We start from the raw sequence: 100,944 nt of genomic DNA, 5'->3' as shown, positions 1-100,944 counted from the left end.
TGAGTATTATACAACTTTTTTTAACAATGGTACAGTTTAAGAAAATCTGCACATGAAAGGAATAATTTATGTACATCATGTTCCCAGCCAAGCATGTTACTCATATTCACTGTCCATCAGAACTGCTACAAACAATTAAAAGTTCAGTGCACAGATTATTTCTCACTGATGAGCTTGGCAATATTTACAGTTAACAGTGACTAAAATAGCTTTTAATGGATTTAAAATTTTTATTCATAGTCAGAGGAACAATACAATTTGTTTCTACATCTTATGTTCTCAAAGTCTTTCACTATTCACTGCCAACAGAAGTAAAATTATACATCTTTCCATAGTATAGTTAACACCACTGTCTTGAATTATGATGGAAATCAATTTTTTTCAAGTCTCTTCCTTTTTACCGACATTTTAGCCCAGGAAATATTTTATACTTTAGCTAAAGCCAATGACTGATATAGAAATATCTAGTAAGTGTTACACAAAATATATAACAGCAAAAACAAAAAGAGTCATTAAGATGAAAAGCTCTCCACATGTAGATCTTGTCAAAGAGTAGGTCTGCCTATCACATTTATGATGGATTTACTAATAATCTCATTTGTTTTACTTTTAGCCATCTGACGGCCTATTAATATTAAATTTTTAAAAATTAAAAAGTGATTTTTGATGAATAATCAATATTAATCTGCAGAGAAAATAATATTTCAATAATTTACTAGAATTTGCAAGAAGAGCACGAAACTTCTGCCTGATACATAATACCCACAGTTGACAAATGTCACAGTACGGATTATAAACCAATAAATAATAATAATAATAATAATAAACAGCTTTCACACAAATAAGAAGATATAAGTAATGTCATTGCATGACGTAAGAGCAAAAAATAAAAGAATTAGAAACTATCAAAGCAAGTTCATTTCCCCTCCCCCCACCCTCCTTTCAATAGGCAGTTACATTTTAAAATCAAAGGTTTACTGTCAGTCATGAATCACAGCAGCTTGACAGCCTCCAGATTGTTATGGCTTTCCAAAGTATCACATTATCTTGTTGAAAAATGCCACTGCTGTCTGGAAACATGATTGTCATGAAGGGGTACATGTGGTCTGCAACCAGTGTACGATACTCCTTATCCATCATGGTGCCTAGCGTAAGCTCCACTGGACTCGTGAGTGTCTACTTGAATGTTCCCCAGAGCATAATGGAGCCACTGCCAGCTTGTCTCCATTCCAGGTGTAGGTGTGAAGGAGATGTTCCACGGGAAAATGACAGATTTGCACCCACCCATTGGCATGATGATGATGGTGGTGGTGGTGGTGGTGGTGGTGGTGGTGGTGGTGGCATTGGGATTCATTAGACTACTCAATGTTCTACCACTGCACCAATGTACAGTGCCAATAGTCACTTGCTCTTTTCAATTGTAGTTGTCGATGATGTGGTGTTAACACTGGCATATGCTTGGGTCATTGGCTGCAGAGGCCCATCATTACGAGTGTTCAGTGCACTGTGTGTTCAGACATACTTGTACTCCGCCTAGTATTGAAGACTGAGGATTGTTTTGCTACAGTTTACTGCCTGTCCTGTTTTACCAGTCTGCTCAGCCTACAACGTCCGGCATCTGTTATGAGTGGCGGTCCCTCAACCCCATGACGTTTGGATGTGGTATCACCATGTGTTGAAGGCAATCACCGCAGCACTTCTCAAATACCCGACAAGTTGTGGAGCCTCCTATATGCTCATGCTGAGCCTGGGGCCATTACCATCTGCCCTCAATGCCCTCAGTCAAACTCAGATAGACTGCGCACCTTCCCCATTCTACACACACACACACACACACACACACACACACACACACACACACACACACACACACACCATGTGTGTGTGTAGCAGTCATTCCTCACAAGGTGACACTGCTATTGATGGACAGGTTTATATTGATAATGGGTTGGTGACCATAATGTTCTGGGTGATCAGTGTCTATATTAAACTGTGCGTGTCAACCAGTAACTTGCAATATCTCTGTAACACATGGTCTAATTACATTATCATGGCGAATCCCAACAACTTAAAAAATTATATTATTTCTGACAAAAATCACTTACACATACAGAGAACAGACAGAAAGTAGTTCACTTGATTTCTATATCATCATTACAGTAATTTCTTTTGTATGGTTGATATGGATATTGAGAATTTTAGCTAATGTTTAAAAAAGATGAGACCATACTGACTGATACCCATATGGGATGAAACAGACAATCCATTTTTAAATATCCTTATCAGGGTACAACGCCTTATTTACCTTTTAACATGAAATTTACATCTATCATTTATATATGTGAACTGACTTAGTCTGAATAGAAAGCTCTAGCTAAATAATAAGAACAAAGGCCTGCAGGAGGCCCAGTATGCATGCAGTAACTAGTACAAAATTAATACTAAAAACCAGTCATATCTGTAAATCACTTCCGCATAGCAGATCTGATATTCATTTACATGGCAGTACTGGCCAGAAACCAATTTCATATAATATCCTCCAGACACTTACTTACATTTGTACTGTTACTTTACAGATAAACCACATTATGATTACAACAAAGTAATTTGGCACTCATCAGTGGCTGAAAGTAACTTGCCACTAAACAATAAAAAAAATAGATACCCAGTTGGCAGGAAATGAGGAATGACTGCAAATGAAAAACAAAATCATCCTGAAGTTAATCATACAATTTTACCTAAGTATTAATGAGGAACAGATGATGACGAAGAAGTAGTATAAGAGGAAGAAGGTGGTGAGATAAACAGAATACCAAAGATACGGTTGAAGTTTTTCTTTCTTTCATATTAGGCAAAAGAGGGGATACGAAGGAACAATAAATGTCCCTGAAAGAAAAACGCCTGTATGTTATCTATTTCAGTTTCTTCATGGTTACTGATCTATCAGATGACAACTTTTTATTTCTCTGTCTCCTGAACCCTATTTGTCTTGAAAAATTTTAACAAAAAGGAATAATAGTCTAGTAGTGCCATGACATTTAAATAAACCATCATTGTGGAGAATTAAGAGAGATTAAAACACTGCTCCACATAGTATATACACATCCTTTGACTTGTAGAACGAGGTTTTTATTTCACAGATAGAGGATGAAAGTGACAGTTGTGTTACAAGTAAACAGAAGTTGTCATGACAATATCTGTTTTTACATCTACAAATATTTGTTGTTGCCAATGTATTAGGACATTGTACACAGCCACACACACAATTCCACCCCTTCCCCTCTCCCCCTCTCCCACTCACACATGAAAGCCAAACATTAACCACATATTTCAACAAAAGCCATATGTACACAAAATGCAATCATTTTAAATAATTATAAAAGATATTTTATATATAATATTTTGATGAACAAAAAAAACTGTAAGCATGTAGATTAACATTATAACAAAATATTAGGAATGAAATGAATATTAAAGTGAAGGAATAAAGAAGTTTAAATTTATAGGATGATCATGTCTGTTTAGCATTAAATACATAACTCATTACAATTTTTACATTTATTACTTCGGAACTCAGATCTCCAGAAGGAAATTTATGTAAACCTTGTAGTAGTGTTCATTGCTGTTTTCTTGATGAACACTACTCTCACAAATTTAAACTTTCTTTAGCATTGGTAGGTTCAACACCTCTGGTACTTCTATATCTTCAAGCTTGATTTTTGATGGATTAAAAGGAAATCTTGCTGGGAACATGAATTTTGTGCCCATCAGCAATGTGGCCTGTAAGAGCAACAAGGTTATGCAAATAGTGATGAATAAAATACACAACATGAAACAGTGCACTTTCATAGCAAAACACCTATGTACCCACTATATATATCTTGTGACGAACTTCTGGGGGGAGATGGTGTATTCATTTACCATAATGAGCAGTTACGGGCACCAGGAAACACCCACGGCATGCGGCACCACATTGCACATCATCAATTCACAGTTGATATGTGGGTGGGTTTGGTCAGTGAGTGCTTCGTTGAGCAGTACCTTTTACCATCCCACTTATTATCAGACTTTTCTGGAACAGATTCTTCCCAGTTTGCTTGAAAATGCTACAGTAAATGTGAGACAGCATAATGGGGTGCATGCTCATTTTGGATTGGCTATTCCTAGGTGTTTGAACAGGTCTTTCCTGCATCAATTGATTGGGCATGGTGGACCAGTTCCCTGGACTCCATGGTCACTGGATTTATTGAGTCTTGGTTTGTTTCTGCGAGAGTCATGAAATTTGTCATGTATCGTAAGCCTGTGTAGTCTGAAATGGATCTCGTCACAAGAATTTTCTTTGCAGGTGTTGCAATCAAAGGAACTCCTGGTGTGTTTGACTATGTCTGGCAATCAATGCATACTTTGATTTCATCATTGTTGAATGCTGAAATTATACTTTTATACTTGATGCTTGCCAATCAAATGAAATAATGTGGAAACGAGCTCATCAGTCAGCATGTTAATGATTTCATGAATGTATTCAAAAAGAGTATTGCCCTGGGGTCCTGAATAAACACAAAACATCTACAGCTTTTTGTAATACAAATATGTCATAATCACCAAATAGCACTAAACAGGAAACACTGTACATTAATTCCTCACATTGGTGAAGAGCTTTCACACCCTATTTTTATGTATTTGTCAAATCTCCTGAAAACATACCTGGCTGAATTTAAAATGCTTGAGTTTTAGTACTACTATAGCTACATGTCAACTTTTGCAGCCCATCCTTAACATATGATAATCACATTTGTTTGCCCTGTATTTTTTACTCATTTGTACACTCACTGTTAAAGACAGTTTATATTTCTTATGAATTACTAGTGAACGCAACTCCCACTAACATTTGTATTTATTAGGGTCATGTAAAAGGTTCAGGCAAAGCTTTGGCCTAGTTGTACACCATGGATGTGTATGTGAATAGACCACAAGTATAGTGGTAAAGGCAAGGACTCCACTTCAGACAGAAGAGATCAGAGAAAGCTGCACTTGTAAGCCCTGCTCCTGGTGTTCCAATGTGGGAATGAACCCCTGTGCACGCCTAACCTTCCATGGAGGGTCTCCGGCCTCCACCAGGAAGCTGGTCACAGGACTCGTCCTAACAGCTCCCGTTGCTAGTTGACCGCCATGATGGTGTACTGGGTCGAGTAAACGCAATGCTGAAGGCATCGGTGAACCATAAACCAGACTCCCATATTCAAGGCAGGATTAAACAAGGTGTCTATAGACCTGCAGTAGCATAGATCGATCTGCATCACAGTTGGTGTTCTACAGGCAGCACAAGGAATTCAGGTGCTGCCAGCACTTCCGTTTCAGCTGATGAAGATGAGGAAGCTACGTGTCGGGCATCAAAAAGCCAGTCTTCAGAATCTATGTGTCTCCTCTACAGTGAGTGGATCATCATTAAGTTAAAGATCTGGATGAATGGTACGACACCGACTGAAGTGCATGATGCATGACTTCGCAGCTGAAAACTGGAAGCAGTGGGCTACAGCCCTTGACTGCACCTTGTGGATGGCTCCCTGTTAGCGCCGATCGTAACACCACTACTGGAGGGCCAGTATGAACTGCTAAATCGTCTGCATACAGAGAAGGTGAGACCAATGCCCAACAGCTGCTGCTAGACTGTTAATAGCCACTAAAAAGAGAGATACATTCAATACAGAGCCCTGCGGGATCCCATTCTCCGGGATATGGGGGAATTATGGGAGGTGCCAAATTGGACTCTGAAAGTATGTAACGATAGGAAATTTAGGATAAAAATATGGAGTGGGCCCTGGAACCTAAAGAACAAGGAATTGTGTTTTCCGCCGCAGAAACGATCATTATAGTGACCTGCTGAACTACCCCATCGATGGCACCTTGTGGGGGAGATTCAGTGGTGACAGCAGAGGTGAAAGCTTCCCAGTCTGCCTTGTTCAAAGCCCATCTTGTTGGACGTCTAGTAAGATGGGAAACTGGTCACTACTACAAAAGTCGTTGTGGGCTCTCCAGTGGACAGGTAGGACAAGTCCTGGGCTGCAGAGGGATAAATCAATGGCCGAGTAAGTGCCATGAGCCACACTGAAATGTGTGGGGGCCCCAGTATTTAAGAGGCAGAGGTCGAGTTAAGACAGGAAAGTTTTGACATCTCTAAGCACAGTGCCATCCCCACTAGGAGATATGGCCGTTAAAATCTCCCAAAAGTAGGAAAGGTTTAGGAAGTTGATGAATCAGTGCAGCCACTGTGTTCAGGGGTACTGCACCATCTGGAGGAAGATATATATTGCATACAGTTATTTCCTGCGTCGTCCTTTTCTGACAGCCACAGCTTCAAGAGGGGTTTGAAGGGGCTCAAGCTCTCTGCATACCGAGTTCAGGACATACACACAAACTCTACCTGACACAATACTGTTCTCTTAATATCCCTACAGCCATGGAGGGCAGGGGCTCACATTGCCAGGAACCAAGGTTCCTGGAGGGCAATGCAGAAAGCAGGTGTAAAGCTTAACAGTTGCCGTAGCTCAGCCAGGTGGTGGAAAAAGCGCAGCAATTCCACTGGAGCATGACGATATCGTGAGGTGGGGAAGGCATGAAGCTTGCAAGGAGGCAGGTTATGCCTCAGGGTTACCTGCTCCCATCGATTGAGTATTTGTATCCATTCCAATTGTGGATGATGTGTCAGTGAGATCCAGGTCCTTAGGGGAAGGTGAGATATCCACCTCAACTGCAAGTGCATAATTGGTCACCAGAGGGTCCGTCTTCTTAGCAAACTTCTTTGCTCGCTTGCCTTCTTGCTTCTCTTTAGGGGCTGGCACGAAGGAAGACCAAGAAGCACTTCATCCAGCAGCTTTTGGCTCCTTTAGCTGCTGATGTGTGTGTCCCGTGTCATTAGTAGAGGCCTACCTTGGGAGAGAGGGTAACAAAGGACCTCTTCTGCATGAGAGGAGCTGGAGGAGCCTGTTGCTTCTCTGGCTGGAGGGAGGGGACTGATGTCCCCTGCATTTGGGGGGGGGGGGGCGTTGCTCCCAAAGTAGGTACTATGGGAGAAACAAACGAAGATTTTCCCCCTACCACCTAGGGGGCAGATGTATTCTGGAGGCCTGGAGGGCCATTTGTTCATGGCGCACAGAGTGTGGTATGGCTGGTACTTGTAATGGCGATTGTAATGTAGCAGCAACACATGTGGACATCAAGTAAATGGGGTGTAATCGATCAAATTTACGTTTAGCCTCTTAGTAAGTCAATCGGTCCAAGGTCTTGTATTCTCTTGTATTCCATGATTTTTCGCTCCTTTTGGAGTACTGTGCAGTCTGGTGAGCAGGGGGAGTGCTGCTCTCCATAGTTGATACATGTGGTAGGAGCACCACAGGGAGTATCTGCTTGCAGTGGATGTCCACAGTCTTGACATGTGGCACTTGAAATGCAGTGGGAAGACATGTGCCTGAATTTCCAGCACTTAAAGCATTGCATAGGGGGAGGGATGTATGGTTTATCATCACAGTGGTAAACCATCACCTTGACCTTTTCAGGCAATGAATCACCCTCAAAGGCCAAGATGAAGGCACAAACCTGTTGTCTTTGGGTCCCCTGTAAACGCACTAGATGAAATGAACACCCCGCCAGTCTAGATTGCCACATACCTCATCATCAGATTGCAAGAGGAGATTGTGATGGAAAATAATGCCCTGGACCATGTTGAGGCTTGTATGTGGAGTGATGGAAACAGGAATATCATGCAGCTGGTCAGAAGTGAGTAACGCCCAGGATTGGCCTAGGGATGCTGTCTGAATCAAGACTGCACCACTGCTCTTCTTGCACAGTGCTGTCATTTCCCTCGGCTTATCCTCAAGATGTTAAAAAAAAAAAATTAGAGGCGTCGTAGGTAGAAAGGAGTCCCTGGCTATACTGCTACCGATTAAATACCGAGGCAAATATGGCTCTCTTCTTCTTCTTTTTTTTGTTATGGTTTTAGGGAGCAAAACTGCTACAGTCATTAGCACCCGGTCTGTGACTTAGGAAAAGCTAAAAAACGACACTGGAAACCAGCAGCAATGGGAGCAAAACTCAAAAAAGTGGGGAAACCAAAAACAGAAGGAAAGCTGAAAATACCACTATGGAATGGGGGTTGTTTGTCCCCAAAATGAGCTACAAATTACTGACATCATCTCACTGGCACTAATGAACTCGAGAACGCGATCGGCTGATCACGTGTCATCTGCTAAAATGGAAGATATATCATGCGACAGCTGTAGACAGGCAAGTAACGGAGTAAAATAGGGGCACTCAAGTAAAAGGTCTCTCATGGTCCACAGTTGAGAGCAGTGGAGACAGATTAGCGGAGGATCGCCACTTAAAAGATGTCAATAGCTAAAAAGACAGTGTCCTATCCGGAGTCTAGTTAAAATTACCTCCTCTCGATGACGAGTTCAGGAGAAAGAGGTCCAAACACAGGGAAGAGTTTTCACATCCCGCAATTTATTATTGGGAAGTGTCGACCAATGTGCGTGCCATAAAAGAGCAACATGACGACATAAAACACACTGTAGATCAGCGAAGGGAATCATGCGAATAGCTGGCCGAAGAAGAGAGACTGCAGCCTTGGCCGCTATATCAGCCACCTCATTTCCACAGATACCAACATGTCCTGGGATCCAGAGAAACGAAACAGAGAAGCCCCCCCCCCCTCCAAGTGGAGCAAGTGGAGGCAGCCCTGAATCCGGTGGACCAGAGGGTGGACAGGGTAGAGAGCTTGGAGACTGAGGAGAGAGCTGAGAGAATCTGAACATTTAACATACTGTATCCGCTGATGGCGACGGATGTATTGGACCACCTGGAGAACAGCGTAAAGCTCTGCAGTATAAATCAAACACTGGTCGGGAAGCAGAAATCGAGCTGGGGTGTCGCCAACAATATAGGCACTCCCAACACCAAACGATGTTTTTGAGCCATCAGTGTAAATAAATGTGGTATCCTTCATTTGTGCGCATAGAGCAGCAAATGCCCGACGATAAACAAGAGAAGGGGTACCATCCTTGGGAAACTGACAAAGGTCACAGAGCAGGCAGGTCTGGGGCCGGAACCAAGGTGGTGCTGTACCCCAAGTTGTCAAGAAAGTTTTAGGAAAGTGGAAGGAAAGAGAATGGAGCAGTTGACGGAAGCGGACTCCCGGTGGTAGTAGGGAGGAAGGGTGATCAGCATACCCTAAATCCAAGGTGGCGTCGAAAAAAATGTCATGAGCTGGATTTGCAGGCATGGAAGACAGATGGCTAGCATAACGACTCAGAAGGACAGCTCGCCAATTGGACAACGGAGGTTCAGCAGTCTCAGCATATAGGCTTTCCACAGGGCTGGTGGAAAAAGCTCAGACACTAAACGTAATCCACGGTGCTGGATAGAGTCGAGCCGCCGAAGAATAGACGGCCGAGCAGAGGAGTAAACTATGCTTCCATAGTCCAATTTCGATCGCACAAAGGTGCGATAGTGGCAGGGAAGGACCACTTGGTCCGTTCCCTAGGAGGTTCCATTAGGGACACGGAGGGCGTTGAGGGATCACAGACAGCAAGCCAAAAGATAGGAAACGTGGGAGGACCAGCACAGCTTTCTGTCAAACATAAGACCCAAGAATTTAGCGACGTCCGCGAATGGAAGGTTGACAGGGCTTAGATGTAAGGAAGGTGGAAGAAACTCTGTACGACGCCAAAATTTAACACAAACGGTCTTACTAGGAGAAAAGCGGAAGCCTGTTTTGATGCTCCAAGAGTGGAAGCAGTCGAGACATCCTTGAAGACGTCGTTCAAGAAAGCTGGTCCGTTGAGAGCTGTAATAGATAACAAAATCGTCCACAAATAGGAAGCCGAAGACATTAGGAAGGAGACAATCCATAATTGGATTTATGGCAATGGCAAACAGTACAACACTTAGCACGGAGTCCTGGGGTACCCCGTTTTCTTGGGAGAAGGTACGGGAGAGAGTAGTGTTCACCCACACTTAAATGTGCACTCTGCTATAAATTCATGAAGTAAAAGAGGCAGCCGACCTCGAAAGTCCCAAGAGAACAATGTGCGGAGGATGGCTGTCCTCCAACAAGTATCGTATGCTCTCTCCAGATCAAAAAATATCGCTACTGTTTGGCGTTTCCTGAGAAAATTGTTCATGATATAAGTGGAGAGAGCAACAAGATGGTCAACTGCATCTACATATACATCTACATCTACATGACTCTTCTGCAATTCACATTTAAGTGCTTGGCAGAGGTTTCATCGAACCATAATCATACTCTCTCTCTACCATTCCACTCCCGAACAGTGCGTGGGAAAAATGAACACCTAAACCTATCTGTTGGAGCTCTGATTTCTCTCATTTTATTTTGATGATCATTCCTACCTATGTAGGTTGGGCCCAACAAAATATTTTCGCATTCGGAAGAGAAAGTTGATGACTGAAATTTCGTAAATAGATCTCGCTACGACGAAAAACGTCTTTGCTTTAATGACTTGCATCTCAACTCGCGTATCATATCTGCCACACTCTCTCCCCTATTACGTGATATTATAAAACGAGCTGCCTTTTTTGCACCCTTCCGATGTACTCCGTCAATCCCACCTGGTAAGGATCCCACACCGCACAGCAATATTCTAACAGAGGACGACAGGGTGTAGTGTAAGCTGTCTCTTTAGTGAACTTGTTGCATCTTCTAAGTGTCCTGCCAATGAAACGCAACCTTTGGCTCGCCTTCCCCACAATATTATCTATGTGGTCTTTCCAACTGAAGTTGTTTGTAATTTTATAACCCAGATACTTAGTTGAATTTGCAGCCGTGAGAATTGTACTATTTATTGAGTAATCGAATTCCAACAGATTTCTTCTGGAACTCATGTGGATCACCTCACACTTTTCGTTATTTAGCGTCAACTGCCACCTGCCACACCATACAGCAATATTTCTAAATCGCTTTTCAACTGATACTGGTCTTCGGATGACCTTACTAGATGGTAAATTACAGCGAACAACCTAAGAGAACTGCTCAGATTGTCAACCAGGTCATTTATATAGATCAGGAACAGCAGATGTCCCAGGACGCTTCCCTGGGGAACACCTGATATCACTTCAGTTTTACTCGATGATTTGCCATCTAATACTACGAACTGCGACCTTCCTGACAGGAAATCACGAATCCAGTCTCACAACTGAGACGATACCCCATAGGCCCGCAGCTTGATTAGAAGCCGCTTGTGAGGAACGGTGTCCAAAGCTTTCCAGAAATCTAGAAATACGGAATCAACTTGAGATCCCCTGTTGATAGCGGCCATTACTTTGTGCAAATAAAGAGCTTGCTGCCTTGCACAAGAACGATGTTTTCTGAAACCGTGCTGATTACGTATCAATAGATCGTGCCCTTCGAGGTGATTCATAATGTTTGAATACAATATATGCTCCAAAACCCTACTGCAAACCGACATCAATAATATAGGTCTGTAGTTCGATGGATTACTCCTACTACCCTTCTTAAACACTGGTACGACCTGCGCAATTTTCCAGTCTGTAGGTACAGATCTATCGATGAGCGAGCGGTTGTATATGATTGCTAAGTAGGGAGCTATTGTATCAACGTAATCTGAAAGGAACCTAATCGGTATACAATTCGGACCTGAAGACTTGCCCGTGTCAAGCGATTTGAGTTGCTTCGCAACCCCTAAGGTATCTACTTCTAAGAAACTCATGCTAGCAGCTCTTCGTGTTTCAAATTCTGCAATATTCCATTCTTCTTCCCTGGTGAAGGAATTTCGGAAAACTGCGTTCAATAACTCCGCTTTAGCGGCACAGTCATCGGTAACAGTACCATCGGCACTGCGCAGCGAAGGTACTGACTGTGTCTTGCCACTTGTGTACTTTACATACGACCAGAATTTCTTCGGATTTTCTACCAAATTTCGAGGAAATGTTGCGTTGTGGAACCTATTAAAGGCATCTCGCATTGAAGTCTGTGCCAAATTTCGCGCGTCTGTAAATTTTAGCCAATCTTCGGGATTTTGCGTTCTTCTGAACTTCGCATGCTTTTTCCGTTGCCTCTGCAACAGCGTTCGGACCTGTTTTGTGTACCATGGGGGATCAGTTCCATCTCTCATCAATTTTTGAGGTATGAATCTCTCAATTGCTGTTGCTACTATATCTTTGAATTTGAGCCACGTCTCATCTACATTTGCATAGTCAGTTCGGAAGGAATGGAGATTGTCTCTTAGGAAGGCTTCTAGTGACACTTTATCCGCTTTTTAAAATAAAATTATTTTGCGTTTGTTTCTGGTGGATTTGGAAGGCATGGTATTGAGCCTAGCTACAACGACCTTGTGATCACTAATCCCTGTATCAGTCATGATGCTCTCTATCAGCTCTGGACTGTTTGTGGCTAAGAAGTCAAGTGTGTTTTCGCAACCATTTACAATTCACGTGGGTTCGTGGACTAACTGCTCGAAAGAATTTTCGGAGAAAGCATTTAGGACAATCTCAGAAGATGTATTCTGCCTACCATCGGTTTTGAACAAGTATTTTTGCCAATATATCGAGGGAATGTTGAAGTCCCCACCAACTATAACCGTATGAGTGGGGTATTTATTTGTTACGAGACTCAAATGTTCTCTGAACTGTTCAGCAACTATATCATCGAAGTCTGGGGGTCGGTAGGAGGAGCCAATTATTAACTTAGTTCAGCTGTTAAGTATAACCTCCACCCATACCAATTTGCACGGAGTATCTACTTCGACTTCACTACAAGATAAACCAGTACTGACCAACACAAACACTTCACCACCAGTTCTGCCTAATCTATCTTTCCTGAACACCATCTGAGACTTAGTAAAAATTTCTGCAGAACTTATTTCAGACTTTAGCCAGCTTTCTGTACCTATAACGATTTCAGCTTCTGTGCTTTCTATTAGTGCTTGAAGCTCAGGGACTTTCCCAGCACAACTACAACAATTTACAACCACAATTCCGACTGTTCCTTGATCCAAGCACGTCCTATATTTGCCATGCACCCTTTGAGATTGCAGCCAACCCCATACTTTCCCGAGGCCTTCTAACCTAAAAGAAACCGCTCAGTCCACGCCACACAGCCTCTGCTACCCGTATAGCCGCCAGATGAGTGTAGTGAACTCCTGACCTATTCAGCGGAACCCGAAACCCCACCATCCTATGGCGCAAGTCAAAGGAATCTGCAGCCAACACGGTCCCAAAACCGTCTGAGCCTCTGATTCAAACTCTCCACCCGGCTCTGCACCAAAGGTTCGCAGTCGGTTCTGTCAATGATGCTGCAGATGGTGAGATCTGCCTTCATCTTGTAAGCAAGACCGGCAGCCTTCATCAAATCAGATAGCCGCTGGAATCCAGAGAGAATTTCCTCAGATCCAAAGTGACACATGTCATTAGTGCCGACATGTGCCACCACCTGCAGCTGGCTGCACCCTGTGCTCTTCATGGCATCCGGAAGGACCCTTTCCACATAAGGACTGACTCCACACGGAGTGCACACTGGATTTCTTCCCCTCCTTAGCCGCCACATCCCTAAGGGGCCCCATTACGCGCCTAACATTGGAGCTCTGAACTACCAATAAGCTCACCCTCTGCGATTGCCTGGACCTTGAAGGCTGAGAATCATCCTCTGAAACAGGGCAGGCAGCTGCATATGGCTCAGCCAGAGACAGTGCTTGAAACCTGTTTGTCAGATGCACCAGGGAGGCTTTCTGATCAGCCACCAGGGACGTCTTTTGCTGCCTGCCACGCTTTGGAACGACCTCCCAATCAACCACAGGTGAGGGCTCAGCCCCACTGCAGGCAGCAACAGGGGCAACCACAGCGGCAGACCAATCTGGGGACAGACAGGACGAGGTTGACATCCTTGTGATACCCAATTCCAGCTCCCCACAGTGGTGCCCATTGGCAACAGCCTCAAGCTGATCAACCGAAGTCAGCGCCACTTCCAGCAGTGAGCGAAAGGATGCCAACTCAGCCCTCATCCGAACACAGCAAACACAGTTCCTGACCATTCTAATCGATGTTAAACAACAGTTACTGAAACACGAGTCCGTGCCTAGATCACACAAGGGAAACACACAAAGAATGTATTAACTAACCGGTACAAATGTCTAACGACTGCGCTACAATCTGCCTGAATTTACGATTACAGTAATTAAAACTCGAAATTACACCTCCTATACGAAACTCACACGCAATTTAAGTAAGAATCTACGAAGTAAACACTAAAGCGCGATGCTACAACTCTCAAATACTATAATACGCCCGAAATTTATGAATTAAACAATGCAAGTACCCAAAAACACGCCAAGAAAGTATGAATTAAACTATGTAACAAATAAGTAAGCTAGGAGTGTACGACTTGCTGCTGGCAGCTGCTGATCCAACGGCGGCAGGGAGCACTGCAGAACGTTGCTTTCGGAAACCGCATTGGACAGGTATTAAAAAACTGAGGGACTCCAGCCACCAGGCTAAACGGCAATTCACCATACGCTCCAAGACCTTACAAACACTACTCATGAGAGAAATGGGGCGATAGCTAGAGGGGAGATGTTTGTCCATTCCAGGTTTCGGAACACTAATGACTATAGCTTCCCGCCATCATCTGGGAAAAGTATTGTTGGTCCAAATTTGATTATAAAGGCGAAGGAGGTAACGCAGACTATGGTATGATAAATGCAGAAACATTTGTATGTGGATACCATCCGGTCATGGGGCGGAAGAGCGAGAAGAAGAGCGTGCATGTTGGAGTTCCCGCATGGAGGAAACAGTATTGTAGCTTTCGCGATTTTGAGAGGAAAAGGCAAGACGTTGCACTTCCGTTGCACGTTTCTTCGGGAGAAACGCTGGCGGGTAATTTGAAGAGCTCGAAATCTCAGCAGAGTGATGACCCAGTGAGTTAGAAATTGCAACGGGGTCCACTAATTTATCATGTGCGACAGTGAGCCCAGAGACCGGGGAGAAGCTAGGTGCTCCAGATAAACCCCGAATCCGACTCCAAACTTCAGAGGAGGGAGTGAAGGTGTTAAAGGAGCTAGTAAAGAAGTCCCAGTTTGCCTTCTTGCTATCGCGGGTGACGTGACGGCATCGCGCACGGAACTGCTTATAGTGGATACAGTTGGCCAAAGTAGGATGGTGTCTGGAAACACGAAGAGCACGTCGCCGCTCACGTATTGCGTCACGGCATGCCTCGTTCCACCAAGGAACTGGGGGGCACCGGGGCAATTCAGAGGTGCGAAGTATTGAACGTTCTGCAGCTGTAAGAATAACTTTTGCAATATGAGTGACCTCATCGTCGACGCTAGGAAAGTGACGGTCATCGAATGTCGCTAGAGACGAAAACAGTGTCCAATCGGCTTGGGCAAACTTCCAGCGTCGCGGGCATATATTTGGCAGTTGTGGCTGCAATCTAAGGACACGTGGAAAGTGGTCACTCGAGTGTGTACCAGCAAGGGCGAACCATTCCAAGCACCGAGCTAGCGGAACAGTACCGACCGAAAGGTCCAAATGAGAGAAATTTGTCGTGGAGACAGACAAAAATGTAGGGTCCCCAGTGTTGAGGCAAAAAAGATCTGCTTGGTGGAAGACGTCTATCAACAGTGAGCCACGCGAACAAGAATGTGGATATCCCCAAAGTGGGTTGTGGGCACTGAAGTCCCCAGTCAACAAATGCGGGGGTGGAAGTTGAACAAGAAGATGAAGGAGATCAGTTCGTGCCATTGGTGTGGACGATGGAATGTAGACAGTACAAAGAGAGAAGGTGTATCCAGAAAGGAAAAGACGAGCAGCGACAGCTTGGAAGGAAGTGTTTAAGGGGATTGGGTGATAATGGAGAGTAACATGGAGAAGAATCACGAGTCCTCTATGTGCTGGAGTGCCTTCAACAGACGGTAGATCAAATCGGACCAACTGAAAATGGAGGAAAACAAAGTGGTCATGGGGACGCAGCTTTGTGTCCTGAAGACAGAAGATGACCGGCTCGTAGGATTTTAAGAGGATGACAATTCATCCCGATTGGCGCGAATGCCGCAGGTATTTCAATAGATAACGGACATAGGGTGGACAGAAAATGGAAGAATGTGACCAAGGTTGCCCTCAACTCAAAGACTGCTCAGCGCTTGCGACCGACAGCGTGGAACGGCATTCAGCCGAAGGTAGAAGATCATGATTCATAAGTTGTTCGGGAGCAGCTTCTGCCACCTAGCGATCGGCCAATTGATCGGCCGCCAGCAGTGCACCTCAGCGACACAGAAGACGGCCGAGGACGGTTACCGCCAGGCGGTGCAGTAGGTGAGACACGGCGTGGCAGAGAAGAAGAGGAACTGGGTTGCTTATTAGCCTTTTTGGAAACAGAACATTGAGATGAAGGAGGAACCGTTGGTTGAGAAGTTGGGGTAAGTAAAAAATCTTCACGAGTAGGCTCTTTTTTGGAAGTCTGGGTGTCTGATTTTGGGGCTCGAGATTTAGCAGAACCCAGTGAAGGGTGAGCCATAGAGTGAGCAGGTGAGAGTGGGGAGGTTGAATGGGTGATCTTTGCTGTGGCCGATCTAACGACCATGGCACTAAAGGTGAGATCACAAGTCTGAGTGGCTGCCTCCTTTGTTGGCCGAGGAGAGGCAAAGACAGTGCTGTATTTACCTGTGTGAGGCACAGTGGGCTTTCGAGTGGCGAATAATTTTCGAGCAGCAAAGGTCGACACCTTTTCCTTCACACTGATTTCCTGAATGAGCCGTTCGTCTATAAAAATGGGGCAATCTCTAGAGGAAGCAGCGTGGTCACCTATACAGTTGATGCAACGAGGGGATGGAGGTGGACAAGCACCCTCATGGGCATCCTTGCCACACGTAATGCATTTGGCCAGATTGGAACAGGACTGGCTGGTATGATTGAACCCCCGACACCGATAGCAACGCGTAGAGTTTGGGATGTAAGGGCAAACTGAAATTATCACATAGCCCGCTTTTATGTTCAATTGGAGGTGAACTCTGTCAAATGTCAAGAAGACAGTACGGGTTGGAATGATGTTTGTGTCAACCCTTTTCATGACTCGATAAACAGCCATGTTACCCTGGTCAGACAGGTAGTTTTGAATTTAATCGCTGGTCAATCCGTCGAGGGTGCATATATAAACGACCCCATGTGATGAATTTAAAGTGCGGTGCACTTCCACCTGTACAGGGAAGGTGTGTAGCAGTGAAGTATGCAGCAATTTTTGTGCCTGTAGGGCACTGACTGTTTCTAACAACAAGGTGCCATTTCGTAATCTGGAACAAGACTTTACAGTACCTGCAATTGCGTCGACACCTTTCGGAATAATGAAAGGGTAGACCGTGGGGAAGTCATGACCTTCGTCAGACTGAGAAACAACAAGGAACTGTGGCAATGATAGAAGAACTGTCTGTGGCTAAGACTCATTGAACTTACACTTGTGAGCAGACATGGCGGAAGTATCCCCCATGATTACCGGCGTCTCCGTTGGCGAGCTCCTACTTTGTGAGGGCACTCTCTGTCTGAGGGCACTCCCGCCTTAGGTGATTTTCACACCTCAGGTCACATCTCCTGAGAAATGGATGGAGAGACCAATCAGCACTTTCGGAAGGTATCAACTCGGGTAACCACCCCTCCGTGGGCCTGGCCATTACCAGGGGGTACATACGCATTACCCCGTCACCGGCTATGCATAGGAATGCGTGGTTCGGCCTTCAGACATGCACAGGGAGGAAAAACGAGAAAGGAAAAAACAAAGAAAGGGAAGGGAAGGGAAAGGAAAGAAGAGAGGTCTCAAACGCCGCAGTGGAGAAAAGGGTAAAGAGAAGAGGTAACGAAAAGAGAAGGACAAAGACTTGCCAGCAGAGAAAGAGAAGAAGAGAGACTGTTTTACATTTTAGAGCATCCATCTCCAGATGTAGGCACAAAACATACTCCCAGAGGGGGAAAAAGGGAAGGAAAGAGGCGGAAGTGAGATGGGTGGGGGGGGGGGCAAAGAGGGGGGGGATGGGGAAGGATGCGGAAAAGGAAGGTATGCAGCCTGGAAAGGAAGGAGGGCCACATTAGCTTGGGGTCCTGTGCTCGCTACGCACGTATCCACAAAAGAGTTGTGAGCTCCCTGGAAGGGTCTCTTCTTTCTGTAGCCCTATGTTCCTTGCATGGTGTAGTGAGGGAGGGAAACGATTTAGTGTCATATATGTCAGCATTGTACTCGATACTGCCCTTCGTAGAGACTGCTGGCGGTGTATGGTCACCAGCGAGAGATGACTTAGTCCACTTCATTGCAGGTCATCTGCACTGATGCCACCCTCTCCGATCAGGGGCTCCCCCTCAGGCGACAACCAGCCACAGCAAAGGCCACCTGGCATGATGACCATTGCCAGGAGTCCTGATGCTGCAGCAAGACAGACATCTACTTCTTGGCATACATGGGGAGTTTACAGTTCAGGCATCAGCAGTGCGATCCCTTTGTTGTCAGGAGGCTACTACCAAATGGGTACATGATGGCCCCACTACAATGGACTGGCTACCATGCTGGATAGTGGGTGCAGAGAAATACAATACTGTCATGGGGGTGAAAGAGGACGGGAGACAACGGAAGCAGATGACATACCCCGTAAAGTGTCCTCGACCAAATAGTTGAGTTGCAGGTGGAGATGCAAAGTCATGACAAGAGGTTCAGGAGATCGAATCTAAGGGATCTATGGATAACTCTTGCACCACGTAAGGTGTCCTTCCCCATATGGCCTGCACTTCTGTAGAATTTGGTAAGTGGCAGGTCCAACCATAAAATGGGACCTGAACGCATAGGGCCAAAAAGTGTGAGATTCCTTTTAGTCACCTTTTATGACAGACCCATTGGGGGATCTCTGAACAGTCAAAGGGACTGTGTCTGTGATACAATATCTACAGTCAACATCTATCTTTAGGAGTTCTGGGAACCTGGGTGATGCAAAACTTTTTTTTGATGTTTGTATAATCAGAACTGGCCAAAAACAAACCTTGTTAAGACAAGTCTGTGCATTTCATCTGTGGGGTAGAGCAACTCATTGTGAGCTACATATAGTATGGTCAGGAACCAGATTAAAGCACTGCTATCCTACTAAATGTCTAGGTTCAAATCAGGTAAATCTGGTGGTAAAGACATCAATGCGAGTTAATTGTATTGCCCCCTGGATCACTACAGCATGTTTCCAGGCATGAGACATGGGCAGTTATGTTGGAAGATGCCATCACTAGCAGAAAGAAATCAAGCATGAAGGAATGTAAATGGTCTACAACAGTGTCCATATACTCCATAGCTTTAATGTGTCTTTGATTATTACCATACTTCCCATGAAAAACAAGGTGAAAGTCCAGCAGATAATAAAAGTATTTCCATTGGCCTGCATACTTTGTGCAACAAATGATGCAAGCAGCCGTTCGCCTGGATGACTGTATATTTAGACACAATCACTGATTTTGTGTAACAAGCAAGACTTTTACACTGATTCATAGCCTTATCTCTCTGCTTCTGTGGCCACTGCAATCACAACTGGCAGTGTCATTGGGTCAACATGTAAACACACAAGGGTTGTCTGTTGTGGAGGCTTATTTTCAATAATGTGCACAAAACTACTTATCCCTTAACACTTCTGACTGTTCAGCGCTGTATTATGTCATCAGATCTACCACTGAGCACTCGCTGTCTGCCTTTACAGAGCTGGCAAGTCTCTCACCTCCACATTCTACGATCAGCCATGGACATTCAGCATCTTGTCACCTACCAGTGCTTTCGCCATCCTTCAACCACCACTTTTTGTGGGTGGTCATAACAGTTGCATGTTATAGGTGACCTTGTGGTGGACAGTTGGCTATGATGTCAGGATGGGGGACAGTGGAGAGTTGAGGCTGGTTAGTAGGCTGGTGAAGGACGAGAGAGAAGAGACTGTCAAAATTAATGTTTTATTTTGCACCGTTACGTCATCACTGTATCTATACTGCGAGATGGCCTTGCCCCATTATATGGGTGTCAGCAATGCATGAAGGTGAAGAGTAATCTTGCAGAGGTAGCCAATCCTGCAAATGAGTTACTGCAGCCTCTGCATGTGGCACAGAGGCATGTCCACTGTGGTGGTGAGAAACAGCTGCTGTGCATGGACTGCAATTTGTTGCCTTGTTGGCCCCATGACAGGGGTTGGACTGCTGCTGGAGTGAGCCAGGAAGGTCTGCTGCACTGTGGTACTAAGTCTGAAGCACAGACTCCATGTCATCTCCTTGTCTGCTGTAGCCCTGTGCCCATGTGCAACTGCTGCCTGAGTAAGACTGCTACAAAATTGATGACACTGATGGGGGAAAAGAATTGCAACACCAAAAAATAATTGTATGCTCTATAAATATTTATTTGCACTTTGTTACCTGTACATGTTTGTTTGGTTAGTTTGTTTAAAGGTGGGAGAAGGGACCAAACTACGAGTCATTGGTCCATTGTTCCTAATAAAATAATGCCAAAAGTGTGAGAATGAAATGGACAAAACATATAACACAAAACGGAATTAAAGGAAAAGCCACAAGAATGAAGGGAAGGCAATGAACAATAAGGAACAAAAGAGGACAAGGAAACACAAAAGAGACACTAGAAACAGAAGAGAGTAAAACATTAAAGCAGATTACAGTGGCTAGCCAACCACGAGAATAAAAACGGAAAGCCAGTCACTCTGCAATACATTAAAACCTCCACCCTAAAAGCACTAGAGTGCAGGACACAAAGGGACGAAGGATATGCACTAAAACCTAGATAGAAGTATAAAACCCACTCTCATGGATAAAATGTAAAACTGAAGCTGTTGTGGAGGCGTTGTTGCCCAACACCAAAGGCAGGGTGCTGGGAAAGTTAGAAGTCTGCTGCAGAGTGGCTAAAAGTGGGCAGTCCAGCAAGAGGTGAGCGACTGTCATTTGGGGCCACAGTGACACTGAGGTGGGTCCTCGCAATGGAGTAACTATGCATTAGTCATGTATGGCCAATGCGGAGCCGACAGAGGACAACTGATTCCCTGCGAGAGGCCAGCGTGAAAGAATCCCACACATTCATAGTCTCCTTAATGACATGTAGTTTACTGTGCATGCTGTTATCAATTCCGTCTCCCAAAGCCTGAAAACCCTGTGGTGTAAGATAGAATGCAGGTCAGCTTTGGAGATGCCAATCTCCAGAAGCAGTTTCTGCTTTGCCTGTTTGGCTAGCCTGTCAGCAAGTTCGTTGCCCGGGATTCTGACGTGTCCTGGGGTCCACACAAACACCACTGGACAGCAGGACTGTTCCAGAAAACAGACAGACTCCTGAATGGACGCCACCAGAAGGTGGCACGGTCGATAACTTGCAGGCTGCTCAATGAGTCAGTACACAGGAGAAATGACTCGCCAGGGCATGAGTGGACGTACTCAAAAGCACGAGATATGGCCACCAACTCTGCAGTCAACTGGCAAGAAGTGCTGCTCAACATGTCCTCCACGAACATATGCGAAGAATATGTGACCATCAGCCATTGAGCCATCAGTGTAAACAGCTTCAGAGCCCGGAACACGTCAAGGGATTTGAAGCGGCACAGTTTCACTACAGATTGAGTGTAGGACATAAACGCAAACTCCGCCTGACACACTATTATCGTCACTATGGTTCCTGTAATACCCCTTCTGGCTGCAGAGGGCAGGGGTTTGCATTGTTGGGAACCAGGTTTTCTGGAGGGCAATGCAGATAGCAGGTGTAAAGCTTAACAGTTGCCGTAGCTCAGCCAGTCGGTGGAAAAACAAGCCGCAATTCGAATTGAGGATGGCATCGTGAGACTGGGAAGGCAGGGAACATTCAGTGAGGCAGTTTAACCCTCAAGAGTCACCTGCTGCAACTGATTTATAGTCTGAGCAGTCTATAACCATTGTGTCTGAGGGCCTGGCGAGATATACGACTTCAGTGGACACCAAATACTACCCCCCCCCCCCCCCCCCCCCTCAGCCACAGAGCTTGTAGTATTTCTCTCGCTGCTCCTTGTGTTTCCCTGGCTGGGAGGACTTCACTGACTCAGTCACTGGGACTGAGGATGAGTGTGAAGCACTACGACCAGCTGCATTTGGTCTCTTCAGCCATTGGCGGGTGTCATCTTCCCCTCTAGAAGAAACCTGGGAAGGGAGTGACTGAAGAGACCCCTTCCTAGACTTAAGCTAATCTAATGCTCCATGTTACGTTTCGAGACACGGAACGGTTTCCAAAATAAGACTTCCTATCACAATGAGCCGTAAGCAATGGAAATAAATGTTGTACATTCGCCTCCAGTACCTTTGACATTGCCCGAGTGTGTGAATTTTCTTTGTGATGCCAGTGCAAGCCGTAAGGAGACTTGTCACACACAATCTGCCTATCAACACAAGCCAGTGCACACGGCTTCTCAGAACGCTATTTTTCGCTGATGGCAGAACGAACTTTTTGTAAACTTGAACATTCAGAACCATATGATTTCTTTTCAGTTGGGCACTGGAGCTTCTGTTACACTCATGAATCATAAAACTTGTGAATTGCTTGGTTCACCTCCATTGAGTAACGCAAATGTTACGTTAGCTACCTACAGTGAACAAAGTATCCAGGTTTTAGGACTGCAAACTCAAGTGATTTCGTTTCATGTACTGTGTTCACCCACATCTGTAAACATTTCTAATCTTGATTTATTTGATGTATTCTCCTTAATTATGCACGATGACATACTAGCAGTCACTAAACGTGTTCCCACCAACAGTGTTTCCGAACTAAGTCAAGAGTTTGCTGACATTTTTTTCGCCAGGTTTAGGGCGCAAGTCAAATTTTCAGACGCATACTTGAATTGAAGGACAATGCACAGCCTAAATGTTTCCGCTCTCACACAGAGCCTCACGTGCTTTCTAGATGAAGTTGCTAAAACACTGCATGCACTTGAGGAACAAGGAGTGATTGAACCAGTGACAGCATCACTATGGGCTTCACTGTTGGTTATCTTAACAAAACCATCAGGCAAATTGCTGCCATCAATCCTCAACTTGTTGTTTCAACATTTTCTTTGCCACGTCCACAAGACTTGTTTGACAAATTGTGTCAAGGTAAATATTTTTCCAAGTTAGATTTGCAAGATGCATATCTTCAAATTCCTGTGGATGAAGAATACCACAAAATTCTCGTTGTGAAAACGCATCTAGGTCTCTACAAATTTAAGAGGCTTCTATTTGGATGAGCCTCTGCACCTGCACTATTTCAGCAGTACTTACAGGCTCTTTGTGCATCGATTTCTTCAGTGTGTAATTACCTACATGACATCGTAGCTTCTGGTTCTACAAAGCATGAACATTTGCATAATTTGAGTCAGTTATTTGAAGTGTTACATGAGAATGGACTTAAACTCAATAAGGACAGGTGTACATTTTTTTCTGAACAGTTATCCTACTTAGGACATGTAATAAACTCTCAAGGCATCCATCCAAGTCCGGATCATGTAAGAGCAATATTATAGCTACCGGCATGCAAGACAGTTAAATAATTACAATCCATCCTTGTAGAGCTCAATTATTATCACGAGGTTTTGCCTCATGCATAATCTCTTGCAGCATCATTACATCGACTATGTTGAAGAAACGTTTCGTTCAACTGGTCGCCTGAATTCGAATGTGCCCTTCAGCAGCTTAAATCTGCATTGTTATCTAGTACATAACCTCGTGGCCTCATTGTTGATGCTTCCGATTTTGGGATCGGAGTTGTTCTTGCTCACAAAATTGGTTTTCGCAATTGCCTGACTGCGTTTACTCTCCTCTGTGCAGCGTAACTACTTGCAGATCGAGAAGGGAGCTCTTGCTTTGATTTTTGGAGTCACAAAAACTGACATCAACACACTATCCAGATTGTAAATAGCTGAAGACTTGCCGTTTGACTCTTCCGAACAGGCTTGTATGTTCACTGGTGTGCAAAATGATGATGCAGTAGAAAGTTTTCCTGCTAACCACAGCAACAGCTAACAACCTAGTATTAAGTGTCATTTTGCATTATGCCACTAAGCAATGGCCTTTGTCTAAAATTTGGATTGAAGAACCATTGGTTCATTTTTTTTTGTTCAGGCGACTTCTTGTCCAACGTGGCATCATCTTGCTCTGCACGGAGAACGATCAGTGTCGTGTTATTGTTCCTCATTCTTTACAGTCACTGTGCTACGACTTCGTCACCAAGGTCATTAGGGTATCATACAGACAAAACAGTTAGCTCGGTGTCAGTGTACCTGGTTTGGTATTGTTGCTGACATACGCAAGACTTGTTGTTCTTGTTCCGTGTGTGCAGAAAATAATCCGCACCACAGCAGAAAATTTCTCTTGGCCTAAGGCAACTTTGCCACAGAATACCTTACATTTAGATTTCGTTGATCCTATTAGGGACGCATTATGGGTAATTCTTGTTGATTCTTTTAGCAGCTTTCCATCTGTTGTTCACATGTCATCAACATCGTCTGCTACCATCAAATACTTGTCTTCTACATTTTGCATAGGACTGCTACAAGTCATTGTCACCGACAATGGACCTCAATTTGTGACTGCAGGGTTCAAAACCTTTTGTGAAGCTAATGGTATTCAGCATTTAACTTCAGCACCATTCTCCCCTCAATTGAACGGAGCCGCTGAAAGATTCGTTCGGACATTTAAGTCGCAAATGTCTAAATTGATTGACTCTCATTCTCGTGAGGATGCTCTTTTGTTGTTTTTGTCTTCGTACCAATCGCAGCCATGCGGCGGTGCTTCACAGTTGAATCACTGCAACGTCATCCTCACAGAAATCTGCACTTGTTGCACCCCCCTCCCCGCCCACACCATATTTCTTTGCCATGGCAGACCCACAAATTCTTGCCAGATGATATTGTCTATTTTCGTCATTCCCATGGCAATCACTGATGGTTGAAAGGGTGCATCCTTTGCCATCTTAGCCGTGCTATGTTTGTCATATCAGTTCCATCTGGTGAGGCATGCAGGCATCAGAAGCAGATGCGTCTCTTTAGCCGTGGGGTCTCTGCCACATGCCCTATGTTTCCAGTGTTGGCACCATCAGCGCTGCCCCTGCAGGGCCCTCTTCCTTGCTCTCCTCACTGCTGGGTACCAGCGCCCGTAGCTTTGCCTTTGCCACACAATGATGCGCCAGCGCAGATACCATGTCTCACAGTGGAGTCGCTCGCAGTGCCAGCAACGCTGCAGTGACCAGATGACCATATGGACCAAGTGCCTTCAACTGTGATAGGGTACAATGAAATCCCAGTTACAACGCCATCCAATGCCGCAGAACAGTCTGCACTTCCTGATTTCCTTCTTTGTTCCCGGTCGGGTGCCGCGACCCGATGGAGGTCGACCCTTCGGTTGCTCCCATAGTTGTAGAAGCACAGATGCCTCATGTTGACTTGCACCCTGGAGTAGGTTTCCAGGCGTTTCCTGTCTCCTGTTGATCGGAATGGCAGGGTGTAGGTGGGCATGCCTCGCCTGCAGCCATGCTCCCCACCTCCTCGACTACAACAGCATGACATCCTCCATGTGGCGGTCATAAGCCATATTCAATGGCCGTTCGCAGATATGCGAGGGAGGAATGTGGTACCAACATATGATACCACAATTGTCAGGGGTTGAAGTTATCAATTGCGGTCCGTATTAGTATCATTGTACCCATGAGTAGCTAGCGCTGCTCTGCAGCTTGTATCAAGTTTCTAGCAAGCTCTCATCCACTCTTGCTCGGAATGTCAAGTAGTAAAGTAGCATAGCCTTCAGCTGATAGGAAGACACCTCTAACAAGGCACTTAGTAACGTATGGCCTAAGTGAGGCCTCAATAGCTGTGTGTTTATACTTATATGTATGAAGCCAAGAAGAATCCTGAACAACCAGCTAAATACAATATACACAATATTTTCCAACGCCTTATAATTATTTTAGTCATTTCAGATCCAAACCACGCAGCCAGAACCTTATTGACATTACTGACAAACCTGCTGTGATTTATATGTTTCTATTTAGCACTGGCCACCAGCCAGCACTGGCGACGACTCCTTCATCGCCATCACAAAACATATAATAAAAGCAAAAATATCTCCCACTGCAACAAGTAATGACCTACTTATAAGTATCTGTATCTTATTCACAATTGAAGAAAAAAGAAAAAATTAATATTAAATCTCTGACCATAAGAAACACATTCCACTAATATTTCCAAACATAAAAATGAATCCAGCAGCCACAATGTGAAAATTCAAACTATCTCAGTAGAAATTCTGCCAATAGCAACCTGTAACATTCAATTCATGTCAAACAACTCACTAACTTACATTTAGCACTAGAGAGTGCCCCCAAATACTACAACACACCATCAACAAACACAGACAGACTCAAACATCAAACCTCACCATGACATTACCACCACATCACAGGTCCAAGCACCTGACCTTGAGCAAATAACGTGACAGTAGCATCAGATAGTAAATGTGAGGCGGAAAGCAAAAAGGGGCCTCTTGTCGGAACAGTAAAATTTTCAGTACAGGCAAAAACATTCAATAATGTGTAAAATATCCATTTTCGTTTTTTTTTTAATATATTATAACAGTTTACTTCATTCTGAACACGCCCATATTGATTTGAAACTTGTTTGAATGCAACAAAAGTCAATTATATCATTAAAAACAATCAATGTCAGTCTTCAGAAAAGGGACCTCTTGTCGGTATCGGAAAATAACATTGGTTCGACAAGAGGTCCCTTGTCTAAATATCGCAGCTATACATGCAGTACTTCACAAAATAGCATCTATTAAATTTTAGAAGCATTTTAAGGAGCTCAGAGAAATTTCATATAAAAGAAAACTGTTTTGTGATTTCAATAATGTCAAACAACACACATGGTCCTATTTTTGCAAATGCCTACAGATGTTGCCAATGTATAGTTGGTAGCCCTTAAAGAACAGCTGACAGCTGACATTACAAATTCGTGTTTACAGCTTGCTCAGTTTAAAGTATGCAATGTGTGAAGATAGAATTGTGAAAGCACTAAACGATACTGGTCTTGGTGGTGATTTATATGATAAAAGTTGACGAAGTATTTCAAGATTATTTTTCTGAAAGAATGCCAAGTAGAGACGAATCAAGTGATGAGGAACTGGAACCTCAAGGTGATGACTCAGTTAACCTATTTGATATTTCTTTATTACAAGACATTCCGAAGTTTAATGAAGCCTTAGGTAACAACGATAATGTTACTGATAATGTTATTATTGAAATAGAACGAAATGTTAATAGTGATCAAGTTGTAGATGAGAATGATGGTGCTGAAGACTTTGACCTGGTAGTAACTGATGACTGCATAAATTTAATTGACTCTTTTGATGCTGACAGAGACTATGCTCTCGTTTCAGAGTTTTTAAAAGCAGATTGCGGGTGCAAAGAAGACTGTTGCAATCACTGTTCAGTTGATGAATATTTGGAAATGAATCGTGAATGTGCTGAGATTTATCATTATGAGAACAATGTCAACACATTAGATCAAGTAATTTTAGGCCAATTGCGGTGTGTCACTTCAGATTCTTCTTTGACAGCTCGAAAACATACAGTACAAACTGAGAGGAAACAATCACAAAGTAAATACTCAGTAAAAGGTCGGCAAGTTTGTACAAACACTTACATGTTTTCCAACAATATTAATATTACAATACTAAAGCGCTGTAACAAAAATGTATAATGATACAGGACTGATTGTCAAAGCTCATGGTAATGCAAGAAAACTTCCTAAGAATGTAACTTCTTTTTCTGATTCAGAGTTTGTTGTAAGGTTTTTACACAATTACTCAGAACAACATGCCATAATTTTATCAGGCAGAAGTAGCACTCAGTATAAAGCAAATTTCAAACATCTACCTTCAAGTGATGATAAAGCCAAAATTTTTGAAACTTATATGGCTTCCTTTACAAATGATATGCCCGTAAAACCAGTATCAAGTAGAGTGTTTTGTAATATTTGGAAAGAGATATGCCCAAAAATAGTTGTCATGAAGCCCAAATCAGATCTCTGTGCATTTTGTCAACAGCATTTCGCTTCAGGAACTGCAATGGCATCATTGCCTGAAGAAACTAAAATGGAAACTATTGAAAAAATGAGGTCCCATCTACAACTTGTTGCAAAAGAAAGAGTGTTTTATAAGGGAACTATCAAAAAGACTACAGAAAATTTTGAAGATGGTGATAGAAGTTGTGTACACTACAGTTTTGACATGGCCCAGCACGTTCACATACCCAGTAGCCCGTTGCAGCCTGGACCTATTTAGTTGTTGGTTCCATTCAGAATAGGAATATTTGGGGTTATGTGTGAGACTGTGAACAAACAAGTACACTATCTGCTCCCAGAAAAGTGTAGGAACAACAATGGGATCCAACGTCGATGTCAGTCTTTTCCACAACTACTTGAAAATCTACAGTCATGGAGAAGACAATGTTCATTCATGCTGACAATTGTGTAGGTCAGAACAAGAACGATATCTTATTAGGATATCTTGCTTGGAGAATCAGTAATAACAAAAATAAGAGTATTGCTTTGTCATTCATGCCAATAGGTCACACGAAATTTACATGTGACTGGCCACTTGGACTTTTAAAGAAAAGATTTAGGGCCACCTATATCTCTTCCATACAATAATTCACCGACTGCATTGAGAAATCTACATCTACAACACATGTTAACTCAGCTGTTGCTGTTGTAAATAAAATAGGTCAAGTTGCTGTGAATACATATGACTGGCTAAATTTCTTGAAGGATGTTAAAGCTAACAAAGTATCTCACATAACTAAATACAACCACTTTGAGTTCAACGTTAGCTACAACGGTAGAGTACATTGCAAATTGGACATTGATGGAAATGAATTTGTGCACTGCATCCTCCCCAATGACAATGGACCCACAGGGTTTCCTGCTGCAGTAATACCTCCAGGGATGACAAGACAACGAAAACAGTACCTTTTTAAAAACATCAGGACCTATTGCAAAGAGAACTACAAAGACATTATGTGTCTCAAAGCAGTCTCAGAACGTGAACCAGAAACTCAAGTCAGTGAAAGTAAAGATCCTGAAGAAGAAACTGACCAAACAAATATTCCAGTGAAAATAGAAGAGGCGAAAATGCTCTTGTTAAAGTGCCTTTAATAGCATTAAGACTTTTTTTATGAACAGAAAATCAAGCTGTTTGGCTACTACAAAATATGAGATCTCAGTAATCTATTTTGTAGGATTTGTGACTTCCAATTTCTTGTGGTTCTAGTGCCATTAATTGCTCCAGGATCAAAATTTGATCCAAAAGATGCCATAACATAGTGTAAAAATATAAATATTATGACAAAAAAAATAAGCACAGAGATAGCTATATTTTTCTCAACAAGGGGCCAATTAATTTGGTTTCAAATGTATTTGCACTCTGATGTGATATAGGTCTCAGGGAGTAATCCAGTTATTGTGAAGTGTTAATTAAAAAAATTCCAAACCACTTGGCAAAACATATTTTAAGTGTAATATATAAGAAGAATTTGTTTCTTAAATATGTAAAGTTAAGCAATGATAATAAAGTGAAATTTTAAAAGCCCATATCTCAAAACACCTCTTTCATGTCATAAATATTCAACATGCCATAACTGCCACAAATTTAGAGACAGAAATAAAATTTTTTTTACAGGTTGTTCAGAATTTAATGCTGAATGTAAAAACTACAAAAAAATCAAATTCCTAAATTTTCGACACGAGGTACCTTTTCACTTTCTGCCTCACAAATATTGATGAGGCAATGACTGCCAATTGGCAAGAAAACAGGACTACATTATCTAGAAAGAAGCTTAATTACTGTTGGAACATTAGTTCAGTGTGTCCATCTTTTTGGTACAACCCAAAAAGGTCAGCACTGCCTGCTTTGCACTTAGAAATGCTTCTCACCGTACTGGCCCACAAACAAGACTGACAGAACAATTTTATTCAATCTGTCCTAAAGCATATTCTTTTTAATCAGCGCACCTAAGATTTAAAAATTGTCTATTCTAACACTGAAATTCATATACTTACGCCCTAAACCATTTACTCCCCACTGGTACTTCAGATTAATAATAAACAGACGCTGATTTTCTGAATGTAAGCCGAGACACTCGCATAAACCCTTACCTACCACTTCAGTATCCCGTTTTGCAAATGCAAATCTCTCACAGTATCTACTGTTTAGCTGCATGTCACTTTCTGCTTTTAGCACGTCTCATCGTTAAACGCTTCAGTGACTGAAAATAAAGTTCAAGAACTTCACTACTTAACAACTCAAAATGTTTGAATGAGAGTTAACTTTCAAGAAGCCTTCCAACAACCATATAAACAGTACTAAATTGCATACAACATAGCTTTGTACTCTTTAATATAAGCTTACAACTATGAAACTAAATCTGCAGTTTATAACGTTCTCAGTACAACGCTGTACTTGCAGCTTGAGCACATAAGACACAGTATTAAATAAATCCTATACATTTATATTCTACGGGAAAATACGATATGGCAACCACAATAATTTTAACTGATAAACTTACTTAACTCCCAGACTGTCAATGTATATTAGGTTTCCTATTCTCTCTCCAACAATTTTGCAACCCATTTTGCGTTCTGCTTTTCGTATCTCATAAATCGGAACAGCACAAAGCCTGCAGTTCCACGAAGCATATACTATCTTGACCAAAACAATAACATACCTTCGACCATACAAAAATCTTCCCGCTGGCCAAAAATTTCGTCTTCAAAGTTCATACTCACAACGCCTTCAAATGGGTGTGGTAACTTCTGAGAATTATATCACTTCCCCTTGTTTCGCTGTCATTAAAGTCTTGTGCGATTCACCGCCAAACACTGTACTTGTATCGCTTTATTACATATTTACAAATATTGCAAAACAAAGTAAATTGGCTAATTCAACGAAAACTAGGTCCATGGAACTACAAGTGTAATAAATTTTTTGGAATGGTTCGATACTCGTTAACTATCGATAGTTGTGCGCGTCAATCTTGTAGCCCATAAATAGCGGCCCTTCGGCGCTGCCGTTGATTGAGAAATTTGAAGTACAGCAGAGTTGGAATCAGTAGCACTTGTCGTAAATTTGTTTGTAGTGTGGACGTAGAAATTGAAATGTTGGTGTGGGAAACCACTTTAACTCCGCCTGCAGTTACTGTTGGAGTGAATTAAGTAGCTCTGCGGTTGCTGTTGCCGGTCCCAAGCCCGGAAAAAGGAGGAGGGTGGGCGACGCGGAAGCCGTAAAAGAATGGACATAAAATAGTTGGAGAGATCCTTTTGAGCTTAGTACCACAGACGTAATGACAGCTACAATAATAATATTGATTAACCCACGCAATTTCAACGAGCGTAACAAGCAGGAATGTTGGAGCTTCCCCAATCGCTTCAACCGAAATGCAAATACTTCTGGGCATAACCGTTCCTATTGAATAAAACTTTTCGTGGTTATCGATATTCTTATAGCAGCAAAATATAACAGTTTACGAATGGATAACTTGCACACCCTCCGCGCTTGTGCCAATTCCTGCTATTATCTGTCAGTGTAGCAGCGCCAAAGGACTTGTCAGTACGTAACGGCAGCGTGTTTAGTTTCGAAGTCGAGACAATGTTATTGTAGTAGTGGCCACAAGGAATCGGATATTCTAACCACTGCTTCTCAGTATATTTATTCCTTTATGAAATTGGTTGAAAATAATGTGTCTACAGCCAATAGCTATATAGTATCAATACTAGTGATAAGAACAGTGTGCATAAAAACCTAAAATCACGTACCTTGACCCAAAAGATGCGCCCAATATTCAGGAACAAATAGATTCAGTTAACTGCCATCAACCATTAAAAACTTTGAACAGATAAATTACAGCTTAAACAGAGTTTGAAAGACACTTTGAACAGATAAATTACAGCTTAAACAGAGTTTGAAAGACGTTTTGGTAGGAAACTCATCAACTCTGTAGACGAATATCCTAACAGGGATAGTTAGAGCAGCTTATGTAAAAATTTCTGTTTTAACAACACTTAGTCACAACAGTTAAGATTAGGTATGATGATAAATTTATCAGATATTTATAACTAGGTTTCATTCTGATAGTGTATGAATTCTGTAAATATTAGCAGTTCCAATTTATTGTAATATGTTCACATATTGTGACAATCTCCTGACAAATGATTGGGGAAGTTAGTGTTGCATTCACATGTTCTATATTGTTTATGTTATACTTTGTGACATGTTCCACACCCATGAGAGTCGTGTCACTTTTGGGTCTCTGGCACAAAAACTGAATCTAATGTAATCTAATTCCATTTCATTATAGTCACAGGACTTTGTAGATAGTAGTCAAAGTGCTGTGTTGACATTGCCAAAACATTCTCTAGTCCATGTAGTAATTTTGCCACAAGTGTCATATCAGAGCAGACTGGATCACTTATTCTACATTATTTGCCCACAAAATTGAAATACTGAATGGGGATAAGGTATTTACTTATTTTTATCTACACTAAATCATTCACATGCAGTCAATGGCTCCATGGATAATTTTGATAACTACTCTTACATTGGGAATTGACAAAATGCGGTTGTGGGAGTGATGTAATCAACTAATTGATATGTGACAAGTGCAGTGTCTCTCTAATTTCTCATGTTCTTTGATGCTTCCTGTTCTGGTTTGTTTGCTAATGTGTACACATGTGTCTTTTCTATCTATGCACAATAAAGTGTGGTTTACCCTGAGATGAAAAACAGTCATAGAAAAGCAATGTGCACATGGTGGTAATATCATTTATACAGTGTATAAAAGGACAGTGCATTAGCAGACCAGTCATTTGTATTTGAGTGATTCATATGAAAAGGTTTCCAACCTGATTACGGCACCATGAGGGGAATTAACAGACTTTGAACATGGAATGGTAGTTGCTGCTAGATGTGCGGGACTTTCCACTTCAAAAATCATTAGGGAACTCAGTATTCTGAGATCCACAGTGTCAAGAGTGTTTTGACAGTAGCAAATTTCAGGCACAGTGCAAGCTATTGGTGGCTCCATAATTGTGTAGGCTGTGTTTACATAGAATGGACTTGCTCCTCTGGTCCAACTGGATCAATCATTGAATGGAAATGTTTATGTTCAGCTACTTGGAGACCATTTGCAGCTATTCATGTTTGAAACAATGGTGGAATTTTTATAAATGACAGTCTACCTGGACGCTGGACCACAACTGTTCGCACTCGGTTTGAATAACTTTCTGAACAATTCAAGTGTATGATTTGGGCACCAAAATCACCCAACGTGAATCCTTTCATACGTTTATGGGACATAATTGAGATGTCAGTTCATGCACAAACTAGTGTAAAAGGAGCACCCGCAATTATAGAGACAGCATTGGACGGTATTTCTGCAGGGGTCTTCCAACAATGTATTAAGTCCATGCCACGTCATGTTGCTACACTACTCCGGGTAAAAGCACGTCCAACATATCAGGAGGCAACCCATCACTTTTGACACCTCAGTGTATTACACCGTTAGTCCGTGAATGTATTTTATTTGTAGGATATAGTGTCCTTACATAATTTGTGAACCCAAAGAAGCAATTCTGCTCTCGTGGATAGGTTATCTGCTGCAATTGGCATAGATAAGAACCGTCAGGCATACCACACATAACCTTCTACATTCCATCAGTGGTGCCATCCAGGTCATTAAAAATGAGATACAGATTCTACATTGCCCACCTCCTGTGTTTCAACCACTAGATTTTGTGCCACACACCGATCCACTTTGGAACATCATGGTTTCAACAACACTGGTCATGACATTGGACACAGTGATATAATCACATAACAATGCTTTACACATAATTACAACAGTATCGTAAGACATCAAATTCAGAGTGAACATGTTTCCAGTCATATCACGTTCACTGGTACCACATGTGAGATCAACATATATACCTACTCATCAGCTTTCGCAGTCCTCCCACACTGTATTTGCAAATTCAGCCCCCATTGTTTGCAACCAGTCAATTGAAAACTTACTTGCAGTAAATGGAGAGCATTTTCAAGTAACAGCAAATCAGTGACTCTTTTGAATAGTTCACTTTAGTGACCAGTAATCTTGATCAACGTGTTACTTCAGTAGTGTTGGACATAATATTATGACGCTCCCTGCACCAAGCCTACAATGCCCTCATGATGGTGCTTATTTCACATTGCACAAAATCAATGGGTCAAAGGCTCACACAAGTCCTGTACAATGAGAGGCATGATGACATGATTCTGTCTGAATTCTGGAGACATCTGCATGGAATGATTATCAGTTTGGATGCTTTACTGTTACACATTTGGCAACAACAATTGCTACCAAAGTGAGGTTAATTTTAATTGCTCAGGAACGGCAACCATTATACTAGTTACCAATAAAGCACAAACCTTGCCCAATACATATGCCACAGTGGCCGCCACGATAACATCCATTCACTCTGAAGGAAGCCAAACTATCACAGACCAGCCCAACATGCAGCTACCTCGCCACCATGCCACATCTACCTGAAAGTCACAGAGTGTTCTCGAGGACCTGTGAACTCCCCATGCCACTGTCAAGAGGCTAACTAAGCAGTCGTAAGCATTGCACTATTGATCGTGACAGCTGAGCACAAACGAGTCCCCTGCAAATGCCTACAGTGGTTTCACAGCCATGAGACCACTCAGTCAAATGTTTGCTGTTCCACAGACATTTTGATCACCTGGCAATGAAGTGCAAGAAATTATATGTGCACCTCAACGCCGAGACATAATTTGGTTGCAACAGTGTGACACCCACTTACAGCACCTACTGTTTTAGAACAGTTAGCACCCTATGTTGAAAAGCCAGTATAGGACTGCTCAGCCTAATGCTTCTATCGGCATGCCTCCAAAGCTGCCGACTACCGAATGACTGCACAACACTACGTCAGAAAGGCTGTTCATTACCAACCACTATTCAGGGCTAGTGTTATTAATCAAATGGGATCAGAGATCAGCACACTGTCACACTAAGGCCAATTTAATGGCAGTTAACAAGTCCGTCATATGTGCATATGGTCACAAACCGTTTGAGGCTGACAACGGTCTCTTTGAGAACTGCAAGTGGACTTACAAATTAACCAATGTTGCTCAACCAATTGCAGGTGCTGATTTCCTCACACAGGTTGCACTGACCACCAATTTACTAAATGAATAACTGATACACTCTGTCAACAGTCATACTATTCTTGCAGGAAAGGCTCATTCATCAAAGTACACAATGTCCAGTGTGTATAATTTAAGTGCTAACACCTCAAATGACCATCAACATTACTGGGAGTCCTACTGCTGTAACTTGAAATGACATCTCCATACCATGAAACAAGATTATGTAACAATCAGGCGTGAAATAATCAAGTTACATGAGGACAATGTGGTGTTGAATGATACCCTATTGGAAACAGAAGGCAAACTTCAAGTGGCCCACAAAACATAAGAACAACATAGGCCACCTCCGCATTGCATCTGTGCTTTGCACACAACTGCGTCCACGGAGTAAATGTGGCCCGTAAAATCACAGGGCATGGGCACACATACTATGGTTTACCATTGAGATCTTTAAAAGGTGTCAAGTGATGGAAGAGATAGGCACTTATTTCATTATTTTCTCTTTTGTGTAATAAATATATTTTTGAGAGATATGTCCCAAAATGGAATGCAGTGTGGCATTATGAAGTGTACAACTGCAAAGCAGGCACTTTTGACTGTTTCTGTGTTGATGACGTTACTCAGTCTGTTTAATGACTTCTCTTTAAGTATTCCTACTGTCGAGTACTGTATGTCAACATATTGTGAGGAATTTTGTAGTTACATTTTTATGTTTGTATCAGCAGTCAGAGCTTCGAGTTGATGAGAACATTATGTTAGAATGACCAGAAGACATTACCAATAGACCATTCTGAATGTTTAGGGACAGATCATTGCAAAGTATGATAAACAGAATTGCTCAAAGTGTGAAAATTGAGATATTCCTTGTCTTACTGCTTACTGCTTTAACCAACATTTTCACTACTTGTTTGGTGATTACAACTTTTTGGACTCTGTTCAAAAGATATGATCTGAACCTGTAACTGCATTTTCCCCTAATTTGGTACTACCATAGTTTCTCAAATGTAATGTATGGTTGCCAAAGTTTGTGAGCTCAAGGAATAGCCTGTTGTGTGTTTTCTTTTACAAAATGCACTATAAAATTAATCAAAATGAATATAAAGCTCCATTTATCATTACCCCTTCTAAAAAGACAAACTTTTGGAGAACCAATAAGCAATAACTTCCAAGGAAGCTCTTCAGGACAATAGTTGTTGACCTTGCAGCTAACCTACCGGCACTAGTTTATGTGGCTAGCTGGTACTGAAACATGGAATTTCATCTAAATTACTCTAGCATAGGAATGATTTGTTAACAATTAATGTAGATTTTGAGATTTGTTAACAAGAGTCCTTTATTAGGCATAAAACACAGATAACTTGAAATGAACTTCCAGTGTGCTATATTTTAAAACAAATATTGAATCAAACCACATACACCACAGTCTCTCCCTGTGAGTTTCCAATAGTTCTGTTACAAAAGCCAGCCCTTTTCAGTGGCTTAGTAAACAATAAATGCATTATTCACTGAAGTATATAGTAATCTTCTAAGATGGATAAGTTATTTGGAGGAAGTAACTTCTTTTGTGATGCACAATATCACCTTCAGAAGGGTAGTTCAATGACAGTAGCAGTACTTGACTTAGTTACAAATATATGTCAGGGTTTTGAAGACAAAATAGTCTAGAGCACTGGTACCTTGTGAGCTTAGTAAGGTATTCAATTGTACCTCATGTAAGGCCCTCCTCAGCAATGTAAAATCATGTGGTGCTGGGGGGCTGTTGAGCAAATTCCTACCTGAATAACAGACAGCAGATTGTATCAGTGCAAGGAGTAGACTCAATTCTAAAGAAGTTGAAATGGAGTGCACCATAGGAACCTGTAATGGGCTCTCTGTCGTTCCTGATTTTTGTTAGTGACATAAGCATCAATGGGCACACCTTGCAGTTTGCAGATAATAACATTTGTTCTCAAAAGGGAGAGTGTCGCTCAGGCTTTTCAACAAGCAGAAGTCCTATTAAGCAAAGCCAAGGCCTAGTGTTGAGAATATACTTTGTTTAGGCCAATCTTTATTCATCTGCCTTGCTCCCAAGGAGGTAAATTATGCACGCTACAGAAAGAGAAATAAATTTCATAGCCACAGCACTGGCAATAGACAGTATAGAAAGCCCTGGATGTTGATTAACAAAAACACAAAGGGTGTCCACATGGCGGTTCTCGAACTGTTGAATGCACTATCTAAGGGTATCCTGTCATTACCAATGCAGCAATTTACGACTAAAATTTTGTCTGAACTGTGCACTATGTTCTAGAACTGATTTCACAGTTGTATTGTCATTGTACATTAGATTATAATCAAGTTGTTCTCTTCATTATATATTTTATAGCATCATAGTTTAAACTGCAGTCTTTCATTCAGTTTATTGTTGTAATACTACTGTAATCTTGATGCAGTCTGTCCAGCTATGGCTGGTTAACAACACAGAGCCGGTAATAAATGGACAAGATGTCAGACTGGTTTTTGAAGATAATAAGCAAAGTTATCCTAACCACAGGATTATTCATTAGGCTTTGTGTTATAATATTGCAAATTTCAGTAGGTGTAAGGGGGCAAGGAAAAAGTTATCTTGGGAGCAGCACAAAGCTTGTACAGTGACTGGGTACAGAAGGATTGACAAAAGAAGAAAGTTTGTCACCAATGTTTATAAAGTGATTGTTGAATATTTCACATAAATTTTTTGCTCAGAGTAAACACCATCTTCATTCTGAATGCATGTTATTGATTGACTTATTTCCTTTTCACCAAGCGTCTCACTGATTACTTTCCATATAGTTTTTGATTTATTACTTGAATTGAGTATAAACTGCCAGTTCTACATTCTCTTGGCTTCACAAGAAACTTGTTCACTTTGCAATAGTTATTGAATAACTTATGTAGTCTTACTGTAAGCATAGAGCAGTCTTTTGTTTCTACAAGAGGTTTGTGCTCCTGACACCAGCAATTTATTACTAGACATTTTCCATATAGTTTGCTTAGATCTAAGTTTGGTTGGGAATGCTACATCTTGATGGTTGTACAGAATACTCAAATTCTGGTACCTTACAGTCAACATCACTATCACAATGTACATCCTTCCAGTCAGCTTCATGGAACACATGTGTGAAGGTGAATAGGCTATATTATTTTCTTCAAACTTTCCTGGTGATCTGTCAACATTATGAGAGGTCAGGTACAGCCCAAGCCTTTGCAGCACCTGTGCTGAATGTCTATCCTCCTGCTGTTCTTTTTGCCCTCCTTTGGGAAATATGTCTGGCTAGTTTTGGGAATGCTTTCTGAAGCTTTAGTATCCTGACATCAGAACAGTCCCTCAATTGTTTTTCTCTCTTTCTTCATTCACCATCTCCTGCCCTTCCTCTGCTTCAACAGTTGAGATTCCTCTTTGTTTCTTCTTCCTTCCTGTTTGCTCCTGAAGGCTGGCCTACATGTTTGAAATGTTACAGGTGACTGGGTAATGTGTTATTCCTAGCCCTGAGTCAACAGGTAGTGTTCACACGTAGCCCCTGCCACAGGCCAGGCGCAGGGAGGGATGACTGCCTGAGCTGTTACGTTCCCCAATTGCCAATATGTCACTCTATCAGGAGTTTGGGAGTTGTGACCTGAGGTGTGAACAATCACCTAAGGCAGGTGAGGCCCCCTTGAAAGGACCCCAGTTGGAAGGAATGCACCATCGAAGGCACTGTCAACCATGGGGGATTTTCTCCCAATGAGCCAATCATCATTTCTGTCTACATCTACTAAATGTAAACAGAATGAGGCTAAAGATTCAAAGAATCTCCCAGTAGCACCTCAGTCCCTCATGGTATCACATACTGAAGAAGGTCAGTCCTTTGCTACTGTTAATTTGTTTATTATTCAAAAAGCTTTTTCTGCAATTGCAGGTACTGTGAAATATTGCTACCATTTATGTAATGGAACTTTGCTTTTGGAGTATAATTGTGATTTTCAGGCCCAACAACTGCTTACAGTTTCACTCCTCCACAGCTACCCTGTTCATATTGAGGCCCACTGAATGCTAAATTCTTTGCATGGTGTTATTTACACTAGACTGCTTGGAGGTCTGACTGAGGGAGAAATCCAAACTTACCTCTCTGATCAGGACATCACTGCAGTCCATCAGGTAATGAAAAAGTTTGATGCAACGTTAGTGCCTACACACACTCTTTTTCTCTCTTTGATCAAGCACTGCTTCCACCAAAGATCAAAGTAGATTATGAAGTGATCACGATCCAACTGTACATTCCAAACTTGATGTATTGCTACCAGTGTCGACATTACAGCCAAATTCACATATCCTGTTGAAACAAAACCAAATGAGTTATTTGTGGTAGGATTGCTTGCAAGGTCAATTGACACATTCTCCTCCATGCTGTATCAATTGCAACAGTGACCATGGAGCCTCCCGTGGAAGGTCCACAGCATTAGATCCAAATAGGAGGCATTATGGCTGCTCTTCAAATCGTAGCATCCACTCTTTCTCTGCCTCCAAGAAACAAAACTGCATCCTTGAGATCGCTATGACTTCTCATATTAACTTCTGGTCTGCTTTGACCTTCCTGCAGAAGACTGCATTCAATCTCATGGGGGAGTCATATTGCTCATCTGGGATGACATTCATAGCCAGACCATCTTACTGAACACTTGGCTGCCTGCTGTTGCAGTTGACATTATCCTTCCTTGCTTAACCTTTGCTCTTTGCAATGTATACGTTCCTCCATCATTTGGTGTTGCCAGGGCAGACTTCCTCCAGCTTATTGATCAACTGCCTCACATCTGCTCGGTGACTTTAATGCACACCATCCCATTTGGGGCTCTTCCTTAACCTGTCAGTGAGGTGCTCCTATCCCACCTATGTGTTAAACCAATTCACAGCTTTCTGAGGCTGACTGGAGCCTTCAATCCTCCGTGGAGACCTTCAAAAAACATTTCCCCAGTTGTGATGCCCAGGCATAGTACCTCATAAACATTATCCTTACCATCATAGAACATTCCATACCTCCCACTTCACCTCTACCATGCTGTGTACTGGTCCTCAGGAGAACTGAGGCATACTGTGATGTGAGTCACGTGCGAAGACCTGCTCTCTGCATTTATAACCATCATCCTTTGATGGCGAACTGTATTTGTTGTAAACAGTTGCAAGTGCAGTGGCATTGCATTCTTCACTATATTAAAACAGCTAGCTGGATTTCATTTACTAATTCTTTTAACAGTTCCACTTCCTCTTCCGTCATGTGGGGGGCAACCTCCATCGCCTGTTTGGGACTAAGGTCTATTGCCTGATTTCTGGTATGACTGTAGCAGGTGATGTCATTGTGGACCTGGTAGCTATCTCCAACACCCTGGGCTGCTATTCTGTGCAGATTTTGAGCTCCACCCAATCTCACCCCACCTTCCACCCTTGGAAACGAGTGGAGGAGGCTCAGATGATACCCTCCTCCTCTCAGAAGAGTGAATGCTACAATTTTGTCTCTACCATGGGGGAAGCAGATCATGCTCTCACTTCATCCTGATCTTCCACCCCAGGGCCAGACGATGTTCACATTCGGATGTTGCAGCACCTTCCTCTTGAGGGCAAGCACTTCCTCTTTCATACACACAATCACATTTGGGGAGATGGCACATTTCCCAGATGCTGACGTGAAGTCACTATCATACCCATATCTAAGCCCCATATCTAAGCCCATACCCATATCTAAGCCCAAGCTGTGTTTGCAAGATGATAGAATGTATGATTAATGGCTGGTTGGTATGTTGGCTCTAACCTCGCAATCTATTTACCCTTGCACAATGTGGATTTCGAGCACTTCATTCTGCTGTTGACCAGCTCGTCACTTTGTGAACCCATTTCATTAACCATTTTCAGCCAAAATACCCAGTGTTGACTTTGTTTTTTGATTTGGAGAAAGCCTATGACAACTGCTGGAGGGCTGGTATCCTCTGTACTCTATACACATGGGGCTTTCGATGCCACCGGCCCTGTTTCCTTCAGAAATTTTTAAAAGACCAAGTATTCAAGGTTTGTGTGGATACAACCTAGTCAGACACCTTCATCCAAGAGAATGGGGTGCCTCAAGGGTCCGTCCTGTGCATCGCACTCTTTGCTGTAGCCATTAACCCTATAATGGCCTGTCTCCCACCAGACATCACTGGCTCACTTTTCGTCGATGACTTTGTGGTGTACTGTAGTTCTCCACAAACTTGTATCCTTGAGGAGCATCTTCAGCAATGTCTTGAGCATCTTTACTCCTGGTGTATCGACAGTGGCTTTCGCTTTTCCACTGACAAAACCTTCAGATAGCTGTTTGGAAATGCTGTACAATGCTGCGTAATTTGCCAGTTTCAATATGTTGCAATCTCATCCACATTTTCGTCAATAAGAATCACCACCTCTGTCTTTTATTTCAACCATCCTGTGTGTTTTGGGAGCAGCTTAGTTTACCCCATGGGATGTCCAAGTTTCTGTGAGAGCTCAAGGATTGAAAAGTGTTAATGTCAGTTTACCACCTGACACAGACCTCAAAGTCAAGGTAGAAAACCATAATGTATGGTGGTGTACAGAGCTGTAGCCACACACTGTTTGGATGCATTAAAAAAAATCAGTGTATCAAACTGCTTATGAAACATCAACACAGGAACCCTCTATTGTGACTGATGGTCTGTGGGATATGGTCCTTCCTTCAGCACAGATGAAAAAACTTTGCACTGCTCTGTGCAAGCAATTTTAACTACTGGCCACCTGCTTCAGTGTGCCAATACCTACTTATTTAATAGGATAGCCAGATATGTTCGATGTCAGCATGCAGAAAGTATTTGTTTTCGATATATTGGAAGTGAAAGGCATGTTAAAACATTACCGTGTTCTCTACCAGGTGGTGTTAGTGAAGTTTTAATAATTCGTTGGATGTTATAAAAGCTAATTGTGTGGGTGAGAGTGAGAGAGAGAGAGAGAGAGAGAGAGAGAGAGAGAGAGAGAGAGAGAGAGAGAGAGAGAAGAAGAGAGACTGTGCCATTAACAAAGGATCTGGCACTATTACACTGTTGTATTTCTAGCGTAGTAATCATAGGAATATGATAAAGTTTAGGGACATGTACATGGGATATTTATAGACAGTCATTTGATATCGATGAATTGTAGGTGTTATGCTTCTGAATTTCGTTGTGCCGTCCATGTATACCCTGCATAGTTGAGAAAATCCTTCTGCATGTTAGTGTTCTATTTTTCTCATTGTGATGTCTCTCTACCCAATCAGTGATGGGTGGAGTAATAGACAGCCTTCCCTCATTGTGATATCTCTCTGCCCAATCAGAGATGGGTGGAGGAATAGACAGTCTTCTGACTAATGGAATGGTGCTGTCAGAACGTAATGCGATTTCGAGAGAATTAACTGGCGTATGGGACTTGTCAGGGGACATGAGTTTCTCGTCGTTATCAGGTGGATACAAATGCTATACCGTGGAACCTCTCCAATGTGAGAAGACGGCAGTAAGAAAGAGAAAGTGACCTTAGAAATGAAACGTAAAATCATTGAAAAACGCCAATGTGGTGTGAGCATTGCAGATTTAGCACCCATGTACACTATGTGATCAAAAGTATGTGGACAGCTGGCTGAAAATCACTTACAAGTTTGTGGTGTCCTCCATGGGTAATGCCCATGCTTCCACTCTCATAGGCATAAGTTCAGTTAGGTACTGGAAGGTTTCTTGGGGAATGGCAGCCTATTCTTCACAGAGTGTTGCACTGAGGAGAGGTATCAATGTCGGTTGGTGAGGCCTGGCACGAATTCGGAATTCCAAAACATCCCAGAGGTGTACTAAAGGTGTCAGGTCAGGACTCGGTGCAGGCCAATCAATTACAGGGATGTTATTGTCGTTTAACCACTCCACCACAGGCCATGCATTACAAACAGGTGCTCCATCATGTTGAAAGATGCAATCACCATCCACGAACTGCTCTTCAACACTAGGAAGCAAGAAAGTGCTTAAAACATCAATGTAGGCCCGTGCTGTGATAGTGCCTCGCAAAACAATAAGGGGTGGAAACCTCTCCATGAAAAACACGAAAACACCACAACACCACCACTTCCGAATTTTACTGTTGGCACTTCACACACTGGCAGATGACGTTCAACACGCATCTGCCAAACCCACACCCCACAGTCAGATCACCACAATGAGTATCGTAATTTGTGACTCCACACAACATTTTTCCACTGTTCAGTCGTCCAATGTTTATGCTCCTTACACCAAGCTAGGCATCATTTGGCATTTACCAACGTGATGTGCGGCTTATGAGCAGCCACTCGACCATGAAATTCAAGTTTTCTCGCCTCTCCTAACTGTCATAGTACGTTCAATGGTTCCTGATGCAGTTTTGGAATTCCTCTGTACTGGTCTGGATAGATGTCTGCCTATTACACATTACGACCCTCTTCAACTGTCGGCGGTCTCTGTCAGTCAACAGACAAGGTCGGCATGTATGCTTTTGTGTTATATGTGTCTCTTCACGTTTTCACTTCACTATCACATCGGAAACAGTGGACCTATGGATGTTTAGGAGTGTGGAAATCTCACAAACAAACTAATGACACAAGTGACGCCTAATCACCTGACCATGTTCATTGTCCATGAGTTCCACAGAGCGGCAAATTCTGCTCTGTCACGATTTCTAATGACGCGGGTATGGAGTACCTGGCAGTAGGTGGCAGCACAATGCACCTAATATTAAAAACGTATCTTTTTGGGGGTGTCCGGATACTTTTGATCACATAGTGTACAATCGGTGTGCATCAATTACGAGGGTTGCCCAGAAAGTAATGAACCGTATTTTTTTCTCGGCCGAAAACAATACTACGAATGTGAAATGTTACTTATGTTTTATTTGAAGTCTCGCGAGTGAGTGAGTTTCCGTCACCTTCGACAGACAGCATAGCTGCAGGACAGTTTCAAAATGGCGTCTGTAGGTGATGTACGCTGCAAGCAACGTGCCGTCATTGAATTTATTACTCCAAAGAAAGAAATTGTGGGGAATATTCACAAACGCTTGTGTAAAGTCAATAGACCATCTGCTGTCGATGGAAGTACACTTAGTCGCTGGGCATGGAGGGTGAGGTCATCAGAAGGTGGTTCGGTGGAGCTTAATGATTTACAGCAGTTGGGGAGTCCATCCACGGCTGTCACACCTGTTACGTTGCAGCGAGCTGATCTTGTCACTCGCCATTAAAGGATGCCATTCCTGGAAGACTTTTTGAGGACTATGAGGAGGTGATTCACACATGAAGCACTAGCTCTGCCACCGGGACAAGGATTGGTACCGACAGGGCATATGAGGCCTTGTTTCGTGCTGGCTGGAGGAAGGCAAACAGAATAGGATAGAGATTACGTGGAAAAATAGGGTATGTAGATAAAACAACATTCTTTCGTGTGTGGAATCCTCATTACGTTCAATATAGAATATTTGAAAAAAAATTCAGTGGACAACTTCCTTGGCAACCCTCGTACTTGCGCTATCCTCAAAAACATTGACAATATTAAGGAGATAGATACTTCAAAGGGATTATCAAGAGTATCTAAACACCGGTATCGTATTATGGACGAAGTCGAAATATCGCTCCTTATATGGATAAATGAAAAGCAATTGCAAAGCTACACTAATAATGAGAACATCATTTGTGAGAAGGCGAGAATGATTTTCGCCATCCTCCTTAAGAAGACGCCAGGATCATCAGCGGCCAAAGAAGTTTATAAGGGAAGCCATGGGTCTTTGAGAAGTTTAAGAGAAGACCTGTCATTCACTGCATTGTAAGGCGTGGCAAAGCAGCCAGCTCCGACACAAAGGCAGCAGAGAACTTCATCAGCAACTTCAAGATGCTCGAAGGTTCTGATGCTTATCTGCTGCAAGAGGTTTTTAATTGTGACGAGGTAGGTCTATTCTGGGAAAATCTGCTGAATCATATCTTTATAACAGCAGGGGAGATGCATTGCCCGATCACAAGTCAATGAAAGAAAATCTCGCATTGTTGTTCTGTGCCAATGCAAGTGGCGATTTGAAAATTAAACCGCTGCTATACCATTCAGATGCTTCATCAGCCTTCAAAAAGTGTAATGTCCAGGAGAACAGGTTAAATGTGGTTTAGAGGTCCAATGACAAGGCTTGGGTGACACATGATCTTTTTTGTGATTGGATCAATGAAGTGTTTGGTCATTCAGTGAAAAAAATATTTGCTTTAGTTGAACTGCCACTTCACGTCTTGCTTGCTATGGAAAACTCTCCTGCCCATTGCTGGCCTATGTGACCGAGCGGTTCTAGGGGCTTCAGCCTGAAAACGCCACCTCTACAGTCGCAGGTTTGAGTCCTGCCTCGGGCATGGATGTGTGTGATGTCCTTAGGTTTGTTAGGTTTAGGTAGTTCTAAGTTCTAGGGGCTGATGACCTCAGATGTTAAGTCCCATAGTGCTCAGAGCCATTTGAACTATTCTCCTGTCCATTTTCCTGGTCTACAAGACCACCACCTTGAAGAGTTTGAATTCATCGAGATCCAATTTCTGCCGCCCAATACCACTCCATTACTCCAGCCTATGAACCAGCAGATTATTTCTAACTATGAGAAGCTCTACACTACAGCATTCTTCGAGAATTGCTTGAGTCAGCTGAAGCTACCAATCTCACTCTCAGAGAGTTTTGGAAATATCACTTCGACATCGTTGCCTGCTTGAAGATAATCGAAAAGGTGTGGGAAGGGGTTACCAAAACTCTCACTTCCGCTTGGAAGAAGCTTTGATAGGAGTGCGTTGTCGAATGTGACTCTGAGGCATTGGAGACAGTACCCTGCGGAGCCCATAGTCAACGAAATTGTGACTTTGGCCAAGAGCATGGGACTAGAAGTGGATAACAATGATTTTGATGAGCTTGTGGAAGATCACACCCAACAAACGACCACCGAAGAGTTTATGGTGTTGCAGTGTATTTCACAGCAGGAAGTTGTGGAGAAGAGTCCTTCAGATGAAGAAGAGGATGAGGAGGTGGAGATAGTAACAGCAAAGCAGTAATCTTCTGGCGCCGTAAGAGAAATGCTGAAAGTATGGAAATCAGTTGCATCGTACACTGAAAATCATCACCCCAATAAAGCAGTGGCTATGCCCGCTACAAATTTATTTGACATCATTGCTATGTCGCATTTTCGCCACGTGTTGAAGCATCGGCAGAAACAGATGACTATAGACAGCTTCTCAGTAAAATAGAAGTAGTTATGTGTCGTGAATAATAAAGTACATAATACTGTATGTATAATTTTCTTTGAGTAAATGGACTTTTTCTGCATGGAACGTATTATTGTATTTTACATTAATTTATAAGGGATAAATTGTTTCGCTTAACGAGTGTTTCACACTACGAGTAAGATTCCAGAACGAATTTTGCTCGCTGTGTGAGGTTCCATTGTATATCGAAGGCTGGAAGATTCGTGAGCATATGGCAGTTAAGCAACACACTGGTGAATAGGGAGTAGAGAGGTGAACTCTATACCGCTTCTTCTAAGTTTTGTGGGCAGTCATATTAAAAGCTCCCACATACGTCTCATGAACTGCCTGCAACGAGAAAATAATACGAGGATTTTTAGCGAGAGAAAATCAGCAACATAAGTTCCGTTTTTTGTTTTCTCTATAAATAAGAGACATTTTCTTCCGCGAGTTTTGTATGCCTATGGAGTGACATCTTTACATTTACATTTAAAGTACGGTATATGCTTACTGCGCAAACCATCGTACGGCGTGTGGCGGAGGGTACCCTGTACCACTACTAGTCATTTCCTTCCCTATTCCTCTCGCAAACAGAGCGAGGGAAAAGGACTGTCTATATGCCTCGATGTGAGCGTTAATTTCTCGTATCTTATCTTCGTAGTACTTACGCGAAATGCATGTTGGCGGCGGCAGAATGCTTCTGCAGTCAGTTTCATATGTCAGTTCTCTAAATTTTCTCAGTAGTGTTCCTTGAAACGAACACCGTCTTCCCTCCAGGGATTCCCATTTGAGCTACTTGGCGAAAGTAACCCGAGAGCAGGAAAAAATTTAATCGCTATGGAAAGAGGCTGTAATGATCAATTTAATTAATTAGTCAATCAATTTGCTATCAATGACGTCGCCGGGCAGGTGGAAGGGAGGACAAGACTGCCACAGATATACACTACTGGCCAGTAAAATTGCTACACCAACAAAAATGCAGATGATAAACGGGTATACATTGGACAAATATATTATACTAGAACTAACATATGATTACATTTTCACGCAATTTGGGTGCATAGATCCTGATAAATCAGTACCCAGAACAACCACCTCTGGCTGTAATAACGGCCTTCATACCCCTGGGCATTGAGTCAAACAGAGCTTGGATGGCGTGTACAGATACAGGTGCTCATGCAGCTTCAACACAATACCACAGTTCATCAAGAGCAGTGACTGGCGTATTGTGACGAGCCTGCTGCTCGGCACCCATTGACCAGACGTTTTCAGTTGGTCAGAGATCTGGAGATGTGCTGGCCTGAGCAGCAGTCGAACATTTTCTTTATCCAGAAAGGCCAATACAGGACCTGCAACATGTGGTCGTGCATTATCCTGCTGAAATGTAGGGTTTTGCAGGGATAGAATGAAGGTTAGAGGCACGGGTCATAAAACATCTGAAATGTAAAGTCCACTGTTCAAAGTGCCGTCAATGTGAACAAGAGGTGGCCGAGACGTGTAACCACAATGCCGGGTGATACGCCAGTATATCGATGACGAATTCACGCTTCCACTGTGCGTTCACCGCGAAGTCGCCAAACACGAAGGCGACCATCATGATGCTGTAAACAGAACTTGGACTCATCCGAAAAAATTACGCTTTGCCATTCGTGCACCCAGGTTTGTCGTTGAGTACACCATCGCAGGTGCTCCTGTCTGTGATGCAGCGTCATGGGTAACTGCAGCCATGGTCTCCCAGCTGATAGTCCATGTTGCTACCAACGTCGTCGAACTGTTCGTGCAGATGGTTGTTGTCTTGCAAACGTCCCCATCTGTTGACTCAGGGATTGAGACGTGGCTGTACGATTTGTTACAGCCATGCGGATAAGATGCCTGTCATCTCGACTGCTAGTTATACGAGGCCATTGGGATCCAGCACGGCGTTCGGTATTACCCTCTTGAACCCACCAATTTCATATTCTACTAACAGTCATTGGATCTCGACTAACGTGAGCAGCAATGTCGCGATACGATAAACCGCAATCACGATAGGCTACAATCCGATCTTTAGCAAAGTCGGAAACGTGATGGTATGCATTTGTCCTCCTTACACGAGGCATCACAACAACATTTCACCAGGCAACGCCAGTCAACTGCTATTTATGTATGAGAAATCGGTTGGAAACTTTCCTCATGTCAGCATGTTGTGGATGTCGCCACCGACGCCAACCTTGTGTGAATGCTCTGAAAAGCTAATCATTTGCATATCACAGCATATTCTTCCTGTCGGTTAAATTTCGCGTCTGTAGTACGTCATCTTGGTGGTGTAGCAATTTTAATGGCCAGTAGTGTAGTTCACGAGTTGGAGCAGTAATCAGTCGTTTTTTCGTTGCCCTGATATATTTCAATCTCCCACCTACACAGGGAGTGATGACCTAAGTAATAATGTTACCAAATTTATAAAGTATTAACATTATGTTTACAACCTCTCTGTGGTGCTAACTTAAGGGACTTCATAGGTGCTGAGGCATCTGGATACTTTATGAGAGTTCGAAAGTGAGGAGGCATCTTATGACAGAGGTAGAATTTGCTCTTAGCACTCCGTTATCAGATTTGTATGATGAAGAACACAAAAGATTCACTGATTCTTCTTTACCTGAGAGGAAAAATAACCTATTCCAAATTGTTGTACAGAAGTTTCACAACTGCCAATACTTCAACAATGGGAAAACGTGTGCATGCCCAATTCCTTCTGTGGTCGAAAATAACTCATATAAAAGGGAGGAGTCTACACTTCACATGAGATGTTTGAGGTTTATGGACAACATCGTCGTCCACGTCATGGGTGGAACTGCAGTTAGAACTGTATGTCCAAGTTGCATTTGCTCGTCTCGCAGTGTGCCGCAGTCAGCAGCAGGAGTGGTCACAGGGGCTTGGCTGACTGGAAGCTGCAGCTAAGCCTCACTTGACAGGAAGGTACGAGGAAAGCTGTGCCGTGTGGGATTAGCCAAGCGGTCTGAGGCGCTGCAGTCATGGGCTGTGCGGCTCATATCTGACAATGGCTGTTAAGTGACTTTTTGTCAGGCTGTCTAGTTAAAACCTATATTGTTTGAATTTTAGCTACAAGAGCTGTGCAATTTCTGATGCCAAATATTAGTTTAAGTTTTGTTTTCTTCTTGTGGTGTAATATAGTTTCTTCCCTAGTAATCAATAAAAAGCAGAGAAACAGGGCACTACTGGCTGTACTGGATGTCATATGTATGTAACATAGGTAAACCAAAACATCTAGGAACCATTGCATTCATATTTACAAGTGTCCAGCTGTTGGTTTCTGACCCGAAATTTTCACATTACTTTGTAGTGTTTTGTTACTCTTGGTTGTTAGAAGCTGCAGTTGGATCTTCATGCAGATTATGTAATTTAGAATTATTTAGGAATTTTTTTGGAATATCTTAGAGATATCATCACTGGACACAAGCTTCCTCTTGAACTTGATAACTGTATTAATTTCACCACACAAGATAGCATCACTACTGGCAGCAGCACTTTTTAATTGTGATCTGGCAAATGTTCCATAGAAGGATCTCCCAGTAACACAATTAAAGATCTATTTATCACTTACAGAAAAACAGCTAGTTCTACTGTAACCTGTGCAGGATGGTAGCATCCTGTCACAAACTTTCAATTCCTTGGCGTGTCACCTCTTACTGGTTCCATTATCCAAATCTGATTTTCAAACAATATCCATAATGTAATCATTATTTTATGTTAAAGACACAATGAAATATTAAGAGCAAATCGCTGTGTACAAAATCAACTGCAAACACAGTCAAGCAGATCTGTGGTAGATAGGCTGTCAGATCATGTGAGAAGATGGACACTATGGAAGATGAGTTCAACCTTGCACAACATATCTTAAGAGAAAATAATGCATTAAGATGTGCGCTGTGACATTTTTGACTTTAAGAAAAAAGGGAAACGGATAGTTTAAATCAAAAACATATGATATAGAATACCAGCTTAGTTTTAAATGACAAAACACAGGCTGCGCGGGATTAGCTGAGCGGCCTAAGGCACTGCAGTCATGGACTGTGCGGCTGGTCTCGGCGGAGGTTTGAGTCCTCCCTCAAGCATGGGTGTGTGTGTTTGTCCTTAGGATAATTTAGGTTAAGTAGTGTGTAAGATTAGGGACTGATGACCTTAGCAGTTAAGTCCCATAAGATTTCACACACATTTGAACATTTTTTGAACAAAACACAGTTTTCATTCTCATGTCAAATTAAGGTTCATCTATGCAGATGTTAGATTACAACCTTAAAATCAATTTAATTATTATTTTTTATTAAATATAACAGTTGTCATACAATGACTCTGTCTCATCATTTTATATATCTTCGTATGTGTATCAATAATATTGTGTAGATGGCACATCATTCTGTCTACAGTTGTGATGATTGGCTGTTGCCTGTCTGTTGTGCTGCCAGACACAAATAAAAGTGTGGCCACAAAGAAAAAAGTTTGTTTAACCACATACAAGTAAACAACACACACACACACATATGGTACAATAAACAGTAGAACATAATCTGAGGATGAGCACCTTCTGTGCTGTCCTTATATGGAGGAGATCTCCAGGAGATGCACCATGTGCCCAAGTTATGGGCAGCCTCTGGTGGCCATCTCACACAGATGCCACTGGCATGTATAGTGCACTGGTAACATGGATCAGGATTATGTGTGCAGGATTATAGCACCCCACCCCCCTTACCAAAAGTTTACTCCCCTGATGCCAGCATTGGGGCAAATGATGACACAACCATGACCTATGTGGTGCGCATTGGAGATGTTGGTGGATGTGGGAACAGATTCTGGCCTGGAACTGGTGAGTAAAGGTGGAAGTGACATGGCCCCTGACATGTGCAGTGGCCACCTCTTGCGGAGTGCCATAAGTGAGGGCCAGTGAGAATGGTGTTGGTAGCATCTAGACATCTTGGTCCTCAGTGTGGTGGAACTGCACCAATGCTGAAGTCACTAGCCACTTGGGCCTGGAAGAGAGCTTTGCCACCTGATGGGTTGCACACTGAGAGCAGGCCGTGACAAGACACGCAATGTCTCCATCAATGCCAGGCCAGATGATTTGTTGGTGGGTCAGTGACTTGGTATAAAAGAGCCCTCCACTTTCCCAGATGTAGGAACTCAAGCGCACCATACTTTAGAGCCATTGGAATCACAACCCTGGATGACAGCCCATCTGTAGCTAAGAGAAAAACACCATCACACACTGGAAGGTGGTGACAAAGGACAGAATAGCTACATAAAGAATCAGAAGTCCTGCCCAAAGACCTGTCTGGGCAACCAAGCTGAACAACTTGGTGCAAATTCAGGTCAACAGCAACAGCAACTGCAATCCAGAAGCCTGCACTAGGAAATCCTTCTACTATACGTTATGCCTCAATATCCAAACAAAGGCACTCTTCCTGGTATGGCCCGGTCAGAATCAGGGGCAGTGCATTGACATTGACATGCTGTGCAGTAGGCGAGAAATGTATTTCATAGTTGTAGTGAGACAGAAACAAGGCCCCACGCTGGAGGCAGTCTGTTGCTTTTTCAAGGTACAAAGCAGAAGGGCTAAACAACAGAATCATGGGCTTGTGGTAAGTAATAAGGTGGAACTTGGATCCATACAAGAATACATCAAACATTTTGAGTGTATAGATGATAGCAATGCTTCCTCCTCAACTAGACAGTAGTGTTGCTGAGTGGAATGTAGCATTTTTGACATGTCAACTATCAGACATTAAGAACCATCCTCATGACCATCAGGCCATACTTAAAGTAGTCTGTAGCCAAGATCATTTGATCGCCAGAATGCCAGTAGAAGAATGCAGTATACATTTCAGAAGCATTAATGCATGCTACCAGGCTGGTGTTCAGTGAAAAAAAAAAAAATGTCCTTGTGGTGCAATCTGTGGAGGGAATGGTCCGCTGTGGGCACAGTCAGAATGAATTTATGGTAGTAAGCAATTTTTCCTAAAAGCAGTTGGATGTTCTTTGACATTGGAAGGGTGAGGCAAAGAGCTGTGACATGAAGGCTTTACAACAGGGCCAGCCACATTGTGCCAAACTTCACATGTGCCACATGTGTGGACTGCGGGCAGGACAAGGCACAGCCTGTCACTTGGCTTTGCCCAGTCCTCCTTGGACATACAGGGAATGTTGTGACATTTCATTTACTAGTGTGGTGCAGCATTTTTCAGTTGGCACAACTTTCTGAGTTTGGCAGAACTGCGCTGTCAGTGCTGTTTAACCTTTGCTGTTTGTTGATGGTATGAAGGGTGTTCAAAGGTCTACTGGTTGTTTTACAAAAAGAGGCAATCTAACAATCTATCATTGCAACCCTTTAAAATGGATAGGAATGACAGAAGAGAGGTACGAGAATTCTCAGTTTGTGTTAGTGGCAGATACTGTATATTTGCTATGAAATGAAATTGCAATACTATGCAACAAGAATTTGAAGGTTTAGTTGACAATGAAAGAGCAAAAACTGTGATGACACAGATGGGATTCATTGTTCTGTATGTCAAATAGCATGTTATGATACATTTGCAGGCCTGTAGTGCATGAAGAAATTGATGGTATGACCAGTAAAAATTTTGAAGTCGCACACATTATTCCATTGTCAGTTGCAATCGTTTTCAATAGAACTGAACAAAGGGTGCTGAGACTTCATATTTTACTGAAAGTCTATTGATTAAGTGAAGAGGCATGCCTGGAAAGATTTCTTGATTTAAAAGTCACTATTGTTTACTTTATGAAGGAAAAAGGAGAGCAGGAATGAAAATTTGAACATCCACAATGGAGTGCAGACTTCACATTTGAAGTAGACTCGACTGCACACTATCCACATTTCTTTCTGGTTTCATATGGATACATGTGAAAAGAAAATCATGTTATAGAAGGGATACATTCTGACAAAGACAGTCCAGTTCTGTAAGCTGACTGGAATTAAGAGAAAATGAAAGGTTTGAAGAATCCATTGTGGCCTTGCAAGAATTACAAGGATAGTTTTATAAAGATTTTGAGGACACTGTCAATTGTACATCAGTTTTTTTATACCCTTTGTTTCTGTTGGAAGTGCCCCTAATCTTATGCAGATGTAATTGATTGGGCTGCCTTATAATTCTAGTTTTAATTACAAATCTTTCTGCATTAAAACTGTCCAGAATGTCTATATTACTTTCACCAGGTAGAGTTTCAAAGTCATCATAATGAGAATACAAAAGTGATACAATGTTTCAATCACCATATTTTTTTGATTATGAAACTAAATAAGTCACAATTATGTGGTGACTTGAGTGCAAAACTGTGAAATTGTCTGCATCTGTCCATATTTCAACAGTTGGTACTATTATGTCTTCAATGAGCCAAAAATAATTAAATAATACTGAATTTTTTTTGTGAGCTATGTTGTTGGTAAATGTGAAATATAAAACCATGTAGTATGCAGTGTGCTTGCACTCCCATTTAAATGCGGTGTGTTCCGTTTTGCCCTCCTCCCCCACCTTGTGCTGAGACAGTGTGGCATGGCAATAGGGGAAACATGAAGGGAGGCTGAGCACTTTGGCCCTTGTGCCTGGCATGGCCTGGGAGCTGAAATCTTGATCAACCCTGCTTTACATTATCCTGAGAGAACTCAAACCCCAAATATGCAATTCATGGCTGCAGTATGTAAGGCCATGATAAAGTAGCATAAGTTGCATAAATGCTCTTCCTTGGATGCATCCATCATGACAATATCATCAGGATAGTTGATGCATGCCAGAAGAGACATAATCAATTGTTCCAAAAATGCTGAAAAATCAGAGGTGTGCCAGCCACACCAAATGGGAGGCACTGATTTTCGTATATCCCAAAGGGCGTCCCAATCACAAGGAGCCTTTTTGGATCCTCATCCAATGCAACCTGTAAATAGGTTTCAGATAATTCAGTTTTAGCAAATAACTAGCCTCCTGTGAGTCTGGCCAACAACTCATCCTGATGGGGCCAAGGGTGAGTGTCAATAATAGTGTGAGTATTATTGGAAACTTTATAGTCATTGCAAGGCGCTACTCAGCATTTGATTTTTTAGCAGACAGTGAGGGTAGGCCAAATATTCGTTGTAATAGACTGTAAGACCCCAAAATCACCAGCCTAAACAATTCTGATTTCATTTGTTTGTTTGAAGCTACAACAATAGGGCACGCATGTAAAAATGTGGCTGCACAGTAGGTTTCAAGGTAATGTGGGCTGTAAAATTAGTGGCACAACCTAAAACATAAAAAAATGTGAACTCAGAATCTGCAAATCTAACTGCTGCTAAGGGGACCTCATCAGAAGCAAGGTGCACTGCATCTGCAATAAAAAACCAGAAACGTGGAAAGCATCCAGACCAAATAAATTGTTGGCACCAGCATCATCAACTACCAGAAGAGTTAAGGAATGAACCTCAGATTTATATACAGTGCAAGCTGTAAATTGCCCAAAAACTGGAATACGTTGTTCAGTTGTAACTCGCCAGATGTTAAGTACACAGACACAATGCCAAACATACCAAATCAACATAGGTTCACAAGTTCAGCAAAGTCAGAGCTGCATGTTTGTCGCCACTTGTTGCCTGAACTCTTTGTCTATTACTCACACTTCAATAAACAATGTGTTAAAAGTCATAAGCATTGGAGATACACAATTAACACCTGTAGAACAGGGCTGGGAATGACACATGCAAAATATTATATACAGGGAGTCACAAAAAGGTACAGCCAAACTTTCAGGAAACATTCCTCACACACAAATAAAGAAAAGATGTTATGTGTACATGTGTCCAGAAACACTTAATTTCCATGTTAAAGCTCATTTTAGTTACGTCAGTATGTACTGTACTTCCTCGATTCACCACCAGTTGGCCTAACTGAAGGAAGGTAATGTTAACTTCAGTGCTTGTGTTGACATGCGACTCATTGCACTACAGTACCAGCATCAAGCACATCAGTACGTAGCATCAACAGGTTAGTGTTCATCACGAACGTGATTTTGCAGTCAGTGCAATGTTTACAAACGCGGAGTTAGCAGATGCCCATTTGATAAAAACGAAACCCACAAAGCAAAACAAGAACTAAAAAGGTGCTTAGGACAGTTGACACACACAAATGTTTTAGTGCTGAACATTCCACATCGGCATGACTTACCGTCTTGGTCATGCGTAAATAAAGATATAATCAATGCCATCCAACAAATTTCATTACTTTTCAAACATTTCAGAAATGTAGAACTCGTAAATGTTAATAATATTGGGCGCAGATTCCACACATTACGTGGATTGCACGTTAACAACATGGGGAAAAAACTGCTCATCGGAAAAATCGAAGAAATTATCACCAAGAGGCATCAAACACTCAAAAGCAAAATCATCCTGGATTGGCCCCCCAAATATTCGAAGGAAACAACGCCAGCAAAACCTCACTCACCAACATCAACAACAAAAGAAGGAACTAGGTGCCTCCAATATCCAGGCACAGTGAATGCAGTAACAGCTCTACCAATTGCAGACCCAACTCTATCACCAGCAGCAATATTATCAACAGTAAGAGCAACAGCTGAACAACTACCAGGGCAGCCAGACACAGAAGAAAATTCTGCTGCAGATGATAATAGAAGAATATATGCAGTCGGGAAAAGAAAAGCAGTAATTCCAGCACACCTGAATGATTTTTTATTGACAAGGTAAAGGTAAGTGATCAATTAAATATGCCAAAGCCTAACAAACCCTTTGACTTCATGCTGATTCATCAAAATGTCTAATCATTGCTAAACAAATTAAGTGAAGTTGAAATTTTATGTACTGATGAGCTAAAAAACCTTTCTGTAGTGTGTATAACTGAACACTGGCTGCCTAAAGATGCAATCTCAGTCACAAAACTTGCAGACTTCAATCTTTCTTCATCATTTTGTAGAATTACATCCAGTCATGGAGGGTCATGTATATTTGTTAAAAGTGACATTGATTATTTTAACATAAAACCCATTGAACTGTTAGCTGAAGAGAAAATTTTTGAAGTATCCGCAGTTGAACTCTGTGCATTAAAATTAATAATCATTTGTGTATATAGGAGCCCTGATGGGAACTTAAATGATTTCTGCCACCAACTAGAAGCAGCTTTAAATACTATAAAAAAACTTCAACAAAACAGTGATCATATGTGGAGATTTTAATATAAATTTTCAAGAAATCTCAAAGACCAGCAAAGCTTGATGACCCTACTGGAAACATATAACATGAAAACCACCATTGACTCTCCTACAAGAGTAACACCATCAGCTAGTACAACAATTGATCAGATATTAATAAACACAAATGTAAATAACAATTTCTGTGCCGGAAATCTTAATAGTGGCTTCAGTGATCACTATGCACAGTTTATTGCTTTGCACACCCTAAGTGAAACAACTGAGAAAGAGGAACTTGTAAAAGAAGCAAAGAAATTCACTAACAAACAAATAAGTGTATACTTGTGAAAATACTAACAAAAAGTTTGAAAAATTCATGGAAATCTTCATGTCATACTTTGAAGCTGCATTTCCATTAAAAAAGCAAAAATGACAACCTAACTTCAAAAAGAACAAATGGATTACAACAGGTATTAGAATATCTTGTGCAGAGAAAAGAAGATTACACACTATAGCAAAGACACAGAACACTCCTCCTGAATTTCTTTTGTACCTGAATAATTACAAGAGGATCCTCAAAAACGTTGTAAGAAAAGCTAAAACAATGGCAAATGACAAATACATTGAAAATTCAAAAAACAAATCTAAAGCTATATGGGAAGTTATAAAAAATCAAACAAGTGAAACTAAACAATATAAAAATATGAACTTATGTTATGAAGGACAAATGATTTCTTGCCCAACAGAAATTTCAGGGACCTTCAACAAATATTTTGTGAATGTAAGTGAACAGTTGGTGAGTGGACTGGAAGAACACAACAAAATATCACCTCCATCATGCAATAGTGTGAGAAATGTGTCTACATCTTTGTTCCTTTCACCCACAAATTCTGAAGAAATTTTATCAGTTATAAAAACCTTGAAAACAAGGTACTCATGTGGAATTGATGGAATACCAGATGCAATTATTAAAAAATGCTGTCTTGCCTTAGCTGAACCCTTGACACATTTGTGCATCAGCTCACTGGCATCAGGAACCTTCCCCTCATGCTTGAAAACAGCAAAGCTGAAACCACTGTTCAAAAAAGGAAATCCAGAATGTGTTTCGAATTATAGACCAATAGCCCTACTGCCTGTATTTTCTAAAATTTTAGAAAAAGTTTTTTTTTTGGGATTGTCTGATTTCCTAAATAATTGTCTGATTTCCTTCACAACTTGGCTTCAGGAAAGGCTATTCAACTGAAAGTGCAATATTTGAATTTATTAATGAAATCTATGCTAAACTGGATGCAAGTGAGTTTGTGACAGGCATATGTCTTGATTTATCTAAATCTTTTGATGTCATTGACCATAATGCCCTACTGCAGAAGCTTGACCAGTTAGGAATTAGAGATATATCCAATGAGTGGCTCAAGACATACCTATGTGGTCGCAAACAGGTGGTTGAAGTGCAATATACTGACCATAACAAAATCAGCTACTTCTATTTAGGATATGAAAATGTGAAATGTGGCGTCCCTCAAGGATCAGTATTAGGACCCATTCTGTTTCTTCTCTATGTCAATGATCTTATGTACAAAACGTATTGCCAAACTACCCTCCAATTTGCAGATGATACAAGCTTCCTTATTAGTGGTAAAACAGAAGAAAAACTAAAAGACTCCACTATACAAACAATGAACATTGTAGAACAGTGGTTCAGCTACAACAAGCTAATTATAAACAAAGAAAAGACAGTAGCACTGAACTTCTATAATGTAAAAGGAAGACACCACCCAAACATAGAAATAGAACTTAGGGACAAAGTTACTGAAAGTGTGAACAGCACTAAATTTCTGGGACTCTGGCTCCAGAACAACATAAAATGGGAGGAACATATTGAATATTTGCAAAGAAAACTAAGCAAAATCTGTTACATGATACGGATCATAAAACTTGTTGCAGCAAAGCCAGCCTGTTAAATGTATACTACTCCTATGTGCATTCTGTAATTAAGGATCAGTATTAGGACCCATTCTGTTTCTCCTCTATGTCAATGATCTTATGTACAAAAAGTATTGCCAAACTACCCTCCAATTTGCAGATGATACAAGCTTCCTTATTAGTGGTAAAACAGAAGAAAAACTAAAAGACTCCACTATACAAACAATGAACATTGTAGAACAGTGGTTCAGCTACAACAAGCTAATTATAAACAAAGAAAAGACAGTAGCACTGAACTTCTATAATGTAAAAGGAAGACACCACCCAAACATAGAAATAGAACTTAGGGACAAAGTTACTGAAAGTGTTAACAGCACTAAATTTCTGGGACTCTGGCTCCAGAACAACATAAAATGGGAGGAACATATTGAATATTTGCAAAGAAAACTAAGCAAAATCTGTTACATGATACGGATCTTAAAAACTTGTTGCAGCAAAGCCAGCCTGTTAAATGTATACTACTCCTATGTGCATTCTGTAATTAAATATGGCATAATCTTCTGGGGCAATACAACAACAAATATTAAACTTTTCAGGGTGCAAAAGAGAATACTACGAATTATTGAAGGGGTAAACAATACAAAATCATGCAGACCCATATTCAAAAAACTGTCAGTTCTTCCTCTTCCTTGCATTTTTATCTACGAAACATCAGTTTTCATCAAACAATATATTGATAGACATGCAGATATCTTATTAAAAAATGAAGATATACATGCACACAATACAAGGCAAAAATCTGACCTTCATGTGAAACAGGTGAGAACATCATTGTGCCAAAAAGGCACACTACATACTGGGATAAAGATTTTCAATAATATACCTAAACATATTAAATCAATAGGTAAACTCTGTAGTTTTAAGGCTGAAGTAAAGGCATATTTAATTGATCATTGCTTTTACAGTCTGACAGAATATATAAATGCCAAACAACAAAAATAAAGATGCATTATTAATATTCTACTTTGTACGTTGCCTGTGATGTTTGTTGTATTTAAGAATCTGTGCTAAATTACCTGACTATCTAGTCCTTAGCATTGCAATACAAACTGTATTTTTATCTTGTAAATACGTAACCATGTCCAATATCCTTGTATATATTCTATACATATAGGATTTGAAGGACTAAATAAATAAATATATGGATTAGCAAGAGGCAATAGCCGTGGCGCGCTACCTTTGTATCCAGACAGATTTCCAGAACGAAGGTATCCCGACAGGAAGACGTTCAAAGCAACTGATCGGTGTCTTAGGGAGCACGGAACATTCCAGCCTACGACTCGTGACTGGGGAAGACCTAGAACAATGAAGACATGCAGTTGACGATAACCCTGTCAGTGTCAGTGTCAGAGAAGTTGCTGCTGTACAAGGTAACATTGACCAAGTCACTGTATGAAGAGTGCTACGGGAGAACCAGTTGTTTTTGTACCATGTACAGTGTGTGCAGGCACTATCAGCAGCTGATTGGCCTCCACAGGTACACTTCTGTGAATGGTTGATCCAACAATGTGACAATGCTCATTTCAGTGCAAATATTCTCTTTACAGATGAGGCTTCATTCCAACATGATCAAATTATAAATTTTCACAATCAACATGTGTGGGCTGACGAGAATCCTCACACATTTGTGCAATCACGCCATCAACACATATTTTCTGTGAACGTTTGGGCAGGCATTGTTGGTGATATCTTCATTGGGCCACATGTTCTTCCACCTACGCTCAATGGAGCATGTTATCATGATTTCATACAGGATACTCTACCTGTGCTGCTAGAACATGTGCCTTTACAAGTACAACACAACATATGGTTCATGCACAATGGAGCTTCTGCACATTTCAGTCGATGTGTTCGTATGCTTCTCAATAACAGATTCAGTGAAAGATGGATTGGTAGAGGTGTACCAATTCCATGGCCTCCACACTCTCCTGACCTCAATCCTCTCGACTTTCATTTATTGGGGCATTTGAAAGCTCTTTTCTATGCAACCCCGGTGCCAAATGTAGAGAGTCTTCGTGCTTGTATTGTGGACGGCTGTGATAAAATATGCCATTCTCCAGGGCTGCATCAGCGCATCAGGGATTCCATACGACGGAGGGTGGATGCCTGTATAATCGCTAACAGAGGACATTTTGAACATTTCCTGTAACAAAGTGTTTGAAGTCACACTGGTACATTCTGTTGCTGTGTGTTTCCATTCCATGATCAATGTGATTTGAAGAGAAGTAATAAAATCAGCTCTAACATTGAAAGTAAGCGTTTCTGGACCCATGTCCACATAACATATTTTCTTTCTTTGTGTGTGAGGAATGTTTCCTAAAAGTTTGGCCGTACCTTTTTGTAACACCCTGTATAGTGCATGCAGCTTCTGCACCCTCACGGACAGCAACAAATGACAACCAACCACCTCACCCGTCTTTCCCACACTGTTTCATGTAGCATGTCAGGCCATGTGCCCTATGCAGTTGGCAACTTGCCATCTACATCTACATGGTTACTATGCAATTTACACTTAAGTGCCTGGCAGAGGGTTCATCGAACCATTTTAATACTACTTTTCTACCATTCCACTCTCGAATGGTGCATGGGAAAAAGGAACACCTAAATCTTTCCATTCGAGCTCTGATTTCTCTTATTTTATGATGACGATCATTTCTCTCTACATAGGTGGCTGTCATAAAAATATTTTCGCATTCAGAAGAGAAAGTTGGTGATTGAACTTTCATAAATAGATCTTGCCATAAAGAATACTGCCTATGTTTCAGTGACTGCCACCCCAACTCGCATATCATACAAGGTGAAACTCTCACTCCTATTATGCGATAACATGAAACAAGCTGCCCTTTTCTGCACTTTTTCAATGTCCTCCGTCAATCCCACCTTGTAAGGATCCCACACTGCACAGCAATATTCCATCAGAGGATGGAAAAGTGTAATTAATGTAGGCTGTCTGTTTAGTTGGTTTGTCGCATCTTCTAAGTATTCTGCCAACAAAGCGCAGTCTTTGTTTCGCCTTCCCCAAAATATTATCTATGTGGTCTTTCTAATTAAAGTTGCTCATAATTGTAATTCCTAGCTATTTAGTCGAATTGACAGCCTTTAGATTTATCATATATGCAGAGTTTATCAGATTTCTTTTAGTACCCATGTGGATGACCTCACATTTTTCTTTGTTTAGTGCCAATTGCCACTTTTTCCACCATATAGACATTCTCTCTAGATCATTTTGTAATTGTAATTAATCATCTGATGATTTTATTAGACTGAAAATCACAGTGTCATCTGCAAACAATCTAAGGGGGCTGCTCAGATTATCACCTATAAAATTTGTGTACATCAGGAACACTAGAGGGCCTCTGACACTACCTTGCAGAACACCAGATATAACTTCTGTTCTACTTGATGATTTACCATCTATCACTACGAACTGTGACCTCTTTGAGAGGAAATCACAAATCCAGTCACACCACTGAGACAATACTCCATATGCACACAATTTGATTAATAGTCACTTTTGAGGAACTGTATCAAAAGCCTTCTGGAAATCTGGGAATATGGAATCAATCTGAGATCCCTTGTCAACAGCCCTCATTACTTCATGGGAATAAAGAGCTAGCTGCATTGCACAAGAATGATATTTTATGATTTAGTGTTGGTTATGTATCAATAAGTCATTTGATTAAAGGTGATTCATAATGTTAAAGTACAGTATACGCTCCAAAATCCTACTGCAAATTGAGGTCAGTGATATGGGTCTGTAGTTCAATGGGTTAATCCTATTTCCTTTCTTGAATATTGGTGTGACCTGTGCTTATTTCCAGTCTTTAGGAACAGACCTTTCATCAAGTGAGTGTTTGTATACAATTGCTAAGAAAAGTGCTATTGTGCCTGCATACTCTGAAAGGAACCTGAGTGGTATACTCCACCCTCCCCTCCTTCTTCCCCCAAGAACTAACTGATGTCAAACAACCAGGAACAGAAGTTGCTGTGGTGACATCACACCAAGCCTCAGTCTAATCACCAACACCATGAGATGCCTCAAAAGATTGAGTAATATTCAACACTTCAGCCAAAAATAGATTATCAGACTGTAGTTTGTGTTGATGCCTCTCCTTTCTGGAGCCAATCAAATGGTGGCTTCACAGACCATAGAATCAGCATGTGAATCCTGACAAGCATCAGTAACAAACTGATATTTGCAACTGAGGCTGTAGGACTGATGGGGTTATTTAGGTCAACAATAGAACTCAACATGTGCTGCAATTACACGCATGCACTTTTGGTGATTACTGGAGAAATTACACACTTACATATTTCATCAAAGAAAGTGATGATGGTTCCTGGAGTGGGACAAGATGGAACAACATCTGGTAAATTTTAGGGGAAATCCAAGAAGTGAACAAAGCCTTAAACATGATTGCACTGGTGACTCCAAAAACAAAGTGGTGTTACCTAAGACACTTCTAATAAGCCAATTGTCTTCAGACACATCACCATAATGGGTAAAGGGTAGTGGTTATGCTGACAACATAGAAGCCTACCTACACAGTCAGTGTGGCTGACAAATTTGTGGTAGCAACTGAAAGGCCCTCCTTTGCCTAAAGGAGAGATTTCAGCACTGCTTGCATGGACATGAGAAGTGACAGAAAAACCAAATACACTGAGCGCAATGAAGTGAACACCACACTCAACGCCAATTGTGACATAATGTTAGACATAAACAATGTTTATTTATTCATGTACAAGTAAACAGCAAACATAGAAATGGGGAGAATATTGGGAGAACAGAAGAAGCTCTCTCCTGGAACTGCAGAGTATGCAGTAGGAACATTCTGATTGGGGAACAGGAAAGGAAAATCTATGCCCTTCAGACACTATCAGAGGGAGCAAGGAAGGAACTCATGAGGATCAAGGGAGATAGGGGGAGGAGGGTGGCTGGGAAGTGACAGCTGGTAGGAGGATAGGAAGAAAGGGAACGCGATCTGACAGTTTTATCATCAACAGTAAACACAGGCATCTACCACTACCAGAGTTATGTGGAGAAGAGCCCCAGGTATAACGAGGAGCAGGAAATATGCAGCACACTTCAACCAAGGCCAAGAAGCCTAGGAATGTACAAAGTGTTAGGAAGAAGAAAGTGCTGCTGCTAGTTAGTAGCCATAGGCAAGGTATAGGGCCTCAATTAAAGGAAAGTTTAGGAGCAGCATACCAGGACACCAGTATCTTCAAGCCAAATGCAGGGCTAAGTCATTTGATAGAGGACCTAGGGTCTGCCATTTGTGGTGGTAGTAGTAGTAGTAGTAGCAGTACTAGTAGTAGTAGTAGTAGCAGCAGCCGCAGCAACAGCAGATTTATTCATCCGTAGATCTCTTATTACAAGTATATTGGACATGTCAAAAGTATTTACAAGTTTAGAACAATTTAAAATAAGTGAGAGACAATCGTTAGATTTACTCCTGGTATAGAATACTTTATTTTTACAAATAACTTGTTAAATAATGAAATGCCACACTGTTCAGTCATATCTCACTATGAGTCACTGCACATGGGCCATTTTTTGTACCACAACTTCCCATTTGCTACCCTGAAAAACTGAATCTGCATTCCTCCACAATGAGTGAAATGTTGAGTGCATTGTATTTCTAGTTCTTTTGAAAAATCTTTTATTTTGATTTTTGATAGATGTTGTTTGTCGGCTTGGAGTTTAGGGAATGATTCGATGCCTGATTTTTACTACTGTTATTTGACAGAGATTGTCTGATAGTTTGAGATCTTTTACAGCAAAATCACATTTTTTCCTGTCCATCTTTGTGGCCACATGGTCAATTACAGATGTAGTCATTGTAGCAACCCTTGTTGCACTATTGACCAATAGGGACATGCCAAAACTTTGAAGGACGTTTATGAAGGTGCTGCTGGATTCATCTATGATACTAGTGTTGATGTTAATGTCCCCACACAGAATTATGTTGAGCTTTGCACTTGAGAATTCATCTAGACCTTCTGTTAATTTATTGAAAAAATGTCCACACTACTACTGGGAGATCTATACTCACACAAAAGCATTAATTTCTTGGTGATATCTAGCCCTGTTAATTCAGTAGCAGGTATTTCAAAGTGTTTGTCTTCACTCACTGTACTGAGATCATTTCATTTGAACTGTATTCCTTTTCTAATATAAATGTGTGATCCTCCACCCCTTGAAGTACTTGCCCTTTCATACAATGATAATACTACATATTCGATTTCTGTGTCTCTACACCAGTGCTCAATAATAGAAACTACTGTGCAGTTCAAAGATTGGAGCTCATCTTCTAATAGTTGTATTTTAATTTTTATTGATTGCATGTTTTGATGGAGAATTGGTAAGTCTGTGAAATGCCCCATGTTACTCTTTCCAATGGTTTATTTTTCTTTGCAACATCTGGTATGTGTGATATTCGAAGTGTTAAAATATGTCTTGTGAGTGATTGTTTCAGTATTTTTTAAACTGCTTGAGATAATCTTTATGAGGGGAACTTGGTGTCTGGATTTATTCTAAAAAAGACCTACTTTTCCTACCTATGATGACAGTTATTTGACCATGTGTGGCCCAAGATCCACTACCTATACTTTCATGAATCAGCTGTACCAATCTTCCCTTCCCAGTCCTGTTTAGGTGCAGGCCATGCCTAGTGAAACCCCATCTGTTGATAATCCCGATGGGCAGCAAAGAAACATGAGCAAAGGTGGCTGTCCTCAGAGCCATTCTTAACCCCACATTGACTCACCTCACAGCTCCATCAACGTGTGGTTGATCATGAAGCAGCAACACCTCAACAAAGTATACGTTGGTGACATGAGTCAGGGAAACCTAAGTTTGTTAGCTCTTTGTGTGCTACTGCTATCAGTATCCATGGAAAGTGGTTGAAGGGCAGTGAAAGTATGAGTAGGTGACATTGTTGGACGCTTGCACCCCACCAAAGAACATGCTCTGCTCTGTAACACAGATTAAGAAAGATCCAACAACAGAGTGCAACACTGATGCAAGCACAAATATTTCAGAGCACACCATGCTTTGCATATTACTTATTTAAAAGAATCATTGATATTTACTGGTCATTTTATGAATGTAACAATCTCTAATCTTCTTTATTATATGTCATATCAATCTGGTATTAACAGTGCTTAATGAGTCTTCATTGTACCGAGTCCCTCTAACAGGGATACCTGAAAAACAGTGATTACTTCATTCAGTATCCAGTAATAATGTGTATCAAATATAATTATGAAAGGCCGGTATAGTGAGAAAAATATCAGTGGTACAGTAGCAATGTATGAATATCGGTATTATTTTGGCAGTTTATTGATATTTTTAACATATTGGTGGTATATCACTGTCATCTGAAGCCATTCATTTCAGTGAGTAGGAATAACTGCACCAGCCCTTCCAGTTTCCCATTTGTGACTGAGTTAAGTGATTTAATAATGCAGTGAAGTGGATCTGTGTACTCCTGTAGGGAATACAGTTTTATAGGAGAAAAGCCATCATTAGTAGGAACCCCACTCTACATTTGTGTTGCAAAGTGCTACCCCTTTCTTGTGAATAATAATCAAAGATGTTCGTGTGGCACTAAAATCATTCATCTGTGTTTGTTTATGGAATTTCATACAGGATCAGTCCTAAATTTTTTACTCCTCACCACTGATTTCTTTTTTGACCCTTTCACTTTATCATAAGTGTTCCTCCCTTTCCTGGCTTTACTATCAACAGGGCATCAAAATTTGAAAGGAAATGGGAATGTACATAGGTCTTTTTACCAGTATTCCATAATCCATTAGTTTTTACATAAAATGGTACTTTAGATTATCACCAGCAGAGGTCCACTTATGGCACGTAACTTGATTATATCAGTGCCCACATTTGGTAAACTGAAGAGTTCAGATTTCTCTTGTAGATGTCTATTCAATTCTCCTGTTCAATACAGACCAAAACATAGCACTTGGTTTTCTCTTAATAATTTTAAATGCAGCAAAATTCAGTGTTTCAAATGGTTAATTATCACATTTGTTCCAGTGTACTGATGTGCCAAGCACATTACAGCCCGTAATTCAGGCTGCCCACTTGCTACAGGCTCGTAAGCTGGACGAGAATGTTCAGGATGTATGCAATATGTGTGATAAACTTTCAATGTTGCAGGTATGTATTCAAAATTAACTGTATCATTGTTTAAAATTGGTGTCTGCTTCATATGTATATTATACAGCAACTGATGATGTAATTCTCTGCAGCTAGAACATGTTGTTCCAGCTTATGTGCTTGTAGTAATATGTGGATTGCTCCAACCAGTGTTGGTGTCATTGAGGAATTGAATTAGCCTGCACAGTAGCACCTTGTAACCTGACAACTATAAATGGTGCACATTATGTTATTGTCAACAACAAATTTGGAGTGTTACATTAACTAAAAAAAGTAGAAAGCAAAGGAAATAAATAATAAGGAAATCTATTAATAGTATGTAATATGTTCATTGGGCTTCTTTAGTTGAGGTTTTTCAATATGAAGAGGAAATATTGAGAATCAAAGTGTCTGCAGTGTTACTGTGGAAAATTCATCGTAATCTCATAAAGAAAACTCCCTTCTTTGCTTTTTACTCTTGCTATGGACACAAAAAGTGATCACATCAGTATATATACCCAAACATGCACATGATCATGAGCATATTTTTGTATAGGTAGTGAAACATTTTTGCTGTAATGAAAAATCCCACAATGACGAAGTCAGTGTGCTGTGATATCTTTCTTTCAGTGAAGTTAGAAATACTAGATTCACAGATTTTAACTTTGGTAATGGTGACAGACCATGGAATGAAACCAGGAAAGGATTGCTGAATAATTTAATTTCCATTTCCAAAATATTGAGCTCCTCCAGTCCCCATTCTAAAGACATGCTGAACTGGTTTATCTTGACTTGGTAATCAGTAAAACTAGTAATCTTATAGAAGGCAGGTGACCCAAACATGTGAAATTGCAGTTTCTCATTTGTGTCTCAAACATAGCTTTTCCAAGAACACTCAGATTTTGTTTTGCACGTCAATCATTTAATTCTCCATCCACTGCAGTAACAATTTCAATTGTTCAGATGTATTTTTATGTCTGCCAGGAATGCTAGCTCTGATAAACAATTTAAATCTTCCAGATATTACCCTTCTTTCCCTATCTCTTTGTCAAAAGGAAAAGCTTGCTCACAAATGTGAATGTAGTTAACAAGAAGTTACCAATCAAGCTAACTGTAGTGTGGTTAGGTATGTCCTCATACTTTGCATCCATATCTTTCTCCTACCATGGTTGGTCCAAGTTCCAGCGAGTTGCAATTTGTTGGGAAGGGAAACTCCTTAAATTCTCTGCAACTCCTTTGGAAACAAATATTATGCATCTGCTACCACAGGTATTGCTACCAAGTCAAATATTCTGCAATGACTGTACCAAGAAATTGTCATCTCGGGGAGAAATGTGTTACCAGGATGACTATGCTGAGAACAGAGATTTCCTTCTGAAATCCTTCTTTGAGGAACAGGACGACTATGCTGAGAAAAAGAGATACAGCCCGCTAAGAACATATGTTTTATTTAAGAATCTTAGAGTTTTCATGTAGAAAATTCAGAGGCATTGCTTTTCTGGATGTCTTCATACAATCATGTTGTATGGTATACATATTGACAAAATTAAACACTTCGTGACATACACAGCACTCCAGGCATCTATCTATATTAGTAAATGGAATTGTCTCCTCCTGTGACAAAGACATGGGGCTTTCATGGCTAACAATATCTGCCATTGTCAATATCACAACACAAATGTTTTGGCATTTTTTATGTCAGATATGGTGACATGATACTTGCAGACAGAATATCATCAGAATTTTATGCGCTTGAAGTCTTAATGAGTATCAGCTGTTGTCTCTAAACCATGTACTATTTGTAAGTACAATTAGTTCTTCCTTCTAAAATTCTTCTTTGAGGAACAGTTTTGTCTGTCTCCATTTTATCAGATACTGAAGTTAGGAGAAAGTTGACATCCTTACAAAACTTGCCATTTTAGTACAAAACTCATACATAATCATTGCAAATGTAGTAGTAGTAGTAGTAGTAGTACAGCCATTAATTGAAATTAGTATTTCTTCTGTAGTTATTACTGCATTTTATTTTCTATAGTTCTAACTGCTACACATGTTTTTCAGATAATCAAGATATTCAATCTGTATACAACCATTGATGAATCTGAAGAATGTGTTCCTGTCAGCTTTATTCACAGAATACAGGCCAAGCTGTTGGAAAGAAGTGAACCGCAAAAACAGGTATGGAGAAATGAGAGCAAATTGCTGCTCTTGCAATGTTTCATAACTACTGAACCTTTTAGAGAAATTGTTAGACATCTATAAACCATGTAATGTGTTGCATTTTCTACACTGACAAAGGTACCACAATTAGCCTTCTTCATTTTAATTCTGCTCAGCAGTATGATGTTTTTGTAGTCCAATGAAAAATTAATTAGTCCTGGAGAGCTCTTTGAGGGGAGTATTCCATTTCCTGACTGACCACCTTGATAGCTTTGACAGTGACATCTCCCACAGTTTCATCCCTGACCTATACTATTGCTCACTATCTAGTATTTTGTGTGTCATATCACTGATCAGCAAGATGGTTGAATGATAAGACATCCAATCAATTCCCTAAGGATGACAGCTGAAAGTTTGTTAGCTACATAGGTTTAGACTCTTTTTTGTTTATAATATACTTAGTTGTGAATGCCATATATCCATATTCAATCCCATCTAGCTGTTTACCCTTTGCAGATGGTAAGTACCTAATAAATATTAAAGATTTAGAAAGAATGGTATGATGTTTTAACAGTCTCTGCAGTACCCTAGCTGTTAAAATTGCTGTGCTAGTGTATCATTACCAAAAGACAAAAAAAAAACGTTTTTAAGCACCTTCATACCTATAGACATGTATGGGTAAGAATTCTACAGGAGCAGGAAGTGGAAGAATAAGCCTTCGGGAAGAAAAAATATTTACCATGAAACAAAGCAATTAGCAAAATAAATGCCGTCTGAAAATGCATATCCGTGTAACCAAAAATTGCTGCTGGGTAACACTGATGACTGTATTCCTGAAGTCTGTCTCCTCTTCAGCGGCAGCCCTCCTGTGGTCCAGAGTGGTTTCTCCATCCATAGTTAAAAACTTCCCTTCACAGGTGTTGCAGCAGGAATCCTTGAAGATCATAGGCAACTAGTCCTGTACTTTTACTATTGAGTAGGAGTGGTATGCCACCACAATGGTTACATGATCTGCCTAACTCTCCCCCCTCACCCTCCCCTCGCCCTCCCCCCTCCCTCTCCACCCTCACTCTCTCCCTCTCACGCCCACCCTCTCGGCCACCACCCTCTCGCCCCCCACCCTCTCCCCCCCTGCTCTCGCCCCCCCCCCTGCTCTACTCCCCCCTGGCTCTCGCCCCACTCGCTCTCGCCCCCTCGCTCTGCCCCCCCCCCTCCCCTTTAAATTACTTGAAGATATTTGGTTTAGGTCAGAGCAAGTGGATAATGTGTCTGTGTATCAGGACAATGGTAAGGCTCAGTGTTTGGATCCTGTTGATATTCACAATATAATCTGCTTGGGAATTCTGCAGTGTGGGCTGAGTGAGTACATGTAACTTGCTTTACATGCTACAATATGGTCATGTTGCAAGGCTATATGTGGAGTGTAGAGTGTTAATGATAAGGTATGGTTTGTAATTTGTTATTTATTTTTTCAGGTTGTGAACTGCTGCATATTTATACTTTAGGTATTGTGTGTGGATGAGGAGTAAAGGTGTTGCAATGGCAGGCAAACATGATGCAGTTTGGAGCTTAAGGCAGTTCATTTTTTTGAAAGAAAAGGTAGGACAGTTGTCAGCAGATAAAACAGTAATGGGGGGCAAACTGCAGTTAAGGATGAGAAATGGCATTGCTCCAGGCACCAGACCAAGTTATAGATGAGCTGCTGCTCGACCCCCTTTCCTGGAAGGTCATCTGAGGATGTGGTGGTCTTTGTTGAGGACCCAGTGATGTCAGCAGGTATTGGTGATTAGTCCAATGTTCAGTAGTTGTGGGTGTCAAAATTACATCTAGTGGAATAATTGAAAACTACTGTGGGATAAACAGAAGCATTAAGAAATCATAAATGTTTGAGCAGGTAAAGTAGGCGTTTCGCAAGAGGTACAAGGAGCAGAGCTGTGCAATGTTCTTTCAGGAATGATTGAGAGCTATTACAAGGAGGCATTGAAAGCCATAGAGGATATACCAACAGAATATGCAAGGTCATTGTACATACATATGAGCTGGGATAGAATAATGAAACAAATATTCAATACAATGGAAAAACAGGCAAAGTTAAGAATCTCACTTTCATTTACTCATTGACAAGTTTTGGCTTGGGATACATTTTCAAAATACGCAGATTGTCAAAATGGTATTTTCCAAAATATAAAACCCATATCAAGATAACAAACATGTAAATCCCCCCTGTGGGTCTGGGGTTTAGAATAGGTCCGAGGTATTTCTGCCTGACATACGAAATGACTAAAAAGAGTTTCACACATTTTGGCATTTATGTGATCGTCCCATGTAGGATTTGACCTCCATTCTTCAAAATTTTCCTGAAGAGTGAGCCAATTGGTGAAGGGCATCTTACAAGGTGCATCATGTCCATTGTGCATTGAGATCTTTAGCCCACTTCCTCACCGTCCCATCGCAGTCCTGCCTATTCTCCATCTCTTGGGTGAGGGCACCTTCCTGGGTGTGTTGTCCACCATGCACTGTGCAGTATCAGTTTCTGTGTTGACTTCTTTGCACCTGATATCCAGCACGGTAGCCAGTCCATTTTGGTGGGGCCGCCGTGTACCCTGTTGGTTGTAGCCCCCTGACCACACAGGGACCGCTCTGCTGATGCCTGCACCGTTAACTCCCCACATATGCCAAGGGGTAGATGCCCATCCCCCTGGGGCATCTGAACTCCCAGCAATGGCCATCCTGCCAGGTGGCCTTTACTGGGGCTGGGTGGCACCAGTGGGGAGCGCCCCTGGTCAGAGTGGGTGCCATCAGAGTGAATGACAAGCGATGAAGCATAGTCCTTCATCTTTTGCAGGTGGTCACACTCCAGCACTCTCTAAGCGATCAGAAGCTCAATTCAACACATAGAAGTAAAAATCAAAATCGTTCCCCTCCCTACCCACACCATGGGAGGAAAATCAGGCAAAGGTTGGCAGTGGATCTTAGTCAACCCAGTACCTTGTGAGACCTGAGTTTCTCCTGGTGTATACAACTTTCAAATTACTTCCAGGAATTCAGCCAGATAACACTTTAAGTGACCGCCGATGTTTCGGCGGGAGAACACCCCATCATTTTCAAGGCAAACTGCAACGGATATGCGGCGTACATGCAAATTTAATACCTCGGTTCTCAGACAGAAGCAGGAAAGATAACACACACACACACACACACACACACACACACACACACACACACACACTGAACACTAGTGCCACCAAAGATGACCAAAGTCAGAGCTATCGATAGTGAGACTATGAATTCGCAGGTGAGGCAGAATTGACTCTGTCCCTCTGTTTTTGACAAGGGAGAGAGTCGGATTTCAAACAGAGTTTGAACAGAAACCTCCATCTCTGTTAACGAGGTTGCTTGCTAATTTAATCTCAACTGCCTGCCTAATAAGACTGTCCCAATAGCTGGACGTGCATGCCAATATCTCGGTGTTATTATATAGCATGGGGTGACATGATGGAGGTGGAACAGGATGGTTGCCTTCCCTTTCTCGACGTGTTGGTTAGGAGGAAGGATGATGGATCATTGGGACATGCAGTCTACAGGAAACGTACTCACCAGACTTGTACTTACAAGCTAATAGTTGTCAGCATCCGGCTCAGCGTGAAGAGGTACTTTGTACTTTGGTACACAGGGCACATGTCGTTTCTGACGCTGACACTTTGCCAGCTGAGCTGTCCCATCTTGGAAGTTACATTTCGTCAAAATGGATATAGTGATAGACAGATTGAACGTGCGTTGCACTGTCGACCAACTGTACATCGGGTGATTGATGATAATTCTGAGTCAACACCTATGTCTACTGCCTTTTAGCCATACGTAGGAAACATGTCCAACAAGATCGGTCGTATTTTATGGAAATACGATGTGAAATGTGTTTTCTGACCTCCATCTAAAATTAGAGCACTTTTGAGTTCTGTTAAGGATGATCTTGGACTGCGTAAGGCAGGTGTATATCGTATTCCTTGTAGCTGCGGCATGGCATATATTGGTCAAACTACCAGAACCGTGGAGGACCGATGTATTGAGCATAAACGACACACACAATTACAGCAGCCAAATAGATCTGCTATTGCCAAACATTGCTTGGATACTGGTCACCCCATGTTATATAATAACACCGAGATATTGGCATGCATGTCCAGCTATTGGGACAGTGTTATTAGGGAGGCAGTTGAGATTAAATTAGCAAGCAACCTCGTTAACAGGGATGGAGGTTTCTGTTTAAACTCTGTTTGGAATCCGGCTCTCTCCCTTGTCAAAAACAGAGGGACAGAGTCAATGCTGCCTCACCTGCGAATTCATAGTCTCACTATCGATAGCTCTGACTTTGGTCATCTTTGCTGGCACTAGTGTTCAGTGTGTGTGTGTGTGTGTGTGTGTGTGTGTGTGTGTGTGTGTGTGTCTGTGTTATCTTTCCTGCTTCTGTCCGAGAACCGAGGTATTAAATTTGCAAGTACGCCTCATGTCCATTGCAGTTTGCCTTGAAAATGGCGGGGTGTTCTCCCACCGAAATATCGGCGGTCGCTGAAAGTGTTACCTGGCTGAATTCCCGGAAGTTATTTGGAACCCCAGTACCTTGTATGTTTGAGAGCTGATGGGGAATCTTTCATGACAATGAAATCTCAGTTTTTTGTTGCGCATTTAGAGGTCAAGGTCAGGGAGGTAGAGGGCTTATCCAAAATGAGATTTCAATCAGTCTTGATCAAAAGAGCATCCTCTGCCCAATCACAGGAGTTACTCGCTTGTGACAAGCTGGAGAGATGTTCCTGTAACCATCATGTCCCTTAAGAGCTTCATTATGGTCCAGGGTACCGTATTTCACAAAGACCTTCTTTTGCAGTCCGACAATGAACTGCGCGCCAGTTCAGAGCCGTGAGGTGTACATTTCATCTAGCATGTCTACCGGGGTCCGAAGTATAATCAGATTCCCACCGGTACCTTCATCTTGGCCTTTGAGGGTGATACATTGCCCGAGAATGTCAAGGTGATGGTCTACCGGTGTGATGTAAAGCCTTATATTCCTCCCCTGATGTGGTGCTATAATGCTGGCATATGGCATATGTCTTCTTACTGTACTTCCAGCATCACATATCGAGATTGTGGACGCCCATCACATCCCAATACTCCATGTGCCCTGCCTCCCATCTGTGTCAACTGTGGAGAGCAACATTCACCTTGCTCGGCTCACTGCAGGATTCTCCAGAAAGAAAGGAAAATCATGGAGTACAAGACCATGGACTGACTGACCGACCTACACTGAAGTTAAAAGGAAATTTGAAGACCTGCATCCTGTGCATATGACATTGTCTTAGGCTGCCGCTACAACAGTTCTGGCACCATCAGCTCCGCCAACCAAGGTCACCTCTCAGAGGCGGAAGGCTACACCTGCCTGCCCCCTTGATGGTGGGGGGCACTTCCATTCCTGTTGCTCCTGCACCACATACTTCAGAAGCATCACCCCCTCCCCCCCAACCATCGGGGACACCCTTCCCCACTTCTTAGCCAGAGAAGCTTAATTCTAGGAAGGGGTCTCTTGGGTCACTCCCTTCCCAGGTTTCTTCTACAGGGGAAGACGACTCCTGCCAGTGGCTGAAGAGACCAAATGCAGCTGGTCGTAGTGCTTCACACTCATCCTCAGTCCCAGGAACTGAGCCAGTGTCCTCCCAGCCAGGGAAACACAAGTAGCAGCGAGAGAAATCCAAAAAAGAAACCCCCCCTTTTTTTTTGGTCATCAGTCTACTGACTGGTTTGATGCGGCCCGCCACGAATTCCTTTCCTGTGCTAACCTATTCATCTCAGAGTAGCACTTGCAACCTACGTCCTCAATTATTTGCTTGACGTATTCCAATCTCTGTCTTCCTCTACAGTTTTTGCCCTCTACAGCTCCCTCTAGCACCATGGAAGTCATTCCCTCATGTCATAACAGATGTCCTATCATCCTGTCCCTTCTCCTTATCAGTGTTTTCCACATATTCCTTTCCTCTTCGATTCTGCGTAGAACCTCCCCATTCCTTACCTTATCAGTCCACCTAATTTTCAACATTCGTCTATAGCACCACATCTCAAATGCTTCGATTCTCTTCTGTTCCGGTTTTCCCACAGTCCATGTTTCACTACCATAGAATGCTGTACTCCAGACGTACATCCCCCGAAATTTCTTTCTCAAATTAAGGCCGGTATTTGATATTAGTAGACTTCTCTTGGCCAGAAATGCCATTTCTGCCATAGCGAGTCTGCTTTTGATGTCCTCCTTGCTCCGTCAGTCATTGGTTATTTTACTGCCTAGGTAGCAGAATTCCTTAACTTCATTGACTTCGTGATCATCAATCCTGATGTTAAGTTTCTCGCTGTTCTCATTTCTACTACATCTCATTACCTTCGTCTTTCTCCGATTTACTCTCAACCCATACTGTGTACTCATTAGACTGTTCATTCCGTTCAGCAGATCATTTAATTCTTCTTCACTTTCACTCAGGATAGCAATGTCATCAGCGAATCATATCATTGATATCCTTTGAACTTGTATTTTTATTCCACTCCTGAACCTTTCTTTTATTTCCATCATTGCTTCCTCGATGTACAGATTGAAGAGTAGGGGCAAAAGGCTACAGCCTTGTCTTACTCCCTTCTTAATATGGGCACTTCGTTCTTGATCGTCCACTCTTATTATTCCCTCTTGGTTGTTGCACATATTGTATATGACCCGTCTCTCCCTATAGCTTACCCCTACTTTTTTCAGAATCTTGAACAGCTTGCACCATTTTATATTGTCGAACGCTTTTTCCAGGTCGACAAATCCTATGAACGTGTCTTGATTTTTCTTTAGCCTTGCTTCCATTATTAGCCGTAACGTCAGAATTGCCTCTCTCGTGCCTTTACTTTTCCTAAAGCCAAACTGATCATCACCTAGCGCATTCTCAATTTTCTTTTCCATTCTTCTGTATATTATTCTTGTAATCAGCTTCGATGCATGAGCTGTTAAGTTGATTGTGCTATAATTCTCGCACTTGTCAGCTCTTGCCGTCTTCGGAATTGTGTGGATGATGCTTTTCCGAAAGTCAGATGGTATGTCGCCAGACTCATATATTCTACACACCAACGTGAATAGTCGTTTTGTTGCCACTTCCCCTAATGATTTTAGAAATTCTGATGGAATGTTATCCATCCCTTCTGCCTTATTTGACCGTAAGTCCTCCAAAGCTCTTTTAAATTCCGATTCTAATACTGGATCCCCAATCTCTTCTAAATCGACTCCTGTTTCTTCTTCTATCACATCAGACAAATCTTCACCCTCATAGAGGCTTTCAATGTATTCTTTCCACCTATCTGCTCTCTCCTCTGCATTTAACAGTGGACTTCCCGTTGCACTCTTAATGTTACCATCGTTGCTTTTAATGTCACCAAAGGTTGTTTTGACTTTCCTGTATGCTGAGTCTGTCCTTCCGACAATCATATCTTTTTTGATGTCTTCACATTTTTCCTGCAGCCATTTTGTCTTAGCTTCCCTGCACTTTCTATTTATTTCATTCCTCAGTGACTTGTATTTCTGTATTCCTGATTTTCCCGGAACATGTTTGTACTTCCTCCTTTCATCAATCAACTGAAGTATTTCTTCTGTTACCCGTGGTTTCTTCGCAGCCTTCTTTGTACCTATGTTTTCCTTCCCAACTGCTGTGATTGCCCTTTTTAGAGACGTCCATTCCTCTTCAACTGTGTTGCCTACTGCGTTATTCCTTATTGCTGTATCTATAGCGTTAGAGAACTTCAAATGTATCTCGTCATTCCTTGGAATTTCCGTATCCCACTTCTTAGCGTATTGATTCTTCCTGATTAATGTCTTGAACTTCAGCCTACTCTTCATCACTACTATATTGTGATCTGAGTCTATATCTGCTCCTGGGTACGCCTTACAATCCAGTATCTGATTTCGGAATCTCTGTCTGACCATGATGTAATCTAATTGAAATCTTCCCGTATCTCCCGGCCTTTTCCAAGCATATCTCCTCCTCTTGTGATTCTTGAACAGGGTATTCGCTATTACTTGCTGAAACTTGTTACAGAACTCAATTATTCTTTCACTTCTTTCATTCCTTGTCCCAAGCCCATATTCTCCTGTAACCTTTTCTTCTACTCCTTCCCCTACAACTGCATTCCAGTCGCCCATGACTATTAGATTTTCGTCCCCCTTTACATACTGCATTACCCTTTCAATATCCTCATACACTTTCTCTATCTGTTCATCTTCAGCTCGCGACGTCGGCATGTATACCTGAACTATCATTGTCAGTGTTGGTCTAGACCAAGGAAATTGTGGTGCCACCCACACCACCGCTACCTACAAGCTCTGTGGCTGAGGATAGGGGGGCAAGGGGAGTGTTTGGTGTCCGCTGAGGTCGTAGATCTCACCAGTCCCTCAGACACAATGGTTATAGACTTCTCAGGCTATAAATCAGTTGCAGCAGGTGACTCTTGTGGCTTGAACTGCCTCATTGAATGTTCCCTGCCTTCCCAGTCTCACGATGTCATCCTCAAGTCGAATTGCGGCTTGTTTTTCCCCCGACTGGCTGAGCTACGGCAATTGTTAAGCTTTACACCTACTATCTTCATTGCCCTCCAGGAAACCTGGTTCCCAGCAATGCAAATCCCTGCCCTCTGCAGCCAGAAGGGGTATTACATGAACCATAGTGACGATAATAGTGTGTCAGGTGGAGTTTTTCTGTGTCTGTGTACGTTTGTTTTATATAACCGAATGGCACTTGCATAGTAGACAAAACTTGTAAATTAATAACTGTGAAGATCTATAATCAAAAGTGATGTCTATTTAATTATTTTAAGCATATAATTGAAATTTTTGATACTTCAATTATGAACTTTTTTTAACTGCATTTCACAGTTCACTCCCACCTTCATAGTTTAGTGGTCAGTGTGGCTGAATGCCATTTAAGGGGCCTGGATTTGATTACCAGCAGAGTCAGCAATTTCCTCTGCTTGGGGACTGGGTATTGTTTCGTCCTCATCATTACCGGCATGTAAGTCATCAAAATGAAATCAACTAAAATGACTTGCAGCTGACAAACTCCCTGAAAGGGTACCCTTGCCAGAATATGCCACCATATGCACATTTCATTTTCATAGTTCAAAAGTCAGAGAAGAAGGAAGAGTAATGTTGTAAGTTGAGCATGGTCACTTATGTTTATTTCATAGTAATGTAATGTCCTATGCAGAGAGTAAAAATAACTTGCAATATTGGCTGAGAGTATAATCCATTGGCTACAATCTTTGGAAAAAAACACTGTTTGATAACATTTGAGACAAACTTTGCTAACTACTTGTAAAATTAATCTGAGGCAGTAATTTAGCCTCTTGGAAAATAAAGTAGTAAGTAAGTAAGTAAGTAAATTTATTTTTCAGGTGTAGTAGTATCTCCATATTGTCCATTGCATTATGATCTCACAATTAAGTGTGCGTCAGGAATATTAATGAAACATGAACATGAAAACTACAACTGAAACCACTGAAGATTTGTTGCTGCCCTTATCAATGTCATATACACATGCATTGGTTCTTCAGCTTCGGATACGAAAGGTAAAATAACAAACAGGTGCGGCAGTGAAACGAGAGATTTGGCAACACTGGAAGTAGGAATCACAAAACAGGAATGATGCCACTGACCCTGATATTTATGTTCAGTGGAGATGCTATCATGGGCCAGTGAACAATGTGTTGTTGTCACGAAGGTAATTTACAAAAATGACAACTAAGCAGCTATGCAGTGTGTTTTTCGCACTCATTACAATCTCGCAAGTCATGCCCCTGTCCCATCAGCACAGGTACAGAACTTTGAGGAAATGGGTGAAGAGGTGCAAAAGAGGGATGGAAGTGCAAAATGGATGTGTACACTAGAGAATGTTGCAAGAATGGAAGAAGCCTTCAGCCGAAATTCCAGGCATTCTGCACAAAAGCATGTGCTGAAACTTGACGCAACAGATTGCAATGTGTGGTGAATGTAGCACAAAGAATTGCAAAACTACCTATACAAAATTCAGATAGTGCAAGAAACAGATGCAAATGAGCTCCTGAAAATACTATTCTTTCACCACAAATTTTTGGGGTTCATGAACAACCACCCATGTCTGTGCTACAGTCTGACCATGAATGATGAGGCGTCAGGCTTTGCTGACAAGCAAAAATTCAGCTACTGATCACGTGAAAATCCTTAAATGCTTCATGAAACACAACTTCAGTCATAAAGTGGTGGCGTAGTGCAGTATATTAATGTTTGGAACTGTTGGGTGCTATTTTTTCTAAGACAACTGTGCTAATGCCGGTACCATGAATACAAAACATTATGTTCACATAGTGAAACACACCCTAATGTGACTACTTCTTGATCTTCCTGTAACTTTAGAGACATTCTTCCAACAAGACCATACCTTGCAGCATTCCATTAACATGCTACAGAACATCTTTCCTGGTCATCTGACATTCCAGTATGCGATTTGTTTCTTTGGGGTCATTTGAAATCTCAGATCTTCCAGTGGACCCACCAAACACCATCCAGGAAATGAAGGACCAAATTCAGGAGGAAATTAATTGAAGTTCAGTGCCAGTATTGCAAGATGTGAAGTCTAACTCCTTTAAGACATGTGATGTGTTGTCAGCTACATTACATCATTTCAAGTGATTGTCATCTTGAAGTGCAAGCATTGTAAACTGTTGTTTTATGTTTCTAGCACTGTGAATAAATTTTTATTGGTGGTGGAGGTTTCAAGATCATCCATTTCACTGCCATAAATGTTAGTAAGAAAATTAGGATAAGTGGCAAAAATGTTAAGGAACTTCTGCTAAGAGATGTATAGTTCCTTAGAGGTGGAGAGGGGAGAGGAGGGGAAGAAATGAAAAAAAAAGTCTTAATAGTGTGTGTGACTTTAATATGTTGACTGCCACATGCATAGTGACGCATGTTTCAAAACCACGCCAAACCAGGCACACAGTGTTAGGGGTGAGGCTCTGCTATGACCTCATGGCAGTCATCATATTAATGGAGATTCCAGTGTCTCAGTGCATACATTTTCTTTCTTAATAAGAGAAGCTGTTAGTAGGCAAGACGAAGAAAGAATGAGGGAGTAAGATAAGAACAAAGTATTAAAGGAACTCAGTGTAAAATTCTTGACAAATGCGGAATAGAGTTGTCAAGGACAGCATGGTGAAATTTGGTGTTAATGGGCTATGGCAGAAGACAACTGACAGGAGTGCCTTTGCTAACATCACGATAGAGACTGCAGTGCCTCACCTAGGCTCACGACCATATTGATTGGACCCTAGATGACTGGAAAACCATAGCCAGGTCAAATGAGCCCCTGTTTCAGTTGGTGAGAGCTGAAGGTAGATTCTAGTGTGGTGCAGACCCCATGAAGCTACGGTCCCAAGTTATCAACAAGGCAATGTGCAAGCAGTTTGTGACTCCATAATGGCGTGGACTGAGTTTACACAGAGTGGTCTGGAACCAATGGTTGACGAAATGGTTATGTTCAGCTACTTGCAGGCCATTTGCAACCATTTATGGACTTCATTTCTGTGGATGACAATTGACCATATCACCACGCCACAATTGTTCATGATTGGTTTGAAGAATATTTTACACAATTTGAGCAAATGATTTGGCCACCTAAATCACTTGACATGAATCCCATCAAGCATTTATGGTACAAAATTAAAAGGTCAGTTTGTGCACAAAATCTTGCACCAGCAACACTTTTAGAATAATAGGTGGCTGTAGAGGCAGCATGGCTCAATATTCCTGCAGGGAACTTCTAATGACTTGCTGAATCCATGCCACATAAAGTTGCTGCACTACGTCAGGCAGAAGGTGGTCTGACAATATATTAAGGGGTATCCCATGACTTCTTTAACTTCAGTGTATAAGGTGAACAGAAACTGGAAGTTCTGGAAGACCATATTTTCATCTGAAATAAACAAAGAAATATGTTATCCTAACATTATCTCTGTAACGAGAATTTGAAATGTGTTAAGTACCAGGTATGAGACCCATTAGAAACATCACAGGTGTTGAAGTCTTAGTCCCATTCCCCCCCCCCCCCCCCCCCAGATTCTTTCTAGCAGATATAGTCTACCATTTTCATTAACTGTGGTGGTGCACTTTCTCAATTTGGTTGTTAGAAACCAAGGAATATGGTCTTTGCCCTTGAAGTCCACACAGGAAGAAATGGCACGGTGAGTAGCTGGCAAGAATGTACGTCTTGTGGCAGTTACCTTGAAAAATAAAAACAGGAAAAACATCTCATTTGAAATTGGTTACTCCATTTGTATATTAGCATGGGGTTAATTCATCATGCCTGTGGAAATTTTACTTAACTATTTGTGACGATTCCTTTCCACAAGCCCTCATCCCATTCACTGGCACCCCTAAAAGTCTCATGAAACATCTTATTTATTAGATAATTATGATGTAGATGCATTCTCTGCATGTCACTGAAGTTGATGTTGCAGGAGATGAATGAAATCCAAATTGGCAACCAAATGCCCATAAAATTGGAACAACACTGCCAGGCATACTTAAGAACTTACCTGCAGTTATCTGTCAGTAACACAGTAATATTTTCCAGCAACATTAAAAATAGCATGAACAGGAAGCTATATCTGGCTCAGTTTACTATTTATGCAGTTAGATACTAATGCCGAAGGTCCAAAATGCATTCTTCGAGATAATGTACTTATGTTCACTGCCCGTGAATTCATTGTCTTATGAAATTGTCCACAATGTGTAACTGGGGAGCATCATTTCAAATTGCATAATGACAAAAAAACTGATTACCTGTAATCTGGGAAATTTTTCACAAATTTTAAAATGTTAAGTTATGTTTGAAATGTACTTGAGAAACGTGAAAATGTGAAATCCATTTTGCAATTCTGTTCTTCATATTTAAGGAAAATGTGTCGGTCTTAATACGCCATGACTAAATACAAATATAAAAATTAAAAAAATTAATAAGGCAAATACATAACCAAGTATTTATTTTTGTTACTATTGTAGAATAATAGTGTTAATGATGCCCTTTTTGGTGCCATTTGTCTTTGAAAACATTTTTATTACACAATGAATATGTTCACATTAATCATTTCATATCAAACTCAGCACGTCTTTCAGGTAAATATTTTGATTTATAGAATCTTGAGAATGGCCATTCTTTTGGTTTCTCTTAATATTTGGTAAGGTCCTCATGCTCCTTTCAAGCAACCACAAGCTGATGTACAAACCTCTTCCTTACTGACCATTACAATACGAAGTTCACACAGAATCTAAATCTCCTATGCTCTTCCAGTCACCCCCAAAATGTTTAGATAGTAAGTAGTAGATTCACATCAGTCATCTTTGCTTTGCCTGTATGGTGAAATCACTGATGGTTCTCGCCCTGCACATCCGGGGATAAGAATAGGCCAGAGGTATTCCTGTCTGTCATAAGTGCGATTAAAAGGAGTTTCCCACGTTTCGGTCTTTATGTGACGGTCCCCTGTAGGGTTTTGAACTCCACTCTTCAAAATTTTCCCCAAGATCAAGCCAATTGGGGAAGGGAGCCTTACATGGTGCAAAATGTCCATCGTGCATTGAAATCTTTAGCCCACTTCCTCATCGTCGCATCTCAGTCCCACTCATTCCCCATGCGAGGACACCTTCCTGGATATGTTTTCCACCATGCATTGTGCTGTTTCACTTTCTGTGTCGACGATGACCATGGATTTCTTTGCACCTGATATCCGGCACGGTAGCCAGTCCGTTGTGGTGGGGCCGCCATGTACCGTGTTGGTTGTAGCCCCCTGACCGCACGGGAATCGCTCTGCTGATGCCTATGCCGGTAACTCCCCGCATATGCCAAGGGGTAGATACCCATCCCCCTGCGGCATCGGGACTCCCGGCAATGGCCGTCCTGCCAGGGTGCCTTTGCTGTGGCTAGGTGGCGCCTGAAGGTAGTGCCCCTGGTCTGAATAGGTGGCATCAGGGAGAATGACAAGCAATGAATCGTAGTCCGTCATCTCTTGTTGGTGGTGGTGAAACACTATTAGTCTCTAAGCTATCACAAGTTCAATTCAATGCACAGAAGTGCAACCCCAAATCATTCCCCTCCTTGGCCACACCATGGAAGAAACATCAGGCTAAGGATGGCAGCGGAACTTATTCACCACGGTACCTTGTATGTTCGAGAGCTGATGGGCAATCTTTCATGACGATGAAGCCTCAGTTTTTTGTTGAGCATTTAGAGTACAAGTTTGGGGAGGTTTAGGAATTGTCCAAAATGAGATGTGGGTCAGTCTTGATCAAAACAGCATCCTCAGCCCAGTCACCAACATTAATAGCTTGTGACAAGCTTTCTGTAACCATCACGCCCCATAAGAGCTTACATATGTTCCAGTGTATCCTATTTCACAGAGACGTTCTCCTGCAGTCTGGCAATGAGCTGGGCCCCAATTTAGAGTGGCGAGGTGTACATTTCGCTCCTGTAGTCATTCTGTTGTGGTACTACTGAATTTGCGACGTGTTCCTGAAAATAAATCAAAGATATACTGAATGAGTGGAAAGAACAAACATAAGTAGAATAACATCACTGTATGTCAAATTAGAAAAGAATTAAGTATGTACTGATTAGTAACATGAATTTTCTGTGTAGAGTACACCACTCCATTGCCAATGAAGCACCTAGGAGTGAAAACTGCTGCATTTCAGCAAATATTAAGCTGTCAAATGGTGAAGCATATAATCAGCTAATCTGATAACATGTTGCATTCACAATGTAAATGGGCAGCTGCAGACAGTGATGCTAGTGTTTACCAAGAGTCATTTTATAGGTGCATCTTCAAGGCCTTAAGCATTTGTGACGAAGCAGGCTGGAATCTCTCCACTTCGTCTCTTTTTTTTCCACCTGCCTCCTTAAATTACTTTTATTTTAATTTTTGCCTAGTTATCTTTACACGTATGAACATAATCTGCATTTCCATAAAAGAGAAATGTTGGTCCTCCGTCTTAAGGAATATAGCACGAGGTCTAATTTTGTGGCTACTTTTGTATATGTAATTAATTTCCAAATTTATTTTGACCATTCCTAGTTAAATTTTTGTTATAGGGTGAAATCAGTAATTGTTTTGTGACAGATTCTATTGTTGACTTATAAATAAATATAAATTCTGTAGTAAATATAAACATTTGGAAGAAAAACTACTCAGATTCTTGAAGTATCTATTTGGCTCTATTCAAAAACATATTAGCAAAGTCAGCACTTAATTAATTCCAAAATAATTACCAGGTTCAATGGCAAACTATTGCAGCAATATGTTGATGTAGCCTGCAACCTATTAATGAGGCCTTTCAACATTACGGAGGAATCAAACCCTTGCACTAAGATAAGCAGTGGAAGCAGTCATCACCAGGAATGTTTTCAATTGGCTGAGATACCCAATTACTTGCTGTATGTTAGATGGGAACTTCTTAAATATCTTCACACCATAGGATATAATTCCTAAGTTAGATTCCTGTCTTGTATTGACAGTGCCGATCACAGTTCAGCTTGAACTGATTTTTCACAGCCACACTACAGTTCTTTCTTGCAACCTATATACCCACTATAATGACTGATTCTTTTTACCCAACAGACAGCATTCTCAGGTGCAGTATGATGCTCAGGATGGGGAGAGCCAACTGTTGCCTTATCATCAGATGGTGCATGTTTGCAGCATTGTTGGAGTGGTGCAGCTGTGGCCAGGTGTGAACCGTGTATACTTCTCACTACATTCAGTTTGTACATGTTTTGTTCTTTGGCCATAGCTACATGAGCCACAACAATGCTGGAAATATGCAATAAATACGTCCCATCTGATGATAAATCGCTTGTGAATTCAAAACCAGCCATGGTAAATAGAAACTGAAGAATAAAATTGAAGGCGCCTGGCTGCTGCAAACCTTTACACAATTTTAAACCTGAACTGAAATTGCTTCTTCTGGCAACATCTGCTTGAAGAGAGGTATTTAACAAAAACCTAGTGGCATAAGACTATGATTGCTTGGGCTACTTAGAACTAGATGTCAATATTCTGTCACAGTAACATGAGCAGTGACAGAGACCAATATGTTCATTATTATTACTTTTCAGCCAGTGAGCTAGCTGGTAATCTGTAAGTACCTAGTATGTAGACACAGAAGACACAGAGTGTAAAACCAATGTAACTTACACCATTTTGGTACAAACAGACCAATGATCCTTGGAACATAGCATTATTTCTAGTTAGACACACAAACTATATCTGAAGAACAAATTCAGTCTATATAAAGAGATCTACTGCTCTAACTATTATAAAAGGTAGATTGGCAAAACAAAAACATGACTTGACCCACCTGTTTTGAACAGTGATGTCATGGTTTAAACTATTTCAAGCACATACAATACGGTGACCATGACATCACTTATTACAACTGCAAACAAACATAAATAACATGTGAAGTATTTAACTCCAACAACAGAATCAAACTGACAGGAGAACAGAATGACGGAGGTGGTTTCGGGCGCGGGCAAATATACAACAGTAAGAATAATGACATTACAGCAAAACAAATATTTGCCCAAAAATCAAGCACATGAAATCCTCAAAATTTAACACAAAAAATTACAAAAACAAAATCTATTGGCACTGTAAATTTCGATATCTCAAATGAGGACTACAATAACAGCAACCCATACACAACTAAAAAACTCAACACCACAATTTTCACCTACATAGCTCCAACAAAGCCCTCGATACCAGGAACCAACATAGAACTCTAGAACATGGTGTTGCAAATTTCACTTCACCCATAATCCTCAAGCAAAGGTCTTGATATCGTGAACTTGCACCCAAATCCAAAACCCGATGACACAAATTGACCTATATAGCACCAAAAAAACAAATCCCACTGTACAAAAAGCAACACATTCAAATGCTAAAATCTATTTTCCATGCTTTCACTTACTCTACCTAAAGCAAAGACCACAGTACAACAAACCAAACCATGCCCACATGAGTAATATCAGAAACATATTCTAATGGTACATCAATAACCATGATACCAACCAATCACAATGCAACACTATTACCACACACTGACAAGAAAAATCCCAAAATTTATGAAAAATTGCATCATCACTAATTTCAATATACACAAAGAAACTATAGTCAACAAACTCATACCATACATAGTGTGGTATCAATGTCTGATACCACACTTGTTAGGGGTTGAAGTTATTGACCACGGTCCATATTAGTATCATTGGACCCGCGAGCTGCGACCAGTGCCACTCGGTGGCTTGTATCGAGTTTCTAGCGAGCTATCATCCACTCTTGCTTGGGATGTCAAGTAGTAAGGCCTTCAGCTGATAGGAAGCAACCTCTAACAAGACACTTAGTAACATATGGCCCAAACGAGGCCTCAATAGCTATCTGTTTATAATTGTATGTATGCAGCCAAGAAGAATCCTGTACAACCAGTTAAGTTCAATATATATTATTTTTTTACCAACAACTTTTAATTATTTTAGCCATTGCAGGTGCAGACCATTCAGTCAGCACGTTTTCGACATTACTGAGAAAACTGCTGTGATTTATATGTTTCTATTTAGCATTGGCCACCAGTCAACACTGGCGACGACTCATTCGTCGTCGTCATAACAATTGGTGAGAAGGTTAAAGGTACAGATTTTTTGGAAAGCAGAACAGTGAAAGCACTATTTATACATGTTTACAGACTATATACCCGGCTGTGCCACCCATCCTCTCCACATGGTGTGATTGACGAGTGCATGACATTTTTTCCTACTCCCTTTGTTAAATATTTGCTTTCGTTGTGATGGCAAATCCAGAGGCACAACTGTTATGATTACAGATTCAGCAGCCCAATGCACTACTGCACACATTGCGACCGCTCGTCCAGGGACAACAACAAGCTGTGCCACAAGTACCGGCTGCAGAGCCGGTCACAGCCCCGCCGTTCCGCACATTTGACTTCTGCGTGGAAAGATGGCAACAGTGACATGTGCAGTTTTCACACCACCTTGCTGCATATGACATCCAATGTAAAACATGGCTGCACGTGCTTTTATCTTGTGTTGGCGTAGCATCGTACCTCATTCTCCTCAAACTCTTCCCGAGAAGTTCTCCAGATCAGCACAGTTTCGAAGAACTTGTTCAGGAATTAACTGATTATTACAAGGAAAGCGTGAATGTTGTCACTAAGCAGTACAAATTTTTCCGCACAAAACGTGTACCTCATCACAATTACTGTGAGTGGGTAGCCACTTTGCAAGGCCTCACTCGCGACTGTGGCTTTTCATGTTCTTGTGGCATATCATATTCTGACATAAGGGTACAGGACACTATAGTGCAAAACGTGTCCAACACACGCATTAGAGAGCAAATTCTTCAATTATCCAACCCCACTTTAGAACAAGTGTTGGACATTTTGGACAGGCACGACACTTTGGATTTTGCTGCAAATTCTTTTCAATCACCTCCCACTGTCTTTCAGGTTAGCAAGCTGGCTGCACGCGCATCACACATACATGATGCTGTACCGGCTCGGCGCGCGCCTGCCCAATTCACTTCCAGGAAACAGACACCTGTTATGCGCCAGCAGAAGCCGCCTGCTTTGCGCTCATGCCGATTGTTCAAGGCAACAAGGCAACAAGAAGGGACATGTCCAGGCAGTGTGCCTCAAGACAAAAATCTAATGCTCCATGTTACGTTTCGAGACACGGAACGGTTTCCAAAATAAGACTTCCTATCACAATGAGCTGTAAGCAATGGAAATAAATGTTGTACATTCGCCTCCTGTACCTGTGCCATTGCCCGAGTGTGTGAATTTTCTTTGTGATGCCAGTGCAAGCCGACGTAAGGAGACCCATCACACACAATCTGCCTGTCAACACAAGCCAGTGCACACTGCTTCTCAGAATGCTAATTTTTGCTGATGGCAGAACAAACTTTTTGTAAACTTGAACATTCAGAATCATATGATTCCTTTTCAGTTGGACACTGGAGCTTCTGTTACACTCATGAATCAAAACTTATGAATTGCTTGGTTCACCTCCACTGAGTAACGCAAATGTTACGTTAGCTACCTACAGTGGTCAAAGTATCCAGGTTTTAGGACTCCAAACTCAAGTGATTTTGTTTCATGTACTGTGTTCACCCTCATCTGTAAACATTTGTGATCTTGATTTATTTGATGTATTCTCCCTAATTATGCATGATAACATACTAGCTGTCACTAAATGTGTTCCCACCAAAAGTGTTTCCGAACTAAGTCAAGAGTTTGCTGACATTTCTTTCGCCAGGTTCAGGGCGCAAGACAAATTTTCAGACGCATATTGAATTGAAGGACAATGCACAACCTAAATGTTTCCGCTCTCACACAGTGCCTCACGCGCTTTCTAGATGAAGTTGCTAAAACACTGCATGCGCTTGAGGAACAAGGAGTGATTGAACCAGTGACAGCATCACTATGGACTTCACGGTTGGTTATCTTAACAAAACCATCAGGCAAATTGCCGCCATCAATCCCCAACTTGTTGTTTCAACATTTCCTTTGCCACGTCCACAAGACTTGTTTGACAAATTGTATCAAGGTAAATATTTTTCCAAGTTAGATTTGCGATCGAGAAGGAAGCTCTTTATTTGATTTTTGGAGTCACAAAAACCCACGCCAACACACTATCCAGGTTGCCAATAGCTGAAGACTTGCTGTTTGACTCTTCCGAACAGGCTTGTATGTACACTGGTGTGCAAAATGATGATGTAGTAGAAAGTTTTCCTGCTGACTTTTGTCGTATAACCACAGCAACAGCTAACAACCTAGTATTAAGTGTCGTTTCGCATTATGTCACTAAGCAATCGCGTTTGTCTAAAATTTGGATTGAAGAACCATTGGTTCGTCTTTTTTTTTTTGTGCAGGCGACTTTTGTCTTTAGCCATGGGGTCTCTGCCACTTGCCCTAAGTTTCCAGTGTTGGCGCCATCAGGGCTGCCACTGCAGGGCCCTCTTCCTAGCTCTCCTCACTGCTGGGTGCCAGCGCGGATACCATGTCTCACAGTGGAGTCGCCCGCAGTGCCAGCAACGCTGCGGTGACCAGATGACCATATGGACCAGGTGCCTTCAACTGAGATAGGGCACAGTGAAATCCCGGTTACAACGCCATCCAATGCCGCAGAACAGTCTGCACTTCCTGATTTCCTTCTTTGTTCCCGGTCGGGTGCCCCGACCCGATGGAGGTCGACCCTTCGGTTGCTCCCATAGTTGTAGAAGCACAGATGCCTCATGTTGACGTGCACCCTGGAGTAGGTTTCCAGGCGTTCCCTGTCTCCTGTTGATCGGAATGGCAGGGTGTAGGTGGGCATGCCTCGCCTGCAGCCATGCTCCCCACCTCCTTGACTACATCAGCATGGCGTCCTCCACGTGGCGGTCTTAAGCCATATTCAATGGCCGTTCACAGATTCGCGAGGGAGGAATGTGGTACCAACGTATGATACCACAATTGTCAGCGGTTGAAGTTATCAATTGCGGTCCGTATTAGTATCATTGTACCCATGAGTAGCTAGCGCTGCTCTGCGGATTGTATCAAGTTTCTAGCAAGCTCTCATCCACTCTTTCTCAGAATGTCAAGTAGTAAAGTAGCATAGCCTTCAGCTGATAGGAAGACACCTCTAACAAGGCACTTAGTAATGTATGGCCTAAGTGAGGCCTCAATAGCTATCTGTTTATAATTATATGTATGAAGCCAAGAAGAATCCTGAACAACCAGTTAAATACAATATATATAATATTTTCCAACGACTTCTAATTATTTTAGTCATTGCAGATCGAGACCATGCAGCCAGCACCTTATTGACATTACTGACAAACCTGCTGTGATTTATATGTTTCTATTTAGCACTGGCCACCAGCCAACACTGGCGATGACTCTTTCATCGCCATCATAAAACATATAATAAAAGCAAAAATATCTCCCACTGCAACAAGTAATGACCTACTCATAAGTATCTGTATCTTATTCACAATTTAAGAAAAAAGAAAAAATTAATATTAAATCTCTGACCATAAGGAACACATTCCACTAAAATTTCCAAACATAAATATGAATCCATCAGCCACAATGTGAAAATTCAAACTATCTCAGCAGAAATTCTGCCAATAGCAACTTGAAACATTCAATTCATGTCAAACAACTCACTAACTTACATTTAGCACAAGAGAGCGCCCCCAAATGCTACAACACACCATCTACAAACACAGACAGACTCAAACATCAAACCTCACCATGACATTACGACCACATCACAGGTCTAAGCAGATGGGTGTAGCATCAGCACCTGACCTTGAGCAAATAATGTGACAGTAGCCTCAGAAGGTAAATTTGAGGGGGAAAGCAAAAAGGGACCTCTTGTCGGAAGAGTAAAATTTTCAGTACAAGCAAAAACATTCAATAATGTGTAAAATTTCAATTTTCGTTTTTTTAAGTATATTATAACAGTTTACTTCTTTCTGAACACGCTCATATTGATTTGAAACTTGTTTGAATGCAACTAAAGTCAATTACATCATTAAAAACAAACAATGTCAGTCTTCGGAAAAGGAACCTCTTGTCGTTATTGGCAAATCAAATTGCTTCGACAAGAGGTCCCTTTTCTAAATATCACAGCTATACATGCAGTATAAAATAGCATCCCTTAAATTTTAGAAGCATTTTAAGGAGCTCAGAGTAATTTTGTATAAAAGAAAACCGTTTTGTGATTTCAATAATGCCAAACAACACACATGGTCCTATTTTTGCGAATGCCTACAGATGTTGCCAATGTATAGTTGGTAGCCCTCAGAAAGCAGCTGACAGCTGACGTTACAAATTCGTGCTTGCTCAGTTTAAAGTATGCAATGTGTGAAGATAGAATTGTGAAAGCACTAAATGATACTGGTCTTGGTGGTGATTTATATGATAAAAGTTGACGAAGTATTTCAAGATTATTTTTCTGAAAGAATGCCAAGTAGAGACGAATCAAGTGATGAGGAACTGGAACCTCAAGGTGATGAGTCAGTTAATCTATGTGATATTTCTTTATTACAAGACATTCCGAAGTTTAATGAAGCCTTAGGTAACAACGATAATGTTACTGATAATGTTATTATTGAAATAGAACGAAATGTTAATAGTGATCAAATTGTAGATGAGAATGATGGTGCTGAAGACTTTGACCTGGTAGTAACTGATGACTGCATAAATTTAATTGACTCTTTTGATGCTGACAGAGACCATGCTCTCGTTTCAGAGTTTTTAAAAGCAGGTTGCGGGTGGAAAGGAGAATGTTGCAATTACTGTTCAGTTGATGAATATTTGAAAATGCATCGTGAATGTGGTGAGATTTATCATTATGAGAACAATGTCAACACATTAGATAAAGTAATTTTAGGCCAATTGCGGTGTGTCACTTCAGATTCTTCTTTGACAGCTCGTAAACATAAAGTACAAACTGAGAGGAAACAATCACAAAGTAAATACTTAGTAAAAGGTCGGCAAGTTTGTACAAACACTTACATGTTTTCCTACAATATTAAAATTAAAAGACTAAAGTGCTGTAACAAAAATGTATAATGATACAGGATTGATTGTCAAAGCTCATGGTAATGCAAGAAAACTTCCTAAGAATGTAACTTCTTTTTCTGATTCAGAGTTTGTTGTAAGGTTTTTACACAATTACTCAGAACAACATGCCATAATTTTACCAGGCAGAAGTAGCACTCAGTATAAAGCAAATTTCAAGCTTCTACCTTCAAGTGATGATAAAGCCAAAATTTTTGAAACTGATATGGCTTCCTTTACAAATGATATGCCTGTAAAACCAGTGGTGGTGGTGGTGGTGGTGGTGTGTTGGGGCTTATGGGCGCTCAACATCGAGGTCATCAGCACCCTGACACACATTTAAAGGAACGAACGTGGACAGACCTAAGAAAACTAAAGCACACACTCAAAGAAAGCAGGAAAAGAAGGAAAATGCTACATAAGAAAGTAAAACCTAAGGAAAGGGGAAACTTAGCAACAAGAATGTCACAGGAAATTGTTATTGGCTGCCCACTTATATAAAATATGGGCTAGCTTGTCACACAGTGAGCAAATTAAAATCCTCTCCCTAAAATCTTTGTAAAAACATTTGACATGTCACAGAACTTTAAAACTTTAGCCACATTCATCCGAGTGTTGCCTAAAAGAGATGGCAGGTCTGCTGGCAAGTCAGCTGCGGCCTGCTGGTCAGAAAATAAAACACAATCCAATAAAATGTGGCGCACAATGACCTGGACGCCGCAAGCACCACACATTGAAGGGTTCTCTCGCCGGAGCAGGTAGCCATGCGTCATAGGGCTGTGGCCTATTCGAAGCAGAGTGAGGAGAACCTCGTCCCGTCGATGGGGCTGAAAGGAAGTACACCACACACGTGTTGTGGGCTTGACTATACGGAGCTTATTGTCAGTCACTTCCAGCCACTCATCCTCCCACCGACGCATAACCCGTGAGCTCAACAGCGAGGTGAGTGCGTGCAAGGGGATAGCACACTGAGATACATGTGGGGCGAGACACACCTCCTTGGCTGCGAGATCTGCCCTTTAATTCCCAGCAATGCCGACATGCCCCGGAACCCAGCAGAAAGCTACAGCCTTCCTCAGTCGCTGTAGTCGGAGGAGGGCATCCTGGATGGTCTGGACAATTTTGTCTGCAGGATACAAACGTTGCAATAAGTGAAGGGCACTGAGTGAATCGGAACAGACAAGAAATTTACGAGAGGAAGAATGTCTCATGTGCTCCAGTGCCCGCAAGATCGCAGACAATTCTGCATCAATGACAGCGAAAGTCTGCGGCAGGCGGACCTTGAATACACGATCTGGAAAAACAACTGAGCAACCAACAGAATCCCCTTGGTTCGACCCATCCATAAAAACAGCTACATAGTCGTGGTGCTCAGATAAAATGGCAGAAAATGCTGCATTAAAAACGGTGGCAGGAGTGCAATCTCTCTTGTACTGCAATAAATCTAAAATCACTCCGGGCCTCTTCAGTAACCAGGGTGGCAGGTGGTTTAAACCCTGGATTTGGGGTTGTACAGACTCCACACCAAGGGAATCTAGTACACGTTGCACACGGATCCCAAATGGCAACGTAGCCCTGGGGACGGCGGTAAAAAAGGCGGTCCAGAGGTGGATGGGCAACAAGATGGTGAGCAGGCGAGCTGGGAGCTGCAAGAAACTTACAAGCCTGGCACACCAGCAGGAGCTGCCGCCGAATGGTAAGTGGCGGTTCCCCAGCCTCAGCACAGAGGCTGGGTATGGGAATGGTCCGATAAGCACCCGTGGCCAGTCGAATCCCAGCATGGTGAACAGCATCAAGGATCTGCAAATAAGAAGGCCTCACTGACCTATATACTGTGCACCCATAGTCCAACCGTGAACGCACGAAAGCTCGGTAAAACTGAAGGAGACGCGCCCTGTCCGCTCCTCAAGACCTGTGGCTGAGGCACTTGAGGAAGTTGAGTGCCTTCAGGGTTCTGGCTTTCAAGTCACGTAGGTGTGGCAGCCATGACAACCTGGAGTCAAAAATTAGGCCCAGAAACCGCACTGTGTCTCTAAAATGTAGGACAGTATCCCCGATATGCAAGGCAGCCAAAGTAAGAAGACGACGAGAACGATTAAAATGAACACAAACACACTTATCGACAGAAAACCGAAAACCCGTCTTTGCAGCCCACTCCTCTAACTGCCGCACTGTTAGCTGCAAGTGACGGCTCACAGCTGCAACACTGGAGGAGGAACAGAAAACAGCAAAGTCGTCCACAAATAAGGAGCACTGTAGTGGACTCCTCACTGTAAACGTTATACTGTTGATGACTATGGCAAAGAGGGTAACGCTTAAAATGCTACCCTGGGGGACACCGTTCTCTTGCTCAAAGCGATCAGATAGTGTTACCAACGTGGGTCCGAAAAAAACGCTGAGACAAGAAAGACCGAATGAAAATCGGAAGCAGATGTGGAAGAATACAGTATCTCCAAGTAGTATCATATGCCTTACTGATATCAAAGAAGACACCAATACAGTGATGCTGATGGAGAAAAGCCTGCTGAATAGCCGTCTCTAGGAGGGTCAGGTTGTCGACCGTGGACCGAAATTTTCGGAATCCCCACTGAAAGCGGCTAAGGAGCTGTCTGGTCTCTAACAGCCAGACCAGACGCCGGTTAACCATCCGTTCCAGGGTCTTTCCGACACAGCTGGTCAAGGAGATACTACGATAACTACTGGGACATGTGTGGTCCTTTCCTGGTTTGAGGAGAGGGATGAGGATTGCCTCCCACCACGAGGTGGGGAACACTCCTGTCTGCCATATGAGATTAAAACATTCGAGGAGGATTCCCACATGGAGAAAGGGGAGTTGTACGCCTTAGAACTGTTCAACAGAAAGTCCAAGTTCGCTCTTTCGACAGTCGCACGGTAGCGACGAAACGCTGGATCCTGATTTGCAGTGGCAGTACTTTGTGCAAAATGCTCTGCCAGCGTCTGAGCAATGGCTCTGGGTGTCGTTAGGAGGCATCCCTGGTTCAGGACAGCAGTTATTGGTAAACGGCTATGTTTACCGGAAATCCGCCGGATGGCTTCCCATACTTTTGTGGAACAAATGGAACGGTTGATGGAGTCCAGGAACGCCTGCCATGACCTTTTATTGCTCTCTTTAATGACACGGCGTGCCCTGGCTCTTGCGATTCGAAAGGCGGTAAGATTGACCGCTGTCGGACGGCATTGAAATCGGCGAAGAGCCATACGCCTGTCCCGGATGGCTGAACGGCACTCTTCTGTCCACCAAGGCACAAGGCGCCGCTTAAGAGTGCCAGAAGACTGTGGTATGGACAGGTCAGCAGCATGATGGATCACAAGCGTTATGTGATCCACCCATTCTTGGATGCTATTGTGGCGGTCAAAGACAGCCAACCGAGTGAACAGTGGCCAGTTAGCCCTGCCAATTATCCACGATGGTGGCCGCTGCTCCAACAATACACCATCCAGGAGATGAATGCGGATAGGGAAGTGATCGCTGGAATGAAGGTCGTCAATGACCTCCCAGTGAACAGAGTCGGTGAGGGTTGGAGAGCAGAAAGATAGGTCAATGGCTGAGAATGACCCTGTAGCAGGAGAGAAATGAGTCGGTGTACCTGTGTTGAGGATGCACAACACTTGAGATGTTAGGAGGATCTCCAAAATTCGACCTCGAGCACAAAGAGAAGTGGAGCCCCACAGGACATTATGGGCATTGAAGTCTCCCAGGAGGAGAAATGGGCTGGGGAGTTGGTCGATAAGATCTGTGAAAGCGTCTAAGGTCATTGCATCCTGAGGGGGTAAATAAATGGAGCAAACGGTAAGCCTCCGAGGTGAATGAATTTCAACTGCAACTGCTTGCAGGTCAGTAGCCAGGGGGAGAACAGAGGAGTGGTGGTAATTATTGAGAAACACAGCGACTCCACCTTTGGCCCTTTCTCCAGTCAGGTCACCTTTGCGATATGACGTATAGCCCCTTAGTATAGGAGCATCAGATGGTTTGAAATGCGTTTCCTGTAAACACAAGCACAGGGGGCGTTGCCGTGCTAGGAGGTGCAGTTCCTCCACATGTGCCCGGAATCAATTCATGTTCCACTGTATAATGGGAACCATCTATCAGGGTGGGAGTACCTTCATTCTCACTTTCTGTCGGGGAGGACAGCCCACAACAGACGGAGGCTCAGTTTTGGGGCGAGATGAGTGCCCCAGTCTGACATCAACCTCCATCGTCTCTGAAGAGGAGTCGAGAGAGACGTCAGAGAGAATGACATCCACATCAGCAGACTGTAGAATGTCGGTCTCCTTTAGCGGGCGAGTCTTCACCTTTGTCTTTGGTTTCAATTTTCTGGCCTGAGGCGGCATTGGTGCCAAAACCTCAGAAGCAGTAGGGGGTGTAGCAGCGCTGGGCAATGCACAAGACTGGATCCGGGAAGGGGCAGGAAGTTCCATGACGTCAGCTACCACGGCCTGGTCAGAAGGCCGGGGGGGGGGGGGGGGGCAGCAGGCTTCACAGGAACGGCAGCAGCACACGTACATTGACAAACGCAGGTGCTAGTGCTGACAGTAGCAACCTCCGTTTGTGTAGTGGCATCGGATTTCAACACTGGCTGTTTGAGAATGGAAGAAAAGGAAGCAGCGAACGTGGGCGGCTGCATGGACTTGTAAATTTTCTTCGCCTCACCATAAGAAGGGCGTTTTGTAGTTTTAAGTTCCTGGATCTTCCGTTCCTCAAGAAAAACTCTGCAGTCCCTACTCCACACAGGGTGATCCCAGAGCAGTTGACACACTTGGGAGGAGAGGAGCAGCCAACTCCCTCATGGGCGGCTTTACCACATTTCCCGCAAGTGGCTTCCCCTCTACAGCCGAGAATAGTGTGTCCAAAGTGTTGGCATTTAAAACACCGCATGGGGTTGGGGTAATAAGGCCGTACACTGAGACGAAGGAAACAGGCCTTCACATGCTCTGGCAATTTGGTGGTGTTAAATGTAAGGATAAACGAGTCAGTCTTTACGAGAGTACCATCCACCCGTTTCATAATGTGTTGCACATTGACAATACCTTCCCGGGACCATTCAGCCTTCAGTTCGTCTTGGGGAATGTCAACGAGATCTCTGCAAGTCACAACACCCTTGCTGTAGTTCAAGGTGTTATGAAATTCAGTCTCTATCGCAAACTCCCCAAGAAATTGCGCCTTCTGAAGGTTCTGGGCTTGCTGGAAGGTAGATGTTTCAACCACCAAGGTTCCATTTCGCAAGCGCTTTACAGACTTTAGAGTGCCAGCAATGCCTTCTAAGCCCTTCTGGATATAAAATGGTAAAACTTTTGCGAAACTCCCATCGTTTCTTTTAATTACAAGAAACACATTCAGCGAAGCAGCATGCGTTCTGTTACGACTACCTGAATCAGGAGGACTGGCTACACTAGCCCTCTTGTTAGATTGGGTGTTAGAACCTTCAGCGGCCCACCCTCTCCGATGGGAGGAGGAGAAGAAGAAAAGTTCGAAGGTTCCATCTCGGTCCCACGAGCAGCTAGGGAACTAAGAGTCCACCTAGACAGAGCCCCGCGTGCCTAAGTAAGCCTTATACAACTGAGGTGCGGCAGGTTCCCCAGAGGTTGCCCGCTAATGACTGTTCCACCTCAACAGCCATGCATCTCATTGGCGCGCAGCACACCTTGACATTGAGGGGTTGTTTATAGAGGTTTATTCCATCCTTGCGATCCGGGTGGCCAAGCCAAGATCCCCAATCCCTGAGACACACAACATTACACCGCCACACCGCACGGTGGTCGTTGAAGCATGTCCAGAGCTTACGGTGACAGGGGACTGGCGGCGCTTACCAGTCCCCAGCTCAGGAACCCCGGGGTAGCCAAGCCCGTACCCAGCAAATGAATGCTGAGCCCCTGGGGGCGTAAAACCAGTATCAAGTAGGGTGTTTTGTAACATTTGGAAAGAGATATGCCCAAAAATAGTTGTCATGAAGCCCAAATAACAGCATTTCACTTCAGGAACTGCAATGGTTTCAGTGCCTGCAGTAACTAAAATGGAAACAATTGAAAAAATGCAGTCCCATCTACAACTTGTTGCAAAAGAAAGTATGTTTTATAAGGGAGCTATCAAAAAGACCACGGAAAATTTTGAAGACGGTGATAGAAGTTGTGTACACTACAGTTTTGACATGGCCCAGCACGTTCACATACCCAGTAGCCTGTTGCAGCCTGGACCTATTTAGTTGTTGGTTCCATTCAGAATAGGAATATTTGGGGTTATGTGTGAGACTGTGAACAAACAAGTACACTAGTACACTATCTACTCCCAGAAAAGTGTAGGAACAACAATGGGATCCAACGTCGATGTCAGTCTTTTCCACAACTACTTGAAAATCTACAGTCATGGAGAAGACAATGTTCATTCATGCTGACAATTGTGTAGGTCAGAACAAGAACGATATCTTATTAGGATATCTTGCTTGGAGAATCAGTAATAACAAAAATAAGAGTACTGCTTTGTCATTCATGCCAATAGGTCACACGAAATTTACATGTGACTGGACACTTGGACTTTTAAAGAAAAGATTTAGGGCCACTTATATCTCTTCCATACAATAATTCACCGACTGCATTGAGAAATCTACATCTACAACACATGTTAACTCAGCTGTTGCTGTTGTAAATAAAATAGGTCAAGTTGCTGTGAATACATATGACTGGCTAAATTTCTTGAAGGATGTTAAAGCTAACAAAGTATCTCACATAACTAAATACAACCACTTTGAGTTCAACGTTAGCTACAACGGTAGAGTACATTGCAAATTGGACATTGATGGAAATGAATTTGTGCACCGCATCCTCCCCAATGGCAATGGACCCACAGGGTTTCCTGCTGCAGTAATACCTCCAGGGATGACAAGACAACGAAAACAGTACCTTTTTAAAAACATCAGGACCTATTGCAAAGAGAACTACAAAGACATTATGTGTCTCAAAGCAGTCTCAGAATGTGAACCAGAAACTCAAGTCAGTGAAAGTAAAGATCCTGAAGAAGAATCTGACCAAACAAATATTCCAGTGAAAATAGAAGAGTCGAAAATGCTCTTGTTAAAGTGCCTTTAACAGCATTAAGACTTTTTTCATGAACAGAAAATCAAGCTGTTTGGCAACTACAAAATATGAGATCTCAGTAATCTATTTTGTAGGATTTGTGACTTCCATTTTCTTGTGGTTCTAGTGCCATTAATTGCTCCAGGATCAAAATTTGATCCAAAAGACGCCATAACATAGTGTAAAAATATATATATTACGGCAAAAAAATAAGCACAGGGCTTGCTATATTTTTCTCAACAAGGTGCCAATTAATTTGGTTTCAAATGTATTTACACTCTGATGTGATATAGGTCTCAGGGAGTAATCCAGTTATTGTGAAGTGTTAATTTAAAAAATTCCAAACCACTTGGCAAAAGATATTTTAAGTGTAATATATTAGAAGAATTTGTTTCTTAAATACCTAAAGTAATGATAATAAAGTGAAATTTTAAAAGCCCATATCTCAAAACACCTCTTTTATGTCATAAATATTCAACCTGCCATAACTGCCTCAAAATTAGAGATAGAAATAATTTTTTTTTTACAGAATGTTAAGAATTTAATGTTGAATGTAAAAACAACAAAAACTCAAATTCCTAATTTTTCGAAAAGAGGTCTATTTTCGCTTTCCACCTCACAAATATTGATGAGGCAATGACTGCCAATTGGCAAGAAAACAGGACTAAATTAGCTAGAAAGAAGTTTAATTACTGTTGGAACATTTGTTCAGTGTGTGCATCTTTTTGGTACAACCCAAAAAGGCCAGCACTGCCTACTCTGCACTTAGAAATGCTTCTCACTGTACTGGCCCACAAACAAGACTGACAGCACAGTCTTATTCAATCTGTCCTACAGCATATTCTTTTTAATCAGCGCAGCTAAGAGTTAAAAATTGTTTATTCTAACACTGAAATTCATATACTTACACCCTAAACCATTTACTCCCCAGTGGTACATCAGATTAATAATAAACAGCGAATTTTGAACACGCTGATTCTCTGAATGTAAGCCGAGACATTCGGATAAACCCTTACCTGTTTCTTTAGTATCTTGTTTTGCAAATGCAAATCTCTCACAGTATCTACTGTTTAGCTGCATGTCACCTTCTGCTTTTAGCAAGTCTCATCGTTAAACGCTTCAGTGACTGAAAATAAAGTTCAAGACCTTCACTACTTAACAACTCAAAATGTTTGAATGAGAGTTAACTTTGAAGAAGCCTTCCAACAACCATATAAACAGTACTAAATTGCATACAACATAGCTTTGTACTCTTTAATATAAGCTTACAACTATGAAACTAAATCTGCAGTTTATAACGTTCTCAGTACAACGCTGTACTTGCAGCTTGAGCACATACGACACAGTATTAAATACATCCTATACATTTATATTCTAAGGGAAAATACGATATGCTAACCACAATAATTTTAACTGATCAACTTACTTAACTCCCAGAATGTCAATGTATATTACGTTTCCTATTCTCTCTCCAACAAATTTGCAACCCATTTTGCGTTCTGCTTTTCGTATCTTATAACTCGAAACAGCACAAAGCCTATGGCGGAGTTACCACTACTGTTCCACGAAGCATATACTATCTTGACCAAAACAATAACAAACACAGTTCTTCCCGGTGGCCAAAATTTTCGTATTCAAAGTTTATGCTCACAACGCCTTCAAACAAGTATCTATGGTCGAAGCCTTCAAATGGGTGTGGTAACTTCTGAGAATTATATCACTTCCCTTGTTTCGCTGTCATTAAAGTCTTTTGCGATTCATCGCCAAACACTGTACTTGTCTCGCTTTATTACATATTTACATATATTGCAAAACAAAGTAAATTGACTAATTCAACGAAAACTGGGTCCATGGAAATACAAGTGTAATAAATTTCTTTGCAATCGTTCGACACTCGTTAACTATCGATAGTTGTGCGCTTCAATCTTGTAGCCTATAAATAGCGGCCCTTCGGCGCTGCCGTTGATAGAGAAATTTGAAGTACAGCAGAGTTGGAATCAGTAGCACTTGTCGTAAATTTGTTTGTAGTGTGAACGTAGAAATTGAAATGTTGGTGTGGGAAACCACTTTAACTCCGCCTGCAGTTACTGTTGGAGTGAATTAAGTAGCTCTGCAGTTGC

At 41.8% G+C, this 100,944-nt stretch overlaps 1 long non-coding RNA gene across 2 annotated transcripts; it reads right to left on the bottom strand.

Annotated features, from left to right (window-relative positions):
* Positions 1–2,490: 2,490 nt before the first annotated feature.
* LOC126299262 (uncharacterized) lies at positions 2,491–100,698 on the bottom strand. 2 transcript variants are annotated; one of them, XR_007552758.1, is made up of 3 exons: positions 100,251–100,579; positions 99,841–99,950; positions 2,491–3,780 (listed from the first exon to the last, which is right to left on the bottom strand). It is a non-coding gene; the product is annotated as an uncharacterized LOC126299262 (long non-coding RNA). The 2 variants fall into 2 exon arrangements; XR_007552759.1 differs by lacking the exon at positions 2,491–3,780 and adding an exon at positions 82,088–83,627 and having other exon boundaries at positions 100,251–100,698.
* Positions 100,699–100,944: the final 246 nt, after the last annotated feature.

Source organism: Schistocerca gregaria, chromosome X (assembly GCF_023897955.1).
Source record: "Schistocerca gregaria isolate iqSchGreg1 chromosome X, iqSchGreg1.2, whole genome shotgun sequence".
Taxonomy (NCBI): Eukaryota; Metazoa; Arthropoda; class Insecta; order Orthoptera; family Acrididae; genus Schistocerca; species Schistocerca gregaria.
Note: the sequence above shows the minus strand (reverse complement) of the source record. Positions and strands in the feature narration are given on the sequence as shown.